Consider the following 123,395-nt stretch of genomic DNA (forward strand, 5'->3'; position numbering starts at 1 on the left):
TTGGAGGTCTTTAAGCAGAGGCTTGACAACCATATGTCAGGAGTGCTCTGATGGTGTTTCCTGCTTGGCAGGGGGTTGGACTCGATGGCCCTTGTGGTCTCTTCCAACTCTATGATTCTATGATTCTTTATTTGCCATCCCAGGTTATGCAATGCACTCGCTTCTCCCAAGGCGGAGTCTGTAAGGCTTGTGTTTTTATAAAATGTAGGCTCAGAAAATGCTTATTAATGTGTCTCTGCCCCGCCCAGCCCAGGGATGGGAACTTGCTGCATTTCGTGTAAAGAAACTGCAGCGAGGTGACGGATGTTGCGCCAGGGAGATGGGTGGAGACTGTCTTTCATTTCCATAAAACTTGGTGAGGAACCAAAAGTTGTGGGAGATTTCGCATCAGGACCGCACGGGGCGTCAGTGACTGGAGAGGCTCTGGGAACACCTCCAAACCATTTTTCCACTGCCTGTGGAACACACGGTAGGGGCTAGTTCATTTTAATTTAAAAAAAACTATTTGATTTTATTGTGGGGTTTTTCTGGGGGGGACTTTTTTTGGAGGGGCTTTTTCTTCCTCTGTCCTAATATTAGAACCTGGGATCACCCAGTGAGAGAGATTTCCTGGCAGATCAGGGGCAAATCAGAACAAGTCCTGGGCACAGGGCGTGAGAAACTGGCGGAACTCCTTGCCACAAGATAGGTGGTGCTTAGGGAGGGAGGAGAAATCCAATTTGGTTAGGATTTTCACGTGTGCCTACCCAATTCGCTCTTTCCGAAACAATGCAGCAACCCCAAAACACAGCTCGTACCTCAAAAAAATTGTATTTTGATTTTATGTTGTAACCACCCTGAGACCTGTGGGTATAGGGGTGGTGTACATATTTAATGGATAAAAATAAAACCCTCACTTCCCCAAAATTTTGCAATGCAGTTCCCCAACCAAAGGATGTTTACAAAAATGCATACATTAGGGAATGTATTACATACATTCAAATGCATACAAAAAGGAATGTATTAGTGGAACGAAAAGACAAAGATGCATTATATCTGGAGAACTTGCTTGGGAAAAAAAACCATGTACGTTAGTCAAAACCGCAAACAAGAATGTGTTTATTAGGAGAGGTTCTCCCTAAAATGCTGTTGAATTTTAATTAGGGTGTTTTTTTAAAAAAAAATAACAATAGTCACAAATCGCTATAGAAATGTGAAGATGTTTCAAGACTGGGAAAACGAGAAATGGCGAAGGCCAAAATGGGGACAGATTCTTTCATCCCCTACCCACCTCGCAGGGTGGTTGTGAGATAACACGGAGGACGAGACATCCTGTAGAGCCTGCCTAGAATAAAGGCAGGAGGAAAACAAGGTAGCAATTATAGCCCAGGTGATAAAATGAAGCCTCCAGGGTTAAGAGCAGTGTACCTCGAAATACCAGCTGCTGAGGAAAATAACAGGTGGAGAGGGCTAGAGTCTGCCTGCCTTGGCTGCAGGCTTCCTGGAGGCCTGATCTGACTGATAGCTCATCTCAGCTATCTGCCAATCTCCCATTCCCACCACCCTTCTGAGTAATACCCCTCCCCGCCTTCTCTCTATATAGAAGGATCTGGCAACTTCTGTTTCAGTGTATCTGAAGAAGTGTGCATGCACACGAAAGCTCATACCAAGAACTAACTTAATTGGTCTTTAAGGTGCTACTGGAAGGAATTTTTCTATTTTGACTATGGCAGACCAACACGGCTACCTATCTGTAACTGACTGATCACTGTAAGTAATCAGGATGTTGGAGTAGATGAGGTTTTTTTGGTCTGCTCCAGCAGCAATCTTCATGGGATCTTTATAATCCCCAAGGTAGTCCAGTGGTTTGTTTTTTTAAAAAAAACGATACTCTATTTACAACTAGCAAAACTGACGGGAAGAGTTAGAGGAGTATTGAACCAGAAAATGTTTGGAGAATGGAGAATATTTAAGGATTATATAAGATCATATTGTACCAACCGCACCACCTTAGCAGAATTTGAGTGATACTTGTAAAGACAACAAATACCGTTTGTGGAGTAGACAGGAACAATATTAAAGAATATAAAACTGTGTGGGGGGAAACAACAGTATAAACAGCACAATGAGAATGATTGGAAGACTCGTTTTGTCAGAAGTCTTTTTTATTTAAGTGTTTATTTAAGTATGAATTAGGAAGATTAAGTTTTTTAATGCACGTAAATCTGATTTTTTCTGTATTTTCTTCTTCTCTTTTTTCTTAATTGTTTTTTCTTTAATTTTCTTTTTGCAGTATGAGATTGTAAAATCTTTGTATATGTGTGTAATTTAAATTAATAAAGATTTTTTTTTAAAAAAAGTTTGATATTCTAATGCTTATTTCTGGGAATGAAGGGGTAAAGTCCCACAGTACCTGCCTGGACCAAAATAAACTTGCAATCTCCACCCACATAGTGGTGGTGGTTGTTTTTTTACTAAACAAACATTTGGCAGGAGAATCTCCTGCCAGCAGAGCGATGCCAGGATGATCTTGCTGAACCACTGCCTGCAATGCCCCTGCCAGGTGCGAAGAGGCAAGACACCTTCCTCTGACACAGAGAACAGAGCAAGACACAACCTGCAAGGCTTCAGAGCAGCAGGGACAGGAGTTGGCGGCAAAATTCGGAGTCAGGCATTGGTCTATCTAGCTCAGTATTGTCTTTTTTTAAAAAAAAATATTTATTAACTTTTCAAAGTTTATACAAAAAAGACAAAATACAAAAATTAAAAACACATATAATTTCATTCACTTCTTTTCTTTTGACTTATTTCTCGGACCTCCTCATACCTCCCCTTTTTGTATTTCAATTCAAATTATTCATTCAGCAAATCCTCACCCTTAATTTTCACTTAATTTTACACCTTTCTTTCTTCTTTTTTCCCCCAATCATCTTTATCATTACAGCTGATAACCACTTAGATTCTATCCAACATCAATCTAACATCCGCTAATTTTATAATATTTCCCATGATAGTCCTTAAATTTCTTCCAATCTTATTCCGCCGTCTCTCTTCCCCGGTTTCGGATTCTGCCAGTCATTTCTGCCAGTCCCATGTAGTCTATCACCTTCATCTGCCATTCTTCCAAGGTGGGTAGGTCTTGTGTCTTCCCTAGCTCAGTATTGTCTAAAATGACCGGCAACACATCTCCAGGCTGCCAGGCAGGGATTTTTCTCCTGCCTTACCTGGAGAAGCCGGGGATTGAACCTGCGACCTTCTGCACGCAAAGCAGATGCACTGTCCGTGAGCTGCAGCTCTTCTTAATCAAGTACCCTTTTTGGCAAGGGGCAACCCTTGGGATGCAGGTGGTGCTGTGGGTTAAACTACAGAGCCTAGGACTTGCCGATCAGAAAGTCGGCGGTTCGAATCCCTGCAACGGGGTGAGCTCCCGTTGCTCGGTCCCTGCTCCTGCCAACCTAGCAGTTCGAAAGCATGTCAAAGTGCAAGTAGATAAATAGGTACCACTCCGGTGGGAAGGTAAACGGCGTTTCCGTGCGCCGCTCTGGTTCGCCAGAAGCGGCTTAGTCATGCTGGCCACATGACCTGGAAGCTGTACGCCGGCTCCCTCGGCCAATAAAGCGAGCTGAGCGCCGCAACCCCAGAGTTGGCCACGACTGGACCTAATGGTCAGGGGTCCCTTTACCTTTACCTAACCCTTGGTTTGTGGAAGAGAGAGGTGGGAGCGCAGCTCTAATCGCTCCCTCTTTGAAGGAGCATGATTCCACCTTGCAAGGTGAAAGATTTGGCAGCGCATGCGAGAGATACCTAAGCCACTCCCGGAGGGTGCCAAGCATCTCAGCGCACTGAGCGACGCCGATGATGAGAAAGTGAGCAAGCACAGCCCGGGGCCTGGGTGTCGGCCTTGGGAGTCTGGCTGAGAGCTGCTCCCTCCAGAGACCTTGGGGGAAGGAAACACCTGCCAAGCTCTCAGCCTGGGAAGATACTGCGACTGGGCAAGATTCCAAAGCCCCGCAACCTCGAGAAGCTGAGGGAACATCTCTGCTGATGCGGCAACACCTTCACGCCTGCCATAGCCAGTGGCCTGGATGCCAAGACCAAGACGCAGCTGTGAGTCAGTGGCTCAGAGCTCATCCAAGCCACTGGGATCCCTTTTCTTTCCTTCAATTTTTTAAATTCATTTTATAACACAACTAAACAACGCAAACAGAAAAACAAAAAATACCCCATCGCGGGGATTTGAACCGCCGACCTTCTGATCAGCAAGCCCAAGAGGCTCAGTGGTTTAGACCACAGTGCCACCCGCATCCCTGAAGAGGCAAAGGGAACCACAATAATCCACTTGTCCCTAGTGGACCCTACAAACAAAAACCCTGCATGGGGAGTGCACATCCCACGATATAAACCCTTGTATGAAAGCATGCAACTTTAAACAAAAACTTGTGGCCAACAACCTGTTCACCTTACCTGAACGACCTGTTTGTCATAATAAACCCCCGTATGGGGTTGTAAGTCTAGTGACTAAAATGTTATTTACATGTTGTTGACACTGTGCTCTTTTAACAAATGGTTTTGAGCCAATTATGTCGTGAGGAAAGCAACACACAAATCTCCAATCCAGTCAAATCATGGTGCCACTCAGCTGGGGCTAGTCAATTAGGACTTGTGGCCGCAGTGCCCCCAAACACAGCCCTGAAAATAGCACATCTTTGGGGCTCAGTGATCTCGCGTGGGTCTTGTGATTCACACGGGAGCACAGATGGGAAGCAGCTTGTCCCAGTTTTGGGAGGGTATGCGTTTTAAGCAGTATCATCCCACTTTCTTTTTTAAAAACATATTTATTTTCAAAAAGAAATGAAAGAAAAAAGAAAATAAACATACATCAAAAAACCATACAAAATCCACGTATCAAGATTGGTCTGAATCTCCTAACTTGCCCTCTCCCATCCATGGGTCCTCTTGAATCTATTTTCAACTGCGTATCAATACTTCTCCAATTTTTCATCTTCCTAAATCATCTGTTGTCAGGGTTGCTTCCAGATCCTAGCTCACAGAGGATCACGCCAGCCAGCGATCATTAAATAAAAGTCTTTATTGAGTTACAGTCTCCATTCTCAAGCTGCTGCGCGCAACTCTACGTCTTATGCTTAGATCGGCGAAGCTCCGTCTGAGTCTCCGCCCCTTGTGCACCAACTTAATATCCTAGCCCTGCTCCACCTTTTCCGCCTGACAGTTCTCCTCTGGGTCCCTCTGCCCCCCGGGGTCTCTTCCTTCCGGGATTCTTCTGACGCTGACCCCCCGGACCCTTCTGTCTCCTTGCGCCGGGCTTTAGGACCTGGCTCCCTTTCCGGGCTGCCTACTGCGCCACCTTCCTGTGCATTTGAACTTGGCGCGCGCGCCCAACCTTCCACTTTCCGTCTAACCGTCTCTTCGCTCCCCGATGGAGGTGTGGCCACTCCTGACTCGTGCCCTCCCTCCTGTTGTGAGCTGCCAGCGCTTGATCCCTGGCGCCCTTCCTCATCCCTGCTCTCTGGCGGTGACGCTGGTCCCGACTTCCAACTGCTCCCCTCTGAGTCCCCTCTGGCTCTATCTTCCTGGGGTGTCCCCCTAGTCTCCCCCCTTGCCCTGGCCACTGGTGCTCCTTTTTGTGAATCTTCTGATTCACTGGAAAGACTCGGAGATCTCGGGTCGTCGTCATCACTCATCTTTTCTTCTGCCTCCTCCCCCTCGCTCTCTGTTTCCTCCCTTTCCCTCGCCTCTGCTCCTGAACCCCTGACATCTGTACTTTCTACTACAAGTGTGCTTAAAATCCTGCTAATGTTTTGTCCTGTTAACAATGACTTTGTATATACATTATAAACATTTCCCATTCTTATTAAAATTTCTTGTCTTCTTGCTTCCTTAGCTTCCCGGTTAATTTTGCCATTTTGGCAGAGTCCATCAATTTGATTTGCCCTTCTTCTCTGGTTGGGGTTGTCTCTTCCTTCCATCTCTGGGCTAGCAGCAACCGTTGTAGCATACATGAACAGTTTCCTTTTGTAGTATCACCCCACTTTCAACAGCCTTGGCTTTCCTCCAGGAATCCTGGGAACTGTGGCTTGTTAATGGTGCTGGCGGATGTTAGGAGACCCCTATTCTCCTCATATGGGATGCAGGTGGTGCTGTGGTCCAGCGGCGTAGCGTGAGTTGTCAGCACCCGGGGCAAGCCAAGTAATTTGCGCCCCCTAACCCGGGGCAAGGCACGTAATTTGCGCCCCCTTAACCCCTAAACTGCCGATCTGAGGCGAGTTGCCGCTGGCGCTGCCGCCCAAACCACGCCGCTTGCCCGGAGGAGGAGGGGGGCAGAGAGGCGAGGAAAATGCAACATGGCCCAGCAGCTGCAGCAGCAGCGGCGGAGGCGGGGCTGTGAGGAGGGGCTGCCTGGCACGTCCTCCGCGGCCCTGACGCGTGGGGCTGAGAGCCGCTGCCTGCCGGACGCCTTCAGCCCGGGCGCGCGCACAGCTCGTCGGTTCCGCGAGACATGGGGCTCTGCTACAACCTGCGCCGGAGGCTCTTCGGCGACTCCGGAGGCAGCGAACGCGCCCCCCCAGATGTTGCGCCCGGTGCGGCCGGCACCCCTGGCACCCCCCACGCTACGCCACTGCTGTGGTCTAAACCATAGAGCCTAGGACTTGCCGATCAGAAGGTCAGCGGTTCGAATCCCCGCAACGGGGTGAGCTTCTGTTGCTCGGTCCCTGCTCCTGCCAACCTAGCAGTTCGAAAGCATGTCAAAGTGCAAGTAGATAAATAGGTACCGCTCCGGCGGGAAGGTAAACGGCGTTTCTGTGTGCTGCTCTGGTTCGCCATAAGCAGCTTAGTCACGACCTGGAAGCTGTACGCCAGCTCCCTAGGCCAATAAAGCGAGATGAGCGCCACAACCCCAGAGTTGGCCACGACTGGACCTAATAGTCAGGGGTCCCTTTACCTTTACCTTTATTCCCTTCATAGAACTACAGTTCCCAGAGCAGTTTAACAACCAGTCCATCTTCCCAGGAAACTTTGGGAATTGCTGCTCTCGTGAAGGGAACAGGGGTCTCATAACGAGCACCCTTAACAAATGACACTTCCCAGGATTCCTTGTGGGAAACCAGGGCTGTTTAAACTGGTGCGATGCTAGAACTCAGCAAGGAGAAGGAGGATGGAGACAAAGCTAGAACAGGTTGGCCCTGCCCGCCATACACTCTAGCGCCACCTGCTGATGGGCTCCTTGCAGTCTGCGCAACCAGTCTTAGTGGGCACCAGCTACAACTGGTGCCACCCCAATGGGCCCTCTCGTGAGGTGCTGATAGCCCACAACCAGTGGCGTAGCGTGGGTTGTCAGCACCCGGGGCAAGGCAAGTAATTTGCGCTCCCTAACCCGTGGATTTGCGCCCCCTAACCCTAACCCCCAGATGTTGCGCCCGGTGCGGCCGGCCCCCCCTGCACCCCCCACGCTACGCCACTGCCCACAACTAAAATATTCTCCTCCCGTCTCTCCCATTTAGGGGAATTACCATGAAGCTGTTGTTGGGCATTTCCGCCCTGGCTTTCCTGATGCAGGCAGCCACTCCTCTGAAGATCTGCGCGTTCAACATCCAGAGCTTTGGAGACAGCAAACTGTCTGATGAGGGGATCTCGGAAATTATTGTGAAGGTGAGAACGGGGCTTTGCAAGGATAGAATCCCCAACATGAGAGACCCAATACCAGCCCGACTGCAGCAGACAGGTTTGGGAAGAAGGAAAATCTGGGTCCTCTGGCAGAGCTCTGAGTGATGGGCAGGTAGATGGGCAGGGATTCCTGACTCTCACTTGTACAAGAATAGTAGCAACAAGATGACTTCCTCCCCATCGTCCAAAAACAGACTGCCGAAATGAAGGCAGGATGGGGTAACCAGGAATGGATTTTTCTGCAGAAGGACTGTGAGCTCAAAACAAATAATGGTATTAAATTGTAGAATCATGCAGGAATCTCCATGATAGATGGTTATACAACCTCTGCTTAAAAACCTCCACAGCCTCCCAAGGGAGTCTGTTCCACTGTCCACCAGCTCTCATGTTTAGGGAAGCTTTTAATGTTTGATGTATTACAGTATTTTAATATTTTTTTGGAAGCTGCCCAGAATGGCTGGGGAAGCCCAGCTAGATAGGCGGGGTATAAATAATAAATTATTATTATTATTATTATTATCATCATCATCATCATTATTATACTCAGAGTAAGTAAAGGGACCCCTGACCATTAGGTCCAGTCGTGGCCGACTCTGGGGTTGTGGTGCTCATCTCGCTTTATTGGCCGAGGGAGCCGGCATACAACTTCCGGGTCATGTGTATGCGTCCCCATACTCAGAGTAGAATCACTGAAATCAATGAACACAACTTGAGGACTCCTCCAGACAACATATTTATTGCTCGTTCCCCTGATCCAGCAGAGCTTTTCTAATGAAATTCTTCTTTACACAACTGATCTGGGGAACTTGCTGCCACAAGAAGTGGTGATGGCTGCTGTCTCAGGTGGCTTGAAAAGGGTCCCATTAGGGTATTAGTCATGACATTAGTGGGGCTTCCATGTTTAGAGGCAGTCTACCTCTGCAGGGATGTGGGTGGCGCTGTGGGTTAAACTAAAGAGCCTAGCACTTGCTGATCAGAAGGTTGGCAGTTTGAATCCCCGTGACGGGGTGAGCTCCCGTTTTTCGGTCCCTGCTCCTGCCAACCTAGCAGTTCGAAAGCATGTCAAAGTCCAAGTAGATAAATAGGTACCGCTCCGGCGGGAAGGTAAACAGCGTTTCCGTGCGTTGCTCAGTCCCTGCTCCCAACCCCAGAGTTGGCCATGACTGGACCTAATGGTCAGGGGTCCCTTTACCTTTACCTTACCTCTGAACAGCAGTTGGTGGGGAGCAGCAGCAGAAGAGATGGGCTGTGTTGACCACTGTGGGAAGCCAGAAGTTGGACAAGATGGACCTTCCATCAGATCCAACAGGGCCCTTCTGGCATAGCTGTCAACTTTCCCCTTTTCTTGCGAGGAATCCTATACGGAATAAGGGAATTTCCCTTAAAGAAAGGGAGACGTTGACAGCTATGCCTTCTGGTCTTCTTACGCATGCATGCTTCTTCCAGATCCTGTCGCGGTACGACATCGCCTTGGTGCAAGAGGTTCGGGATTCCGACCTGAGCGCCGTTAGTGAATTGCTGGAGCGGCTCAACAGGTAACACCGTCCTAAGTCTTTGCAGGCAAGTTGGCAGAGCATGGGAACTCTTCATCTCAGGGCTGTGGGTTCGAGTCACGCCTTGGGCAAGATTCCTGCATTGCAGGGGGTTGGATTCCACGAAGACAGGACAGGAGTGAGAGAAGGCAGTGATGGATTGTTTCTCAACGGGAGGAGAAGACAAAGCGAATTAGGGAGAGTGAGCCCGGGGACCAGTTTCCTTTCTCAGGAAATATATGCAGAACAGTCAAGTCATGCAATGTCGGTGCTGTTAGGCTTTAAAAAAAGAAGCAGCAGGCAAGAGGGGACAACCTTCAGGGTCAGATGTAGAGGGCTACTGAAAGTCAGTGTCTGCAGAACAGCAGCAGGAGAGCCCTGCAGCCTCCTTCCCTTCCGATGGGCTTCCTGGAGGTGCTTGGTTGGCCACTGTGGGGTTCATAGAGTCATCTAGTCCAACCCCCTTTGATGCAGGAATCTCAATTAAAGCATCCATGACAGATGGCCATCCAAGCTCTGCTTAAAAAGGAAGGAGAATCTACCACCTCCCGAGAGTGTTAGGATATAGTTCTGTTCTACCTTAAAAGGGAACAGGCATAACTATTGTGTGTCACATGCCTGTTTACTTCCAGCGCAGGCTTGCTGGGAACTTCAATTTGTATATTGCTTTTGCATTACTCCTGTTTGCTGGACGCGAAGGGAAGCAGACATGTTTTTTCCTTTGTTCCTGATCTATGCTGAATAAACGCTTGTAAATAATGCTTACGCATGTCTCTGTCCACCACTTCTGTTGTGAGATTTATTCACTCTGCTGATAGAGCGTGCCAAGTCTCTAAAGGTATCCGAGGCTTGTGTTGCGGTTTGATGCTTTTCCAAGGGAGACCGGTGATCACTCGGCTGCCAGCCAGTGGCTGGAGCCAGCTGGTGGCCTGCCTGATGCCCCTGTCTCCTGGGCAGTATCCCAACAGAGAGAACCCCTTCCACTGTCAAACAACTCTTACCATCAGAAACTTCTTCCTGATGTTTAGTCGGGAACAGGAGGTTGGATGTGGTGTGCCCCTGGCCCGATCCAGGAAGTGCTCTTGCTACGAGATTCGCACAGTGTGCAGGCCAGCTATTCTTCAAGAGGCCTACAGGTGTTCCTACCTGGGCTGCCATTGCTTAGGATGTGACAGCTGGATGGGAAAGGGTTTGGCAGGTGATGTGGGGAGGGGCATCTGCCTTGTTTTACAAGCCAACTCTGTTGAACTAATTCAGAGTTCTTAAACTGCTGCTCTGCACAGGTCCTTCTCTGCCTTTTCTTGATTTTCCCACTCCCTCTTCTTGGTCCACAGTGCCTCTAAGCACAACTACGCCTACGAAATCAGCGAGTCGCTGGGACGGGAGAACTACAGGGAAATGTACCTCTTCCTCTACAGGTACCGGATCAAATCAGTGCTTTGTGGACAAGTACATTCCTACATTTCAAATTGTACTCTCCCACTCACATTTTCTCATCCGGGTACATCCATCTTCAGAACTGCAAAAAAAGCAACATTATTATTATTTTTATTGATTGATTGATTGATTGATTGATTGATTGAATGAATGAATGAATTTATATACCGCCCTATACCCAGGGGTCTCAGGCCAGTTCACAGAATAAAATCAAAACATAAAACCACAAAATACAGTGGCACCTCGGCCTATGAACTTAATTTGTTCTGGAAGTCCATTTTTAAACCAAAGCGTTCTTAAACCGAGGTGCACTTTCCCTACTGAGGCCTCCCGCCACCGGTGCCCTTCAACCTACTTCTGGTATTGCAGTTGGTTGCCCGAATCGTTTGTTAGAATCATAGAATCATAGAATCATAGAGTTGGAAGAGACCACAAGGGCCATCGAGTCCAACCCCCTGCCAAGCAGGAAACACCATCAGAGCACTCCTGACATATGGTTGTCAAGCCTCTGCTTAAAGACCTCTAAAGAAGGAGACTCCACCACACTCCTTGGCAGCAAATTCCACTGTCGAACAGCTCTTACTGTCAGGAAGTTCTTCCTAATGTTTAGGTGGAATCTTCTTTCTTGTAGTTTGGATCCATTGCTCCGTGTCCGCTTCTCTGGAGCAGCAGAAAACAACCTTTCTCCCTCCTCTATGTGACATCCTTTTATATATTTGAACATGGCTATCATATCACCCCTTAACCTCCTCTTCTGCAGGCTAAACATGCCCAGCTCCCTTAGCCGTTCCTCATAAGGCATCGTTTCCAGGCCTTTGACCATTTTGGTTGCCCTCCTCTGGACACGTTCCAGTTTGTCAGTGTCCCTCTTGAATTGTGGTGCCCAGAACTGGACACAGTACTCCAGGTGTGGTCTGACCAGAGCAGAATACAGTGGCACTATTACTTCCCTTGATCTAGATGCTATACTCCTATTGATGCAGCTCAGAATTGCATTGGCTTTTTTAGCTGCCGCGTCACACTGTTGGCTCATGTCAAGTTTGTGGTCAACCAAGACTCCTAGATCCTTTTCACATGTACTGCTCTCTCTTGTTAACAGGACTGTTCGTAGACCAAGGTACCACTGTACATAATAAGAATAAAAACAACTCAATAACTGCCAGGCCCCCCAAAGAAACACATTTTAAAAGGGCATAGGATGTAAATCAGATCAACCAAAGGCCCAGCTAAAAAAACGTTTTTGCCTGGAGCGTAAAGATGCATAATGAAGGCGCCAGGCGGACTTCCCTGGGGAGAGCATTCCACAGACGGGGAGCCACTGCAGAGAAGGCCCCGTTCTCGTGTTGCCACCCTCCGGACCTCTCAAGGAGGAGACACACGAAGAAGGGCCTCAGAAGATGATCTCAGGGGCCAGGTAGGTTTATATGGAAGGCGTTGGTCCTTGAGGTATTGCGGTCCTGAGCTGTTTAGGCACTCAGAGCATAAAGAAACAGCAGTTACAAACACAAGCATGGGGTAGACAATCCCTGGATAATCTCCTCCTCTATACATCAGGCATATAGAGGACCACAGTTCCATTTGCAGATTGTGTTTGCTGGATAGGGTTCACAATAGGGGGCTTTATCGACAATGGGATGCAGTCCCTTTCCCAGCTTATCTGGTAACCCGACTGGAGTGTGCCTGCATTGTTCCTTTGCTGACTCCGTCCCCCTCTGCTTTCTATCCAGGACAAAGAGCGTCTCTGTTGTGGACACGTACCAGTACTCAGATAAAAACAATGCCTTCAGCAGACCGCCTTTTATTGTCAAGTTCTCGGCTCTCAACGCCAGTGAGTAAAACAGAAGGGATCCCCCAAACACAGACACACCCATTTACTTCATAGGCCCATAGCCCAAACTCCATGTGAGGCTAAGGCTGGACATTTGTAGCTTGGGAGCTCAAGGGGCTGGAGGTTGGCTTACAACTCAGGTGGGCAAACGAGATCGGGAACAGAAGGTCCGAATGGATGCTCCAGGCAGGCAGAATGGGAAAGGAGCAAAGTGTGGTTCATCACCAGTACAAAAAAGAGTAGGGTCTCCACCCCCATAGCTCAGCCCAGACCCCGAGGTCCAGCTCTGAGGGCCTTCTGGCGGTTCCCTCACTGTGAGGTTACAGGGAACCAGGCAGAGGGCCTTCTCGGTGGTGGCGCCCTCCCTGTGGAATGCCCTCCCATCAGATGTCAAGGAAATAAACATCTGTCTGACTTTTAGAAGACATCTGAAGTCAGCCCTGTTTAGGGACGTTTCTAGCGTGTGGTGTTTTATTGTGTTTTTAATATTTTGTTGCAAGCTGACCAGAGCAGCTGCGCCAACTCATTCAGACAGGCAGCATACAAATAATAAATGATGATGATGGGATAGCAAGGGGTTCCAGACTGGCAAATCCTGCCCCTCTAGAAAAGCCTTGGCAGTCAGCGGTCTTGCCTATGTGCCTTTGGAGCAGTGGCGGACAGTGATGGGGGAGGGAGCTACATCATGCGCATGACACCACAAGTCACACATGCATCACACCAGAAGCTTCCTGGGCTTGGGAAGAGGGTGACAAGGGAAAATTTAGGGGGCTACCCTAGTTCCCCTAGTCCACTGACCACACGCCAATGCTCTGGAGAACATTCCTGGCACCTGAGTCCTGCAAGGGAATGAAAGGGCTCCCTGTGCTAATCCTGGTTCTTTTGCAGAGGACGACGAGCTGGTCCTGATTCCCCTCCACACAGCTCCAAATGACGCCGTGGCAGAGATCGATGCCCTCTACGATGTCTACTTGAAGATCATTGACAAGTGGGGGACGGATGTACGTGCTTTTGTTAACAGTTAAGATGCTTTTTGTTGAATGTTTTCTGAAAAGAAGGACTTGTGGCCACAGGTTGAACCACCCTGGTCTGGGGTTTCAGATGGGATACATTCCCACCTCTGTTTTGGAGATGTGGCCTCGGTCCAGTATACCTGAAGGAGCATCTCCACCCCCATCGTTCTGCCCGGACACTGAGGTCCAGCGCCGAGGGCCTTCTGGCGGTTCCTTCACTGCGAGAAGCCAAGTTACAGGGAACCAGTCAGAGGGCCTTCTCCGTAGTGGCACCCACCCTGTGGAATGCCCTCCCACCAGATGTCAAAGAGAAAAACAACTACAGTGGTGCCCCGCAAGACGAATGCCTCGCAAGACGGAAAACTCGCTAGACAAAAGAGTTTTCCGTTTTGGAGGTGCTTCGCAAAAAGAATTTCCTATGGGCTTGCTTCGCAAGACGACAATGTCTTGCGAGTTCCTGCTGGGTTTTTTCCCTTCCCCCCCTTTTTCTAAGCCGCTAAACCGCTTATTAGCTGATCCGATCAGCAGATAAGCTGCTAAAAGCCGCTAAAAGCCGCTAATAGCGCTAATAGCGCTAATCCGTCAATGGGCTTGCTTCGCAAGACGAAAAAACCGCTAGACGAAGAGAATCACAGAACGGATTCTTTTCGTCTTGCGAGGCACCACTGTAACAGACTTTTACAAGACATCTGAAGGCAGCCCTGTTTAGGGAAGCTTTTAATGTTTAATATGTTATTGTATTTTAATATTCTGTTGGAAGCCGCCCAGAGTGGCTGGGGGTACCCAGCCAGATGGGCGGGGTATTATTATTATTAATAATAATAATAATAATAATAATAATAATAATAATAATGCCAGGGATTGAATCAAGGACCTCTGCAAAGCAGATGCTCTCCCCCTGAGCCAAGCCCCTTGAACAGGATGTTCTGTTCCACCCATCCCAGAATAATTTGCTGACCACTGTTGGAGACAGGACATTAGACCCACCTTCAGAATATAAGAAGGCCCCTGCTGGATCAGGCCAATGGCCCACCTAGCCAGAGCTCTGTTCCCAAAGTGGCCCACCAGATGCTTGTGGGGAAGCCTACAGTCAGGATCCGAGTGCAACCATGCTCTCTCCCCACCTGCAATTCCCATCAGCAAATCTTCTTCCCTTTGTAGAACATGATGTTCCTGGGAGACTTCAACGCTGACTGCAGTTACGTGGGAAAGAACGCCTGGTCCTCCATCCGCCTGCGCACCAGCGAGGTTTTCAAGTGGCTCATCCCAGACTCTGTAGACACCACAGTGGGCAACTCCAACTGCGCCTATGACAGGTGAGGTTGGCGAAGCTGCCAAGTAGTGATAGATCTTTAGACCCCAGTAGGGCTCCTGACCATCAGGGACGCGGGTGGCGCTGTGGGTTAAACCACAGAGCCTAGAGCTTGCCAATCAGAAGGTCGGTGGTTCGAATCCCTGCGACAGGGTGAGCCCCCGTTGTTTGGTCCCTGCTCCTGCCAACCTAGCAGTTTGAAATCATGTCAAAGTGAAAGTAGATAAATAGGTACCACTCCGGCGAGAAGGTAAACGGCGTTTCCATGCACTGCTCTGGTTCGCCAGAAGCGGCTTAGTCATGCTGGCCACATGACCCGGAAACTGTACGCTGGCTCCCTCGGCCAATAAAGCGAGATGAGCGCCGCAACCCCAGAGTCATCTGTGACTGGACCTAATGGTCATGGGTCCCTTTACTTTTACAGCTCTTCACCAAGAGCCACAACTGTCCCACTGAGGCTTCTCAGCTGCCACAACAAGCCACCTCTCCTCTTTCTGCTCCTCCTCCTCCTCCTTTCCCACTCTTGGAAGGACACTCAGCATCGAAAGTCGTCAGATGATCTCAGAGCAAGGGATCCAGGGCAGCCTCAGCTCCCCCCCCAAAAAAACAGGAGAGGACCACTCCATTTCTTTCCTTTTTGCGTCTAGGATTGTCGTAAGCGGTTCAAAGCTGAGGAAGTGGATCGATCCCAAGTCGGCCCAAGTGTTTGACTTCCAGAGCGCCTTCAAGCTGAGCCAAGAGGAGGTAAATCACATTCAGTGTTTAAGCCCTTGGTTCAAACAAGGTTTCCTGGGGCTTGCAGTCCATGGTGGGAAAACAATGTGTTCTGGCTTTGGCGACAAGAGATGCTCTGAGCTTCCCTGTTGTTCTCTCCTCCCGTGCAGGCTCTGGCCATCAGCGACCATTTCCCGGTGGAGGTGACGCTGAAATCTCGCTGAAGCTCTGTGCGACCTCGCAGCCTTGCTTTGACACCCCGTGCCGGAAAAGGGGTTCCGGCCACCCCTGGGTCTTCTCACCCCACAGTTACATGTTCACTCGCAGACGTACAAAGCTGCCTTGATGGACCTGTGGTCTTTCCAGAACAGTATTGCCTCTTCTGTTTGGTAGTGTCAGCCAGCAGAGGAAACAACCCCTAAGGGAGGTTGCCAGGAATGGATCAGACAAGGAAAAGTGCTTACCATCTGCTTTCATTCAATATTTACAGAGAGAGGCTTGGAACACATCCTCTCAGAATAATGGCGTTGTCCTGAGTGACTCTCCACCCCCTTTTCCCTCCCACTTCCTCATTCATCATCTCTTCCACGGGTGGTGCTGAGGACCATTTGCTTCCGAGCCCTTTGCTCTCCTACTTTCAAGGCTCGCCGTGTTCTGGGAGAAGGGGGTTCTCGAATGCTTTCTTAAGACACTGCGTCCGTCAGCTGTTGCCCTCCTGGTGGTTCCTCTTCCTCCTCCTCCTCTCCCATTATTTCCCAGCTTTCCCCCTCATCTGCCTCTGAGCTGTGACCTCCATCAAACCCCCGTCTTCTTCTCTAGAAGGGTCAGGCTGGTCATTTCTCCTCTGCCCAGTCCCTGACAGGTACTCTAGCTGCTTCCTGAGCTCTTAGGCAAAGGAGAGCCTCTTCCCTTGAGATCTTTGTGGCTCATAGGTGGGAGAACCTGTGGCTTTCCTGATGTTGCTAGACTCCCAGTGCCCACCAGCTCTTAGCCAGCAGATGAGGAAGATGATAACTGGAGTCCAACATTATCTGCAGGTCCTCCAGGTCTTGTTTTTGCTAGAGTTGTTGCTGCCAGGGATGGAAACGAGAACCTTCTGTTCTTCTGCAGACCAATTGACTTATGTGACATTGTCCACGTGTGTTGTACTCCACCTGAGCTGAGCTGGAGGGCACCAAAAGGCCTTCAAGAGATTCAGTGGGTTGCAGTGAGAGGGAGAGGAAACCTGTGGGTCTCCAGACGTTGCTTAGGGGGACAGGGCTGTAGCTCATCTGCTCTGCATACAGAAGGTCTCAGGTTTGATCCCTGGTGTCTCCAGGTCGGGCTGGAAGAACCTTCTTAGCTGAAATCACAGAGAACTCCTACCAGCTGATGCAGACCATTCTGACCTAGAGAGGTACCTGCCTTAGTAGAAGGCAGATTATCGGTCGATGTCCCTTGCTGGACTATAGCTCCCCATCACCTCTGACCACTGGCTAAGCAACATTTGGCAGGCCACAGGCTACTCCCACTTAGCACACTGGATTGGCGAGGCCATTGAGCTCTGGATGACTTTGGGACTAACCTACCTCATGTGCTGGTTGTGATAAAAGGGAGGGGGGAACAGTAAGTACACAAGGAGAGTTTGCTGGATCAGACCAGCATCTTCTTCTCCTCACCTTGGCCAACCAGATGCCCCAAGCACAACCCGAGAACAAGAGCCCTCTACCCCAGTGTTTCCCAACCTTGGGCCTCCAGCTGTTTTTGAACTACAATTCCCATCATCCCTGACCACTGGTCTTGCTAGCTAGGGATGATGGGAGTTGTAGTCCAAAAACAGCTGGAGGCCCAAGGTTGGGAAACACTGCTCTACCCTCGTGTGGTTTCCAGCAACTGGTATTCAGAAGTACTGCTGCCTCCAGCTGTGGAAGCGGAGACTATTCATCATGGCTACTAGCCACTGATCATCTCCTCCTCCTCCATTCATTTGTCCAATCCTCTTTTAAAGCCGCCCAAGTTGGTGTCCATCACTGCCTTCTGTGGGAGTTCCATAGTTTAACTATGTATTATGTGAAGAAGTACTTTCTTTTAACCACGCTGACCATGGATGCATGATAATAAATAAAATAAACGATGCCCAGTCTCCTGTTTTTAAGGCATAATAACCACTTTTGACTCCACAGACCCTGTTAAGTAAGTTTAAAACAGTTTACTTACTAAATACAAAGGTATGGTACGTGTGTTATTCCATGCACCAGCAAGAAGATCCAGAGGTGTTGCACAAGTCAGGGCTGGGGCACCTAGTAGCCTTCCAGCTGCTTCTGGACTACAACTCCCATCATCCCCATCCAGAATAGCCAACAGGATGGTTTGATGGGATCTGTAGTTCAGCGGCATCTGCAACGCCAAAGGGTACTCAGCCCTGGCCCTAAGCCTATGGCTGCAGTTAGGAAGAGACCAACCACAGCCTCTCTTTTAGTGATTTATTGACCATTCACATTTTGCGCAAAACTGATTCTTCCCAAGTGCCCAAAGAGCGAGCTTGTGGCCTAATGTGCCCCTTGCAGAACGGGCCTCGGCCCCACTTGCCCACAACCTGAGATCCAGCGTCCAAAGGAAAAAACCTCGAGAGCAAAACTCTGTGCAAAAGGCACCAGCTGGGAAACAAAGGCGCTTGAGATAAACAGTGATGAGGTCACGGGACCAGGAATCAAGGCTGCTCCGCTCCCAGGTCAGGCTTTCTTCTGCTTCAGCATCTGCATGTACATCTGGAGGGATTTCTGGATGGAGTCCCTGGAGATGAAGCGCACGAAGTTCTGGATGTCGGCTTCACGGTGCGCCAGGAGGTGGTCCACTGTGGGCTTCCGCATCGAGGATTTGGAGAGTTGGCGGGCATGGTCTGGGCAGCAAGGAGAGAAAGAGAAAAAGAGAGCGCATGTTGAATTGCGGCCCGGTGTCACGGACGCATAGGAGTGGTGGGAGCAGGGCTGTCTTTGCGTGAGGGTGCAAGGGGTGCCAAATTCTGGGGGGGGGGTGCCAGGTGCCCACCGCTGAAGCCGCCTAAGCTCTTAACTATCTAAAGGTAAAGGTAAAGGGACCCCTGACCGTTAGGTCCAGTCGTGACCGACTCTGGGGTTGCGGCGCTCATCTCACTTTATTGGCCAAGGGAGCTTCCAGGTCATGTGGCCAGCATGACTAAGCCACTTCTGGCGAACCAGAGCAGTGCACGGAAACACCGATTACCTTCCCGCCGGAGCGGTACCTATTTATCTACTTGCACTTTAACGTGCTTTCGAAATGCTAGGTTGGCAGGAGCAGGGACCAAGCAACGGGAGCTCACCCCGTCGCGGGGATTCGAACCGCTGACCTTCTGATCGGCAAGTCCTAGGTTCTGTGGTTTAACCCACAGCGCCACCCGTGTCCCCTTAACTATCTACCTGTTATGAAATAATAAATAATTTTGATCAAGCTAGAAATACCTACTGTTTCACTAAAGGGCTTTCGACTTTGTGCGCTCATCTACCAAAGATGCGCCGCACCAGCAGTGGCACTTGTCATTCACAACGGCGGCACCTGTCAGACTTGGGGGGGCTGGGCGGATCTTTGCACCCCGGTGGCGCATATGCTAAGGACTCCCCTGGGTGGGAGGCACCAGCTGGGGAGCCCCCAAAAGGAACCCATAAGGGAAGAAGACTTAGAGCTGAAGAGGTAACAGGGTTTAGTGAGCAGGAAGAGACTGCGGCAGAGAGAGGCCCAGACGCAGAGGCAGAAGCAGAGGCTAGAGAGGACTAGGGCAAAGAGGCAGAGATCAGGCAGGCTGTTGAAGATGCCGGGGGTCTTCCCCTCCTGCTGCGACCAGCTCCCCTCCCCGCTGGTCTCCCAGAACCTGAAGAGGTATGAAGAGGGAGGAGCAGAGACAGACAAGGTGTTGAGCCTTAGATTGCTTGGGAAGGAGGAGGCTTGGAGAGAAGGGACTTTTCAGTTCCCACAACTGGGAAACCCTACTGGGAAGAGGTTTTGTGCTCACTAGGCCTGAGCCGTTTTGTTCATTTGAATAAAGAATTAAGTTTACTGATATCTTGCAAGTTATTGCTGACTTTCTCCTGACCCATGTGATCGGAAGGCTTTCTTCCTGGAGCCTGCTTTAAGCCAACCCTCCCACCTTGCTGCCAATTCCCTCAATTACTGCCAACACACCTTTCTTTCACCACTAGGGTATGAGGCAGTGTGGTATAGTAGTTAAAGCAGGGTTGGCCTCTTACCAAGGAAACCTTCCCCACTATAGGATGTTATTTGTTTTGGAATGTGTATTTGTGGTGCAGGATTCTGGGGGTGGGCTGCCTCACCTGGAACGGCCAGCCACTGGGCCATCACCTCTGCAGCCACCTTCTGGATATTCTCTTCGGGCGCCAACTCATCCACGATGCCAATTTTGAGGGCATCAGCGGCAGGGTATAGGAGTCCCAGCTGGATGGACCGGTCCGTGGCTCTGTGGCCAATGGCATTGACCATTGTGTCTTTAAACCTGGCAGAGAGAGAGAGAGAGAGAGAGAGAGAGAGAGAGAGAACTGAGACCCATCAGCACATGTGGTGGAGCTGCTCCAAGAGAAAAGCGTTCTTGGACAAAAGCAGTTCCTGAGATCTCACTGATAATTATTTTTATTAAAATTTATATACCGCCCTTCAGCGTAGCACGTAACAACAATAACCTGCTGCCTAAATACACATTAAAAAGGCCATAGATTTTTTTTAATCAGCAAAAGGCTGATTAAAATGGCACCTAAAGATATGTAGTAAAGGCACCAGAGGCATGGGAGAAGTGGAATATTTTTAGGCAAGGCGCCTAAAAATGTATTATGAAGGCACCAGGCAAGCCTCCTTGGGAAGAGCATTCCAGAAATGGGGAGCCACTACAGAAAAGACCCTTTCTTGTGTTGCCACCCTCCAAATCTCTCTTGGAGGGGGCACAAAAAGAAGGGATTCAGACAGTCATCTCAGGGGCTGTGTTGGTCCCTATGGGGAGAGGCCGTCCTTGAGGTGTAACAAATGAGCCCCCCCTCTCTTTCCCTGATTCTTCAGATTTGGATTGAGATCTGAATAACAAGGAACTAACCTCGTGTTCTTTGGCAGCAGCCTGGGCCACTGTCACCAAGTTTTGAAAGACCTTTGATCTGAATAATCTCTACTATTGGTATTCCAAGACTTGGAAAATCGCCAGTCTGGAGGAAAAAAACAACCCTTATGTACTTTGGCCTTTGCACACTTTTGGTTTATGTGAGGGTTGTTTTTTCCCCTCCAGACTGTATTCTAATTTTATTCTATATACAAACATAGTTAACTCAGGAGCCTTGGTCCAACAGGTCTATGTGAGTTTTTGGATTTTTTACAGTTCAAGGCTACTTTTTATCTTCTTTTTCTTCTTGGGAAAAAATGGCAATTTAGACCATTGGACTCTTTCAGTAATTTTAGATTACACAGGCTTTTCATCTCTGTAGGTTTTATTATTGACTCACAGTGCCTGTATCCTCCATATTTATTGGCAATTGTGACAATGAATCTTTTCCTCCTCTCGTTTTGTCCTCTCTACCTGCCTGTCACCATCATCGTTATTATTAATTAAATTTGCATACTGCCCTTCATCTGTATATCTAAGGGCGGTCCACAACGTAAAATACAGTATATAAAAAAAACAGAAAATGTGTAATAAAAATAAGAGCAAAAACAAGCGAATAATCCCCCAATCATTATTGAAGTGCAGTAAAATGGAGGGAGGCAGGAGAGACATTCAAGCAGGAACGAACGAACGACAGGCTAGGTAGCGCAGCCAGGAATTTAAGCTGTGCTTATTATTATTATTATTATTATTATTATTATTATTATTACCCCACCCATCTGGCCGGATTTCCCCAGCCACTCTGGGCAGCTCCCAACATAATTAATGAAGATGATAATAATAATAATAATAATAATAATAATAATAATAATAATAATAGATAAAACATCAGACATTAAAAGCTTCCCTAAACAGGACTGCCTTCAGATGTCTTCTAAAAGTCAGGTAGTTGTTTATTTCCTTGACATCTGATGGGAGGGCGTTCCACAGGGCGGGTGCCACTACCGAGAAGGCCCTCTGCCATGTGGTTGGCTGTGCCGGGGTTCAGAGAAACCCTAGAGAAGTTGCAGCGAATTGCACCCCACACCCCTATTCTTCTTCTTCTTACTCCTCCGCCACCTCACCAGAAAGGGGCCACGATTCCCAGCTTCGTCTCATTCAGCCCAATGCTGTACTTGGGATTGTCGGCCATGATCCTGTAGTCACAAGACATTGCCATCAGGCAGCCGCCTGCGGGACTGGAACCCTGGGAGGAAGCAGAGAACAGGAAATCTAGTTCAAGGGTGGAGAGCCTTGGGCCTGGGAGCAAAGGTGGCCCTCTGGGTCTCTCTATATGGCCCTTGGAACTCTCCCCAGGTCACACCCCTCACTGGCCCTGCGTCACACCCAGAGTGTTTCTGCTCTGTTTATTGTAAACATTTGGTTAGACCACAAGATGTAATGCTGTAATATAATAAGGAATGTATGTCTAAAGTATAATACAAAAAATTATTAAGGAATTATAGACTGTATATATAGGAAAGGTAAAGGGACCCCTGACCATTAGGTCCTGTCATGGCCGACTCTGGGGTTGCGCTCATCTCGCTTTATTGGCCGAGGGAGCCGGCGTACAGCTTCCGGGTCATGGCCAGCATGACTAAGCCGCTTCTGGCGAACCAGAGCAGTGCACGGAAACGCCGTTTACCTTCCCACCGGAGCGGTACCTATTTATCTACTTGCACTTTGACGTGCTTTCAAACTGCTAGGTTGGCAGGAGCAGGGACCGAGCAACGGGAACTCACCCCCTCGCGGGGATTCGAACCGCTGACCTTCTGATCGGCAAGTCCTAGGCTCTGTGGTTTAACCCGCGTCGTATATATAGTAATCACGCTTAAATAAGAGCAATGTAGAGAAGCCAGAAGAGGGGTGGAGGGAAGTTAATTTGGATAAGATATAGATTGAAAGGAGAATAATACTGTTAAGCTGTATTGTGTTTAAGATATTTGGAAAAAATTAATAAAAATTATTGGGGGGTGGGAACAGAGTGTTTCTGCTCAGCTGGAATGTGCCCTTGAACAATCGCTTGTCTGGATGGTGAGAGAGGGGTATGCAAATAGGTGTAACATGTGCAACCATTGCTCCACCCCTTTGTGACTTTGGCCCTTCCCACCGCTGGCATGGGGAGGAAATATGGAAAGTATTCCCCAGCCGGGCTCTGCTTTGTCCCCAGTCGTCTCTGCATCCTTGGCCCTCGCCTGCCTTTTGTTGCATCGCCTACTTCCTGCAAATCAGTCCTCCCAAGTTACCGTAGTTTGATGTGGCCACTATAGCTGACTGCCTCACTCGATCATTGGCAGAGGTTTGCCTCGTCTGACGACCCCAACTGGGAAGCCAAACATTCCCAGTAAGGGGAATCCTCTGTGCCCAAGCCAGCAACGTGTTAAAGAATGGAGGGCCAAGGTTTTTTTTACCAGTAAGATGTGGTGACAGTCACCAACCTGGATGGCCTGATCCTGCAGGGCTCTTCTCATGTGCTTATACTTTGGTTGTTGACATTCTACCGCAGTTTCGGGGAAACGAACAGAGCAACGATACCAGTTTTGTTAAGTTTCTGTTTTAAAACTAAAATGGTGATGACCCCGAGCTGCAACCATCACGTGTGCATTTAAATAGCTAGTCCAGGCTTCCTCAACCTCGGCCCTCCAGATGTTTTTGACCTACAACTCCCACGATCCCTAGCTAGCAGGATCAGCGGTCAGGGATGATGGGAATTGTAGTCTCAAAACATCTGGAGGGCCGAGGTTGATGAAGCCTGAGCTAGGGTATTTTAAATTGTTTGGATACTTAGATCAGGTATAGGCAAACTCTGGCCCTCCAGATGTTTGGGACTACAATTCCCATCATCCCTGACCACTGGTCCTGTTAGCTAGGGATGATGGGAATTGTAGTTCCAAACATCTGGAGGGCAGGAGTTTGCCTATGCCTGACTTAGATCGTTGAAACAGGGAAACAACCAGCTCTTTCTTGAACTCATCATTTCCTTGTTTTATTCCTGGGTAAACCTGCCTGGTGACATAACCATTATCAGGTGATGTTATCAGTGTGTATTTTTGCCATTTAAAATGGGGCATTATTTAGATGGTGGGGGGGCCGTACCTGAATTTATGCAGTCCGCTGCATGGGAAATGCATCCAGAAGACCAAATGTATCGAGGAGCGAGTGACCTGACAGGGTTACCCTTCCTGCCTCTGTTCCTTCCCCGCTCTTGTTAAGTTTCTGATGGTGTGGGAACAGTCTTTTATGTTCTGAAAACGTTGGGAAGAGGTGAAGCCCCCCCCCCCCAGCTGCCTTAATCAGTTGTGGATCAGTTGTGCTGGGTACCTTCTTAGATGTTGGACATTGTTTTGAGAAAGTGAGGCATTGAGAGGGAGTGGCGAATGGATGATCTGCACGTAGTCTTGGAAGCCACACTGGCTACCTATAAAATGGGACGGTTTGGGCAGAGTTTCTTGGAAGCTGGTGCTCAGACTGACCGGCCGTGGGGCTTCCGCAAAAGCAACGCAAAGCCTCCGGAGCGCAGGGGGAGCTCTCCCTTTGTGCTTCAGAGGCTTCGTGTTGCTATCGCTGAAGCCAAGGGGCCTGCATTCGCTCCATAGGACGCACATGTTAGGATATTTCCGTTCCACCTTAAAAGGGAGCAGGCTTTGTGAGTCAGAGTCTGCGCATGTCCTGTTCACAGGATGTTTATGTTTGCTATTGCTTTCGTTTTCTCTCTCTGTCGGAGACACTGATGCAGGCACTCCTGTCTTTCTTTGTTCTGATCAACGCTGAATAAAGCTTGTAAATAATGCTCTCCTGCGTGCAACTTTTGGCTGTGCATTATCTGCTGATAGAGTGTGCATGAGCTCTAGAATGTGGCAAGACATTTTCTAGAAACTCATGTCGCTAATCGATGATACTGCGTGCCTACGGGAGATCGATGGATCGTCCGGCAGACGGCTTGGGGCCATGATGGACTTTATCTCCCTGGCAGTATCCCAACAGCACACACATTTCCCCTTCATTTTTGGAGGGGGGAAAAGTGCATCCTATAGAGCGAAAAATACGGTATTTTGTATTGCTTCTGAATCTCATTTTAAAAGACCCACCTTGCCTTTGGTAAGACAAGCGCTGCTTGAATTGCACTAATTCCTAAACCCACCCCAGGTCCAATCCTGCAGCGTTACAATAGCTATACATTCATGTCTGAACTGCACTGGGGTGTGCTTCGAATAGCCCATTGAGCAAAGAGCTAAAAACAGTAGCGGCTTATCCGTTAGGGCAAATGGGGCACTGCCCCACCGACCGCACTCTGCTCTCGCCTGCCTGCCTTCTTGCTTACCGCTGGTCGGTGGCTGGCTCTGCCTGGCTCTGGCGCCCCCTACTGTCGGCCTCCCTGCCTTCCACCCTACCAGCCACCAGTGGCCACTGGCTTAAGGTGATTCTTCTGGAGGGATAGGGAGTAAATAAATGGAACTTGCATTGACAGCTGCAATGGTCACCAGGCTGGAATTGTACAGAGTAATCCACATCTGCTGCACGGCTTTCCAGAACTCGGCGTAGTGCTCCTCGCTCTTCCCACACATCTCCGTGATGTCCAGGCCCCCGGAGAAGATTTTGGGGACAACCTGGGAAAAGGAAAAGGATCTGTCATAGCTGGCAACGTGCCTTCCTGATTCACGCCATGCTGCTTCACTCTGAAAAGTCCTACGGGCCGTTTTTGCCCAGCTCCCAGAAAGAGGAGAGATCTTACGATACAATACGATAATCTTTATTGTCATTGTCCTATACAGAACAACAAAATTGAAAAATCTAACCTGGTTAGCCCCCTAAAAACTCTGATACCCCATTTTTAAATACAATATACTCCCATAGAGACTCCTTAAAGGTAAAGGGACCCCTGACCATTAGGTCCAGTCGTGACTGACTCTGGGGTTGCGGCGCTCATCTCGCTTTATTGGCTGAGGGAGCCGGCGTACAGCTTCCAGGTCCTGTGGCCAGCATGACTAAGCTGCTTCTGGAGAACCAGAGCAGCGCACGGAAAAGCCGTTTACCTTCCCACTGGAGCGGTGCCTATTTATCTACTTGCACTTTTGACGTGTTTTCAAACTGCTAGGTTGGCAGGAGCAGGGACCGAGCAACGGGAGCTCACCCCATCACGGGGATTCAAACCGCCAACCTTCTGATCGGCAAGTCCTAGGCTCTGTGGTTTAACCCACAGCGCCACCCGCGTCCCCTTATAGAGACTCCTTACACTGTGTTTAAAACCAAAATGGCATTTGGGTAGAAACTGTTTCTCTAGTCCTAGTCTTTATAACCCTGTACCTTCTTCCAGAAGGCAGAAGCTGAAAGAGATCATTTCCGGGGTGCGCACTATCCTGCACTATCTCTGCAGCTTTCTTATGGCACTTGGAAGCATAGATTTGATCCAAGGTGGGAAGAGTGCACCCAATTATTCTCTCCGAAGTCCTTACAACTCTGGACAGCATTGTTTTTCCCCTGACCGTGCAGCTCCCAAACCACACACACAGACCATAAGTTAATACACTCTCCACAGTACAATGGTAAAATGCCATCAACGGGTCCTTTGAGAGGTCTTGTATCCAGGGTTGGCTGGTGCTAAGGGTTGGCAGGGTTAGGCACCTGTCAATCATCATCATCATCCCAGCCTGTGCAATGGACGCTCCCACCCAGCATAGCTTGCCCCCCACCAGCCAGCAAAGATGGACCCAGAACCAAATGGACGATTGCTATTTTTTTCTATTTGTCACCCGTACCGAGGTCAGGATGACACCGCGGCACGCTTTGTTGTTCTCCAGCTTTTCCAGGCTTATGGCAAGCTCCGTCAGAAACTCCAAGCTAAAGCTGTTAACCGGTGGGCTCTTCATCTTCATCACTGCTACCCCTGAACGAGAAACACAAGGAAACAAGAGTTGCTGCCAGAGATTAGGAAGTCCACCTACCTCAGTGTTGTCTACGCTGACCAACAGCTGCTCTCCCGGGTTTTTGGACCAATTCACAAAGGATGGATCTATTATTGCTTCCCAGCCGCGACAGCTAAAGAGAACCTGCATGTGGTTCAAGAGAGCCAGTGTGGTGTAGTGGTTAAGAGCGGTGGACTCGTAATCTGGTGAACCGGGTTCGCTTCCCCGCTCCTCCACATGCAGCTGCTGGGTGACCTTGGGCCAGTCACACTTCTCTGAAGCCTCTCAGCCCCACTCACCTCACAGAGAGTTTGTTGTGGGGGAGGAAGGGAAAGGAGAATGTTAGCCGCTTTGAGACTCCTTCAGGTAGTGATAAAGCGGGATATCAAATCCAAACTCTTCTTATGTGCAGAAGCAATATACCTATGAAATGCTGTGTGCTGGGAGCCAACACAACCTCTCCCAAAGAATCCTGGGAACTGTAGTTTGCGAAGGGTGCTGGGGCTTGCGGCTCTATGAGGGGTAAAACTGCAGTTCCCAGGATTCTTTGCGGGAAGCCATGTGCTTTAAATGTATACTGTTTTATAAAATTGATGAATGTTAGGAAAATACTGAAATGGAATTATTTGGCTCTAATAAAAATGTTTAAAGAATTAGGTAAGAATGTTATGACAGGAGAAGTTGGTAAAAATTAAGATTTAAGTTCTAAACTTTAAGGTTTTTTATATATATAAAATAAGATGAAAATAGATTAAGGTATGTGATGACAGAATATTATGAACTATGGGAAGGATTTGAAAGAGGGGAGGGATTTGCTGAAACAATAATTTGAACTGGAATACAGAGAAGGAAGGCGTGAGGAAGTCCGGGAAATAAGTAAATGAAAAATATGTGATGACTGAATTGTTTTTTTAAACTATTTTTATTTTGTATTTTTCTCTTTTTGTATTTTTTTTCCTTTTACCTATTTTGTAATTTCTTGAAAATCTTAATAAATATCTTATAAAAAAATAAATAAATGTATAGTGTGTACGCCACCATTCCTTCAAAGAACCACACAAAAGGATGTGGATAGCTCAGTTGGTTAGTGTGTGGTGTTGATAACGCCACAGTTGCAGGTTTGATCCCCAAAAGGGACAGTTGCACATTCCTGCCTTGCAGAGGGTTGGACTAGATGATCCTCAGGGGCCCTTCCAACTCTACATTTCTATGGTTTCTATGAAATGCAGGCCTGAGGGGGTTTACCTGTGCCCTCATCCAGTTCCACCAGGATCTTGTTGTTGCTGAACGACCTCCTCTGGACAGCAGGGCATCTGAGTCTCTGGGCGACAGCTCGGCTATGTTGAAACTGAAGTAAAGAACCTGGGGGGGGGGGGAGAGAATCCAGATATTACCAGCTTGTCGTTGCCCAGGAGAGTGGCAGCTCAGCAGCTGAGAGCCTACTGCCTTGGGGTGAAAAGAATCAACATTTTAGGAAAGGAATCCTTGCCTTTTTTATTCTTTCTGTTGCTCCTCCTCTCATAAGCAGCTCTTCAAACTTCCTTTCAGAAGTGGCTTTCTACATAGTTCAGGCTGCTGCTGAAGAAACGGAGGCACGCTTTAATTTTAAAGCACATCCGAATAACGTTCTTTCCCTCAAAGAATTATGGGCACTGTAGTTTACTCCTCAGAGTTCCAATTCCCAGCAACCATTAACAAACTACAGTGCCCAGAATTCTCTGAAAGGAGGAATGTGTTTCGAATGTGCTTTAAATGTATCTTGTGTACCTGGTCTTTTGCTTTGTATTTATGTATTTAAGACCCCTAGATGGGTTTTCCTTTTGTAATATTGAATTTATTCTGTATTGTTTATTTTTTTGTTATTCAGAATTTACTGACATGTTCTGTATTTTGTAGACATGCAGATCACAATTTCCAACAACAATGCATTGACAGGAAGTGTTCACATAATGAACTGACAATTTCCATGGATTCCTGCTGAACACAGAATTGTGACCCCCAAATGGCAAAAGAAACCAGGAAAAGCCTCTGAAACAATGAAAAATGCCCTCGTCTCTCCCTTCTTCCAACCATCGTTTCTGGTGAATCGGCTGCTGCAGACCAGCAAAACACAAACAGCAAGGCTTGTTTAAGGCTGCTTATTTGTTACAGAACTACACACAGGTTGGCTGTTTGGATATTAGAGGTCTCTGAACAACTCTGAACCCGTTCCGGTACTTCCGGGTTTCAGCGGTCCGCAACCCGAAAAAACACAGCCTGTACATGGAAGGGGTAGTACTCTGGTGGAGGACATGTCATGATCCTTCTGGGGTAGTTTGTCCATCTTTGGCCCCCACCCTGCACTCAGCTCTCAGCTGTGGCTCCTAGAAGCTGTCAGCATGCGACAGCGGCCACAATCCCAGAAACGGCTTCGACTGACCGGCTAAACCAGGTGAGCTGAGCCCAAACCCTCAGTGAGTGTGGCGTGAACATATGAGAGTGCTGGAGGTGAAATAGTTAAACAAGTTACCCAATCAGAACCCAGGGGGTGGAGTCAGAGGGACTATAAAACCAGCTCTGGGAGCGCAATCCTTGGGTGGTTGGAGTGGAAGACTCTGTGAGGAGGTTGAGATAGTGTAGCGAAATAAGCTGAGTCAGGAACAGTTAGGGGCTAGGAATACAAGTAAATATATGAGAGGTGGTTTAGTGAGTGAGAGCAGGTAGCGGAAGTTATAGGTCTGGATAGGCACCAGACCTATAACTCCAGCAGTTTGAGAAGACCAAAAGTGGGTCCAACGGTCAAGAAGGCCGTTCCTGCACATGCCACAGAAGTGAGTGGCAGATGGGGCTCACCCACCTAGGAAAACTCTAGAAGGAAAACTCTGATCCTAAACTTCCGCTGCCTTGTGGGATATTTTGGGGGGGAAGAAAAGGCTAAGAGGAGTAAACCCTACACAAATCTAGAGTCCCTATGGCAGTTGCAGGGCTCCTTCCAGCAATTCCTGCAGCCACGTTGGTGCCAAACGTCTCGCTCTGCTTTCCTTTGGACCACATCAGCGATGCTGAGAGGGGGGTCTTGTCATCTGGTCAGCCCAGGACCCCCCCTACACACTCCCCAGGTGTAAACACCCGCTCCCAGTCACACTCCATTGTCTCTAGAGACAGGCAGATGCCAAAATCAAAGTACCATACAGATGAGGCCTTACTTCCAAGTGAGAACACACGGAGGAGGCTGTGCCTCAGATTAGATGTCCCTAATCCCAGGCAAAACGCCCCTTGCCTTAAAATCTGCTTTAAGTTGTTTTCTCGCTGGTCCCCTTGCTGCGAGAAGCCAAGTCACAGGGAGTCAGGCAGAGGGCCTTCTCGGTAGTGGCACCCACCCTGTGGAACACCCTCCCACCAAATGTCAAAGATAAAAACAACTACCAGACTTTTAGAAGACATCTGAAGGCAGCCCTCTTTAGGGAAGCTTTTCATGTTTAACAGACCACTGTATTTTAATATTCTGTTGGAAGCCGCCCAGAGTGGCTGGGGTATAAATATAATAATAATAATAATAATAATAATAATAATAATAATAATAATATTTCTCGGATGCCAATGCTGCCTTGCACAGGTTTTGAAAAAAAAACCTTTTAATGGGGTTGTCATGCTGATTTCAGAGCAGACTTTGATGTTAAGCATTTAGGAAGGAAACGGAGAAAATACATTGCAACCCTTTGAGACGCTCCCCTAAGTTTCGCTGAACTAAGGGGGACTTGCTCCCGAGTAGACGAGGCTGCCTTCTGGCCTTCCGAGCAGGCCTGAGGCCCAGCAATGGTCTCAAAGTCACCCTTGCCAAGGTGGGCTGGAAGGGGAGCAGAACGGGGAGCCCCCCCCCGCAACCCGCCCACTTCACGCCCCTCGATGCAGCGGATGCAGCCGCAAAGCCGGCGCTTTGCATTCCCCGGAGCGCTTCTTGCAACGCCCCGACGGCGCGGCCCGAAGCGCGCAGGAGCGTACCTGAATAGCGGAGCTGCTGCCAAGCCCGGGACACAGTCGCTGCAGCCGCCATGTTGCACGGGAGGCAGGAGCAAGAGGCGGAGGAGGAGGGGGAGGGTTGGCTCAGCGTGCCGAGGCCGAGATCCGCCCCAGTCGCGCCCCTCCGACGGCTTCTCTGCCTGCCCACCCGGAGGAGCTAGCGGAATCCCTCCACGAGGATTAGCCTCTGGCCCGGGGCACGGCTGCGCGGTATCCTTGGTTGCGCGTTTACTCGCGAGTAAAGCCGCGCCGAGTCGCATCCGAGGATGTTGCCTGACCGTGCTTGTCGTCGGGCTGCAAGATCGCCCGCGTGGCAGGGAGTTCCGTAGACAGAAGTGACTTTTGGGGATGGAAGGATGGCATCCGCCTGGCCTGGCCTCGCTCCACGCTTGTGGCAGCCCAGGAAGGAACTGGGCGCGGGATGCCCGGACATATTACTTATTTTACCATTTAGTATTTATTTCTAACAAGCGCCTGAAATCATACCCCGCTTTTCGCCTGTGTCTCAAGGTGGCTTGCAAAAATTATAAAAAATAAAGCACCCAATGCATAGAATTTAAAACGTCGGAAAACGAAGAACGTTCATGATATGTTTTTAATTACATTTTTGAAACCTCTCTTGTAAACTTTGCTGCACGCCGCCCTGGTATATTTTACACAAGGGGAGGTCTATAGATCTATAGATCTAAGAAGAGCACTCGTGGTGCAAAGACCTCCTGAAATAAAACTGATTTTGACCTCGACGCCGGAAACTTTGCAAAGGACGATGCCATGCCTGTTCTCTCCCCCATAGGATCAGGACCCCTTTACACTGAAGGCGCCTCGACCCCCGAGTCCTGCTTCTAATCCACTAACACTGGAGCATCGGGGAATTTTTAATTTGTATTTTTTTAACCCTGAATCCGCTCAGGCACACGCGGTAGTACATTAACTTTCCCGCGCACGTGTCGGACCAGGCGGTGCACAAAAACCTGGGGCGCCTTCACCTCTCGGGATGCCAAGATTCTCTTGCAAACCCATCAAGTCAGGGCAGGAAGGGGAAGGGCGGCGGAGAGGCTTCAGGAGACACCGCTGGGCATGCGCGAGGCGCTTTTGCGCACGCGCCTAGGGAAGCAGCCTTCGAACGGCCCGCTTCTCCCCGGGAGGGGGGGGTGTGGTCACGTGAGCCGCGTCTCGCTCTCGGGCCAGAGGGGAGGGAGGGGGGTCGCCGGAGTGGGGTTTGTTTCCGGAAGTGCCCGCGCTTCTGCTGGGCCTGAGCCGAGGCCTGACCCGGCCCGTGGCTCTCGCTGCTGCTGCTACTGTTGCTACTGCTGTCGCTGAAGCCGGAGCCGGCCAGCCAGCCGCAGGGATGGAGATAACCAGGAACAGTGAGTCCGGCTGGGGTCGGGGAGAGGGTCAGCCACGAGAGCGCCTCTGAGCATATGCAGAGTGGCCTCCCGCCGCCCCTCCTCTTGGCTGCCCCTCAAGGCAGGCTGAACTTCCTCCCTTGGGGTGGGGGTTGGGGGGAGGCCGAGAAGGAAACCTGACCCCCCCCAGAACAGGTGGGGGTTGGGCAGAGGCCCACATCCTGCCCCTTCCTCCTGCTGCTCAGGCTGCCCCTGATACCTCCAGGCTGATATTTCCCCCCTCCCTCCCCACACATCCTTTATAATGCCCCCACCCCAAAAAACCCACAACACCCCCCATTCATACCCAAAGGCTCTCCCTTTGCCATATGCCACATTGCCCCCATTTAGTAGTGCACTTAATGTATTATATTGTGTTTTAGGTGGTCTGCTTCCTTCCTTCCTTCCTTCTCTGCTGGTTATTTGATCGATATATATATATATAGAGAGAGAGATATAGATATATAGATATAGTTATAGATATATAGATATATATGTATATGTATGTATTGCATTCCCCCATTTTATTTTGTTTTTTAAAAACACGGCTGGCTAGAATACGAGAGGAAATTGAGAGAACTGTGACGCTGAGCACCGTGTGCGTATCTGCAAAAAGCCTCTTCTCTGTGTCATGGATGGGAGGGAAATACCCCTCTGTTGTTTTCATCAGCTTAAAAAAAAAGAAGATTATGCTGGAAGGAGAGAGTCCTCGTAGATCTTTTCCCAACAGGCTTGTTTTGCATGGTGGCCATCCACGTGCACCGTGCTGGCTTGCGGTCTGTCGCTGCAGTTATATGTTGTAGTATGCCGGCTAGAATATGATTTATAAGAAGCAGAGGAAAACAGGGAGATGGAAGCAGGAGATCAGTTTCGTTTTCTGCCTGATCTGTAATGCATCGAGCTGGCCACTGTGAAAACAGGATGCTAGACTAGATGGGCCTTTGGCCTGTTTCCACAAGGTCTCTTCTTCTGTGTCTAGGTTTAGTTGTACAGTTGGGGACAATCTGCTCTTATGTATTGCTGTCTCAACACTCACACACACCCCAATTTGGGGGGCATGCTGCTTGGAGCTTTCCCTTCTGGTCACACATGTTGCAGCCCATAGCATGTGACAGAAAAATACTGAACTACTGAAATGCAGTTTAAATACAGGGTTTTTTAAAAAATAAAATAAAAAATAAATCTGTTAACTGTCATGCAAGAAGCTGGGTTTACAATTTTATTGCAACCTTGCTTTTTAATGACACCCATTAACAGATACGCTGTGGCCAGTAACTGAAATAAAACCATCCATTAACGGATACATTTCTAGTCTTCCAACGACCATTTTTGCCAGACAGTTCTATCCGTTTACAAAGATTATAATAAAAAAATGAATAAATTCTCCATCCTATACAGAAGCATCTTGCATACAGGGACAGAAGCCTTGGGTATGTGTGGCATTCCCATTTACTTCATCTTCTCTGGTAAAATTTACATGGCCATAGGGCAGTCGTCTCAGCTTCACCCGTGTGTCTCCTCCCCCTTCCAGAGGGTATCTGTGTGCAGCACAGGTGCACTTTGTAATTCTTAATTAAAACTGAAACAAACGGAGGTGGCATTGGTAAATGGACAACATTTCCAACTTCCACCCTCAGACCTGCCCCATCAGAGTCCTACTAGGGAGTGTCTGGGCTGTGTGAATATAAAAATAGAAGAAGAGGCTACCCCAGATGTTGTTGGACTACAACTCCCATCATCCCTGGCCACTGGTCATGCTGGCTAGGAATGATGGGAGTTGTAGTCCAACAACATCTGGGGACCCACAGGTTGAGAAACACTGAGCTACTGGATCAGGCAAGTGGCCCATTTAGTCCAGCATCCTTGCTTTGTCTGACGGTAGAGATAGAACATAGCCATCAGGATTAGTAGCCATTGAAGTAGCCTTCAGATGTGAAGGAAATAAGCAGCTATTGTATCTTTAAAAGGCATCTGAAGGCAGCACTGTTTAGGGAAGCTTTTAATATTTAATGCTGTATTGTTTTTAACACTCGGCTGGGAGCCACACAGAGTGGCTGGGGAAACACAGCCAGATGGGCCAGGTATAAATAAGAAATTATTATTATTATTATTATTATTATTGTTGTTGTTGTTGTTGTTGTTGAATTGCTAAGGATTTATTTTCATCCTGTCGGCATCACCTAGATCCATTTCTTTGTGAAATGGAAATGGTTTTGTCATTTTCGCTATGGAGCAGAAATGTCTTTTTTAAAATATATGTTTGGAGGAAAGGATGGTGGGGCAGATAAGAAGCTAATGCAGGAGGTGGGGCATTGCACACTGTCAAATTGCCCCCAGTCATATCACGATGGACTCTGGTCCTGGAACATCTGGGGTAGGCAAAGATGGTCCCTTGCGTTGTCTGTCCCACACTAGCTGGAATGGGAGTGCTGATACTTAAAGCAACTAGAACATAATTGGACAATGGTGGAGCTACATATTAACTGTAACCCATGAAAATGCCTAGGTCAGCCTTTCTCAACCTGTGGGTCCCCAGATGTTGTTGAACTACAACTCCCATCACCCCTAGCTAGCAAGGCCAGAGCTCAGGGATGATGGGAGTTGTAGACCAACAACATCTGGGGACCCACAGGGTGGGAAGTTCTGGCTAGGTGATCCTTAATGTGCTTGGTGAATGTGTTATTTCAATTACAGAGCTGCGAATGATTCTTCAGAGGTAGAGGGGCAACCATATGTGCTTTGCCCACTTTCACTTCTTGACATGGTCTGTTTCTTTCTCTCTCTTGCCTACAGATTTTAAGGACAGTCTCAGCAAAGTTTATGAAGCTATCGAAGATGCAGACTTTTTGGCTATCGACGGAGAGTTTTCAGGTATGGAGTATTTCATGGAATTCTCTCTTGTAAAGATCTGAATTTGCAGCTCCTTGCAAATCACTGCTCTGGAACATTGTCGCATATTGATTATGGGAAGGCTGAAGGGATATTGGTGAAAGCCGATCATGGGATGTTCCTAGATTTTCTGTGTTCTGTCTCTTGGGTGTAACAGAGAAATGAGACAATGTGGTACATTTTTAGAGAGGGTGGGAAAAGTTTGAGGGACATGAGGATTTCTTTTTTTTAAAAAAAGAAGTGTTTATTGATTTATAGGCATTTGTAGCCCACCCTTCACCACGTGGTCCCAGAGTGGGTTACATAATTCAACTGTTGGAAGCTGTGTGCTTCTGAATACCAATAGCCTGAAATCACAGTAGGGGAGAGTGCTGTTGCATTCACCTTGCATGCTTCCCAATAGACATCTGGTTGGCCACTATGAGAACAGGATTCTGGACTAGTTGGACCATTGGCCTGATCCAGCAGGCTCTCCATATGTTCTTATAATAATAATAATTTAGGGTGTGATTTAAGCATGCGCTGCAATCATTACGGATTAAATTTGTAATCCCATAGCTGCTCTGATGCATCCCTAAGAGGCTTGTTCAAACAACCTTTTTATACTTATTAGGAATTAGCGATGGACCATCTGTTAGCGCATTAACGAATGGCTTCGACACACCTGAAGAAAGGTATCAAAAACTTAAAAAGGTAAAAATCTTAAATCATTGCGTTACAGTGCTTCGTCGATGAAATATTTTGGACATGGGGTTATGACATCTGTGTGCCGGACAGATTTCTGTTGCTAAGTACAGCGCTGCGGGGAAACATTTTCAATAAATAGAAATTCAGTGTTGCAAACCAGGCACAGAATGGAAGACTTTCTTCTGTGAATAATAGTCCTCTTTGGGCCACAAGCTTTTATTGGGTCAGGTAGAAGGGTTGGTCTTGCTACAATCCTGTGCACGTTTACTTGGGAGTAAGCTCCCTTGAACACAGTGGGACTTGCACAGAAGTGAGTAAACGTGTAAACTTGTGAGGGGGTCTCCGCATCCTCAGATATTTTATTGGAGGGCCCAAAGGAACCTGGGCCCCTCGGTGTTGGTCCCTGTGGTCGTGCTGTTGCAATCAGGCCCTGCTTGCAGACTTCTGATTGATCACTGAGAACAGCAGGCTCTTCTTGCATTCTAATGTGTGCATTTATCCAGTTCTCCCATGGTATCTTTAACTGGAAAATAAATGTCCTAAACTACTTCTTCCCTTTCTAATGTGTGCATTTATCCGGTTCTCCCATGGTATCTTTAACTGGAAAATAAATGTCCTAAACTACTTCTTCCCTTTCTCCACATCTTTCAAGAGCTTGAGATATTTCTGCTGTGTGTTGTTTATATTCTGTTTAGAAACATGCTGGGGTTTTGTTTTTTCTAGTGACCCACAATACGGTCCTCCAGGTTTGGCCTTGACCAGTGGCCTTGCTGGCTGAGATGCAAGAGAGCTGAAGTCCAGCAGCATCTGGAGGGCATTGCGTTGAATACTCTGGAGAAATTCTTGATTACTTCATGCATTCATGTACAGTGGTACCTCTGGATGCGAATGGGATCCATTCTGGAGCCCCGTTCACATCCTGAAGTAAACACAACCTGTGCGCATGCGCAGGTCGCAATTCACCGCTTCTGTGCATGCGCGTGATGTCATTTTAATCGTTTGCACATACGTGAGCGGCGAAACCCGGAAGTAACGTGCTCCGTTACTTCCGGGTCGCCGCAGAGCATAACCTGAAAACGTTCAACCTGAAGCACATTTAACCTGAGATATGACTGTACAAAGTGCCCGAATTCAGTGGGAAATGTAATTTAGTGACCCTTTAAGTTTCGCTCTGCTCTGGGATTCCTGCGGCTCCTCTGAATGAATAAGCTGACTGTTTAGATCTTATTTTTGTCTTGTCACCTCCAGCATTCCATGGATTTCTTGCTGTTCCAGTTTGGCCTTTGCACTTTTAAATACGATCTCACAGAATCTAAGTACGTGGCTTTCTTGACTTGGTGATACTTTTAAAGTTGAGCATGTTGATAGCAACAGCCCCATCAACTGACCTCCCAAATCCTTTGCCTTTCCTAGGTACGTTATAAAATCGTTTAATTTCTACATCTTCCCCAAACCTTTCAATAGAACGTCGCCAGATGTGAAGTTTGTCTGTCAGGTTAGTGAGAAGTTCGCTTCATATGTTTTTCCGTTTCCCCCTTCTGATGCTGTAACGGGGTTGGGTGCAGTTCAAAGCAAAACCTTTCTTTGGGGCCCACGTTTTGCGTTCTTCGCCACTTTAAAAAAAGTCAACTTTCACTGTATTTGAGTAATGCATTCGCCTTAAAGCTTCTTGTTTTCTCTTCCAGAGTTCAAGTATAGACTTTTTAGCAAACCAGGGATTTGATTTTAATAAAGTTTTTCGCAATGGTAAGTTTCGTTTTTCAACCTGCCATAAAGTGTATATTCTCATAATACTGATGTTTCCATAGCTATAACTTCTACTTCCACCTTCCTATTGATGCATCATCTCAATTGCAGTGAGTTTCTTCAGGATATTTGCCCAGCACAGTCTAACCACTACATAATATAATAATCTTCTAAAGACCCTGTAGAATTGCTGCTTCCAACTTCTTTATGCATCTGTAACAGTGGCAGTATACTGAAACAATTATTTGGCTTAGGTGTTAACGCAAAGCCATTGTTTACAGTGCTATATGCATGAATAGGAAGGCTCTTGAACAAAGCTCTCTCCCTCCCACATGGCCAGGAGAACTTTGCTAGTGTTTACTTTGCTAGTGTTTTCCCTAACCAGAGTTTGTTGTTAGAATCATAGATTGTGGTTTAGAACTACCTCTGGTCAATTTCTCACGAAGCCAACTTTAAACCATGAAGCCGGCTTTTTGAGAAACTGACCTGATTATTATTATTTTTTAACCCAGTCTCTGGTTCCTATAAAATTACAGAAACCAGGATTAGGCGAAACTGGAAGTAAGTCGTTCTGACCATGTGGAAAAAAGTGGTTGTGTGTGTGTGTGTGTGTGTGTGTGTATAAGTATAAGTCCAAGTTTTCATTCAGGAACTTTCCTGCTTGTGTGTGTGTAACACTAAACAATGGTTTATCATTGCCTTTCCCAAGCTGATGCCCTCCAGATGTTTGCTTGTTTAATATTACATATATACTCCCACCTTTCCTCTGTGGAGCTCCAGGTGGCACAAATGGCTCCCCTCCTTTCCATTTTATCCTGATAACAGCCCTGTAAGGTAGACCAGGTTTGGAGATGCTGGCTGGCCCAAGGTCACCCGGTGGGGATTTAAACCCTGGTCTCCCAGGTCTACAGTCTAACCACTACATAATATAATATAATAATAATAATAACCTTTTATTTATATCCCACCCTCCCCGGCCGAAATCAGGCTCAGGGCGGCTAACATCAAATCTCTAACATTAGTATAAAATCAGACAATAATCTGGAAGGTGTCAGGTTGGGGAAGGTTGGTTTACCAAAGCATGAGAACCGGCCTTGTCCATTCCCAAGCTGCAGTCTTCACCTGATTTCTCCCTCCCCCCCTCTCTCTCTCTCTCTCTCTCACACACACACACACACACACACGCTTTGGGCCACAAAAAGCATCACCATTTCTCTTTCTTTTAAAGGAATCCCTTATTTAAATCAAGAGGAGGAAAGGCAGCTACGGGAGCAATATGACGAAAGGCGATCCCAAGCCAACGGAGTGGGGGCCTTGTCGTACGTGTCCCCCAATGCTTCAAAGTGCCCTGTGACCATTCCAGAGGACCAGAAGAAGTTCATTGAGAAAGTAGTGTAAGTGGGAAAAGCGATGCTCAGAAGTTTTGATGTCCTCAGTAACTTATCTATTTTGAAACCGATTCAGAGCAGTGATTTTCTGAACTAATTTATACCAGGATATATGTGTGTGTGGGACGCGGGTGGCGCTGTGGGTTAAACCACAAAGCCTAGGACTTGCCGATCAGAAGGTCGGCAGTTCGAATCCCCACGACGGGGTGAGGTCCCGTTACTCGGTCCCTGCTCCTGCCAACCTAGCAGTTCGAAAGCATGTCAAAGTGCAGGTAGATAAATAGGTACTGCTCTGGCGGGAAGGTAAACGGCGTTTTCGTGCGCTGCTCTGGTTCGCCAGAAGTGGCTTAGTCATGCTGGCCACATGACCCGGAAGCTGTATGCTGGCTCCCTCAGCCAATAAAGCAAATGAGTGCCGCAACCCCAGAGTCGGTCACGACTGGACCTAATGGTCAGGGGTCCCTTTACCTTTATATATGTGTGTGTGTGATATGCTGGTGTGTGTGTGTGTGTGTGTGTGTGTGTGTGTGTGTTTCCTCCCTCTCCACTTTCAAGTAAGTTTTACTGACTGGTTCTCTGATGTTCTGAAACCTGTTAAGCTATGGTTCCCAACATAGGGTACACAACCCACAGGGGTGCAATTTGATTTTTAAGGGGGGCAATTCGAGAATGAGTTAGACCAAGTTAATGGCCTTTTAGCTTCCTCCACGTGAATAGGAGTTCACTTTTTGAATAGTAAGAAATAATTATATGTCACGGGGGGGGGGAGAGGTAGTATCAGGATTTTAGAGATGCTTAGGTGGGACATGGCCAGAAAACGGCTGGGAACCACTGCTGTAGAGAGAGGAGCCAAGCTTCGCGTGCTGGAGGTCCCCAGCTCAGTCCGCAGTCTCTCCACTTAAATGGGTTTTGGGATTGCATCATCGGACAATCTTCACTTGAGATCTCGGAGGGCTGTTGCTAGAGTTGACTAGTGAGCTGCACTGCTCAAACTTGGGACAGAGCAGCTAACTGAATACTTTCAAACAAGACTAATTTATCTCCACCCCCATTGTTGTACCTGGACACTGAGGTCCAGCGCTGAGTGCCTTCTAGCGGTTCCCTCACTGCGAGAAGCCAGGTTAACAGGGAACCAGGCAGAGGGCCTTCTCGGTGGTGGCACCCGCCCTGTGGAACGCCCTCCCATCAGATGTCAAAGAGAACAACAACTACCAGAGTTTTAGAAGACATCTGAAGGCAGTCCTGTTTAGGGAAGCTTTTAATGTTTGATGCATTACTGTATTTTAATATTTTGTTGGAAGCCGCCCAGAGTGACTGGGGAAGCCCAGCCAGATGGGCGGGGTATAAATAAAAAAATATTATTATTATTCCACCAGGTGGCCTGGGACCTGGGTACTTCTCACTGCCGGACTCAAAACTCCCATCAGCCTAATGCAAATGAACCTTGCATATTTCTCTCCCTTTTTCAGAGAAAGGATAGAAGACCTCCTGCAGAAGGAAGAGAGCACAAATTTGGAGCTGGAACCATGCACAGGGTCAGTTCCTCTAAAAACATAGTTGGGGTCTTGGACAGAGTTTATGGCAGGGGTGAGGAACAGCTTCCCCTCAAGACTTTGCCAGGCTGTGGCCCCCAGCACCCCCAGCTGTTGGTCCCGTTGGCTGGGTTTGATGAGAGTTGTTGTACAACAATATTTGGAGTTCCCCACCCCTGGTGCAGGGTGGGTGGAGAGAAGATAAAATAGGGAGCCACTCCTTCCTCTGGAAAGCTTAATCTCTCTCTCTCTCTTTCTCTCTCTTTCTCTCTCTAGATTCCAGAGGAAATTAATTTATCAGACGCTGAACTGGAAGTAGGTTTTGTGTTGCATTGATGCTAACTGTTGCGAAAAGAGAAGGGGTTAGGAAAGTGGGGAGGAACTAGATTGAATAAAAAGTTAATTTTATTAGAAAGATAATTTTGGAAAACTGTTACAAGGTGATACAATGAAATTCAGTTAGGGGGCATTTGAGGAAGTCAAGTTACCAATGCAAAGTGATATAGGTAGTTGTTGTAATAATTTTCGTTTGTGTTTAGTTTAGTTTATTGTAGTGTAATGTGTTTTTCTTTGTTGTATGTTTTGTTATGTTTTCTTTATGATAAATGTGGAATATCAACAAAAAAATTGAAAAAAAAGATTGAATAAAAAGCTGTACAGTCATACCTTGGTTTTCAAATTTGATCTATTCAAGGCAAGTTTGATCCTGGAACAGTTCGAAAACCAAGGTGCGGCTTTTGATTGGCTGCAGGATCGTCCTGCAGCTGATTGGAAGCTGCAAAACCCGCGCCGGACGTTTGGCTTCCGAAAATGGTTTGAAAACCGGAACAATCACTTCCGTGTTCCGATCGTTTGGGAGCCAAAACGTTTGAGTTCAAAGGCGTTAGGCTTCCGAGGTTGCACTATATTTGCCACCACTTTTGAAGGGTGGCACAAAGTGGTCATTTTGTGTTTGATAATCAGTGAACTCAGGAGGACTAGCACCCTGCGCAGTTCAAATAGTAAGCCCTTGTGGCCTTTGCTTTCCCACCGGGCTGCCTTTATATAGTCCTTGCCTTTGCAGGGACTCGTGATCCAGCACATTCCCTGAATTCTATCAGCTTATGCAAAACCGACCACACACACACCCACACCCCCGCCCAAAAAAATTATTCGGATGTTAACTCTTGTCTTTCACGGTAGGTTTCCGAAAGGCATCCATGTCGAAACTCAGGAAACGGAGAAGGTGGGTAGGAATGTATTTTGAAAGCTCTCCGTTTAATGCAAACTCTGACTTGGTGCTCAGTGAGACTCGCAGGGCGGAAGGCAGGGAGAGACAGCAGGATAGGAGCCCATCTGACCCGGGAGGAGGAAGGCAAAGGCAAGGTGGGGCAGGCGCAGGCGATGTCAGGGTCCTCTCCAGTTGGACTCTCCCCTCCTTCCTCCCCTGCTGCCCACCATTTTGCATGTTACATCATTTGCCCTAGTCCTTTTAAATTGTGAGCCGCCTTGGCAGAAAGGCAGTGCGCAATGCAGTAGATAATTGGACCACGCCAACCATCAACATCCTTTTCCCTGCTGAGTTCCACAAGGGTAACATGGACACTGAGGAGGAGGAAACTGACTGACAGGGCCACCTCTAGGGTTGTTGTAGGTAAGAAGGCAAGGGTGTGTTGTGACAGACCAACAACAGATTGAAGCAAAGCCGAAATCATATTAGCTGGTTCTCCTCAAGGATTTGTGAGGCTAGAGTAGGGATGGCCAGTATGGCACCTGGGGGTGCAACGACACCTTTGAGATCTTCACTTGGTGCTCACAAAGCCTCTGATCTCCAAACTCGAAGAATCATAGAATTGTGGTGCTGCAAGGACCCCAAGGGTCATCCATTCCCACCCCCTGCAGTGCAGGAAATTCAGCTCAAGCATCCATGATAGATGGCCCTCGAACCTCTGCTTGAACACCTCCCAAGGAAGGAGAATCCACCACCAGAGAGCCAGTGTGGTGTAGTGGTTAAGAGCGGTAGTCTCGTAATCTGGTGAACCGGGTTCGCTTCCCCGCTCCTCCACATGCAGCTGCTGGGTGACCTTGGGCCAGTCACACTTCTCTGAAGTCTCACCTCACAGAGTGTTTGTTGTGGGGGAGGAAGGGAAAGGAGAATGTGAGCCGCTTTGAGACTCCCTAGGGTAGTGATAAAGCAGGATATCAAATCCAAACTCCTCCTCCTCTTCTTCACCTCCTGAGGGAGACCGTTCCCCCGTCAAACAGCTCCTACTGTCCCAAAGTTCTTCCAGGTGTTGAGTTGGAATCTCCTTCCTTGTAATGTGAAGCCATTGGTTCGAGTCCTATCCCCTAGAGCAGGAGAAAAGAAGCTTGCTCCATGTTCCATGTGGCAGCCCTTTAGATATCTCCTCTCAGTCTCCTCTTTTCCAGGCTAAACATACCCAGCTCCTTCAACCGTTCCTCATCAGGCTTGGTTTCCAGACCCTCGTAGCCTCCTTGGTTCTGAGGTGGGGAGGGTAGTTAGTTACCTTTCCCCCCACCCTTGACATGTGCATAGAGGTGAGGTAGGAAGCCAGAAGAGTGATGTTCTTTCCCACTTCCTCTTTCACCTCTATGGGCTTTTCTGGGCTCAGATTAATTCCGCTGGATCTGAGTTTTACCTCGATGCTTTGGAAGAGCCAAGTGTGTACATGTGCACACTCATGTCTGTGTGGGGGACTGATTCTCGGGGGACAGAGTGACCAGAGAAGTTGGTAGCCATGGCACTCGCTCGCGTGTGCCCACCAGTGCCTCAAAGGTGACTTGATAGCCCTAAAGCCTGTGTAGGTTTTCTGCTTCATCTTACATCTTCCTGCAGTAATGCCCCTTTCTCCCCAACTAGAAGGAAAGATACATTATCATTAGCAAAGTGGATGAAGAGGAGCGAAAAAGGAGAGAGCAGCAGAAGCGAGTGAAGGAGCAGGTTTGTGGCTTCGTCTCCTTTTCGTTTCAAAAGGGACGGGGGATCTGGGTGGTTGTGGGTCCCGCTGTTTGAGAATCGCAAGGCCTTGTGGCTCATTGGGCCTTTGCCCTCTTTTTCTCACTCTGGGATTTCTTGCTTGCAGGAAGAACTCAAAGACGCGGTGGGGTTTTCCCGAGTCGTTCACGCTCTTGCAAATTCTGTGAGTTTTGCTGCCTTTTTGGGGGGTTTTGCCCCTATGGTGGGGGTTGCAATTTCCCAACTTGCAGTTGAGAACTTGAGAATCAGTTTCCCTTCTTTAGATAGCGTGTCCACCAGAGGTGAGATGTGTTGCAACAAGGCAAGGAGTTTCTTTGGTAGTGACACTCCAGCTATAGCAGGGGTGGGGGACCTCAAGGGCCACATTCTGCTACAAGCAAACTTTTGGGGGCCACATGCCAGGGGCAGGTCCTGGTGCAGAAGTGGGCTGAGAAACTGATGCCCCTCTTACTGTTGGCTACTTTCCAGCCACACAAAAACTTGCAAACACACACACATCTCATTCCCATCCAAGCACGTAAGATGAATGAATGATCAAGGACCCTTTCCAGATAGGCAAAAATCACTTGAGGACGGCTACGGAAGGATGTGGCCCGGGAAGATGAAGCAATGCCTATTTAGAGTCCCATGGGCCAAACAGGAAGGCCTGGGGGCCCCTGGTCCTGAGATCCCTCACTTCTGAGCTATGGAAAGCGCTTCTTAGGAAGATATTCCTAGCAGACACACTTTATCTTTTAGGCATGGGATGTAGGTGGCGCTGTGGTCTAAACCACTGACCCTCTTGGGCTTCCCGATCAGAAGGTTGGCGGTTTGAATTCCCGTGATGGGGTGAGCTCCCGTTGCTCTGTCCCAGCTCCTGCCAACCTAGCAGTTCGAAAGCACACCAGTGCAAGTAGATAAATAGGTACTGCTGCAGCAGGAAGGTAAATGGCATTTCCGTGCGCTCTGGTTTCTGTCATGGTGTTCCGTTGCACCAGAAGCGGTTTAGCCATGCTGGCCACATGACACAGAAAGCTGTCTGTGTACAAACACCAGCTCCCTCGGCCTGAAAGCGAGATGAGTGCCACAAGCCCATAGTCGCCTTTGAATTGACTTAACCGCCCAGCAGTCCTTTACCTTTACCTTTTTCTCCTTTGTCTCTTAGGCACCAGATATATATATATTTATTCACCCTTAAATTTTTAGATTGTTTTGCTTTTATCTGCAGGATGGGTGGTTTTTTTAGTTTTTGTTTTGCATGTAATGTTTTTATTTTAGCAAACCACCTTGGAATTGTTGATAAAAAGGGATGGATAGAAGCGTTTTTAACAGGTAAAATAAAGTCTCTGTTGTTTCTTAAAAGTCCTGCTGTAGTACAGTACAGTACCACTGTAGTGGTATCTTTCTCCGAGTGTCTGTGTGACCATGTGGGCGGTCCCTTAACTCATGCCTTTGGGCTTGTGAATGGTTCTTCACAGGGCAAACTCGTGGTTGGACACAACATGTTGCTGGACGTCATGCATACCATCCACCAGTTTTACTGCCCGCTACCTGAGGTGAGTGGTCCTTGCAGTGTGGCCAACATTTCAAAGGCTGTTCTCCACTTGAACTTGTGCTGCTGTCCTTGCAAGAGAAGCCAAAGGTCTTCTTTCAGGGGTAGCCGATGTGGCCCTCTCAAGATGTTCTTGGACTACAATTCCCATCAGCCCTAGTCATGCATGGCCAATGGCCAGAGATTATGGGAGTTGTAGTCCGAGAACTCCTGGAGGAGACCACACTGACTTTCCCTTCTCTGTTTAGTCTAGCATCCTGCCTTCCATCCTGAGCAGCCAGAAAGCCCATCGGCAGCGAATTAAGACTACAGCCTCCCTAACCTTTGCTCCCAGTTTAACTGATCTTCAAAAGTGGACTGGTTCTGAATTTAGTTTCCCGTTTTGCTATCCCAGCTAATTGTCGTTTATAGATCTATCCTCCCCAGGAACTTGTCTAATGCTCTGTTAAAGCCATCTGAGCTTGGAGCCATCACTACATCTTGAGGCAGAAGGTTCCACAAGTTAACGTCATGTTGTATGAAAAAGTTACCGTACAGTGGTGCCTCGCAAGATGAAAAGAATCCGTTCTGTGATTCTCTTCGTCTAGCGGTTTTTTTGTCTTGCGAAGCAAGCCCATTGACGAATTAGAGGATTAGCACTTTTAGCGGCTTTTAGCGGCTTATTAGCTTATCGGATCAGCTGATAAGCGGCTTAGCGGCTTAGAAAAGGGGTGGGGGGAGGAAAAAAACCCGCAGGAACTCGCAAGACCTTAGGAGATTCGTTTTGCGAAGCACCTCCAAAACGGAAAACTCTTTCGTCTAGCGAGTTTTCCGTCTTGCGAGGCATTCTTCTTGCGGGGCACCACTGTATTTTTCGCTCTATAAGACGCACCAGACCACAAGACGCACCTAGTTTTTGGAGGAGGAAAACAAGAAAAAAAATATTCTGAATCTCAGAAGCCAGAACAGCAAGAGGGATCGCTGCGCAGTGAAAGCAGCAATCCCTCTTGCTGTTCTGGCTTCTGGGATAGCTGCACAGTCTGCATTCACTCCATAAGACGCACACACATTTCCCCTTACTTTTTAGGAGGGAAAAAGTGAGTCTTATAGAGCAAAAAATACGGTATTTTTTGAATCAGAGTTTTAGCTTCATAAGGAAAGGAGAAAAATTTCTTTCCTCACTTTTGGCACACCATGTTGTAACTCCCCTCCCCAAATAGTCACCCTTTCCCCCCTTCTTCAAAACTAAAAGGCCCCAAATCTTGTAAATTTCCCTCACATGTGAGCTGCTCCACCTCCCTTATAATTTTTGTTGTCTTTATCTGACTTTTTTCCACCTCCGCTATATCTTTTTTTGAAATACAGTGAGCAGAACTGTACCCAACTATTGTTGTACACAGGGTTGTACATAGACATTACATAGTATGGGTACGTTTATTTTTGATAAGCCTGTTGCGTGGAATTCACCATAAATAAGCACTGACGCATTTGTACATCCCTTTATTCCTTGTGTGGTGATCATCTTGCTCTGTTTAATTTTTAGGATCTCAACGAGTTTAAAGAACTGGCGACATGTGTCTTTCCAAGGTAGGCTTATTTTGCCCTGAATTCATAAGTTCATTCCTAGAGGGAAACCTTTGCAAGCAAAAATTTGGCCCAGGCAAATACTTTCTTCCCAAGAAAACGAGGCTTTATAGTTTAGCTTCCTGGTTTCAGGAGGGTCAGCTTACACTCTTGGGGTGTTCACACCCATGCATACATCAAGATGAACTGAATTTTGTGATTGGGGGCAGGGGAGTGGAATTGAGTTGCGATGATACATGGCTCATTCTGCTTTTGCTGCTCGGGATCCAGGTTGGGGAACTGAAGAGCTCTCCTGGGTATGGAAGCTCAGTCCCACGGCCAGTGAGAGTCCCGCTCTGCCTAACCTCTGGCTTCTCAGCTGTTACCCTTGATTTCCAAGCCCCAGTTTGCATCCCTGCAGACTTGGAACTTTGCAATAAATATAAGCTATGGGTGCTGACCAGCTCCCAGAACCAAAAACTCATGCCTGTGTGACATAATCACAGGTCCAAAGTTCTGGCAATTGTTGGTAAGGGACGCAGGTGGCGCTGTGGTCTAAACTACTGAGCCTCTTGGGTTTGCTGATCAGAAGGTCAGTGGTTTGAATCTGTGCGATGGAGTGAGCTCCCATTGCTCTGTCTCAGCTCCTGCCAACCTAGCAGTTCAAAAGCATGCCAGTTCAAGTAGATAAATAGGTACCGCTGTGGCGGGAAGGTAAACGGCGTTTCCATGTGCTCTGGTTTCCGCCATGGTGTTCTGTTGCGCCAGAAGCAGTTTAGTCCTGCTGGCCACATGACCCGGAAAGCTGCCTGTGGACAAATGCCGGCTCCCTCGGCCTAAAAGCGAGATGAGCACCGCAACCCCATAGTTGCCTTTGACTGAACTTAACCGTCCATGGGTCCTTTGCCTTTTAAAAAAATTGTTGGTAATTATGGTGAAGCCTTATCCTTGCTGTTTCATTTCATTTCTAGGTTGCTGGACACTAAGTTGATGGCCAGTACTCAGCCGTTCAAGGTAACCAGCACCTGCTAATGGCACTTGTAAAATTAAATATAGCTTTAGTTCAGCCTTCCCCAAGCTGCTCCCTCCTCGATGATTTGGGCTCCCAGTTCTGTACTTCTCTGATGAAGCAAACTGTTAAAGCAACATACTGCTTTCACAGCAAAATCACCGCTAGGATGTTTCCTGCTCAGCATCAGCTAGGGAAAGATTCCTTGTCGTGCTATAGCGAGCTCATTTCTTCAGTACAGATCCCTGCATAGCGAAAAGGACCCCATCAACTTGCAAGGGGGGCAGTATCTGCTAGGCTGCGCTTACAGCTAACAATCCCCAACAAAAATCTAGCTATGCAGGCAAAATAGCTTCTGTTCGCAGGTAATGCACGTGAATGACTTGGATACATTATCCCCCTTCCCAAGGATGCTCAATTAAGTTGATGGGATTGAAAAAAGACTCATAAGTTATAACAGAATTTCAACCACTCTTCCATCTCCTAATATATATTGCACTTTTTTGCTTAATTGCATCATTGTTAATTTTTGGGGTATCCAGTCGTACCTTGATTTTCGAACAGCTTAGTTCTTGAACATTTCGGCTCCCAAACGCTGCAAACCCAGAAGTGAGTGTTGCGGTTTGCGAACTATTTTTCAAAGCCGAACGTCCGACAGGTCTTCCTATTGGCTGCAGGAGCTTCCTGCAGCCAATCAGAAGCCGTTCTTTGGTTTCTGAACGGACTTCTGGAACGGATTCCGTTCGACTTCCAAGATACCACTGTACAGTGATACCTCGGGTTAAATACTTAATTCATTCCGGAGGTCCGTACTTAACCTGAAACTGTTCTTGACCTGAAGCACCACTTTAGCTAACGGGGCCTCCTGCTGCCGCCGGAGCCCGATTTCTGTTCTTATCCTGAAGCAAAGTTCTTAACCTGAAGCACTATTTCTGGCTTAGTGGAGTGTGTAACCTGAAGCGCATGTAACCTGAAGCGTATGTAACCCAAGGTACCACTGTATATGTTCTTGGAGTATGATACAGTGCTGTTTTCATACTTTGGTTGTCTTGTGGTTTAGGCACGCTCTCAAAAATAGGGTTGATGTGTGGAAATCTCACACCTTTTTCAATTTGGGAGGTTACAGCTATCTTTTGCCTGGTCCCATGGAATTAATGCTGCCGCTCAGATGTTTTGAACTACAGCTTCCATCAGCCCCAGCCAGCGCGGCCGCCTGAAACATCGGGGGAGGGGGGGCACTAGGTTGGGGGAAGGCTGCAGTGTTGAGTGCTTGCTCTGAACTCACTTGGGTCGTGCCTTGTGGGTCGAAGGAATCAACAACTGGTGGCTCACATTGATCTTTGTTTTTTGTATTTTTGGTTGTTTTTTTAATTTGCATTTTATTTATTTGTTAACATTCTTATATTACATTGTTCAACATTGTCATATTACATTACAGGACTTACTATAATATAATTTCCAACATATATACAAAAACTATATACAAATTTTATATACCTAGAAAGAAAATGAAAGCAAAAAAAAAAGAGGGGGGGGACAAATCCTCCCCCATCTTATACATACCAACACACTAGACTTCCTGTCTATCCCATTATATATTCCTTTTTTTTTACAAATGAGCGTATTCTTATTATTGTATATTTCTTTACATTTTATCTAATACATTTCTATATCAATATGTGCTCTTAGTCTTATTTCTCAACTCAGTCTCACTCCAACGTCAATCAAATGTTAGCATAGATAGTGAACCTTTACTGTATTTTTGAACATATGTTTTACAGTATATCTATCCCACTTTTCCATAAATGTTTGTTTTGAATTGCCTCTCAGGGTATTTGTTAACAGCGCCATTTCAGCAAATTCTTGGAGCTTGTAATGCCAGTCCATTATTGTCAGGGCTTCTTGATCTTTGCTTTTCAGGAAATCATTAACAACACATCCCTTGCAGAGCTGGAGAAGCGTGTCAAGGAGACTCCCTTCAGCCCTCCAAAAGTCGGTAAGGCGACAGAGGGCGTTTTGCACAGCCAGTTCTGGACCACAGGTGGAAACAGATTGATTGAAATCTAAGGATTCCCCTCGAAGCTGGAAAATTCTTGGGGAGGAATTTAAGCTGTACAGAACTGGAGATCTTACTGGTCCAGTATCTGTGGGCAAAAGACACTGCAAACTTGTCTCCAGTTGCAATTATTTCTGTAGCTCTGTTGGGTCTACATTTATGTGTCTGTTGTTCTGGAACCAGCAAAACGATGAGGCTGTTTGAATGAAGACTTGTTGCTCTTTCAAACAGGGCTCCACCTCCCAGTATGGCTAAAATACCCCTACTCCCGCTAGGATAACCTGCAGTGAGAGCCAGGTTCAAGGTTCTTGTGTTAATTTACAAGCCCCTTAACAACTTGCGTTCAGAATAACTCAAGGGCCGCCTAATCTATCCTGGCCTGATAACTCAGGTCTTCCATCGTTTGCCCTTTCTGTATTGCATTTCTTGTCTACCACTTAAGAGACGACTGTATTCGAGTCCTTCATAAATTGTTTAAATAAAGTAAAAGCAAACCATTTTTCCTTTCCCAGAAAGCGCAGAGGGATTCCCGAGTTACGACACAGCTTCAGAGCAGCTTCACGAAGCAGGTTATGACGCTTACATCACAGGCCTGTGCTTCATCTCAATGGCCAATTTCCTAGGTACTTTTTGTCGTTTGTTCCATCTTGCGCAGTCTGTTCATCCCTGCCTTTTGCCAGCTGTGTCTGATTCTTCTGTGGTGGGGGGATCTTCTCTTTGGTAGGTTCCTTTCTCAGCCCCCCGAAAAGTCACGTGTCTGCCAAATCAAAGCTTATAGAACCTTTTTTCAACAAGTGAGTAACCACTTTTAATTTTTTAAAAACCACACAAAGGAGAACCCCAGCTTTTGAGTTGAACTTTAACCTGTTGTTCTTTAATGCTCCTCTGGTTAAAGCAATAACGATCAGAAGATTGGGAAACGTTTATTGAATATAGGGAGGGAAATGGTGTTTATTTGAAAATGTGGGCAGCATTAAGATAAATTCAACAGTGCAAATAAGTTTTGATGGATGTAATAATGGTAGTTTATATAAAATACGCAGGAATTTATGTTTTGCAAAATGAACCAATGGAAAGAGAAGAAGGGAAGTCATTGACATTTTAAGGTTGTTTGAATGAATATTCTAAAATGTGAAACAGAAAATTTAATAAAAATTATGGGGGGGGGGGGACCAAAACCAATAACAATTTATCATTTATATGCCACTCATCTGATGGATTGCCCCAGCAACTCTGAGTGGCTTTCCCCCCAAATAGTAAAAGCGCAATACAGCATCACACATCAAAAACTTCCCTAAACAGGGCTGCCTTCAGATGTCTTCTAAAAGTCAGGTAGTTGTTTATTTCCTTGACATCTGACTGAATGGCGTTCCACAGGGCGGGCGCCACCACCGAGAAGGCCCTCTGCCTGGTTCCCTGTCACTTGGCTTCTCACAGTGAGGGAACCGCCAGAAGGCCCTCAGAGCCGGACTTCAGTGTCCGGGCTGAATGATGGGGGTGGAGACGCTCCTTCAGGTATACAGGACGAAGGCTGTTTAGTGCTTTAAAGGCCAGCACCAACACTTTGAATTGCACTTTGAAACATGCTGGGAGCCAATGCAGTTCTTTTAGGACTGCCCTGTTCTTGTTTTGCAAACCTCCTTGGAGGAGGCACACAGTGAAGGGCCTCAGATGATTATCTCAGGGTCCAGGTCAGTACATATGGGGAGAGGCAGTCCTTGAAGTATTGGAGTCCTGAGCAGCATACGGCATTATAGGTCAAAACTAGGACTTTGAATTGAGCTTGGAGACTGGATCATGCAAGTGACACTCTAATCTCTTTCTTTCACTCCAGACTGTTTCTGATGCGGGTGATGGACATCCCATATCTCAACTTGGAAGGACCAGACCGTAAGTGCTCTTTTCACCTTTCACGTTCCCTCTTCAAAGAATTGAACCTGTGCAAAACTTCCTCTTGCCCAGTAGTAGGCTGAGGCAGAATTTATTTCAGTGGTGGGAACCTCCAGTCTGGAGGCCTATAGTTAAGCCTGCCAGGCCATTTTCAACAAGCCATGCCCCCTTTCCACCCCAAATGCCATAGATGATGTCCAGTATGAGAAAGTCCAAGCCCTGGCTGCTGCAGGGGAAAGATTGTGAGAGTAGTCCAAGCCCTCTCCCAATTCTCCCTTTGCAAGCACAATTTGTCACTTTCTGAATTTGGTGTCTTTTTCTGTCACCCTGTGACAAAAATTGAGAACTCCGTTTTGTGTTGGAGAATCAGTAAGGTAAAGGTAAAGGGACCCCTGACCATTAGGTCCAGTTGTGGCCAACTCTGGGGTTGCGGCACTCATCTCGTTTTATTGGCTGAGGGAACCAGCGTACAGCTTCCAGGTCATGTGGCCAGCATGACTAAGCCGCTTCTGGCAAACCAGAGCAGTGCATGGAAATGCCATTTACCTTCCCGCTGGAGTGGTACCTATTTATCTACTTGCACTTTGACGTGCTTTCGAACTGCTAGGTTGGCAGGAGCAGGGACCGAGCAACGGGAGCGCACCCTGTTGTGGGGATTTGAACCGCCGACCTTCTGATCGGGAAGCCCTAGGCTCTGTGGTTTAACCCACAGCACCACCCACGTCCCTGGAGAATCAGTAGGTTGTATTAAAAAATAAATAAATAAATCACAAGCTGAGAACTTCTTTTCCCCCCTTCACTTTCAGTGCAGCCAAAACGCGACCACGTTCTTTACGTTACATTTCCCAAAGAGTGGAAGACGAGCGACCTTTACCAGCTTTTCAGTGCTTTTGGTAAGTAACAAATGAGAAGGTAGGGATGTGACTCCACTGGGGGGGGGGTCAGGGTTTCCCAAACATCAGTCTCCAGCTGTTGTTGGGACTACAACTCCCATCATCCCTAGCTAGCAGGGCCAGGGGTCAGGGATGTTGGGAATTGTAGTCTAAAAACAGTTGGGAGACCCAAGTTCGGGAAACCCTGGTCGAGAGCCAGTGTGGTGTAGTGGTTAAGAGCAGTAGTCACGTAATCTGGGTAACCGGGTTCGCGTCTCCGCTCCTCCACATGCAGCTGCTGGGTGACCTTGGGCCAGTCACACTTCTCTGAAGTCTCTCAGCCCCACTCACCTCACAGAGTGTTTGTTGTGGGGGAGGAAGGGAAAGGAGATTGTTAGCCGCTTTGAGACTCCTGAAGGGGAGTGAAAGGCGGGATATCAAATCCAAACTCTTCTTCTTCTTCTTCTACGTGCAACAGAGTGTAAGAACCCTGCGGCAGGGATGGTGTCCTTCCAGTGTTCTGTTCTGCGCTTGGCCCTGGTGGAACCAAGTATTCGGTGAAAGGTTTGGTGGCTGCCAGACTAGACGTGGGAGAGAGGGCAACAGGCAAAGAACAGGCATATAGCTGAAGACTCTCCATATGATGCTAGACTCCCAACTCCCAAGAAAAAAGCACACCAAGAACTCAGGCCAATATAAGTTTCAGTAGTAGGCGTGGTCCCTACTCACAAATCAATAATCAATTGTAACAAAAACTAGTCCATTCAAAAGTATGTACAGTGGTACCTCAGGTTAAGTACTTAATTTGTTCCGGAGGTCTGTTCTCATCCTGAAGCAAAGTTCTTAACCTGAAGCACCACTTTAGCTAACGGGGCCTCCTGCTGCCGCCGTGCCGCTGGAGCACGATTTCTGTTCTCATCCTGAAGCAAAGTTCTTAACCTGAAGCACTATTTCTGGGTTAGCAGAGTCTGTAACCTGAAGTGTATGTAACCTGAGGTACCACTGTATTCTGACAAGGATTACAAATAGAGATTACAAACTCAGACAGAGATTACAAACTCAAACTCATGAGGATATGTATAACACAATAATTAGTTATAGAATTAGAGATAAGAGTTTATGAGGAGAGATAAGTTCATGTTAGTCCATAGTCTCCCATGGTACTGTGATATTTTCAGTATGTCCAGTGAATGTTTTCGTATCCAAAATGTAGGAAGGTGTGTCGATAGCAAGTGGATGCAGAAAGTGCTCCATGTATTTACATAAAGGTTCCAAGAGAGAGTCATTGCCTGAGACAATAGGTCTACCAGGTGGAGCACTAAGTGATTTTTGGAAGTACAGTATATAAAATATCAACCCGAGGTACCACTGTATATAAAATATTGGGAGTGTGTGGGTATTTCTTTAAGAGAAACAAAGACTCCCAACTCCCATCATCCCTGACTTTTGGCGGTGCTGTCTGGGGCTGATGGGAGTCCAAAGACCCTTGGAGGGGGCCACAGGTTAGCCAGCCCTGATTAAAGCAGGATTATACCCTCGGCTATCAGTGGTGGCTCCATCCTTTCTGCTGGGTAGGCTAAAGACACTGAGTACAATCTTAACAGATGGGACATTTTTGGGAGGGATTTGCATACACCCAGAGAAGGGGCCACGCCACCTGTTTCTGTGGAAAAGGAGCTAGGTTTTCTTGACCACGTTTGCCCCATGATTGCGTCTCATTGCTCCTCCCATCTGCCAGGTGTCAAGACACACCTGCTCTGATTTCGGAAGCGAAGGCTTTCTCCCAGTACCATGAGATCTCATGCCCTCCTGTCCCAGCCTGCCTTTTCCCATAGTGCACTGCTTCATAGCACTCTTGACAGTCTTGATGATGGCTGAATGCAAGGTGGGCTATACTAGTGCTTCTCAGACTTTAATCCCCCTCTGCCGTTGGACTACAACTCCCATCATTCCTGACCCCCTGGCCCTGCTAGCTAGGGATGATGTGAGGTGTAGTCCCAACAATAGCTGACGACCCTGGTCTGTGCACTTCCACTTCACAAACACTTTTCTTTGCAGGCAACATTCAGGTTTCCTGGATCGATGATACGTCAGCCTTTGTGTCGCTTAGCCAGCCTGAGCAAGTACAGATTGGTAAGTTACATGGAGCCTCTCTGTCGAGCCAACACACAGAGGCCGCCGTTACTTCTGCAGAACCATAACCGATAGAAGGTTACATGAGAGGGGTTCTTGTATCAATAGCCCCTTTAAGACCAGTTTTTACTGGCTGATTGCCGCCTGCTATTGAGTTCTTTGTGACCTCGGTTGGTTTTCTTGTTTCCTGCTTGTTCTTCTGAGGGATTGATCTCAGAGACTTGTATAGCAAGGAGGGGGGAACTGTGAGCCCCCAGATGTGGTTGGACAGGATCAGCCTTCGCCATTGCGGCCCCGTGAGATGGGAGTCATAACACGTGGAAGGCTGCAGTTTCCCCACTGGAGCGGTACCTATTTATCTACTTGCACTTTGACGTGCTTTCAAACTGCTAGGTTGGCAGGAGCAGGGACGAACAACTGGAGCTCACCCCATCGCAGGGATTCAAACCGCCGACCTTCTGATTGGCAAGTCCTAGGCTCTGTGGTTTAATCCACAGCGTCACCCGCATCCCTCACTTACTTACTTACTTGCAAAAATATTGGTGTATTATTATTACCCTGCTTTTTCCCTGACAGAACTCAAGGCGGCTTACAGATAAAAATAAGAACAGCTAAAACAACAACTAAGCATTGATAAAGTGATAGCTATATACATATCTAAAAATCTATTAAAACGATACCAGTAATTGCAATAAAAACAGCACAGCAGCAGCCCTCTCCTTAAAAAGCAGCCATTTCCCAAAAAAGACTGTTGGAATAGGAACCTGCACCGCCTTTATTGCAGGGAAAAATATCAGCATAAAATCCAATGGTAGAATTACATTTATAAAAACGAATGCAAAAGGCGTCGCAAATCGTTAGATCAGCTTAATTTGCTAACACAGCTGGATCATCAGGTAACATCTGGGAGAACAGATGGTGTTTACGCAGACGTATAGATGCCAATTCTGCCTGGAAGCGCATTCCAAGGGGCAGGGGCCACCATGCTAAAGGCCCTGCTTTTTGTGGACATAAAAGTTTGGACTACTGTCTCTCCTGAGGTTTCAAGTGACTGGGAAGAGGTATAGGAGTTCAGGCATTCCCAGAGGTAACCTGGTCCCAGATTGTTCATCATTTTACGAAGCTAATAGCAAGAACTTAAAACAGGGCCTGGTAGCATAATAGCAGCCAGTGATTAGCCCTGATGAAAGATGACAAGTGAACTGCTTAATATTACTGTTCTGTTTAATAAGCAGTTGCATCTGATTTTCTCAGTCGCTGGTAGGTTTATAAGTGCCAGGCTGCAGCAGTTGCCAGATGGTGGCTGAGGAAGAGAGAGGAGGCTGGTGACTTTGGGAAGAAGCACCAGCCGAGTGGAAGGAAAAAAGGGAGTTGAATTGTGATGGAGAAGGTTGCTTTTCCTACTGTCCCTGATCATTGTCTGTGCTGGCTGGGACTGATGGGAGTCCCACTAGGGAGGGAGTAGGGCACCAGGTTGGGTTCGACTTTGCACTAAGCGTAGGGTCACATGGAAGATGGAGCAAGCTTGTTTTCTGCTGCTCCAAATTAAAAGGAGATTCTGACTAAACCTTGGGAAGACCTTCCTGATATCTAGAGCCATTTAACAGTGGAGCGGACTACAGTAGTGCCTCGCAAGACGAAAAGAATCTGTTCTGTGATTCTCTTCGTCTAGAGGTTTTTTCATCTTGCAAAGCAAGCCCATTGATGGATTAGCGCTTTTAGCGGCTTATCTGCTGATCGGATCAGCTGATAAGCGGCTTAGCAGCTTAGAAAAGGGGGGGGGGAGGGAAAAAAACCAGCAGGAACTCGCAAGACATTGTCGTCTTGCGAAGCAAGCCCATAGGAAATTCGTTTTGCGAAGCACCTCCAAAACGGAAAACTCTTTCGTCTAGCGAGTTTTCCTTCTTGCGAGGCATTCGTCTTGCGGGGAACCACTGTATCTCTGAAGGCGGTGGAAGTTTTTAAAGCAGACGTTGGATGGCCATCTGTCATAGATTATTTAATTGTGATTCCTGTATTGGACTAGATCAGCCTTGGGGGTCCCTCCCGCCTCTACGATTCTATGATTTTATGGGTTCGCTCAGTCATGAAGCTGCCTCCCTCTCAGCAAAGTTGCGTTGCATGGTAGTGGTAGGGGAGGAGTCGTGCGTGCTGCCCTGAGCTCCTCTAGAGGATGGGCAGGGGGAAAAGGCAATCGACGAGCACACGTGGAACTGCATCTGGAATCCTGAGGCTTGAGGTGTTGTCCGCAAAGGCCCATAGCTCAGTGACAGAGCATCTGCCTTGCCTGCTTCAGAAGGACCCGGGTTCAACCCCTGCAGGGAAAAGCCCCTGCCTGAACCCCTGGAGAACCACTGAGAGTCAGGAGTCGACAGTACTGAGCTGAGCTGAAGCGACTGAGTGTAAGGCAGCTCCCTCTGTGCTGTTGATACCCAGCTCTCTTCTGTACGGGTGCCTAGGGGGCAGTGGAGGACAGGCTAGAGGTGGACGAAGGGAAGTTCAATCCAGACAGCACAGCAGAGTTTTTTTATTATTACTACTCTATTACTATTGAAAGCATATCAGTTGGAGCAAAATGAAATAAAGATAAAAAGTGCATGGAAAGAAAAAGAAAAGAAAGGTATAATATACGCAAACCACTACAATTTCATATATGCTTGTCTAGTATATAGGTGTTTAAGTGTCGTTGTCGTTGTCCAAATACATATGTAGTTATTTATAACACAGAGAAGTTGAAGGTAGGAGGGCCGCTCAACCTGGACTTGATGGTCTCCCTGTTCTGGATGGGGCCACATTTCCTTTTTGACAGTTTGGAGGGCATAAAAAGGTAAAGGGACCCCTGACCATTAGGTCCAGTCGTGACTGACTCTGGGGTTGCGGCACTCATCTCGCTTTATTGGCCGAGGGAGCCGGCGTACAGCTTCCGGGTCATGTGGCCAGCATGCCTAAGCCACTTCTGGCGAACCAGAGCAGCACACGGAAACGCCGTTCACCTTCCCACTGGAGCGGTACCTAATTATCTACTTGCACTTTGACGTGCTTTCGAACTGCTAGGTTGGCAGGAGCAGGGACCAAGCAATGGGAGCTCACCCCGTCGCGGGGATTCGAACCGCCGACCTTCTAATCGGCAAGTCCTAGGCTCTGTGGTTTAACCCACAGCGCCACCCTTCGAGGGCATAGCTTGTGGGTAATGTTGGGCCAGGCACTGCTTTGCTGGCTAAGAGTGTCTTGCTCATGCTCATTTCTACAGGGCCTGCACAACACAAATGTCCAGTCCATTGCTCCCTGCCTTAGTGGCACCATAGAATCCGCGGCCTTTGGGGTGGCTGGCTGCCTCTCTGGGTGCCCACGTTCTTTTCTCTAGCCCCACCTGCACTGTACATGTAAAGCAGGATCATACCACTTTAAAAGCTTTCCCCCAAAGGATCCTGGGAAGTGTAGTTGGTTTAGGGCACAGAGAATTGTTAGGAGACCCTTATTCTTCTTGTAGAACTACAATTCCCAGAGTTCCCTGGGATTGGCTATTAAACCCCCTTCAGTTTTGATGAGGGCAAGCTTTTTAGCTGAGAAGCAGCCAGCCAGGTGTGTATTATGGCTGATTGACCAATGGGGGGGGGGATACAAAATATAAAATGCAGAATTGCAACCCCAGTCCAGTTAATTATTCTTTAAAAACAACAAGCTAAGGCAGGCTTCTTCAACCTCAGCCCTCCAGATGTTTTGGGCCTACAACTCCCATGATCCCTAGCTAGCAGGACCAGGGGTCAGGGATGATGGGAATTGTAGTCTCAAAACATCTGGAGGGCCGAGGCTGAGGAAGCCTGAGCTAAGGTCTAGCATATTGTAGCAGGACTCAAAAACACAACGGCTGATTCAGGTATTCCCCCACCTGCTCAGTAAAAAAATGATTTGGTCTCCTCAGTGAAGCCACTCAGAAGGGCGTCTGAAGATCGACCAGGAAATGATCTCATAGAAGCTTATAGTATGCATTCTCGTAACCCCCTGATGAAAACTACAGTGAAAAGATCGCGTGAACGAACACTTCAACCTCTGAGTGGTTGAACTGACAGCATCTAAATTTAGAAGGAATTCTAGTAAATCTCCTGTCTGAAATATTTGAAGGTGTAAATGCTATACAGTGGTACCTTGGTTTTAGAACAGCTTGGTTTATGAACAACTTGGAAATAGAACGCTGCAAACCCAGAAGTAGGTGTTCCGGTTTGTGAACTTTGCCTTGGAAGCGGAACATGTTCCCCTTTCTATTGAGTGTGTTCCGTTTGTGAATTGAGTCCCCCGCGGCTAATCAGAGGCTTCCTGTTGAGTCTGTCGGCTGTTGAGTCCCGAGCACATACGCAACAGAGAGGTGATATTTGGAGCTCTTGTTTTTGCTATTTTTTGCATTTTCGTTCGTGTGGCTTTTTTGTTTTTTTGACTGTGACTTGTTCTTCGTTTTATGGGACTGACATGTGACTGTGGCTTGTGACTTTGTTTTGTGACTGTGACTTGTGATTTCATTTTTGTGGCTTGTTTTTGTGACTGTGTGCTGTGTGGAACCCAGCTCAGCTACTGATTGATTATGTAACTGCAGAAATGGATAAAAGCCCCACATCCAAACAATGACTATCATCAGTGCATGTAAGAAAAAAAAATATTTTAATATTTATCATCTACAATACTGTCTTATTTATTTTATAGCACAATACATTGATCATTGCTTTCATTTTGTGGACCAATGGTTTCGTTAGATAGTAAAATTCATGTTAAATTGCTGTTTGAGGGGTTGTTTTTAATTTTAGAAGTCTGGAACAGATTAATCTATTTTGCATTACTTGCTATGGGAAAGCACGCCTTGGTTTTAGAACCCTTTGGTTCTGGAACAGACTTACGGAATGGATTAAGTTTGGGAACCAAGGTACCACTGTACAGTCGTACCTTGGAAGCCGAACACCTTGGCACTTGCACGTTTTGGCTCCCAAACGCCGCAAAGCCAGAAGTGAGTGCTCCGGTTTGCGAACATTCTTTCGGAACCTGGACTTCTGGCACAGCTTCCGATTGGCTGCAGGAGCTTCCGGAACAGATTCCGTTCGACTTCCGAAGTACAGTGGTGCCTCGCAAGACGAAATTAATTCGTTCCGCTGGTTTTTTCGTCTAGCGAATTTTTCGTCTTGCGAAGCACGGTGTTGGAAAAGTTTTGGAAAAGCTTCAAAAATCGCCAAAAACCTCAAAAAAGGCTACCACACCGCGTTCTATGAGTTGCTCCTCGAAGTCAAGTCGCAACTGTATTAACGGTGTTAAGAAAAAGGAAACAAACTTGCAAAAAACGCAAGACGTTTTCGTCTTGCGATGCAAGCCCATAGGGAAATTCGTCTTGCGAAGCAGCTCAAAAACCGCAAAACCCTTTTGTCTAGAGAGTTTTTCATCTTGCGAGGCATTCATCTTGCGGGGCACCACTGTACGGCTGTAATGGGTCAATATACTAGCAGGCTAGAAGTCTGGTGGTAGTTGGGTGTGGCCAGTTTCCCCCATTTCCATGGGCCCCTTGTGCTCAAGTGCAGACTATCACGTTCAGTCAGAAGCCTGCTACAGTGGTGCCCCGCAAGACGAATGCCTCGCAAGACAAAAAACTCGCTAGACGAAAGGTTTTTTCATTCGCGATTTGCCCCGCAAGACGAATTCCCCTATGCGCTTGCTTCGCAAGACGAAAACGTCTTGCGACTTTGTTAAGCCATTTAAACCGTGCTTCGCAAGAAGAAAAATTCGTTAGACGGCAAAAATTGCGGAACGAATTAATTTCGTCTTGCGGGGCACCACTGTACAAGATAATCGCCGCAGACCAGTCAGACAAGCGCAGCGACAAACATGGAATGGCATCAAGTCTCCCAACTCTCTCTCTGTAGATTCCATTCATCCCTTTTTTTTTTTGTAGCAGTGCATTCTAGTCTACTTCCAGTAAAGGGGGTGGGGGGAATCGGTTAAAAGATTCTTATCAAGGTAATTATGCGCCATATAAAGTGCTCTTCCAGGTAATTCCCATGAGTTATGAGAGGAGGGTTGCAGCGACTCCGCTGCCAGCTGATCTTCATCTCCCTTTCATGGTGAAATAAATAGCTCCATAATCGACGCTTCCCTGCGAGGCTCCGAGCGGCAGGAACCCGCTTTGAAGTGCTCCTTCATAATTCGTGTCGGGGCACGAGAGGCTGTGCCGTCATCCCAGGTAGCGAAATCTTCCTGGTTTGAAAGGTGGCGCCTGTTGCTTCAGCGGGTGGCGGGGCTTTGTGCCCCGGGGGCCGTGCCAAAAGTCTGAGGGTGGCTGGTTTCGTAAAGAGCTGGTTCAGGAGAGCCAGAGGTGCCTAGAGACCTGCCAATTTTGCTCCTCGTGGGGCAGCGTCCCTATGTCCCCTTCGACGCCACCCTGGTCCCCTCCCAGATGATTTTGACTCCAAGTCCCATCAGCACAGAAAGAGGAGGAAGCGGTGCTTGAAAGCAAGATTTGAAGGAAGGGGTGGCATGGAGCAGAGGCATAGAACATGTGCTTTGCCTCTGGAAGGTCTCATTCAGTCGGTATTTCCAGTTAAAAAAGAAAATGAAGGATAGGTTGTTAGGAAAGGTCTTTGTCTGTGCTTGGAATTCTGGCAAAGCATTCAGTAAACAATACTGGACTCGGTGGGTAAATAGTCCGATTTTGTGTAAGGCAGGGTGTATGGGGTGATAGGGGAGAGGTAGTACCTCTGGGAGGGACGCGAGCGGCGCTGTGGGTTAAACCACAGAAGCCTAGGGCTTGCCGTTCAGAAGGTCGGCGGTTCGAATCCCCGCGACAGGCTGAGCTCCCGTTGCTCGGTCCCTGCTCCTGCCAACCTAGCAGTTTGAAAGCACCTCAAAGTGCAAGTAGATAAATAGGTACCACTCCAGTGGGACGGTAAATGGCGTTTCCGTGCGCTGCTCTGGTTCGTCAAAAGCCGCTTAGTCATGCTGGCCACATGACCCGGAAGCTGTACGCCGGCTCCCTCGGCCAATAAAGGAAGATGAGCGCCGCAACCCCAGTCTCAGCCACAACTGGACCTAATGGTCAGGTGTCCCTTTACCTCTACCTTTAGTATCTCTGGTGGGGAGACATCATGCTCCTTCTGGAGTGGTTTGTCCACCTTTGGTCCCCATCCTGCTCTCAGCTCTCACCTGTGGCTCCTAGAAGCTGCCAGCATGAGACAGTGGCTACACTCAGGGAAATGGCTTTGACTGGCTGGCTACACCAGGTAAGGGGAGCCGATGGGTCTCGAACCCTCAGTGTGTTCGGGACTTCCCCTGCAAGCGAAGACAGGCTCCAGCAGATTGAGCGAACAAGACCCATAGCGGGTCCAATGGTCAAGGAAGCAGTTTCTGCATGTGCCGTAGAGGGAAGTGAGGGGCAGATGGGGTTCATCCACCCATTCACTGCCTGGGAGTTTTCGTCAATTGGGAAAACGCTGTGGGAAACTTGGTGATAAGCAGAGCTTTGCAATGGACAGAGTAGTTCTTTGAAAAGTGCTAAACGCTATGCAAGAGAGATGCATGCTCTCTCTCACACACACACCCCAAATGGGAGGCCAAATGCTGTTGGTTTTCTGTTAATTGCAGTGTAATGGGTAGAAAAGAGCTGGTCTTTCGTGTTGGACAACCATTGCAATGCAAGCTGTTCCGTGGAATACCGGGAATCAATTTTTTAGGCTTGCCTTGACAAGACAAGCCGCCATCCCAAATCTGCGCTACAGTGCACTACTGTACTGGCAAGCCCTGAATGTGTGTGTGTGTGTGTGTGTGTGTGTGTTTTAAGTGGTTCCATGCGCTACCGTCATGACACACAATACCCTGCCAAATGGGCTGCACTGCAGGCCTGTTCCTCTCTGGGGAGGCAGATCCTGGAAGGCCGGCATGCTTGCCGAGAGCGCCTCAGGGGCAGGAGCAGGTGCAGCGTATCGAGTTCTGGTTTATTTTTTGCAAGGAGCGCTCGCTCGCTTCTGCTAATCCTCCCCGTCAGCTTACAGAGCGGCAGGAGAGGGAAGGGGATCAGGGAGCCTTAACTGGGCATTAAGGCTGCATCATCTTGTTAATGAGCTTGAATGGTGCTGATCACGGCCACTTGAACGCTGCCCAATTAATTTCATCCCCCTCCCCGGGGCATGCCCTCCAGGAAGTTCTCCTGCACAGGCCCCAGTTACAATGAACGCAAGCTGGCAAGGGGCAAGGCTTGCTCGCCTGGTGGCCAGGGTCTGTCGCAGCCAGTGTGCCTCTGTTACTGGGAGTCATGGGTGAACAGAGGGCTGGTTTGCTCAAGTCCATCTTTTGGGCTTCCCACAGGTGTCTAGTCGGCCGCTGTGAGAACAGGATGCTGGAGTAGAGGAGCCCTTGGCCTGATCCAGGATTCTTATGCTCTTACTGGAGGAACATAAACTGACCCAGACTCTGCGTTCATCATCGGAGGCCCTTTTTTGTGTGCCTCCTCCACGTGAAATTAATACAGTCGTACCTTGGAAGTCGAACGGAATCCGTTCCGGACGTCCGGACGACTTCCAAAACATTCGTAAGCCAAAGTGCGGCTTCCTTTTTTTATAAACTATTTATTAAAGGTTTTAAACAATATAACACCATACACATAAAACACCATCACAAAAAAAGATAAAAAGAAACATACACGCATAACAAAGAAAAACAACATGATTAAATTTCAAAAACCAAATTTCCATATTCCTCTTTTCAGACTCCCTCACATCTCCCTTTCCTGCGTTCCCGTTTACAAAGTCATGTTCAGCAATACTTCACCTTCTCTCAAATCTTGTTTTAATTTGTACTTTTCAAATATTATGTCTCCAATTTTACCCTTTGTTATCAAATATTTAAAAATTTAAACTTGACATAATATTGATCATAATTCATCTTTGTTCTTATAAATCAGTTATTTTCATACTTCTTTCCACTAAGTTACTAATGCCAAATTATCCTTCTATCCTGCATCATTCTAACATTCATACATTTTACAGTACTTTTGCAAATAGTCCTTAAATTTTTTCCAGTCCTCTTCCACTGTCTCTTCTCCCAGGTCTCGGATTCTGCCAGTCATTTCTGCCAGTTCCATGTAGTCTATCAGTTGCATCTGCCACCAAAGTGCGGCTTCCGATTGGCTGCAGGAAGCTCGTGTGGCCAATTGGAAGCCGGCTTCCAAAAAGGTTCACAAATTGGAACACTCACTTCCGGGTTTGCGGCGTTCAGGAGCCAAAACGTTCGGGAACTAAGCTGTTTGAAAACCAAGGTACGACTGTATAAGTACCTTGTTCCTGGCCTCATAGCCTGAGAGACCCAGGCCCCGTCTGCACGACACCTTTAAAGCAGTGTCACACGGCTTTGAACAGTCCTCCCCAAACGATCCTGGGAGCTGTTAAGGGTGTTGAGAGTTCTTAGGAGAGCCGCCTTCATCTCCCAGAGTTACGTTTTCCATGGTGGTTTTAACAAATCTGCCCTTCTTCCCAGGGAACTCTGGGAACCGTAGCTCTCCTACCAACTCTTAGCACCTTGAAACTACAGTGCCCAGGATTCTCTGGTGGGAAATCATGGTGGTTTGAAGTGGTATGACACTTCTTTGAGCATGTAAAGGAAAAGGTAAAGGACCCCTGGACAGTTGAGTCCAGTCAAAGGCAACTATGTGGTTGTGGCGCTCAACTAGCTTTCAGGCCAAGGGAGCCGGTGCTTGTCTGCAGACAGCTTTCTAGGTCTTGTGGCCAGCATGGCTAAACCATTTCTGGCACAACAGAACACTGTGACGGAAACCAGAGCGCATGGAAACGCTGCTTACCTTCCCACCAGGGCGGTACCTATTTATCTACTTGCACTGGCGTGCTTTCAGATTTCTAGGTTGGCAGGAGCTGGGACAGAGCAACGGGAGCTCACTCTCTAATGGGGATTCAAATTGCTGACCTTCTGATCGGCAAGCCCAAGAGGCTCAGTGGTTTAGACCACAGCGCCACCTGCATCCCCTTTACGCATGTAGTGCTGGTGGCGCCCTGCTATGGAACCTGCCTCTTTTTGCGCTGCACGATTTCTTGTAGAGGCAAATGTGGAATGGAGCTGTGTTATTTCCCGCCCCCCTTACGTGGTTCTTTCAGCATAGCCCGTCAGATTTCTTTCGCAGCAGGGTCCCCATTCGGGCTCCCATCCTGACCAGCTTCGCGGTAGCCCAGTTTACCGAGTGCTGAGTTAAACCTTCGCAGGATTCGGCTGCGAAAGAAATGAGCCCTTGAGCAGATTTCTCTCTCCAGCTGGCTCAAGCTATCTGTTTCACTGCAGGGATTTCATCTCCCCCACCGCAAAACGCACCAAGCTTCTATTTCCATCGCTAACAGCGTACAAAGGTCGTGCTCTGAATTCTTTTGCAACGGGCTGGAGAAATCTTCAAGAATATAAAACCCCAGGCAGGCAGGGTACCCTTCCAGTTCTTGAATCCTTTGCACCGTTATGTTTGACATGTGCTCCCCCTTCCCACCCGCTTCCAATACACAGCCTCAAGTGGTATTAAACGCCACCTGAATAATCTTTAAGAGTACAGTGGTGCCCCGCAAGACGAACGCCTCGCGAGACGAAAAACTCGCAAAACGAAAGGTTTTTTCGTTTTCGAGTTGCCTCGCAAGACGAATTTCCCCATGGGCTTGCTTCGCAAAACGAAGCTAGCCCCGCAAGCTCCGGGGACAGCGGGAAGCACAGCGCGTCTTCCCCGCTGTCCCCGGACCTCTTTTGAAGCAAGGGGCAGTGGGGAGAAGATCGCTTTTCCCCGTTGCTAGCCCCGCAAGCTCCGGGGACAGAGGGGAAGGCGCAGCGCCTTCCCCTCTCTCCCCGGACCCCTTTTGAACCAAGGGGCGGCAAGGGGGAGAAGCGATCTTCTCCTCTCCGCCCCTTCCTTCAAAAGAGGGGACAGAGCGGCGCTTCCCCTCTGTCCCCGGACGGTCTCCATAGGAACGCATTGATTGATTTTCAATGCATTCCTATGGGAAACCGTGCTTTGCAAGACGAAAAACTCGCAAGAAGAAAAAACTTGCGGAACGAATTAATTTCGTCTTGTGAGGCACCACTGTATTAGTCTTCCGCATCATCCCAATGACACAATCAGATTTCAGATACAGGGATTCAGTTTTCCAGAGTCTACATTTCCCCCATGCCTTCTGGTGCTGGAACTACATAAAAACTAAAAGCGCTGCCCTATACCGAGTCCATCTAGGTCAGTATTTTTTTTTTTATAAAATTTTTTATTGGTTTTACAGATTTTTTAGGACAATACAAACATATAAAAAGACATACAAACACGTATAGTTTCATAACCTTTTTTTCATAAACCGTGTTTCTCCGACTTCCCCATACCTCCCCTTTCTGCATCCCAATGTCCAAAAGTTTTTAGCAACTCTAAATACCTCTGTCAGTCCTCTGTCCTCTTACTCTTTTCTTCATCTAATCTTATTTCGCTGTAACCCTTTCTTACTCAAACCTCGACATTCTAACATTCAGCAAGTTTATAGTAGTCCTTAAGGTAAATCTTAAATTTCTTCCATTCTTCTTCCGCCGTCTCCTTTCCCCGATCGCGAATTCTGCCAGTCATCTCAGCTAGTGTCATATAGTCCATCACTTTCATCTGCCATTCTTCCAAGGTGGGTAGATCTTGTGTCTTCCAATATTTTGCGATGAGTATTCTTGCTGCTGTTGTAGCATACATAAAGAAAGTTCTGTCCCTCTTTGACACCACTTGGCCGACAATGCCCAAGAGAAAGGCCTCTGGTTTTTTAGGAAAAGTACATTTAAGTACCTTTTTCATTTCATTATATATCATTTCCCAGAAAGCCTTAATCTTCGGGCATGTCCACCAAAGGTGATAGAAAGTACCTTCAGTTTCTTTACATTTCCAACACTTATTATCAGGCAAATGATAAATTTTTGCTAGCTTGACTGGGGTCATGTACCACCTGTAAACCATTTTCATAATATTTTCCAGAGTCTACATTTCCCCCATGCCTTCTGGTGCTGGAACTACATAAAAACTAAAAGTGCTGCCCTATACCGAGTCCATCTAGGTCAGTATTGCCTACACTGACTGGCAGCCCCTCTCTAGGATTTCAGAGAGGGAATCTGTCCCAGCCAAGCCTAGAAATGCTGAGGATTAAACCTGTGACCTTCTGCGTGCAAGGCTGATAGATATGGGGAACCTTTGGCTCTTCAGGTGCTGCTGAACTATGACTCCCATAATCCCTGGCCTTTGGGCACGCTTGGTGGGGCTGATAGGAGTTGTAGTTTAGCAACATCCAGTATATAATGTGGGATATACCGTATTGGCCTGAATATAAGCCGCACTTTCCCCCCAAATTCCAACCGTGAAAAGTTAAAGCGCGGCTTAAATTCGCGACCTTCCAAAAATTGGCTTTTACGATAGCGCTGCTGAAACAGACATACGGTAAAACAGAAGAAAAAAATGTTTTGTTGCCAATTTGCGAGCTTGAGACTGTTCATTTGCCATTTGCGGGTGTGAGTGCCTGCGGAATTGTAGCAATTGAATAGCAATTTGCGATTTTAGCGATTGTACGGTAACTTTTAGGGGGTTGCAAGAACAAAGGCTTAAATTGGCTCGGAGTTACAATTGTACCAACCGCAGCGATTTTCAGCCTGTAACCCAATTTTAAGGGAGTGGCTTATATTCGGGTATTGTCTTTTTCCCCCCTTGAATTTTAAAGGTGCGGCTTATATTCAGGCCAATACAGTATACTGTTAGGTTTATTTGTTCAGGATACTGACATAACACTTTTCAGATGAAGCTCACAAAGGTTGTTTTTTTTAAAAAAAAACACAAAACATTAAAATGGTAGGGATCGACCAAAACTATGTAATAAAACAATAGGGTCTAGCTACCAAAATCAGCAGCCTTTTAAAAGCTTAGATCTCTCATTCCCTCAGGACAAAGATGGACTTTAGATAGACCTGTGACAAAAACTAATGAAGGAGGAAGATAACCTCAGCTAGAGGCTAGAATTTAGTTGTGAGTCTTTTGATGTCCAACCTGGGAACAGCATAAAGTTGTACAGCGTTGTCGGTATATGGCTAACAATACAGATTTTATCTATATTTTGATCATTTTATTTGCTGATTTTAAGGTCAGCGGTTATTGCTGTTTTAATGAATGTTTCACATCATTGCATGTAAGCCGCTTAGAGGTGTGTGGTTGTTTTTTTAATGAAGTGGCATATAAATTTTGCTAGCTAGCTAAATAAATAAGGAGATATAGGCAAGCGTAATTGTGCTCCAATCTGCAGTACGGTTGTCTACAGAATCGGAGATGATGTGGAGAGCCTGTTTTCACCACCTGCCTGCCTTGCCCACTCCAACCAGCCCAATATTGGAATGCAAGGCTTGCCGGGTGGCTGAAAATGCCAACTTTTCATTATGACATCTGTGGCTTAGCTGCTGTCTTTTAAGGAAGTTCTAGAAGGCCCTCTGCAGTGATTTAATGTCTCCCGTGGGATACTGCTGAGCATTTGTCTAAAGGCGAAGACAAGATAGTGTGAAAAGGAATAGCTTTTGGTGGGAGCAAAATCCTTCGAGCAGGTTGGGGAAAGGGAGAAATGCTTATTTCCCCTAAATTGATTTTTGAATTTTATTGTTATTCATGTTTTTATACTGTATTTTATGCTGCTTTTACAATTAAGTGTTTTGAATTTGTTGTTAGCCGCCCTGAGCCCAGTTTTTGAACCAGGAAGGGCGGGTTATAAATAAAATTTTATTATTGTTGTTGTTGTTGTTATTCAGGTGGTTTGAGGAAGGGAGGGGAACAGCCTTTGGGCTTGTGTAGTTCACAAATGCCCTGCACTGAGACACTCGCTCATCTGCTATTTTCCTGTGCTCCGGTTATCTATCTGCATCTTGGGTTTTGATGTGTTTCAGTTAATAATTCAGAGCGGTTTGTTTTTATTTTTGTTAGTCCCACGGGCACCGTAGGGAACGAGGTGCATTTTCTGCCGCCGCTGTAGCTTGGAAGTGATCCACAACGTATCGTAAAAGCTAATCTCCAAAGTGTCATCTGGAAAAACAGGACGGTAAAAGGCCTGTTTGAGAGTGTTAGCCATGAATGTCGGCCTCTTCTCAGCTGGCTTAGATTTTTGCCTTGTCCCATCTCCAGAGCATCACCAGAGAGCCTGGGGGGAGACGTAATTTAAAAAGCAATGATTGCATTTTAAAACATGCAGTGCACTTCGAAACGGGTAGGGCACCCTTCTCAGCCTGAGGGCCGCAGCATTTGGGGGGGGCAGCAGTATTATTATTATTAGTATACCTGTTAGGTTTTTATATGTGTAGGAAGCCGCCCAGAGTGGCTGGAGCAAGCCAGCTAGATTGGTGGGGGATTCTTCTTCTTCTTCTTCTTCTTCCTCCTCCTCCTCTTCTTCTTCTTCCTCCTCCTCTTCTTCTTCTTCCTCCTCCTCTTCTTCTTCCTCCTCCTCCTTTTCTTCTTCTTCTTCTTCCTCCTCCTCTTCTTCTTCTTCCTCCTCTTCTTCTTCCTCCTCCTCCTCTTCTTCTTCTTCCTCCTCCTCCTCCTCTTCTTCTTCTTCCTCCTCCTCCTCCTCTTCTTCTTCTTCCTCCTCCTCCTCTTCTTCTTCTTCTTCCTCCTCCTCCTCCTTTTCTTCTTCTTCTTCTTCTTCCTCCTCCTCTTCTTCTTCTTCCTCCTCCTCCTCTTCTTCTTCTTCTTCCTCCTCCTCCTTTTCTTCTTCTTCTTCTTCTTCTTCTTCTTCTTCTTCTTCTTCTTCTTCCTCCTCCTCCTCTTTTTCTTCCTCCTCCTCCTCCTCCTTGTTCTCTTCTTCTTCTTCGTGCCATGGTGAAAGCGGATCTTTGTGTTTTTGCATCCCTTCGGGATCCCTCTGCCTGAGCCGGGCTTGGCTGATCACCCTTTGCTAGGAGAGCCCTGCTGGGGACTTTAAATGGCTTTTGTGACACTGTCCTTGTGTTTTGTCCTTTGATCTGCTGCCCGAGGAATTCCTTGCTGCCTGCCTTGAACTGGAGGGGGTCCAAACCGTGGCAATTGGCTACTGAGCAGGATTTGACAGCTCTGCCTGTGTGATCAGTGGACACTGTATTGCGGAAGGGCCATAGCACAGCAAGCAGAGCATGTATTTCACAGACAAAGGGTCTCCTGAACACTTCCAGGCAGGGCTGGGAGAACCCCTGTCTGAAAACCTAGATTAGGGTGGTCCAGCTCATGGCCTAAGGCCCTTTTTTGGTGGCCCTTGGCAACATTTGATGTGCCCCCCCCCGTCGCCCTTGCACTGCTTTCCAAAAGCCAGGTAAACAAGGCACTGGGCTTGGGGAAGGAGGCTTGCGGTCACCCTTTTCTGCACTTGTTCCAGCTTGTCAATATCCTTCCTACAATTTTATTGCCCAGAACTGGACACAGTACTCCAGGTGTGGTCAGACCCAAGGCAGAATAGAGCGGCACTATGACTTCCCTTGATCTGGACACTATGCTTCTGAAACACCAGTCCTGAAAGATCTATATTGGCTCCCAGTACGTTTCTGAGCACAATTCAGTTTAAAGGTGCTGACCTTTAAAGCCCTAAACGGCTTCAGCCCAGTATACCTGAAGGAGCGTCTCCACCCCTATCGTTCAGCCCAGACACTGAGGTCCAGCGCCAAGGGCCTTCTGGCGGTTCCCTCGCTGCGAGGTTACAGAGAAGCAGACAGAGGGCCTTCTCAGTGGTGGTGCCTGCCCTGTGGAATGCCCTCACATCAGATGTCAAGGAAATAAAAACACTGACTTTTAGAAGACATCTGAAGGTAGCCCTGTTTAGGGACGTTTTTTAATGTTTAATCACTTTTGTATTATTATTATTATTATTATTATTATTATTATCATTATCTCTCTTTTTTGGTACTACTGCATCACACAGTTAGCTTACATTAAGCTTGTGGTCCACCAAGACCCCTAGATCATTTCCACACGTGCAGGTGGTTTTGCTTGCCCGAGTGTAAAAACCTTACATTTGTCCCTGTTAAAATTCAGTTTGGTAGTTTGGTGGTTGCTCCTTTTGAACGGCTGAGAGTGCAGGTTGTCTCCAACGCTGTTGAAATTTATGGATAGGAGGACCGTCAGGCCCATTCATTTCAGTGGGCCTGCTCTTGAGTAGGCCTAGTGTTGCATACAGCTCTTAAGCGGTGGCTGCATGGAGCTGAACATCTTGGCGCATGGAAGTGACTCTCCAGCAACAGCTCATCCACCTACAACACCTGGGGGGGGCAGGGGGGACGGGACAGCTGTGCAACACTTTCCTCTCAGCAGTCGGACTGAAAACAGCTAAGGGGCATCAGCTGGCAGCCAAGGGGTTTTGCTGACTCACCCCTAAGAGGTGGCTGGCTTCGCGCCTGAGCTTGGCAGGGAGATGAAAGGCAGCGGGTTTGCAAAGCTTGAAGGGACTTGAAGGGAATCGCGAGGGCGAAACCTCCGGGAGCACGTGTGTGCGTGCGTGAGAGAGGGAACACACACAGAAAGGTTCTCTTCTTCTTTGGGATGTTGCGAGAAACCAGCAAGACGAAAGAAGGAACCGCCACATTTCGGGAGCCACCAGTCTGTAAGGAAAAGCACCCCCCAAAAAAACAGAAGCAAAACATTGATGAGTTGTGTTTTTCCTGCCTATTTTTCCAGAAGCTTTGGAAAATGCATCCCAACTTCTTCCGTCAGACCTCCTGCTAACCTAGGGAGGGAGGAAGTTGCTAGCCAAAATGTTACTAGAATTTTAAAAATTTGGACGCGCACACACACAGGTCGAATCAGGAGTGGGGAGTGGAGCCCCAGTCGGCACAGCCAGTCCTCAGAATTTTAGGGTCACATCCGCCTGGGCCGGCCCACCCATGAGGCACGGCGAGGTGAGCACTTTGGGCGGCAGAATCCACGGGGCAGCAGATCCAAGGAGCGCGTCACCAGCTATTTCTGCCACAGTGGTGGCAGCGGCTGCAGCGCACTCCTTAGAGCCCAGATCCGCCGCCTCCACGCCTCCTCTACAGCCACCTTTTCGTGAACAGGAGGTGCTGCTGGTCTCCTCCCATCCCTAGGGAAGAAATGGAGGGAGCTGCCCTCTTCGGTCTCCCGGACTCTGCGCCCACCCAGTGTGATTCAGAGCAGGCCTTAGATTCCCACTTCAACTGTGTTCTGTCAAGGGCAAGGTTCTCCGGATCTGGAGCCAATAAGCACACCAGTGGATGAGGCTTTATTTGCGTAAGGTTAACAGACAGCAGCAGGCATACAAAACACAAATTATAGCAGGGGTCAGCAAACTTTTTCAGTTGTGGGCTGGTCCACTGACCCTCAGACCTTGTGGGGGGGCAGACTATATTGGGTACCTCGACCTGTGAAGAAGCTCTGTGATCCCCTTCAACCTACAGCTTTTATAGCCAACTTTGATTGACGGCACCTGGTTAGCGGCCATCACTCATGATCAGCCCGGGACACCGGGTGCGACTCAACAGGAATGCGGAACAGCTGAGAGTCTCCAACCCAATTCCCTGCAACAGGGTATCCTCCCCACTAGCCAATCAGAACACAGGAGACCCAGGAAACACCTGACACAGGTGTGTGGAAAACAAGTTATACAGTGGTGCCTCGCAAGATGAAAAGAATCCGTTCTGTGATTCTCTTCGTCTAGCGGTTTTTTCGTCTTGCAAAGCAAGCCCATTGACGGATTAGCGCTATTAGAGGCTATTAGCGGCTTTTAGCGGCTTATCTGCTGATCGGATCAGCTGATAAGCGGCTTAGTGGCTTAGAAAAAGGGGGGAGGGGAAAAAACCAGCAGGAACTCGCAAGACATTGTCGTCTTGTGAAGCAAGCCCATAGGAAATTCGTTTTGCGAAGCACCTCCAAAACAGAAAACTCTTTCGTCTAGTGAGTTTTCCGTCTTGCGAGGCATTCGTCTTGTGGGGCACCACTGTACCAGCATGAATCGGCAAACTTTAAACCGGAGGTGTAAAGGGAAAGAGACATGTCATCTTAACTCCTCGAAATTCCAGCGGTCCTCTGCGTTTCCCCTACAAACCGCTGGGTAAAGTTGATCTGATCCCACCCCCACCATGTTCCCTGTGTTGATCTTCACTCCCCCCCCCCCAACACACACCTTCTTCCCTTCTAGGGGGCGCCATTTTGTGGCTCGCCTCAGGTGCCAAAATGTGTGGGGCCAGCCCCAGCATCCACCTCACACGTGAGGGATAGCTCGGTCGGTTAGAGCACGAGACTCTTAATCTCAGGGCTGTGGGTTCGAGTCCTGTGTTGGACGAAAGATTCCTGCACTGGAGGGGGTGGACCGGATGTTCCCTGGAGTCCTTCACAACTCTACAATTCAATAATTTCAAAGCACTTGGATTCCACTTTAAAGAGTCACGGCTCCCCCATGCCAAAGATTTATAGGGATTTAAAATTGGGGAGGGTATTGTTTTTGTTTGTTACTATGTTACATATTTTTGTTTTTCTATCGTAAGCTATCCTGTGGTCCTCAGATGAAAGGTGTTATAACAACAAAAACAACAATATAAATTAAATATAAATATAGTAATAGATGGCAGTTCCCAGGATTCTGGGCTGGGGAAGAAGAAGAAGAAGCCATGAATCTTCAAAGTGGAATAAATGTGCTTTAATCATACGGCGTGGGATGTGGTATAAGTCTTAAGACATTAGCACAGCTGTTAAGAAATCATAGAATTATTGTGGAAAGGGGTGGAAAACTGTGTGCAAACTGAAAATGTGTCGTCATTAGCCAAAGATTCAAAATTCAGGAATAGACGAGGGCAACTCGTGTTTCCAGGTAATACATTGGGTTGCACAAGACCTGGAGTAAAATCAAGGAAAAGGTTGGCTACAAAGAAATATTTTTAAAGGGTGTGGGTTCAGAGGGTGTTTCTCACAAACGCTCCCTGCAGATTGAGAAAAAAGACTCATCGTCTTTAGGCTACAGGGCTGGGGGTTGTTCCATCTGAGCAGAACTGAATAAACCAGAGCTTTCCACACTTTTCATGTTGGTGACGCACTTTTTAGACACACATCATTTCGCGACATAGGAATTCAGTTTTGCACCATTTCGTGACACGGCAATTCAGTTTTGCTAGCAAGCTTAAACTAACCCCCTTCCAGACCCGGGAAGTGCGCGGGGAGCGTTCACACCACTACACACTTTAGCCAAAACACTAATGTGTCGCGACACACAGTTTCGAAAGCTCTGCAGTAGACCATATAGCACAATTTGCATTACTTTTTTATAAAAAAATTCCTTCCAGTAGCACCTTAAAGACCAACTAAGTTAGTTCTTGGTATGAGCTTTCGTGTGCATGCACACTTCTTCAGATACACTGAAACAGAAGTTGGCAGATCCTTCTATATAGTGAGAAGGTGGGGAGGGGTATTACTCAGGAGGGTGGTGGGAATGGGAGATTGGCAGATAGCTGAGATGAGCCTGTTGACGACTCTTAACGACTGCAATAGGTCTTACAGGAAAAGGCAAGGGGTGAGAAGGTGAAAAATGGCTTAGTCATGTATAATGAGATAAGAATCCAATGTCTTTGTTCAGACCAGGTCTCTCCATGGTTTTAAGTTTGGTAATGAGTTGCAATTCAGCACCTTCTCTTTCCAGTCTATTTCCAGTCTATTTCTATTACTTTTTTGTAGTTAAGGAAAAGTAAACTTGCTTAAATAAGACCTTTCAGCCTGGTGGACCTCAGTGCTAGCTGTTGAAATTGCAGAGTCCTGTGCACAACGGAATGACGAACAGTACGTGCCACATGCTTAAAGTTGCTTTATTTTCAGTTCATTGTTGAGAAATTACAAACATGCATCTTGCCTCTGCTGGAGCAGAGAAGCAACTATCCTCCTCCTCGGAATAACGAACACCGAGAGATCAGTGAAAAACAGGAAACCAGTGTACGTCACATCCAGCTTCCCATTCCCGTGGGAAAACCCAACAGTACTCTGACTGTGGAATGTAAACATTGTCTCGTGACAAGCACTTTGCTGCACAGTGAAGAGAGCAGAAACCAACACTAGCAACAACAATGAGCGGTCCAGGGTTGGTTATGGAATGGTGGGGGGGTTGTTAGGAGACACCCTCACTGAGCTACAATTCCCAGCACCCTGGAGGGATGCAATTGGATCATATCCTGAGATTTCCCATCCCTGCTCTAATGTGGCATTTTTGTACGTGATTTTTTACTTCGTAATGCTTCCAACATTTAAAAGGCTGGTTTGTTTTGCTGCTCATTTTGCTTCTTTGAATGTTGGATTTATTTGTTATTTGATGAGCCTTTGCAATGTCCTGTTCCGACCTCGACTTCCTTCTTTCGGTGCTTATATTTGGGAGAAGGGGCCTCTGTAGTCAGATATTCTGCAGTATTGCCTTTCTAATGTTTCCAGAGGTGCTGTAAACCTCTTTAAGAGATTTCCTCCTTTGCCCCCCCCCAAAAAAAACACCTGTAAAATGGTATAGAAACAATCTAAATGCAGTCGTACCTTGGTTGTTGAACGCCCTGGAACTTGGACGTTTTGGCTCCCGAACGCCGCAAACCTGGAAGTGATTGTTCCGGTCTGCGAACGTTCTTTTGGACCCTGAATGTCCGACGGGGCTTCTGCAGCTTCTGATTGGCTGCTGGAGCTTCCTGCAGCCAATCAGAAGCTGCAATTTGGTTTCCGAACGTTTTGGAAGTTGAACGGACTTCTAGAACGGATTCCGTTCGACTTCCAAGGTACAGCTGTAAATAGAATGTGGCTGGCGAATAGAGATTTCTCCTGGCTCCAGTTTGCTTCAGTGTTAACTAGCTGTCCCTTTGCATCCTGCAGCCGTAAACACCAGCAAGTACGCCGAAAGCTACAGAATCCAGACCTATGCAGAATACGTGGAGAAGAAGCACGAGGAGAAGAGGCAGGGCAAGAGGAAATGGACGGAAGATGGTTGGAAGGAGATGGAGGGAAAGCGGCTGAAGACACAGGCCGCTTCGTACGTGCTTCAAAACCGGTACTACAACCCGAACAGGTGAGAGGCACTTTTTTCACTGCCTGCACCTTTGAAAGACAGGTGAGAGAGAATCAATTTTCCATGCATTTCGAAGATACCCAGGTATCCCCATTTGTAAGATTTCACACCCACCCTTCGGCACGGAGGGTAGGACTCGAACCCGTGGCTTTCAAGTTACAAGAAAGGAGATTCCGACTAAGCAGCAGGGAGAGCTTTCTGGCAGTAAGAGCTGTTTGATTCCCTCCGGAGGTGGCGAGCTCTCCTTCTTTGGAGGATTTTGATCAGAGGTTCGGTGGCCATCTGTCATGGGCTCTTTAGCTGAGATTCTCCTGCGGTTGCAATTAGATGATCCATTCTATGATAAGTCCCAGGGCAGATTACAACAATGTTATAAAAACAGATACTAGCCGTTGCAGTTATAAAACAGGTAAAACCATTTCACGTGGAACAAGAGGCGGGTTCCCCAAAGCAAAATGCCTAAGCTGATGTCCAGCGCCAAGGGCCTTCTGGCGGTTCCCTCCCTGCGAGAAGTGAGGTTACAGGGAACCAGGCAGAGGGCCTTCTCAGTGGTGGTGCCCTCCCATCAGATATCAAGGAAATAAACAACTATCTGACTTTTAGAAGACATCTGAAGGCAGCCCTGTTTAGGGAAGTTTTTAATGTTTGAAGTTTTATTCTGTTTTTAATGTTCTGTTGAAAGCCGCCCAGAGTGGCTGGGGAAACCCAGCCAGATGGGCGGGGTAGAAATAAATTATTATTATTATTATTATTATTATTATTATTATTATTATTATTACAGTGGTACCTCAGGTTACATACGCTTCAGGTTACACACGCTTCAGGGTTAAGAACTTTGCTTCAGGATGAGAACAGAAATCGCGCAGCGGCAGCAGGAGGCCCCATTAGCTAAAGTGGTGCTTCAGGTTAAGAATAGTTTCAGGTTAAGAACAGACCTCCGGAACGAATTAAGCTCTTAACCCGAGGTACCACTGTATAGCTGTCAGGGTAAAGGGGTGTGTCTTCAGCACTCAGTGGAAGCTGTCCAATGAAGAGGCTCAACACACCTCTGCAGGGGCGGGGTTTATGCAGATTAGGGGTTCCCACAGAGGAATGTTCTATCCTGAGCCGCCACCTCCCAAAATTCCAGGGGTGTCGGAACTACCAAGAGCTCCCCCTCTGCCAGTCTTGATACCTGAGACGGCCTGTAGGGAAGGATGCAACCTTTCAGATCTCTGAGACCTGAGCCATTTAAGGCTTTAAACACTTAATGTGAGCACCTTGAACTAAGCCTGTGAATGAACCAGCAACCAGCGTGGCTGTTTTGGAACAAAGGTCATGTGAACATTCTCCTGTTTTATTTATTTCACAAAGCTTGATTGTAGGGAGAAAAAAATCCTCAGAGCCAGTGCATTGACTTCATCCCATCTTGTTCAATTGGTAATTCTGTGCAAGAATCACTGATTTTATTTTAAACATTTTCATCCCCTTCTTCAGCTGAAAGGGCTCCCAGAATGGCTTAGAAATACGTCCTTACATGACATGTAAGGAAAAAGGATTTAGGGAGAAATATAAAAATCTGCTGGAAAGGAAAACTGCTATCTCCTGTCGAGGCTATTACACTTAAGAGAGTTAATATGGATAGACTGTGGGCACCTAAAAGGGAATTGCTGTACTTTACGGGGGCGGGGGGTCCACCCAAACTGAAATCAATGGAAAATATAAGGAACCATGTTACAGTTTTAAACATACGTTTAAAGAAGACTGGAAAACATCTATTGAATATATGGGAAATAATTGTGTATAGCTGAAAACGCTGGCAGCATTCAGATAAATTCAACAGTGTAAATAACTTTTGATATAATGGAATACTGAATGGTATGCAGGGATTTATAGTATGTAAAATGCAAAATGGAAAGAGAAGAAGGGAAATAAGTCTGTATTTTAAGGATGTAAAATGAGTATTTTAAATTGTAAAACAGAAAATTTAATTATATATATATATAACAAAACAGAAGGAAAAGGGATTTGGGGGAGGAGGCGGCAAAAGCAGACTTCTGCATGAGAACCTGAGAATGTCCTCTTTTCTCTCTTTCCCTCCCCAGTTTTTCAGCTACCAGCACCGTGGGGAAGAGAAGCATGAGCCCCATTCAAGAGGAGAGTGGCTGTGACGACGTGGAAGAGAGCGAGATGCAGGAGGATGCCCCAGACTCCTTTGCGGAGCCCTTGGAAGAGGGGAAGAAAAAAGCCAAGAAGTTCAAGAAAGCCAAAAGGGAACATGCCTCAGCAGGTAGGTGGAATACGTAGGTGTGTTGATAAATCAGCACGTCTGGTGCCGCAGAGAGCTTGATTGAGCTCTGCATGGATTTAGGTTTAGTGGGTGGTGCTTGTGGGGTGAGTTTGGCTCTGCCGGTTTGGTAGGGCTGGATGGGGGGGGGAGAGAGAAACACACTGGTGCTAGGGGTGCTTCTTAGTCTGCCACAGCATTTGACAGCTCTGCATTTGTGGCCGGCCGCTACAATAAGCTAGCAGCAGTAATTTCACTTTAGCAAAGGCACAAGTTTGTTGTTGTCGTTGAGTCGTGTCCAACTCTTTGTGACCCCATGGACCAGAGCACGCCAGGCACTTCTGTCCTCCACTGCCTCCCAGAGTTTGATCAAACTCATGCTGGTAGCTTCAAGAACACCATCCAACCATCCCATCCTCTGTCGTCCCCTTCTCCTTGTGCCCTCCATCTTTCCCAACATCAGGGTCTTTTCCAGGGAGCCTTCTCTTCTCATGAGGTGGCCAAAGTATTGGAGCCTCAGCTTCAGGATCTGTCCTTCCAGTGAGCACTCAGGGCTGATTTCCTTCAGAATGGATAGGTTTTATCTTCTTGCAGTCCATGGGACTCTCAAGAGTCTCCTCCAGCACCATAATTCAAAAGCATCAATTCTTCGGCGATCAGCCTTCTTTATGGTCCAGCTCTCACTTCCATACATCACCACTGGGAAAACCATAGCTTTTACTATACGGACCTTTGTTGGCAAGGTGATGTCTCTAATTTTTAAGATGCTGTCTAGGTTTGTCATTGCTTTTCTCCCAAGAAGCAGGCGCCTTTTAATTTCGTGACTGCTGTCACCATTTGCTAATTTGCTAATTTCACTTTAGCAAAGGCACAAGTTTGTTGTTGTCGTTGAGTCGTGTCCAACTCTTTGTGACCCCATGGACCAGAGCACGCCAGGCACTCCTGTCTTCCACTGCCTCCTGCAGTTTGGTCAAACTCATGTTCGTAGCTTCGAGAACACTGTCCAACCATCTCTTTTTTAAAAAATAATTTTTATTAATTTTCCAACACAAATAAACAATCATATCAAAATTTCCACAAATTTAACTCTGTTTGGACTTCCTTCAGCTTCTCTGACAATCATCCATATTTACCTCTCAGTTACACATTTCTTCTGTTTATATTGCCATTAACCTTCCCTCCCACTTCTATTTCTTTCTAACAATATATCTCAACTTTCACAGTGCTTCTTGAAACCCCACTAGCATTGTTTGCACATCACACGTTCTTTTCAGATAATCAACAATTTTCACCCAGTCCTCGATGAACTTTTGGTCTCGAAGATATCTAATTTTCCCAGTTAATCTGTCCAATTCTGCATAGTCTGTCAGCTTCAGTCTCCATTCTTCCAACATCGGTATTTCTTCTTGTTTCCATTTCTGGGCCAGTAGGATTCTTGCTGCTGTAACTGCATATTGGAAAAGTTTAAAGTCCTTTCTTCTTATTTCCTTTCCTGTAATCCCTAAAAGAAAAATCTCTGGTTTCTTTACAAATGTACATTTTAACATCTTTTTCATTTCATTGTATATCATCTCCCAAAATCCCTTCACTTTCTTACATTCCCACCACATGTGATAAAACGTTCCTTCTGTTTCCTTACATTTCCAACACTTATTACACGTCTTATACATTTTTGCTAATTTTACCGGTGTGATATACCATCGGTATAACATTTTCTTTTAGTGCCATACAAGCAGTGAATCTTAAGTTCTCCTTCCACAATTTTTCCCAATCCTCAAACTGTATATTGTAACCAAAATCTTTGGCCCGTTGTACCATTACCGATTTAACTTCCTCATCTTTCATATTCCATTCCAACAGTATTTTATACATTTTTGACAAAATTTTACCATCATTATTTATCACTTCTGTCTGGAACTTTGAATCTTTTTCTACATAACCCCTTTCTTTAATATCTTTTTTAAACATTTCATTAACCTGAAAATAATGCAACCAGTCATAAACATGAGAACACTGTCCAACCATCTCATCCTCTATCGTCCTCTTCTCCTTGTGCCCTCCATCTTTCCCAACATCAGGGTCTTTTCCAGGGAGTCTTCTCTTCTCATGAGGTGGCCAAAGTCTTGGAGCCTCAGCTTCAGGATCTGTCCTTCCAGTGAGCACTCAGGGCTGATTTCCTTCAGAATGGATCGGTTTGATCTTCTTGCAGTCCATGGGACTCTCAAGAGTCTCCTCCAGCACCATAATTCAAAAGCATCAATTCTTTGGCGATCAGCCTTCTTTATGGTCCAGCTTTATTGTTAAAGTAAAGGCACAAGTTACCTTTACTTAATTCTAGTGTCAGACTAGGCCAGTGTTAGTTAACACAAAACAGGGTTAGGGTACAGCAGGATTCTACTTGGCAAAGGTTTGATTTGTGGCAGCTGGGTAGCTCAGTTGGTAGAGCACGAGGGTCGTGGGTTCGAGCCCCAGGTTAGGCGAAAGATTCCTGCATTGCAGGGGGTTGGACTAAATGACCCTCATGGTCCCTTCCAGCTCTCCAATTCTATGATTTTTTGAGCAGTGATGCTGGTATCCCTTCCAGCTCTCCAATTCTATGATTTTTTGAGCAGTGATGCTGGTATCTTGTGTCAGCCCTCCAACACTTCTGCTCACAACTCAGCACTGCCAAGCTGCTTCTCTCTCTTTTTTTAACTGCATCTTAATTTATCTTAGGTCTCACATCATTCTTGAAGCTACTACTGAAGTTAATCAAATGCTGCGACAGAATTTAAGCTACTATAATTCTTTTTCAAATATATTTTAAAGACTTTCCATTTAGATACAAACACCTGTTTTGGTTTGTTCTTTATTTTTTCAGAGAAACTGTCTAGTTCCGCATATTCAATCAATCTTTGAATCCATTCCTGCATAGATGGAAGTTTATCAGATTTCCAAATTGCAGCAATTAGGACTCTTGCTGCCACTGTAGCATATAAAAAGATGTCCTTTATTTTTTAAGGGAAGTTCAAATCCGTAATTCCCAGAAGGTAAGCTTCTGGTTTTTTATTGAAAAAGATTTTTAACAGTTTTTGTAATTCTAAATGGATGTCCTCCCAAAACACCTCAGTTTTCTTGCATTGCCACCACATATGGTAGAAAGTGCCTGATTTTTCTCCACATCTCCAGCAGTCACCTAGGACACCTTTGTGCTTCTCATTATGCACAAGCAAACTGCAACTAAATGGGAGAATAATTCAAGCTGTCCACATGTGACTGCATAGCAGGCCTCTTTGTCCCGAAGGGCTTGTAAACGTCTCGATTATTGCACTCTGCTCCATGTGAGGCTACCGTTGCACCATATCCGGAAGCGCCAGCTGCTACAAAATGCTGGAACTAGACTATTGATGGGAACAGGATATCGCCAGCACATAACCCAGGAGTTTACAAGCTTGGTGCCCAGATATTACGAGGCCAGGTTCAGGTTCCTGTATTTATTGACAAGGCCCTTAGCAAGTTGGAGCCAGCTGATCCCTTATATCCCTGCCTGGTCACTAAGATATTGGGACAGTCTCTGTTGGTCGTCCCCCATGGCTCAGAATGTGCAGCTCATATTGACTAGAAGCCATGCATTGACCATAATGACCCTTGCCTGACCGAGATTAGATGGGCTCTGAGCTTCAGGCACATGATAATGACTTCCTTACTCCAGGTAGTGTTTGGAATAACTGTTTTATGATGAGTTTTTACGGTTTTATTTTCCGTGTGTGTTTTTTTTATGTACACCGCTTTAAAAACGCTAATGACCAAAATAAAAAAATTCCTTCCAGTAGCACCTTAAAGACCAACTAAGTTAGTTCTTGGTATGAGCTTTCGTGTGCATGCACACTTCTTCAGATACACTGAAACAGAAGTTGCCAGATCCTTCTATATAGTGAGAAGGTGGGGAGAGGTATTACTCAGAAGGGTGGTGCGAATAGGAGATTGGCAGATAGCTGAGATGAGCCAATGTCTTTGTTCAAACCAGGTCTTTAACATTGTGTATGCCATCAAATGCCAACAGTGTCCTTCAGCTCTCTATATTGGACAAACAGGCCAAACCTTACGCCAAAGAATAAACGGACATAAATCTGACATCAAGAATCACAAAACAGAGAAACCAGTAGGAGAACACTTCAATCTCCCAGGACATTCTATACAAGATCTCAAAGTAGCTGTTTTACTACAAAGGAATTTCAGAAAAAGACAGAAATAGACGGAAAGAGAGGAAAGAGAAGCTGCTGAATTGCAACTCATTACCAAACTTAAAACCACGGAGAGACCTGGTCTGAACAAAGACATTGGATTCTTATCTCATTATACATGACTAAGCCATTTCTCACCTTCTCACCCCTTGCCTTTTCCTGTAAGACCTATTACAGTCGTTAAGAGTCGTCAACAGGCTCATCTCAGCTATCTGCCAATCTCCCATTCCCACCACCCTTCTGAGTAATACCCCTCCCCACCTTCTCACTATATAGAAGGATCTGGCAACTTCTGTTTCAGTGTATCTGAAGAAGTGTGCATGCACACGAAAGCTCATACGAAGAACTAACTTAGTTGGTCTTTAAGGTGCTACTGGAAGGAATTTTTTTATTTTGACTATGGCAGACCAACACGGCTACCTATCTGTAACTGGAGCTAATGACCAAGTGGTTGTATTAGTGCTTGAAACTACAGCTCCTCAGTTATTTGAGCAGTCATCCCCACACACTAAGTTCTTGAATGCTGTCGCAGGCTGAGAAGCAATTCCGACACTGGTGTGTTTTCCTTCCCTCCAGGCCTGTCAAACTGGCAAAGCCAAACCTGCCTTCTTACTACTTACAACCACCCTCCTCCTCCTTAGTCTCAGGGTTGCCTCCTGTATGACTCTGCAGGGAGGATGACGGAGACCAAACTAGGATTCGGTGGTTCTGCCTATTGCTGGCTCTAGCGCCACCTGCTGTTGGCCTCCCTGTCTTCTGCTCTGCCAGTCCCACTCAGCCATTTGCTGGGAGTTGTAGCCCAAATACCAGGAGGGGAGCAGGTTTGTAAAGGCTGCTTTTAGTTACGGAAGCTCTGCATAGCTGCCCTGCGTGCCCCAAGTCGCCCTTGACTATAAGACTCATTTTTACGCCCAAAGGGCAGCGGCCATGACAGCCACAGCCAACCTGGGTCCGTAACGTCACTGTGCCGCTTTGTGGCTAAATGAGACCCTGGCACCCTTCCAAATTACGTTGTTTGAGACCCAGCTTTATTTATTTATTTATTTATTTATTTATTTATTTATTTAAAGATTGAATGATTGATTGATTGGGTCTATATATCACCCGCTCGCCAAGGCTCCCAAAGCAGCTTACAATGTAAGCACTAAAACAAATACAGTGGCGCCTTGGTTTTCAAACATCTCTGTTGACAAGCATTTTGGAACCCGGACGCCGTAAACCCAGAAGTAAATGCTTCCATTTTCAAACGGCTTCCCCTGAGTTTTTCTCAATTTCCCCAGTTAAATTTGCAAACCGCCCTTTGCACCTTGGTTTTCAAACGTTTCAGAAGTCGAACGATCTTCCGGAACGGATTACGTTCAAAAACCGAGGTGCCACTTATGATCCTATAACACGAAGACTTGGCAGAGCCTTCTGAGGGTCCCTGAGCTCCCCGGCCTTGGGCCTCACCCGGGATCCCTGCCCAGGCATGAGCAGAGTCTGCTCTTCCGATTTGACACACGAGACCATAGAATTGCCATTGGAAGGGACCATGAGGATCATCTAGACCAGCGGTTCTCAACCTGTGGGTCCCCAGATGTTCTTGGACTACAACTCCCATCATCCCTGAGTCAGCGTGGTGTAGTGGTTAAGAGCGGTGGACTCGTAATCTGGGGAACCAGGTTCGCTTCCCCGCTCCTCCACATGCAGCTGCTGGGTGACCTTGGGCTATTCACACTTCTCTGAAGTCTCTCAGCCTCACTCACCTCACAGAGTGTTTGTTGTGGGGGAGGAAGGGAAAAGGAGAATGTTAGCCGCTTTGAGACTCCTTCGGGTAGTGATAAAGCGGGATATCAAATCCAAACTCTTCTCTTCTTCTTCTTCTTCTCTGGTCTTGCTAGCTAAGGGTCTGGGAGTTGTAGTTCAACAACATCTGGGGACCCACAGGTTGAGAAAGGCTGATCTAGTCCAACTCCCTGCAGTACAGGAATCTTTTGCCCAACTCAGGACTCGAACTTGACAACCATGAGATTCAGAATCTCGTGCTCTTGCCAGCTGAGCTATCCCAGCTGTTAGGATGCTCTCCTTAACCACTGCATCATGTGCTTTCCTCCAGAAGACCTCCAGGCCCAGCCCACCCAACTTTTCGACGTTCCAGACACATGGTAGCATCCGGCTACGACACCAGCGCGAAGCAGACTCCCAGTTCGGACGAATCTGCAGCCCCTCGCACCTCGGCCGGGCTGCCCTTTATTTTAAAACGAAGTGGGGGGGGCGCGTTTATATAATATACACGAATAAAAAGCAAGATGTCTCTCAGCAATCAGTTTAATTTTTTTTAAATTAAAGAAAACCCTACGGAACAATCATCGCTGTCGCCACTCCCCCACCTTCGTACATGTGTGCGTGTAACACGTCGGCTTTGTTGCTTAACCTGAAATCTTACTTTTTGCTCGTCGTAAATGTTAGGAGACTGAGTGTTTGGTATTGATCACCTTTAAACGGCATGTACCCTGTGAAATTCGCAAAAAGAAGAACCTGTGTGTGTTGTAACTTTGCTCCGCTGCTCCATCAAGGGGGGGCGGGGGGGCGGTTTATACGCAAGTTGTCTTTAGTCCAGATTTTCACCTGTTGTTGCAACTTGGCCAGTAACAAAACGCTTTCAGCCACTTGACTCCCTTTCATTCCTCTCTTTCTAGGATCTGTACCCCCACCCACCCCTTTTCCTCCCCCAGCCCCTTAAATTAACATCCTTTGACTTGTCTTTTTTTTTTAGGGAGGGGCACTATTTTCCTCAACCTCACCTTTCATTCGGGAAGTATTTGAGTGTTCTATAGAGGTGGGAGGGGGGTCATCCTTTTCCTGCTCCCTTTTCCCCTTAACTTTGTGGGTTCTACAAATGGAAACCTGCGACATTAACCAGCCTTAGTTTAAAATACAAAACAAAAGATCTGCTTTGGTAGATTTCATAAACTTGGTTTGATATTTAACATTTTTGTATCATGGAAATGAGAATATGGGGGGCGGGGAATGTATTTCCATAAAGTGAAAATTAAAGATTTTTTTTTCTTAGGACTTGGGTCTCTCTGTGTGTGCTTTTAAAAAACAATTTTGAATCAGAATCAGAAGAACCTTTTATTTGCATCAGCCACTAGCCATAGCAATAAAATAAGAATACAACGTACTGAAGCTAGAAGTAAAAACTTAACTATACAAAATACATTCTGCAGGTTTACAAAAAACCACAATGTTCTTGTTCCCCCACCTTGCAAAAAAACCCAACCATTTTAGGGTTAATAAGGATTGCATCACAAGCTGTAGAAGAGGGAACAGGTTTTCCCAGCCAGATTTTTTTTTTTAAAAAAAGTTCCAGTTGCTTGTTGATCAATGAGCGCAACCTCGGATGAAGACTGTGCTGAATCTTTTTTTTTTTTAAGTAATATTTATTAGAGTTTCAAGTAATACAAAGAACAAAAAGAAAAGAAAAAGAAAAAAAAGGATTCATTCTTTACAGTCCCATTTTCAATAACTTTTTTCCGCAACTTCCCCTCACCTCCCCATCTTGTATTCCAAGTCCAAATATTTATCCAACAGGTTCTTATCTCTAAATTCTTAACCTTAATTTGTTATTATGTTTATTTATATTAAATTTTTAACCTTAATTCATTATTATATTTAACTCAGTTTGTATATCAACTTTTCACTTATATACCTCAATCATTTATAGAGAACTTTTTCTAAGGTCGACCCTATTTCCCTTCCACGGATTCCCCATTCTTATACTAATAGCAACACAAAATTAAACACCGAATGAAAAAGATCAAGCCCCCTTTGGATTTCCAAACCCCACCCTCCCTTCCCTGGTTTTGATCCCAAAACCATAGTCCATTAGTCCATCTATTATTAGCCTGGCAACCTCTTTTCTATCACCCATTCGCCTTGCTCCAATCATGGGTTTGAGAAAGAGCTCGGCGAGGTAGGCTCACACTATTCATGGCCACTTGGGAGGGGTCTGAGTGACTTAGCAGAAGGCTGGGGAACCCTGAGCTTCCAGAGATTGTTGGACTCCCAGCTCCCATCAGCCCCAACCAACATGGCCAATGGTATGATGGGAGATTGTAGCCAATGAAAGGCCAAACATCCCCAGCCCTGCACTTATGCCTCTCCACAGTCTCTGCAACATGGAGCCCACCAACTGTTACTGGACTCCATGGTGATGGGCTGGGCTGCTGGGAGCTGGAATCTGGCAGCATCCAGAGAGGCATTAGGTGGGATCCCCCAACTCTTCCAAGACGTGCTGCCATCGAGCCACTTGTGCTTGCCGATCAGAAGGTTGGCAGTTCGAATCCCCATGACGGGGCGAGCTCCTGTTGCTCTGTCCCAGTTCCTGCCAACCTAGAAGTTAGAAAGCACGCCAGTTCAAGTAGATAAATACGTACCACTGTAGCGGGAAGCTAAACAGCATTTCTGTGCGCTTTGGTTTCTGTCACAGTGTCCCATTGCGCCAGAAGCGGTTTAGTTCTGCTGGCCACACGACCTGGAAAGCTGTCTGCGGACAAGCGCCGGCTCCCTTGGCCTGAAAGCGAGTTGAGCGCCGCAACCCCATAGTCTCCTTTGACTGGACTCAACTGTCCAGGGGTCCTTTACCTTTTCCTTTACATGCTTAAAGAAGTGTCATACCACTTCAAACCACCATGATTTCCCACCAGAGAATCCTGGGCACTGTAGTTTCAAGGTGCTAAGAGTTGGTAGGAGAGCTACGGTTCCCAGAGTTACCTGGGAAGAAGGGCTGATTTGTTAAAACCACCATGGAAAACATAACTCTGGGAGATGAAGAGGACTCTCTTAAGAACTCTCAGCACCCTTAACAGCTCCCAGGATCGTTTGGGGAGGACTGTTCAAAGCCGTGTGACACTGCTTTAAAGGTGTCGCACAGACGGGGCCTGGGTCTCTCAATAGCAAGCCCATAGTCAACTTTAACTAGATACTTTACCTTTTTTCTTTTTTTCTTTTGTTGCCATATAATGACCAGATCCATCTTGCAAACCTTTTATACCCAGCAAGCTGGGAAAGGAGCGAAGTTCAGCAGCAGAGGTTCCAGGTTCAATCTGTCGCCAAGTAGGATTGAGAAGCTCCTTCCTGAACCCCTGGACAGCTGCTACTTGTCATAGAATTGTAGAGTTGGAAGGGGGGTCCCCAGGATCATCTGTTTATTAATAATATTATAAGGATTGCATTTATAAAAAGATAAGAGCAAAGGGAGGAAGTGAGTGAGAATGAACAAAAATACAGTGGTGCCTCGCAAGACGAAATTAATTCGTTCCGCGAGTTTTTTCGTCTAGCGAATTTTTCATCTTGCGAAGCACGGTGTCGGAAAAGTTTTGGAAAAGCTTCAAAAATCACCAAAAACCTCAAAAAAGGCTATCACATCACGTTCTATGAGTTGCTCCTCAAAGTCAAGTCACAACTGTATTAACAGTGTTAAGAAAAAGGAAACAAACTTGCAAAAAACGCAAGACGTTTTCGTCTTGCGAAGCAAGCCCATAGGGAAATTTGTCTTGCGAAGCAGCTCAAAAACCGAAAAACCCTTTCGTCTAGCGAGTTTTTCATCTTGCGAGGCATTCGTCTTGCGGGGCACCACTGTAATAATACTTCTATTGCCCTACATTTATACAGGTGTGTATATTCTTGTCCTAATACACAATTGTCAATAAGCTAATATAGTCTGTGGAGACTCATTCCAAATACCATTGAAGTAGCTTCATATGTTACCAATGGTAGCTTACAGCTTGAACTTTAATCCATTCCATTTATCTGTTGACGGTATCGTAATCTGTTGAAGGTCTTCCTAATATTTCGGTGGAATCTCTTTCCTCAATGCAGACACAACTGGAAGGACTAAGAGACACAACACCGTAATAATAAGACAAACAGTGGGTCATTGCTTGTGGCCTTTGTCGTGGTTTTCAGGAAATCCTTGCTTACCGCCGCCGAACGCTGCGCTCTCTTCGTGAGCCGTAACAAAGGCAAATTGCTCGGCTCCCCTGCTCTCCCCGGGGCAGCGAGAGAATAAATATGGAATTTGCTTGCATATTTGTTCTACAAAGCTTCTGGCCTCGGCTGGCTCTCGACGTCTGCCAGATGAGCAGATGTTTTGGCTGTAGAGGATCCCACCGCAAACTGCGCGGCTCCTTGCTGCAAAGGCGGTTTTGTTTAAGTGAAGACAGAAGTGTCCTTGTGTAGGCCGACGGCTCTGGCTCCAGGCTATAACCAAAGTGATGTTCCGTTCCCCGCACACACACCCCAAAACAGAAGCACTGCTCTCCAGCTGCAGCACTGGCCCAGGCACTTGGGCAACCGGGAAGCAGTTTTCCATACCCTGGCCGCACAGCCCAAAAGTACTGCAAGAAGTTAGGGGGCATTTGGAGCCCACCAGAACAGCTAGACATCAAGTTAAAAAAGGTAAAGGGACTCCTGACCATTAGGTCCAGTCGTGGCCGACTCTGGGGTTGCAGCTCATCTTGCTTTATTGGCCGAGGGAGCCGGCGTACAGCTTGCGAGTCATGTGGCCAGCATAACTAAGCCACTTCTGGCGAACCAGAGCAGCGCACGGAAACGCCGTTTACCTTCCCGCCGGAGTGGTACCTATTTATCTACTTGCACTTTGACATGCTTTCAAACTGCTAGGTTGGCAGAAGCAGGGACCGAGCAACGGGAGCTCACCATGTCGCGGGGATTCAAACCACCGACCTTCTGATCGGCAAGTCCTAGGCTCTGTGGTTTAACCCACAGCGCCACCTGTGCCCCTAGACATCAAGTACATCATGGCAATGTTGGGAATCTTTTTCCAGGCCGGGGGCTGGCATAGACTGTTTGGATACAGAGGAAAAGTGGGAGGAACCAGCTGAGGAACCCCTAAGGCAACCTTTCTCAACCTGTGGGTCCCCAGATGTTGTTGAACTACAACTCCCATCAGCCCTAGCTAGCAAGGCCAGAGCTCAGGGATGATGGGAGGTGTAGTCCAACAACATCTGGGGACCCACAGACTGAGAACCCACTGCCCTAAGAAGGCTCAGAGCCCAGGGATTGGGAGTGGGATGACAGCGAGTGGTCAGAGGGAGAAGAGAGAAAACCCTGGGAAGAGCAAGGTGTCAGAAGTTGAAGGAGTAACAGGGCTCAGTGAGCGGGGAGAGCCTGTGGCAGAGAGCAGTCCAGAATCCGAGGCAGAAGCGGAGGCTGGAGAAGAGCAGGGCCAAGAGGCAGAGATTAGGCAGAGATTAGGCAGGCTGCTAAAGAAGTCAATGGGTCTCCCCCTTCTGCGTCTTCCACAACCAGAAGAGGTAAAGAAGACAGTCCAGGCCGGGGGCGGAGCCTGAGGACACCGCTGGCATCCATCTCTCGACCAAGTCAAACTGCTGCCAATACTTATCTTTTAGGTATTGCATGTGCACAGATCCAGCCCATGCTTAAGGCAAGCATTTGGCATGCGGCAAGAACGGTTTATTGAGCAGCGGCCCAAATTGGAAGCGTTTATCCGCCGCCGCCCGCATTCCGCAGAGCGGAGGAGCTAATTTACGTTAGTAATTACGAGTGCTGAACAGAACAGGACAGTTAATTAGAAGATGATCGGGCGATGCTGAAACCAGGCAAGAGGCAGAACAAGCTGAAGCAGATGGCATTTATTTTATTTTATTTTTGGAAGAACGTGAGAAGAGCTTGCTGGATCAGGCCAAACAGGGGGGCGTCATCCTGTTCTTAACAGTGGCCAACAAGATTGCCCCCTAGGGAAGCCCACAAGCAGCGCCTGAGTCCTCCCAGGTGGATTCAGAACAGGCATAGACTGAGCTATCCAGAAAGATGGCCAGTCTTATCACGTGTGTTTACTACTCTGGGCTCCGTTGGGAAGGCGGCTGGGATATGAATGTAATTAATATTGTTACTGTTATCATTTTATTTTAGTATTATCATTTAATAGAATAGTACAGTGGTGCCCCGCAAGACGAATGCCTCGCAAGACGGAAAACTCGCTAGACGAAAGAGTTTTCCGTTTTGGAGGTGCTTCGCAAAACGAATCTCCTATTGGCTTGCTTCGCAAGATGACAATGTCTTGTGAGTTCCTGCTGGGTTTTTTTCCTCCCCCCCTTTTTTCTAAGCCGCTAAGCCGCTTATCAGCTGATCTGATCAGCAGATAAGCCGCTAATAGCAGCTAATAGCACTAATCCGCTGATCCTTCAATGGGCTTGCTTCGCAAGACGAAAAAACCGCTAGACGAAGAGAATCACAGAACGGATTCTTTTCGTCTTGCGAGGCACCACTGTATCCTATGCTTCTACGCTGCGCCAGGGATGCGAATGTGGAACTGAAGCGGTGCGGTGCAAAGTTTAGAAGCAAACAAGCAATGCCGCTGGGCCCTTCCAAACTGTGCCCAAATCCTCAGTGTGCACCAGTTTCTTATCACTCTTGTTTACTGCTGATTAGGGTGAAAATATTTCCCTTTTCAACAATGCCATTAGCGGTGAATGAAATGGGAGTGGGGGAGAGAGGGAGGGAGGCTCGGGAAAGCCAGCCAAAGCAAAGTCTGAAGTCTGCCTTGTTATTTGTGCTATGTAGCCACTATAAAATGCAGCTGCTAAAATGGGAGCAAGGCAACCTCCAGAAGTCACTGGACTCCAACTCCCATCAGCCCTCTCTGTTGGCCATGCTGGGCTGGGCTGGATGGGAGCTGGGGTTCACCAAGATATGGATGCACACGGTTGAAGACGACGACCCTGGACTCCCTAGATCAGGCATAGGCAAACTCGGCCTATCCAGATGTTTTCGGACTACAACTCCCATGATCCCAAGCTAACAGGACTAGTGGTCAGGGATGATGGGAAGTGAACTCCCAAAACATCTGGAGGGCCGAGTTTGCCTATGCCTGCACTAGATGGTGGGCAAGGCTGATCTACAAGTCTGAAGGTCCCTCCAGACTAGGGCTGGGCGATATAATGTTAAATCGTCCCAAACCAGTTTGAAGTCCACAGCATGATAACGGTTTTGACTTGGCGATATATCCCAACTCATGATATGTTTCCATGTGTGTGCTATGCAAAAACCAGAATGGGGGGGGGGGGCGTTAAGCCAACTACTGTCTCTACATAGCTCCATCCTTATTTCAGACATCATGATATATCGGTATATAAGGATGTCTAGCTGGTGATATATCACAATATTGAAAACCAGTTCTCACTCAGCCCTATCTACTCCAGACTGGTGTGTGCATGTGTCCTGCAACATGTCAAAGATGCAATAATAGTTCTTTAATGATAATTTTTGGGACACGGGTGGTGCTGTGGGTTAAACCACAGAGCCTAGGACTTGCTGATCAGAAGATTGGTGGTTCAAATCCCCGCAACTGGGTGAGCTCCCGTTGCTCGGTCCCTGCTCCTGCCAACCTAGCAGTTCGAAAGCACGTCAAAGTGCAAGTAGATAAATAGGTACCGCTCCGGCAGGAAGGTAAACGGCGTTTCCGTGCACTGCTCTGGTTCGTCAGAAGTGGCTTAGTCCTGCTGGCCACATGACCCGGAAGCTGTATGTCGGCTCCCTTGGCCAATAAAGTGAGATGAGCGCCGCAACCCCAGAGTTGGCCACGACTGGACCTAATGGTCAGGGGTCCCTTTACCTTTAATTGTAAATTTATTCTGGGCTGTCCATGCATCTTCTAGGCATTATTGCTTCTTCTGCAACGCTCCCCCCAACATTTCTGTTCTTCTGCTGTCGTTGGCAGCTTTGCACTACAGCGCAACAAAAAAAGACACAAGCAGTTTCTCCTAATGCAAATGCTATTTTCACTGACGCATGCATGTCTATTTACACTTTCTCCAAAATATTTGCATCCTCGTAAACATTCTCTGGCTGTAGAGCTGCACTGCAGAACTTGTGTGACTTTCAAAGGATGGCTTGCCTTTAAATCAGAACAGAATTGAATTCCTTGCCCCACCATCCTTTCAAAGCTTTGCATGGCTTCAGTGCAGATTCCCGTGCCAAGGTAAAGGCAGTACCAGACAGCGGCGTAGCGTGAGTTGTCAGCACCCGGGGCAACGCAAGTAATTTGTGCCCCCTAACCCGGGGCAAGACAAGTAACTTGCGCCCCCCCCTAACCCCTAACCTGCAAGTTGCCGCTGGCGCTGGCGCCCAAACGACGCCGCTTGCCCGGAGGAGGAGGGGGGCAGAGAGGCGAGGAAAATGCAACGGCCCAGCAGCTGCAGCAGCACCGGCGGAGGCGGGGCTGTGAGGAGGGGCTGCCTGGCGCATCCTCCGCGGCGAGCGCTGAGAGCCGCTGCCTGCCGGGCGCCTTCAGCCCGGACACGCGCACAGCTCGGCGGTTCCGCGAGACATGCGGCTCCGCTACAGCCTGCGCCCGAGGCTCTTCGGCGACTCCGGAGGCAGCGAGCGCGCCCCCCCCCAATGTTGCGCCCGGTGCGGCCGGCACCCCTGGCACCCCCCACGCTACGCCACTGGTACCAGATTTACGTATAAGCTAAACAAGCTATAGCTTAGGGCCCCACTCCCTTGGAGGCCCCCCAAAAATTTAAAAGGGGGAAAAACTGGATGTACATTTCCAAAATAGAAGATAAAAAGCAAATAAAATAAAACCTACATACAGCAACAGTGTTTTGTGTTGTGCAGGCTCCTATGATGCAAGTAATGGGCCCTGCCTGCTCCCTAAAAAATCACTGGTTTGCTCCTTTCTATATATAGGGTGCCTACATTCTGCATGGATGGGTTGCATGGCAACATGTGCAAATGGCTTTAGATACCTATTAGGTCCATAAATTACTATATAGCATATATTCAACACAAAAAAGCGATAATTTGTTGTTGACAAAGGACAGCTGGACATATAAAGGGCCCCATTACCTTCAGTAGCTTAGGGCCTCATCAAACCTAAATCCGGCCCTGGGTAAGGGTCACAGCCATGGCTCTGTCACTTTAACCTCTAGCTCCACAAACCAGGGACACTATTCCCCCAGTAGACTGCCCACTAGGCAATGCAGCCTTCAGGCTGGGAAAGCTTCCTTAGCCCTGCTGTACACATTACCGTATTGGTCCGAATATAAGCTGCACTATTTTCCCAAATTCCGACCGTGGAAAGTTAAAGTGGAACTTAAATTTGTGACCTTACAAAAATTAGCTTTTACGATGTCACTGCTGAAACATGCAGCAAAACGGGGGGGGGGGGGTGTTTTATTGCCGATTTGCAAGCTTGAGACTGTTTAACTCACTTGCGGGTCCTCTCTGGTACCCGTAGGATTTTCTTATACATTTCCCATTTAAGGGTGTGAGTGCCTGCGGAATTGTAGTAATTGAATAGCAATTTGCAATTTTAGCAATTGTAATTTTTGGGTAGTCTTCCCTCCCCCCCCCCAATAATTTTAAAGGTGCAGCTTAATTGTGGGTGCGGCTTATATTCGAGCCAATACGGTACTTACTACAAAGAATGGAGGTAGACGGAGGTAGAAACTGTCTCTCATGCCTTGTTATGCTGCCGTTTCTACGGGAATATAAGCTCAGTATTTATTACACCTGCTATGCAAAATCTCCAAATGAATCCGAACTTCAATGTCTAAAATCCCTGGTAGAGGACAAGGACCCTGAGATCACATTAGGGGTAGCCAAATTCTGTGCAATTGCCCTAAAACTTAGGGAACAAAGCTGAGCTACCATAATGATTAAGGCCTTAAATGATAATTTTATATTTTAGTGATTAAGTTTTAATTTATATATTTTTTAAACTGTTGCTATACAGTCATACCTCGGGTTAAATATGCTTCGAGTTGAGCACGTTCGAGTTGCACTCCTCGGCAACCCGGAAGTAATGGAGTGCATGCGCAGACACTCAAAATGACGTCACGCGCATGCGCAGAAGCATCAAAAAGCGACGCGCGCGTGTGCAGACACACCGTCGCTAGTTACGTTTACCTCTAGATGTGAACGGGGCTCCAGAACGGATCCCATTCGTATCTAGAGGTACCACTGTATCTGTTTTGTCCCTGTTATACCTAATTGCAAATTCAAATGTATCCCTAACGTGTTTTATGACTTCCTTGATATTGTATGTGAGCTGGAACTGGTCTGTGACCTAAGTAATAAACTCATTCATATGGTACTCACTACAAAGAAAGTCCCGGCTTGTTCAATGGCGTTTATTCCGAGGCTGGTATGCCCAGGCCTGCCGTCAGATTCGGAACAAAACGCATCATGTATTTTGGCCTGCAGTCAGCTCAGCTCTCGGCTATGGCAAGGCTCCCAGACTGCTTGGGCTGTTGTCCTGTGTTTGCTTCCTAATGGGTTTCAAAGATCAAGAGCGCTTGGAGTGTTTGCTAAGCCATCTACCTGCTTTTCCCCCAGGGTGTCATCACCCAGAAACTCCCAGGGCAGGGCGTTCCTGAATGCACCAAACAGCAGAAAAGATGAATGCACCAGGCATTTAGACAATGCCTGCATTCCACAGGACCTTCCCCGTGCATTTGGCATTTCAGGCTATGCTCGGTTTCCTTCGCGGCTGGGTCACAGCACATGGCGCTGCCAGAAACGGTGCGTGTGGCTGCCACTTTTGTGAAGCAAGCTCTCCCTCCAATGCTATTGCTTTTATATTGTGCGATGCGGTGAGTTCCCGTTGCTCGATCCCTGCTCCTGCCAACCTAGCAGTTCAAAAGCACGTCAAAGTGCAAGTAGATAAATAGGTACCGCTCTGGCGAGAAGGTAAACGGCTCTGGTTCGCCAGAAGTGGCTTAGTCATGCTACCATATAACGCCGGTCTTGAAAGACCTACATTGGCTCCCAGTATGTTTCCGAGCACAATTCAAAGTGTTGGTGCTGACCTTTAAAGCCCTAAACGACCTCGGTCCAGTATACCTGAAGGAGCGTCTCCACCTCCATCGTTCTACCCGGACACTGAGGTCCAGCACCGAGGGCCTTCTGGCGGTCCCCTCACTGCGAGAAGCCAAGTTACAGGGAACCAGGCAGAGGGCCTTCTCGGTAGTGGCACCCTCCCTGTGGAACGCCCTCCCACCAGATGTCAAAGAGAACAACAACTACCAGACTTTTAGAAGACATCTGAAGGCAGCCCTGTTTAGGGAAGCTTTTAATGTTTGATGTATCACAGTATTTTAATATTCTTTTGGAAGCCGCCCAGAGTGGCTGGGGAAACCCAGCCAGATGGGCGGGGCATAAATAATAAATTATTATTATTATTATTATTATTATTATTATTATTATTATTATGCTGGCCACATGTACGCCGGCTCCCTCGGCCAATAAAGCGAGATGAGCGCCGCAACCCCAGAGTCGTCCGCGACTGGGCCTAACGGTCAGGGATCCCTTTACCTAATGCACAACTGCGCCTTAGGCTCCCAGGAGCATCAGAAGAGCTGGCTGGATTAGAAGAAGGGCCAATCTAATTCAGCATCCTGCTTCGTCTCCACCTCCTGTTTGGCTCCCTTGCCTTTCACCCCACCAGATCCCACCAACACTGATGGAATCGCCACCACTTGCAGCAAGCCAAGTCCTCTGGGCGACAGCTAAACCATGTGAGAAAATTCAGGGCTTCGTTAGAGAACTGGGCAAAAAACAAACAAGATGAATTTTAACAGGGAGAAATGTAAAGTATTGCACTTGGGCAAAAAAAAATGAGAGGCACAAATACAAGATGGGTGACACCTGGCTTGAGAGCAGTACATGTGAAAAGGATCTAGGAGTCTTGGTTGACCACAAACTAGACATGAGCCAACAGTGTGATGTGGCAGCTAAAAAAGCCAATGCAATTCTGGGCTGCATCAATAGGAGTATAGCATCTAGATCAAGGGAAGTAATAGTGCCACTGTATTCTGCTCTGGTCAGACCTCACCTGGAGTAGTGTGTCCAGTTCTGGGCACCACAGTTCAAGAAGGACACTGACAAACTGGAATGTGTCCAGAGGAGGGCAACCAAAATGGTCAAAGGCCTGGAAACGATGCCTTATGAGGAACGGCTAAGGGAGCTGGGCATGTTTAGCCTGGAGAAGAGGAGGTTAAGGGGTGATATGATAGCCATGTTCAAATATAGAAAAGGATGTCACATAGAGGAGGGAGAAAGGTTGTTTTCTGCTGCTCCAGAGAAGCGGACACGGAGCAATGGATCCAAACTACAAGAAAGAAGATTCCACCTAAACATTAGGAAGAACTTCCTGACAGTAAGAGCTGTTTGACAGTGGAATTTGCTGCCAAGGAGTGTGGTGGAGTCTCCTACTTTGGAGGTCTTTAAGCAGAGGCTTGACAACCATATGTCAGGAGTGCTCTGATGGCGTTTCCTGCTTGGCAGGGGGTTGGACTTGATGGCCCTTGTGGTCTCTTCCAACTCTATGATTCTATGATTCTATGATTCTATGATTCATCCCCGCAGTATACTCCAGAGAAGCAGGCTATTCTCGCTGTCCTGCATCCCCATGCCTTCCAAAGAGGCTGGGCTTCTCTCTCTCCTGACTGGGCCAGGAGTGCAGGAGAGCAAGGGCAGCGTTCCAGGAAAAGCAGACAGACAAAAGTCTTCCTCCCTCTCTCATAACACGTCCAGTGCCGATGCTGAATGTTGGACGATTGGGGAGAGATAAAAGGAAGTATTTCTTCACGCAGTGCATAGTTAAACAGGGGGCAGTAATGGCAACCAACCTGGGTGTGTTTTAAGACTTTACGTTAATATATAAATTAAATGTTCATAAATTTACAAGGCAAACACATACATAAGTATATAAACCACGTGTCTGAAATAGTACAGGAGAGCATTTTGACTCTCCCAAATTGACCTCAAATGTTTCTCTGCAAGGAGGAAGGAAATGGGAAAGTCTCACCATTGTCGTATTTGCCATCACAAAAGAATGGCCGGGCTGCCAAAGTAAAGCCATCACTTGCCATTGTCAGGTATCCTGGCAGACAGGATTTCTGTTGTAGACCACCTCCTTCTGTGATGTTGTTAGGAGCTCGTCCTACACTCGAGTAGACCTCTGGCAGAGACACATGCCTGACTGGCATGTTCTCTCCCTCCTGGTAGATCGTTCAGGAGCTTCAAAAGCTTTCTTCTGCCCGAACATCACAGCGACTGATGCCAACAGACATCGGCACACTTAGGGATCCGCAGAGTTTGTGCAGTTGCATAACAGACCTCAGCAACTCAGCATTTTGGCTAATCCACTTTATTTACATATAAACAAACACGGAGCCCTGCAACATGGCTCCCTCTCTCTCTAGCATCAGACAGCAAAGAGAAAGAACGAAGGGCAATAGTCCCACTTCACGGAATACAGTAACACAAACATCCTGTCTCCGTCACTTCCCACTCTGTGCAGCCAAAACATACACCGTCATGTGAAAGACAACAATCCCATGACACTAATCACGGAGCAGGAATTCTAACAGTATGTATGATATGATGCTCTTCCGGCTTGTCAACATCCTTCTTAAATTGTGGTACCCAGAATTGGATGCAGAGTTCCAGGTGTGGTCTGACCAAGGCAGCATAGAGTGGATTAAAAGAGGATTATTAGACAAATGCACAGAGGAGAGGGTTATCCGTGGCTATTAACCATGATGGCTCGGCTCTGCCTCCACGGCTGGAGTCAGTATTGCTGCCATATACAGTGGTGCCCCGCAAGACGAATGCCTCGCAAGATGAATGCCTCGCAAGACGGAAAACTCGCTAGACGAAAGAGTTTTCCGTTTTGGAGGTGCTTCACAAAACGAATCTCCTATGGGCTTGCTTTGCAAGACGACAATGTCTTGCGAGTTCCTGCGGGGTTTTTTTCCTTCCCCCCTTTTTCTAAGCCGCTAAGCCGCTTATCCGCTAAGCCGATAAGCCGCTAAAAGCCACTAATAGCACTAATCCGCTAATCCGTCAATGGGCTTGCTTCACAAGACGAAAAAACCGCTAGACGAAGAGACTCTCAGAACGGATTCTTTTCGTCTTGCGAGGCACCACTGTACCAATTTCTGGAAATCTCAGGAGGGGAGATGGCGCCTGTGTTCAGGTCCTACTTGTGAGTTTCTCACAGGGAGAGTCTGGTTGGACACCAAGAGAACAGGAAGCTGAACTATATGGACCCTGGTCTGATCCAGCAGGACTCTTCTGATCATAGCTGTAAACTTTCCCCTTTTCTTCCAAGGAATCCTATTCGGAATAAGGGAATTCCCCTTTTAAAAAGGGAAACGTTGACAGCTATGCTTCTGATGTCTTTATGAGTTCTCGTAGCAACCAGCAGATACAGCACATGGTTGATTTAAGCACTGATCACAGCAAAAGGAGCCACCGGCAACTGGTTGCTCTGGCAAGCGGTCAGAATCATGCTCAGATTCTAACATAAACTGGTGATGTTCAGGGTATTTATTCCAAAGAGATGAATCACCGAGCTGCGAGAAAGAAGATGAAAACACAAGTCATTGGCGCTTTCATCCAGATTTTTTAAAAAGAAGAAGAAAGAACACTTTTTTTAAAAAAAGAGATTCTTTTCAGCCCTTCACTGGATATTCAGGAAATTGCTGCACCTTCCAGTGTATTAATCACACACTGACGGGTGCCAAAGATGTGAGGCAGGAATGCTGAGCAAACCAACCCGAGCTGAGGAATTCTGGAATGGGTTTGTAGGGGAAAGGGAAGAGGGAGGTCTGGGAGGATTAAACTCTCCTGCTCCTTCCAGCTGGGATCAGTTCCCCTCTCCAGAGGGAACCAACCTACTGAAGGCCATTAATCATTATGGCCTGACATCTCCCAGTCCTCAAGTCTAGAGCGAGGGAGATAAGACTAAATAAAAAAATTCCTTCCAGTAGCACCTTAAAGACCAACTAAGTTAGTTCTTGGTATGAGCTTTAGTGTGCATGCACACTTCTTCAGATACACTGAAACAGAAGTTGCCAGATCCTTCTATATAGTAAGAAGGTGGGGAGGGGTATTACTCAGAAGGGTGGTGGGAATGGGAGATTGGCAGATAGCTGAGATGAGCCTGTCAGATCAGCTATCTGCCAATCTCCCATTCCCACCACCCTTCTGAGTAATACCCCTCCCCACCTTCTCACTATATAGAAGGATGTGGCAACTTCTGTTCCAGTGTATCTGAAGAAGTGTGCATGCACACGAAAGCTCATACCAAGAACTAACTTAGTTGGTCTTTAAGGTGCTACTGGAAGGAATTTTTTTATTTTGACTATGGCAGACCAACACGGCTACCTATCTGTAACTGGAGATAAGACTGTCTTCCACCTCCCAGATGTCTTCAGGGCCATTCAGTTGCCTGTCACAATCTGCAGGCTGCCAGCTTCCTTCTGAGCTTTCCAATGGGGAGATAGATAGATAGATAGATAGATAGATAGATAGATATAATTTTTTAATTTTTTTTACTCAAGAAAATCGCCATTTTATAGTTCAAATCAGGGAAAATAAATACAGTAAATGGACAAAAGTACAAAGAACATGCATTACACGGGGAAAGGAAAGGAAGCCACGATCGGAGGTGGTAACAATGAAACTGACCAATCACCGTGCTAAATTCCAACCCCTACTTCACACATTAAACGCTCACTTCTGTCCAAGACTCAGGAAACACCGTGACAGGAAATGAGGCTGCCATTGGGGTGGCAACAGAACTGACGATTCACCATGCTAGAGAAGAAACTATTAAAAAAAAAAGTTTATTCTCCCATTAAGATTCACAACACTGGAGCCTTGTTCTCTGGCTTCCAAAGGCTAAACTGCAGGTAACATTGCTGTTTTGCTATTAGCATCCAATCAGGATTGGGACATCTGTGAAAGACAGAGAAGGCTGCTGCTGCTGTTTTTAAACCTTCTCCTCCTGTCTGAGGCACCCCAGAAACTTCTATTTAACCGAGAATGCTGCAGCACGATTGCTGACAGGAGTGAGGTCTTGTCACCATATAACAATTGTGCTCAGAGGTCAAGAAGAATCCTGAGAACTAGTCTGTTAAGGGCAGTGTTTTTCTGGGGGTACCCAGGGGTACACATACCCCTAAACAATGGACATATATTTAAAATCTCAGCAGCATCACCCTCCAGCTGGATGTGGACAGAGGCCCCATGGGTGGAAATACAGGACAAACTGCATCCTGTATTGAATCAATACAGGACATAGGATTTTACACTGAAATACTGGGCGGTTCTGTATTACTTAGGATGGGTGGCAACGCTATGTAACTGTTGCCCTCTCTTAACTCTGTGGACTTCGTCTGCACACCTCTGCTTGCTTGATCACTGGATAAGGAGGGCAGTCAGCAATGTAAGAATGGGTCCAAAACCTATGGAATATGCAGGAAAGGCGAAACTTACCAGAAGAATAAGAAATTACGATAACAAACTTTTTTGAACAAAAGAATGGAAATGGTTTGTCGAATATTTACAAAGCAAATATTTACAGATAAATTGCAGACGGATAAAAACATTAGCAGGATTGTTGTAATAACCTGCAGTTTCATAAGTGTGTATCCAATGAGAATAGGGACATCCTAAGGAAAAGTGAGATGCTGTTTTGCAGGGATTAGCCAAGTCTACAAAGCATTTTTACAGGGGAGTAATAAATTTACACACATTCACTTAAAACACACCCTTGCCACGCACATGCACACAAACACAAGCACAGCATATTCAAGTACTTTCTTTCTTTCTAAAGACAGATAAAGTAGACTCACTTAAGAGTCAGTTCCAGCAGGGCAATGCAAGAAAGCATCCGATTTTGATTATTTATACATAGTTCTTAAAGGCACCACCAGCAGAAACAAGAATGAAAGTCAGAGGAAAACAATATTAAAATGCAAGAAACAGAATCAGCACAATAGCCTAAGCTGCTCTTCCCGACCCGAGATTTTCCAGTAGTTTTGGACTACAACTCCCATCAGCCCCCTCCCATCCTGGCCATGTTGCCTGAGGCTGATGGGAGTTGTAGTCCAAAGCATCTGGAGGGCCTCAGTTAAAGGAGATTGGCTTGAGCAAATCAAAAGGCCTGTGCCTTTGAGTGGAAATGGCATCCGAGTTGGCACCAGGCAATCTTCCCTGGGAAAAGCATTCCCAAGTCAGGGTGCTACAACAGATAAGGCCCTGTCACAAGCAGGGATGGGGGGAGAAATTCAATTCAGTTCACATTTAAAGGCAAACTTACCAAACACACATTTTTCCAAAACAAGTAGCAAACGAAAACACTGCCATCCTTCAAAACTGGCACTTCTCCAAATTTTGCAATTCAGTTCTCCTGCCAAGTAAGTAATGTGTATTTAAAAAGCCTTGGCTAGAGTAAAGCCTGCATATTAATGCATATACAGTGGTACCTCGGGTTAAGTACTTAATTTGTTCTGGAGGTCCGTTCTTAACTTCAAACTGTTCTTAACCCGAAGCACCACTTTAGCTAACGGGGCCTCCCGCTGCTGCTGTGCTGCTGGAGCACAATTTCTGTTCTCATCCTGAAGCAAAGTTCTTAACCCGAGGTACTATTTCTGGGTTAGCGGAGCCTGTAACCTGAAGCGTATGTAACCTGAAGCGTATGTAATCTGAGGTATGAAAACAGCGTACAAAAGTTATATGTGGTGGGAAAATATGTACATTAGGCAAAACTACAAAAATGTGTATAATGGATAGGTAAAGGTAAAGGTACCCCTGCCCGAACGGGCCAGTCTTGCCAGACTCTGGGGTTTGTGCGCCCATCTCACATCTATTGGCCGGGGGCCAGCGCTGTCCGGAGACACTTCCGGGTCACGTGGCCAGCGTGACAACGCTGCTCTGGCGAGCCAGAGCCGCACACGGAACGCCGTTTACCTTCCCGCTGGTAAGCGGTACCTATTTATCTACTTGCCCCCGGGGGTGCTTTCGAACTGCTAGGTTGGCAGGCGCTGGGACCGAGCAGCGGGAGCGCACCCCGCCGCGGGGATTCGAACCGCCGACCTTTCGATCGGCAAGCCCTAGGCGCTGAGGCTTTAGTCCACAGCGCCACCCGCGTCCCGTATAATGGATAGATTTGCATTAAAATGCCGATGCAGAACAAACTGATGCAGGAATGTGTAGAACTGAGAGCCAGTGTGGTGTAGTGGTTAAGAGCGGTAGTCTCGTAATCTGGGGAACCGGGTTCGCTTCCCCGCTCCTCCACATGCAGCTGCTGGGTGACCTTGGGCCAGTCACACTTCTCTGAAGTCTCTCAGCCCCACTCACCTCACAGAGTGTTTGTTGTGGGGGAGGAAGGGAAAGGAGACTGTTAGCCACTTTGAGATTCCTTAAAGGGAGTGAAAGGCAGGATATCAAATCCAAACTCTTCTTCTTCTTCTTCTTCTTCTGAGCTCGAGATTGAAAAAATAAAAAAGTGAAACCAAATTTGTGTAGATTTACTCATCCATAAATCACACGCCATATGCATCCCTCCTCATCCCAACCTATTGTGGGGAGGGGGGGCTGCAGAAAGGTCTTGAAGTCAGGTCTCTACCTGCAGGACTGATGTCTCCTACAAGTCAAATCCATTTGTTCCCAACTCTTTAATGGTGCCCCAAATCTACCACCTGGGGGGTCTGCCTCACCTTACCTCATGGTCGAGAGCATGCAGTTAGCAAGAGTCATAACCATGCAGTGATCTTCCATCACGGCTGAAAAATGGCTCCATAAATAACACGGTCAAATATTTTAACAACCCTTCACTAGATTAATGTACTATTGCCTTGAAATGACAACTTGAGTTTAAAATAATAGAGTGGGGGGGAGAATGCAGCTAACTTTGGGCCAAGTCAAATACTATCTGGCTCAACAACTCCCTAAATATTTGAAGCCACACCCCGGACTAGAAAAATGGGGTGGAGGGTAGGAGGAGGAGGAGGAGAGCAAAAGCTGGTTTTCAGCCACAATATTTAGAGCTCCTGATTAATTCTGAGTCACGGAGGAATCTTGGAATCCTGGTCTCCCTCTTTCTCGTGAAACACAATCCTTAATGAGGGCCTTCTCGGTAGTGGCGCCTGCCCTGTGGAACGTCCTCCCATCAGATGTCAAGGAAATAAGCAACTACCATGGTACCTCAGGTTAAGTACTTCAATTCGTTCCAGAGGTCCGTTCTTAACCTGAAACTGTTCTTAACCTGAAGCACCACTTTAGCTAATGGGGCCTCCTGCTGCTGCCGTGCCGCTGGAGCACAATTTCTGTTCTCATCCTGAAGCAAGGTTCTTAACCCGAGGAACTATTTCTGGGTTAGCGGAGTCTGTAACCTGAAGCGTATGTAACCCGAGGTACCACTGTATCTTACTTTTAAAAGACATCTGAAGGCAGCCCCATTTAGGGAAGTTTAGGGAATGTTTAGTGTTGTATTGTGTCTTTAACATTCGGTTGAGAGTCACCCAGAGTGGCTGGGGAAACCCAGCCCGATGGGCAGAGTATAAATAATAAATTATTATTATTATTATTATTATTATTATTATTATTATTATTATTATTATTACATCCGAGAGATTACAGAAGGGATAGAAAGAGCCACCGGCCATTACAGAAGGGAAACTGAGGATCTTCTAGTCCAAACCCCTGAACGCAGGATTAAGCAGCGGTCCCACACAGGGATCGAACCTGCAACCTTGGCATTATGAGTACCACACTCTAACCAACTGAGCTATGCCAGAGCCAGGCCTAAGAGCTTCTGCATTCCCAGTGGGATTTTGGATTTACAAGACCTTGCCCAAGAACACCTGAGGACTAAACACAAAAGTTGCTCCTTAGCTCTTGAAAGGTGGCGTTGGGAGGGAGGAGGAAAGGGAGGCAAAACTAATTATTTCTTCACATGGCACATAATCGAACTACGGAACTCACTTTCACAGGAGGCAGTGATGGGTACTGTCAGGGGCTCAGGGACAGAGGCACAGGGGAGAGAGGAGATGGAGAGCGAAGGGGAAGGATCTGAGGGCACCATAGGGGAGTATGACAGTGACCCGAGAGATTCCATGAGCTTCTCCAGCGAATCAGAAGATTCCCAGAAGGAGGCGCCGATGGTCAGGGCGAGGGGGGTCCCAGGGGGGACACACCAGAAACAGGGGGCCAGCGGGGACTCCCAAAGCAGCAGCTGGAGATCAGGACCAGCTTCCCCACCAGAGCAGAGTGGGGGGGAAGAGGCCCAGGTGTCAGGTCCAGCTAGCCTCCCCGAAGGGGGAAGCAGTGACAGGAGCAGTGAAACGGTCAGGAGGAAGGTTGCCGGCTGGGCGCGTGCGCCAAGTTCAAATGTACAGGCGCGCGGGACAGCAGAAAGCCCGGATTGGGAACCAGGTCCTAAAGCCCGCCGGAGGCAGGGAGAGGAATCAGGGGACTCAGCGTCAGAAGAGTCTAGGAAGGGCGAGACCCCAGCGGACGGGCGGACCCAGAGGAGGAGAGAGCAGAGGAAGAGGTGGAGCAAGGCTAGAGTCTTAAACTGGTGTCTGGGGGGAGGAGACTCAGACGGAGCTTCGGCGGTCTAGAGTTCCAGACGTAGAGCTGCACGCTGCTGATGTGAAAGACAAACTGAACTGCAATAAAGACTTTTGTATATAACAACGAACCAGCGTTGGTCCTTTGTGAGCTGGGACCTTGGGCAGCTCTGACAGGTACCAACAAGGATGGCTTTAGAACTGGAGGAGAAAGGCTATGAATGAATGACTTCTACACACGGTGCCTATGCTCAGGGTCGGATTTAGGTCTGATGAGGCCCTAAGCTACTAAAGGTAATGGGGCCCTTTGTATGCCGAGTTGTCCTTTGTCAACAACAAATTGCCGCTGGTTTTTTTTGTATTGACTATCTGCCATATGGTAATTTATGGACCTAATAGGTATCTCAAGCCATTTGCACATGTGGCCACGCAACCAGTCCATGCAGAATGGAGGCACCCTATATATAGAAATGAGCAAACCAGTGATATTTTAGGGAGGAGGCTAACAGGTGGGGGCCATTCCTTGCATTATAGGAGCCTACTCAACACAAAACACTGTTGCTGTATGTAGGTTTTACTTTATTTGTTTTTTTACCTTATATTTTGGAAATGTACATCCAGTTTTCTTTTCCTTTAATTTTTTTGGGGGGCCCCCAAGAGAGTCCCGGGGCCCTAAGCTATAGCCTGTTTAGCTTATACAGTGGTGCCTTGCAAGACGAAAAGAATCCGTTCTGTGATTCTCTTCGTCTAGCGGTTTTTTCCGTCTTGCGAAGCAAGCCCATTGACGGATTAGCGGATTAGCAATATTAGCGGCTTTTAGCGGCTTATCTGCTGATCGGATCAGCTGATAAGCGGCTTAGAAAAAGGGGGGGAGGGGAAAAAAACCAGCAGGAACTCGCAAGACATTGTCATCTTGCGAAGCAAGCCCATAGGAGATTCGTTTTGCGAAGCACCTCCAAAACGGAAAACTCTTTCGTCTAGCGAGTTTTCCGTCTTGCGAGGCATTCGTCTTGCGGGGCACCACTGTACATAAATCTGGCACTGCCTATGCTTCTGAAAACTGGAAATCACAAGAGGGGAGAGGGCTCCTGTACTCAGGTCTTGCTTGCAAGCTTCCCGTAGGCATCTGGTCGGCTATGATCTAGTTGAGATTCTTGCATTGCAGCGGGTTGGACTAGATGACCCCCCTGGGTTCCCTTCCAACTTCGATTCCATTATGATGATGATGATGATGAATATACCGCCCTATACCCGGGGGTCTCAGGGCAGTTCACAGAATAAAATCAAGACATAAAACCACAAAGCACCCAACAAAAATAAAACAACAACACAACAGCACCCCCCCCAATTAAAAAAACAAACACATTTTAAAAGGGCATAGGATGTAAATCAGATCAACCAAAGGCCTGGTTGAAAACGTAAGTTTTTGCCTGGTGTCTAAAGGTGCACAGTGGTACCTCGGGTTAAGATCTTAATTTGTTCCGGAGGTCCGTTCTTAACCTGAAACTGTTCTTAACCTGAAGACCACTTTAGCTAATGGGGCCTCCCGCTGCCACCGCTGCACGATTTCTGTTCTCATCCTGAAACAAAGTTCTTAACCCAAGGTACTATTTCTGGGTTAGCGGAGTCTGTCACCTGAAGTGTCTCTAACCTGAAGCGTATGTAACCCGAGGTACCACTGTATAATGAAGGCGTCAGGCAAACTTCCCTAGGATTCTTGATGAGCCATTGGTCTGATCCAGCAAGCCTCTTCTGTTGTTCCTGTGACAGGAAGGGCCCTGCCTTGGAAGATACAATCCCAGGTCTCAGTGTGTATCCTGCCAACCACAGCCCCAACAACCAGGTCCAAATTCCCTGCCGTATCTGTTTTTGTTTTTTCCCAAAGTCACCAATCAGCCCAAGATGGAGAGAGGTTATCAGGCTCCTCCCGCCTGTCAGCTTAGCCCACCAAAATATTTATCTGCTAACTACAGTCAAAGCAAGAGGCGTTGGCATTGGGCTCGACGAGCAAGAGAGATCCCAGCAACTTGCGCACAACGTTGCTTTTATTTTATTTTTTTATAAAAAAATTATTTCTTTTTCATTCATTACATACACCTCAAATTCTTAACATTTACTATGTATTCCTCCCCTCCTAGGCTTCCCCCAACTTCCGCTTCTGGTTTGTTTCTCCTTTCACCCACTTTGCTACCTCCTGACACAAAAAGTTACTAATAACATAACATCAAACCTAAAAACATAAAAGTATAAGTATGTACACCGTAATCTTTCTCTATCTTCTACACACCTTTCTAATACAGATAGTGTGAATGTTTATTTAAATCCACACAACGTTGCTCTTAATTTTGCTTTTCTTTCTGGGAAGGAAACCTTGCCAGCAGGTATCAACGCTACCTAAGCTCAGGACGGAACTAACCGCCCAGTAACTCCCAGCAAAAGTCCCAGAGAATACAATTTGGGTAACAGATGCAGTGCTGTTTCGCCCAAGAAACAAGTACTATGGACAAAACCCTTGTCAAACTGGGAAGGGCCATGGCCTAGTGGTCATAGAATCATAGGATTGTAGAGTTAGGAGGGATCATTCAAGTCCAACCCCCTGCAAGGCAGGAATACGTCCCATGCGGGGATCGAACTCACAATCTTGGCATTATTGGCACCATGCTCTAGCCAACTGAGCTATCCGGGCAGAGCATCCGTCTTGCAGGCAGAAGGTCCCCTAAGCTAAGAAAATCCAGGACTGTTCAAGCAGTTTCCCCAAATTCAGCTGAAAACCCAACTTTGATTTGCTCCTTGCAAACAGCTGAAAGCCTGCAAATTTTGATAATAAACCTGATTTGCAATGGCGGTTGAATAATTTTGATGGCAACTGTGTCTGAGTTTCTAGCACTGCTTGCAGGGCTCTATTGAATGGCCTTCTGGTGTGTGGAAAGGCGACGCAAGCAGCCCTGGAGGAGGCAGGTGACTCAGGTGCTTTGGGACATGTAGGGGCAGCCCGACTGCGCCCTCGGATTCACTCCAAGACCCGTCCAACGAGAAGCACACGTTCCCAAGGCTCTCCCGCTCCCGTCTCTAGCGAAACGCAACCCCATCCCTGCCAAGCCGCTCCCGGGAGGCCCCCAGCGGCGCTCGAGATGTCTTCCCGGGATTTACGACTGACTAAACCCGTTGATCAACAGGTGGTCCTCCTCGGCGGGGTTTAGGCAGGGCTAAAAGTAAGGCAAAGGTAAACGCCGCTCTGTGGCCCCGCAGGTGTTTTCCTCCACACCAAGCCGTCGGTGGCTCCAGCCTTGGAGAAAAGTCGGCCGACCTGAGTCCGGCCGACCGGAAGGATACTGCAAGAGCAATAAGGATTTTTAGGGGCATTATGGTGGTGCAAAAGAAACACATCTGCCCCCAAAAGCCCCTCATTTTCCCTGCGTTGAAGAGCAATGGTGGTGCTGGGCAAATAAGTTTATGTTTCACACTCGTACAAAGAGCTCCGAGTGCCAGGCGAGGTTACGGTACAGTACTGTAATGTGTATGGGTTGCTCATGCGTAAGTTGCCGCCTCTCCTGGCTTTGTTGTCTTGCTAAACCTTTCAGTCTGGGCAGCCCTTCACTTCGTGGCTGCCTCAGTCGCTAGCAGAATCCGCCAGTGGGCGTTTCTTAAATCTTTTCCAACATAAAAGTTGTTTGACACCCAGTCTCCTGCTACTCTCTCTGCGCGGAAGTCTTCTGCGCAGGGAGGGCGTGGGTAGCGGAGGACCCGTGCGCTCCCCGCTGGTGTCCGGTGAAGAGTCCTGGAGCCCTCTCACCGATTCCCCCATCAGCCCCTCTATATCCCTGGTGTTGCGCTGATTTGCTTCCCCATCTGCGGAGCTGCCTCTCTCCCTGCTGGGCCCTTCTCCAGCATCATTGGAGAGCCTTCCCTCCGCCTCTAGCTCCGATGTCAGTTCCCTGACATATATATATCCCAGAAACTGTAGTTTAAGGGTGCTGGGAGTTGTAGCACAGTGCGGGGGTAAACTACAGTTCCAAAAAAAATGGGCCGGGGGGTGGGTGTCATGGTATGTAAACAGCCTTAGGTCCGTTCATTTCGCTGCATCTAACTGAGTGGGGATATACAACCCTACATTACACAGAGGAAAGTCAGGCAGCCCACGACAATTTGAACGTAACAGGCAAGCATTGAACAAGAGCCCATTCACATGTTGCTGTCGTAAACCCAGGTTTGCATACCAAGGCAATGTTGGCTCCCAAGTTTTTGGGCGGCCTCGGGTGAGAGAGTAAGTGCTTCCCTTACTTCCATCGTTGCCAACTGCTGAGGCTCCTCTGCCTCGATACCAGACAAAGCCAATGAGCAAGCAGGCAATGGCAGTCGCTCCTCTGCCTTTCTCACCGCTGGAATTGGCTCAATTCTCCCCTCCAGGCTGGAGGGGCAGGTAAAAAGGAGGGAAAAGGTTCGTTGTCCGGGAGGAGGGAGCTATTGGGGTGCGAGGCCTCAGCACATGCCGACCTATGACCCCGACCCTGTGCACCAAACGGACATTGAACAGAGAGCCAAAGCAAATGCCAATTCTCAGGGCAGGTCTGCTATGCCACACAGAATTATTTGGATACAATTCTGTACGCACTGCAGGTCCCTATTAAACATATACAACCAGCATTAAGAGAGGAGGGACGGGCAAATTCGCCAGTTTTCGTTTCCCTCAGTTTTTCGTTTTTCCAGTCTTCAGTTTTCCACATTTTCACACTGGTTTGTGATTTATTTATTTTTAAGTCCTCATGAAAATTCGACAGCATCAGAGTGCAAATTTCTCCTAATAAGACACGTTTGCATGCATTTTGCCTAATATGCTTTTCTTTTCTTTTTTGCAAAGTGGTTTCCCCAAATATAATGCATTTTTGCAGGGTATTTTCACTAATGTATGCATATTTATGCACAGTTTACCCTGGTGTATGTATTTCTGCAGCCCTTCCTCGGCTGGAGGACTGCATTGCAGAGAACTGTGGATTTTGAAGGAATGTTCTGTGTTTTGGTTCTCACGTTGATTCAGAAAGTACAGTGGTGCCCCGCAAGACGAATGCCTCGCAAGACGGAAAACTTGCTAAACGAAAGGGTTTTCCGTTTTGGAGGTGCTTCACAAAACGAATTTCCTATGGGCTTGCTTTGCAAGACGACAATGTCTTGCGAGTTCTTGCTGGGGTTTTTTCCTTTCCCCCCTTTTTCTAAGCCACTAAGCCGCTTATCAGCTGATCCGATCAGCAGATAAGCTGCTAAAAGCCGCTAATAGCGCTAATCCGCTAATCTGTCAATGGGCTTGCTTCGCAAGACGAAAAAACCGCTAGACGAAGAGAATCACAGAACGGATTCTTTTCGTCTTGCGAGGCACCACTGTACCAGTTAGGAGAGTCTGCCTACATAAGGGAACTGATTCTAATTTCTCCTACATCCAATATGGCAACATACTTGTAATGTACTGTACTTCAAAGAACAAACACATTTGTTCATGTGTTACAAGCAATTTAACACATATAGGTGAGCTTATTGCTGGTTGTGTATGTAAAATTCCTTGCTACATTCATCACACACAACGTTTTTAGATGTACACGCTGACAGAATCTGGGGTGCAAAGAAGCCCATCGCCCCCTACAGAGTCAGGTTTCATCAGTCCAGCCTCCCACCTTCCCACAGGACGATTATGGCTCTCTCTCAAAACATGAAATCCTCGTCCAAAATCCTTATCAGGTTTGTACCTTTCTTAGGCCAATGACACAGTCACAAAACAGCATGCAAGCTTCTGAGTACCTCAGGACACTTCCTCAGGCTTGATGGTAAAGAAAACGAAGAGTTCTGGGGAACTCAGATGCCTTGGGGACTATTTTTGAAGGCAACTCAGAAACTACAACTAAGCAGAATGCGGCAGCTAGACTGGTGACAGGGAGTGGCCGCTGGGACCCTACAACACCGGTCTGAAAGGATCTTCACTGGCTCCCAGTATGTTTCCGAGTACAATTCAAAGTGTTGGTGCTGACCCTTAAAGCCCTAAATGGCCTCGGTCCAGTATATCTGAAGGAGCGTCTCCACCCCCATCGTTCTGCCCGGACACTGAGATTCAACATCGAGGGCCTTCTGGCGGTTCCCTCATTGCGAGAAGCCAAGTTACAGGGAACCAGGCAGAGGGCCTTCTCGGTAGTGGCACCCGCCCTGTGGAACACCCTCCCAGCAGATGTCAAAGGGAAAAACAACTACCAGACTTTTAGAAGACATCTGAAGGCAGCCCTGTTTAGGGAAGCTTTTAATATTTGATGAATTATTATGTTTTAATATTTTGCTGGAAGCCGTCCAGAGTGGCTGGGGAAACCCAGCCATAATGGCATGGTATAAATAATAAATTATTATTATTATAACAAATGAGAAGGTAGGGTACCAGGCAGAGGGCCTTCTTGGTAGTGGCGCCCGCCCTGTGGAACACCCTCCCATCAGATGTCAAGGAGACTAATAACTACACAACTTTTAGAAGACATCTGAAGGCAGCTCTGTAGAAGGACATTTTTAATGTTTGACGCTTTATTTTGTTTTTATATGTGCTGGAAGCCGCGAAGAGTGGCTGGGGAAACCCAGTCAGAAGGGCAGGTTGTTGTGGTTTTGTAATATTCTGGTTTGCCTAAGAAAGGTAAGGCCCCGATATGGATATGGGATTTTCCTTCTTTTTATAAAGAAGAACATCATGAGCTAATTGGGTACTCTACCCATAGACAGAGGCATAAATAGACAAAGGAACAGGCCTGAGGACCCTTGGCCCCCTCCTACTCCATGCTCTTTGGTTGGGGAGAGAGAATGGAGGTCTTGCTTGCCAAAAGAGACCACAATCCAGCTGTCTGGAGCAACAGCAGGATGATAATACAGTGGTACCTCGGGTTAAGAACTTAATTCGTTCTGGAGGTCTGTTCTTAACCTGAAACTGTTCTTAACCTTTAGCTAATGGGGCCTCCCACTGCCGCTGTGCGATTTCTGTTCTCATCCTGAAGCAAAGTTCTTAACCCGAGGTACTGTTTCTGGATTAGCGGAGCCTGTAACTTGAAGCGTCTGTAACCTGAAGCGTCTGTAACTCGAGGTACCAGCGTATATGGAAACTGTAACATGGCTATCCTGTGAAATGGGCCCTCCTCCAAATTTTGCAAGGCAGTTCTCAAACCTAACGTATGTAGGATGTAGATATTACGGCAAAGTGTGCATCAAAGTACAGTCATACCTCATGTTACGGACGTCTCAGGTTACGTGTATTGTCCTCATAGCAGAGCGTTAAACAATTTTGTGGTCATGGCTCGGGTGTGTGTGCACAGGGTACAATATGCCCCTGCCTGGGGTCAAAAAGAGGGTCCTCGTAGCCAAAGGAGGGGAGCCAGAAAATTCCTGTTACCTCAGAAAACATTTGCCTTTTATGCACGAAGACGAGCATTGACATTTTCAGTAAGCCTACATAAAACGCCAAGACACTTATTCTTCTGCCAACATGCCCCACCCCCCTAGCAACTTCTCTCAGGCAACCCAGAAGAGGCAGCCCTGGCAAAAGATAGCATGAGCAGGTAAGGCGAGAAGGCAGGTTTGCCTTGCCCCTCCCGCAGGAGATGTGCTCCGCCTACTGACAAGACTGCCCTCTGCCACTGAGGCCGAATAACTGCTAAGAAGGGAAGCTGACGGGCAGCTCTGGGAGAGTGAAAGGGGAAATGAAAGAAGAATGGCAGACAAAACTAATGGACAATGTAGAATTGGACAAAATGACAGGAAGGATTCGAAACCTGCAGGACCAGAGATTCACAGAAGATTGGAAGAAGTATATGAACTACCTGAAGAGCAACTGTAATCAACAAATTACGCTACTAGGACTACAAGAAGTTTTGTAAGGAGAAATATATGAAACGTTACAAAGTAGAAAAAGAATAGAGATATTAGTTATGAGATTTAAATGTAATAGGGAAAGTAAGAAATGTATATTAAGAGATTAGATGGGAAAATTTTCAGATGAGATTGATGGAAGTAAAAAAAAATTGTATAAGATGTAAAAGTATGTTTAATTACTGTTGAAAATGATATGTTAAAAAACTAATAATAATTTATATAAAAACAAAAACCAAAAGGGGAGGACACAAAGAATGGCTGCTCCAGGGTCAAAAACGCCTTCAAAGGATGACCCAGAGTTCAGTGGACCTGCCTGCTCATTTTCCATAACTCCTTTGCCTTACATTCTGTTGCAAGCAGAGGTGTTGTTTTCCTCCCATCAGCTCTGCACCCCCACAAAAGAAAAAGCTCATCCAACACGCTTTGGACACTTCAGACACTTTTTCAGCTTGCTTCTAACAGATTCAGCAAAGCCACCGTTGCACAACCACACGGTTCCTTCACAAACCGTAACATACTTTAAAAGATTCCAGATGTCAAAAAGGCACACAGGGACTGGAAGCGGGGCATCTATGCAACGCTCGCAAAAACGTTTTGCGATGAGAACGCGTCAATCTTTCGGCAAGATCTACCTAATAAACACCATCCAAGGTCAGGGCCGGCCCACCTGTCTGTAAGACAAGGTAAGGCGACCGCAACAGGCGGCAGGATCCACAGGGGCAGCAGATCCTGATGTAGATCTTTATTCCCACCCGCCAATCCATGTTCCTGATGCAGATATTAACTCACCCCTTCTTCCCTGCTGGGGAGGGGGTGCCATTTTGTGGTTTGCCTCCGGTGTCAAAATGTCTTGAGCAGACCCTGACCAAGGTAATACCTAGCTCAATTCTGAGTGAGGCACAGTTGAATATATTACAGTATTCCGTTTTAGGTTGGTTTCATTTTTCGTTTGAATCTATGTTGCATCTTTGTCTTCGTAATTCACTCCAAGTTCATTTTCTGTAGAAAAGCAACTAAATCTAAAAAAAATGCGTAATGAATTAAATTCCTGTATCGTTAATGGGGAAAGGCCTGCTAGAAGCGTGTGGTTTTTTTAATCTGCTTTTCCTGTCACATGTTAATCTCGCAGCTGATTTCCTGTCCATGAGGACTGCTGGAGTTCTCAAGGAATTTCCCCAGGACAAATGGAGGGACAGTTCTCACATCACACGACCAGGGTTAGCCAAAAACATTTTGGCACCTGAGGCGAACCACAAAACACCACGCTCCCTTCCTGCAAGAGAACGAGGGGTGACTGATTATTTACATCAGGAATTTAGGTTTCTCGACTTGTGGATGATTTGGTGCTTTTGCACAACAAAACTGTTTCCACTCACCCCCCAAAAAGGAAAAACACTCCTGGATATTTATATTTTACAGTAAGGAAATTGGCAGGGAAATGCACTGAAAATGTGTGGGGTAACAGGGACTTGGCGCAACATTGTATAAATGCCCCATAAATAAATTAGAATGAATAGCCAATAAACAGCAGAAGGCACAAAGTGGAATTTGTGCAAAGCAATCAAGAGGAGAACTCAAGAAACAGACTGCCTGCAGGTGACCCAAGGCTGATTTGCTACGCCAGTTAAGATGCAGGTATTTTGTTAAGATACAGGTATTTTGTAGAAACTCCATGCAAACCCTCCGCTCTCTCAGCCACCGCAAAACAGGGTTCCTTTGCAGACCAACGTGAGCTCCAGAAGAGGGACTTTGTGGGCCAGTTGGATAAAACGTAAGCTCATCTCGCCCCCAAAACCCCGACTCTGGAACCACCGCATCCAAAACTTCACTTTTATTTCACAGATCGCTCCCCTGGATTTTTTCCCTGCCTAGATTTCTCCCTTAGGAGAGTTTCCCAACCCTCCTGACAAGCTGAGACGAGACGGCAAAATTTCCTGCACTGTGCAGAAAGACACACACACACCCATCTCCCCACCAACCAAGCGCAGATCTTACTCAGAGTCTGCTGACTCTCATTCACGGCCAGATAGCAAAGTCTTTGAAGGATCAGATTTACGCTTGTTATCAAGGGTGGGGTTAAGCTCTGGTAGAAATGAGCTGCAAGAGCCACAATCTGATGGGAACTTTGAACATCCAGATCACCCCAGTCTCTGCGGAATTCACTAGACCACAGTCCTGTGGCTGACCATGGAAGCAGCCCTCTGAATTTGGCTCCCCTGAAATCCCTCAAAGACCAGAACAACCCGCCTCTTCTTATCCCAGAGGCAAATCTGCGCACCATGTGCTTTCCGACAGGCCCCATCCCAACCTCTGCTGTTTTCCTTCCAATTTACCATCCAACCTCCCCAATACACTCTGTGCCATGGGTGTAGCCCAGGGAGGGGGGCAGGGAGCGGCACCTGCCCCCCTCCCCAAATCAGTAGAAGTCCAATAAAAATACAGAGCAAACTGGGGTTCTGCTGCCCCTAACAAAAGGCCTGCCCGCCCCCCGCAACAAAAATCCTGGCTATACCCATGCTCTGCGCCCGCAACTTTCTTCAGAAACACAGATTTGTAAGAAGTGCTTCACTGGATCAGATCAAGGACTCATCCAGCCCAGTGGAATTCTCCCTCTGGGGGTATACAGGTCCTATCCATGGAGGTTCCATGCATTACTTTTGTAGAATCATAGAATCATAGAGTTGGAAGAGACCACAAGGGCCATCGAGTCCAACCCCCTGCCAAGCAGGAAACACCATCAGAGCACTCCTGACATATGGTTGTCAAGCCTCTGCTTAAAGACCTCCAAAGTAGGAGACTCCACCACACTCCTTGGCAGCAAACTCCACTGTCAAACAGCTCTTACTGTCAGGAAGTTCTTCCTCATGTTTAGGTGGAATCTTCTTTCTTGTAGTTTGGATCCATTGCTCCGTGTCCGCTTCTCTGGAGCAGCAGAAAACAACCTTTCTCCCTCCTCTATGTGACATCCTTTTATATATTTGAACATGGCTATCATATCACCCCTTAACCTCCTCTTCTCCAGGCTAAACATGCCCAGCTCCCTTAGCCGTTCCTCATAAGGCATCGTTTCCAGGCCTTTGACCATTTTGGTTGCCCTCCTCTGGCTACACCCATGGCACAGAGCGTATTGGGGAGGTGATGGTAAATTTTAATTTACTGCTTTGCAGCAGCCGCTGACACCTCAACTGCCCTGTTTCTGCGCAATACTATTCATTATTATTTAAACCATATTATTTCCCCCGTCCTCCCTGCACAGGTCACAAGGCAGCACCATTTCACACAAAAAAAAAGACAAAGCATGCAAAAAAACCAACAACCCTAAAAACCCACGGATTACACCCAGAAGTCAAAACTGACAGCAGGAGTCTTGGCGAAAGCCAAGGTTCTCTGGAATAAAAAGCCAGGAATGCCTGTTTGTTTTCCAGATGCGGCACCTGAGATTTCAGTGATGCACCCACCCACCTCAAAGCCTGCAAGGGATGGGGGAGGTAAGTGAGATAGCTCAGTTTGTAGAGCATGAGACTCCTAATCTCGGGTCACGGGTTCGAGGCCCACGTGGGGCAAAAGATTCCTGCGTTGCAGGGGGTTGGACTGGATGACCCTCGTGGTCCCTTCCAACTCTACAATTCTATGATTCTACGGGCTTCTAAAATTATACACCACGTGGAGAAAGCTTCCGCCTCTCTCCTAAAACTAGAGCTCAGCACCACCCAGTCCAGCTGATGGCCAGGCAAGAGGAAGTTCTTATTGTTATTATTAATGCAAAGCTGTCAACGTTTCCCTTTTCCTGCGAGGAATCCTATTCGGAATAAGGGGATTTCCCTTAATAAAATGGGAAACGTTGACAGCTATGTATTAATGTGTGAAACTCATTGACACAAGACGTGAGGGTTTTAGGAGGGGTTGAGGCCCATTCATGCATCAACGGCTCCTCTTTGTGATGGATAAGCGGAACCTCCATACCTAAGTGCAGTCTACCTCTGAATCCCAGGTACTGTAGTCAGGGCTGTCAGCTTCAGGCATCCCATGGGGAGAAGGGCTGCATCCAGCCGGCCGGCCAGCCAGCAAGCGCCCTGGCTTAGGGACCCTCCAGCAACCCCCGATCCAGCAGGGTCTCCTTCCGAGATGTCCTTACGAAGCCCCCAAAGGGAACTGTCTGAGCACGTACAAAGCAGGCTGTGTCTGGCACCATCGCTGTCCTCCAGGAGGCTGGGCGCGCTGTATTTTGCAAAGCAAAGCAGCCACGTGGAGACAGTCAAGCCATTGCGGGGGGGGGGGAGTCAGGCCAGCGGAGCCTGGGCTCCACGTGGGTCTTTTTTGGGGGGGGGTGGGCTTGGTTTCTGCACCCCCGTCCTTTAAAAATAAAATAATAAAATGCTCTCGTGTCCCAACCCCGCCAAGCCACCTGCTTCCTGAGTTCCACATCTCGGGCAGAGCAAGGAGCCCAGCTCCAGGGGGTGGGACGGGAGCGCGCCCCCCCCACTCCTCTCTCTCTCTCCAGTCGAGCAGGCGGGCGCCAGTGTCTGCTGCGCGCTCCCGGGGGAACCCCGGTGCTCCGTCTGGCTGGCTGGCGGCTTCCGCCTCCCCCCCCCTGCCTGCCCCCCCATCTGACAAAAGCCCACCGGGGTGGGAGGGGGGAAAGGGGGCGGGGAGCTGCCAGGGGGGGTCTCTCTCTCTCCCCCCCCCCCGCACTTCTGATTGCATAACACCAAGAGACAGGCAAAGGGAGAGAGGGAAGGAAGGAAGGGGTGCCGCCCGCCCCCCCTCTTTACCCCCCTCCTCAAATACACCTGCAGGCGAGGATCCCCCGCGCGGAGGAGGGACCCGGGGGAATCCCCAGAGGGGCTCCCCCGAGAGGACTCACCCGGCGGCGTTGCACAGGCGGGGGTGTCAGAAGAGATTGTGCCAGCGGCTGGGGGGGGGGGGCACGGGAAATCTCCCGGCTGCCTGGGGCCGGGGAGAGGCGACCGGGCGCCTCCTGGCGTGGCCGCCGCCTCTCCCTCCCTCCCTCCTTGGCTGCTTCTCCTCCCCGGCGAAAGCGTGACTCAGGCGGGTGGCGGTGGGGAGGGGGGGTGTTTTGGCCGGGACCCCCCCCAAAAAAAACCTTACCGCGGCCGATCGCCCACGAGGGAGTCTCCCCGAGTTGTCTGCCTGTCTGCTTGCCTGGCTGCCCCGCGGGGCAGCGACTCCTCTGCCCGCCCCGTCGGCGGAGACAGGGGGGTGTGGCCCGCCAGCCAAGGGAAGGCTGGCCCAGGCAGGGAGAAGAGCTCTGGCTGTGGGGTGGGGTGGGGTGGTGGCATATAAAGCCGATTTGCGGGGGGGTCTTTGGAACTGGGGAAGCGGCTGTCTGCTCCCCCCCCCAAAAAAAGCGCTCCGGCTCCACATTTGGCCAGAGGTGTCTCTGCGCTGCCAGAGTGCCCCCTCTTTCTCCCTCTGCAGTTGGAGTGCTGGTGAGCACCCCGGGACCTCGCGCAACGGGGGCCCTTCCTCGCCCATGCAAAGGCCTGGAGCTCACGCATTCAAGGAAAAAGAACGAGGAGGGGAGAAGAAAAGCTGCTGCTCCCCCCCCAACACTCCGTCTCCGCTTTGCAATATCCCCCTGCCTCTTTAAGAAGCAACAAGCAACCGCGCGCCCGGAGCGTAGGAACAGGCTCCCAGGCTTCGCCAAGCCGGCGCCCCTTGCAGACGTTGCCGACTGCAACTGAGCTGCCAAGCGGGACGCAGGGAGGCGACAGGCAAGCAGGTAAGGTCCCTGCCCCGACCAGCTTGCTTGCAGTCCGACATGCTCCGGAAGGGGATCGGGGTGTAGTATAGGCGCTGGAAGAAAGAGGGGACTTTGCAGCACAGGCAGGGCTCTTGCGTTATCAGGCAGCTGCAGCAGGGAGAGAAGCAAATGAGTAGATGCAATTTTGAAATTGCCACCACGCCCACCACTACACAGGGCTCCGGAGCTGGAGGAGAAAGGCCTCGCGGACGGTTCTGTAGGAACAGCAGCTGGAACCAGCGACAAAGATGTTTCCACACTTTATTCCTGCCTGGGGGAAAGGGCAAGAATGGCTGTTTGCCTCTTCTCCTCCACCGCCTCATCTCAAAACATATTATGGGGCCTTCTGAAGGACTGCCGCAGTTACCAGGAGTCGTTCGCGTATATCTGCGCCTGTCTTAGGGACTAGAATCTTAACTTTTAAAGTGCATGCCCAGGATTCATCTAGTTTCTGCACTTGCGTGGTGTGGCTGCAGAATCGCTGCATAGGAACACAATCCCGCCTGTCATTGCAGGGGGTGGGACTAGATGACCCTGAGGGTCCCTTCCAACTCTACAATTCTACTATCTTCTTACACACCTGAGTTCAATTACATATTACATTATATTTTGTATTAATTGTATTGCATTGTATCTAACAAAAATACTTAATTTTATAAAAATTTTATAATTTTAATTTTATAAAATTAATTTAATTTTTTTAAAAAAAGGTTCTGTAGCCTCCAGCAGCTTGCCTGGAAGCTGCGTAGCATAGACTGATATTCCACCCCTATTATTATTCATTATTATGATTTATTAAATGCATCAAATGCCTATGTTTCTCAGCGACTCACGATAAAATCCTAGACATTTCAGGACTAGGTACGATCAGATAGAACAGGCTCACTGTACATGTTCAGAGGTACTCTCCTCTTTTTAAATATTGCATCTAATGGCATGACTCTAAGAAAGCAAACACGAGTTCTGAGCCCCAGTGAGCCTTTTGCATACATTAGGCACTGCCTCCATGCCCATTGGCTGAAATTCTGTGATGTCATAGTGGCTTCCGCAATGAGGCAGGCCATCTGTACGGTCACAGAATGCGCCTGAACATTCCAACTGCTAGGGAGGAAAATCATCAGTGCAAAGGGACAAGGAACATCAGATAACATGTGCTGTTGTGGGTGGAAAATATTAGGAAGCTGCCTTGTACCAGCTCAGACCATTGGTCCCATCTAGTTCAGTACTGTCCACACTGACTGCCAGCAGCTCTCCAGGGTTTCAGATGGCCTTTCTCTCTCTGCAGTGTGGAGATGCGAGCGACCACTGAGTATGATCTTTCCTCTGAAATAAGGCATACGTAGAATACATAGAAAAAACCCCAATACATTAACTAATGCTTTCTACTTTGGGGGGAGGGAGGGGCAAAGAATTGCAATTTTGTTCTGACTATTCCCCAATTTCCAAAAGCTAGCATTTAATAACATTTAGGTAAAAAAGTAGCATTTAGTAACATTTAAGCAGCTCATCAGTGGGATATGCTAAAATACACAATTTAAAAACAAAACTTCCCCAAACTTCCCATAAACACAGTTTCTTACTGTTATCTTTTGAGCCAAACAGTTGCTTCCCATCAGCATTCAGGTTATTCGAAAGAACCATTCTGCCAGTTCAATTAGCAATAACTGCTTGTTTATCATCCGAGGTCACACTCTGAACAATCCCTGGGAACCGAAACCAAGGCGGAAACTTCTCGGTGGCTCGCATTACTTGGTTCAGTACTATTGCTGCCGCTCACTTTTAATTTCCTTCGCGGAATGCGCCCTGGGAATCATTTATTGAGATAAATAAATAAACAGCAGGATGGATTTGCTGCCCTCCAATGGTCGCACATGAGGCCTGATTTGCAAAAGCAAAAAGTTCTGTTGCAAAAGAGGGCGCTGCCTGAATTTCAGCAGGTGCGGTTATTGTGGCCTTTGTGACAGACATGAAGAGTCACCTGTTGAACTTTTGCCTGCTGTGCAGGAGGCTGACCAGAAGAATAGGAATCAACCTTCACTGTCAGAGAACAATGCAAATCATTATAGCATCTTATGCACTAAGGAATAGGAATTTGCACCATAGGCTTGCAACCAGGCTGAAACTGGTTGGCTTATTTACATTTGCGCCTTGCTGTTCCCTAATTGTAATCAAGGCAGCTGCCAGCTGCTGCTCCTTTCCCCCCCCCCCAACGTCTCACTCTTTTTTGCTCTGCAAATCCGGTTTTCTTTCCGACAACCTGCAAGCACAGTTAGGTCTTGTGCTGCAAGAACGCCCTCTAGTGGCTCCAGGTGTGTTTCCCCCCGGGATGCTGCTCACCACTGTTGTGAATTGCGCCGTGATGCGCCTTCCATGAGGACTAGAACATTATCTTTCCATAATGCAAGGCATTTAAGAAGTATCGCCATTCCCAGCCCAGCAAAAGCACTTAAGTGGAGGTGTTGAGCGTGCAATGACTATAACATGCCGGAATAAATAAATAAAAGCAAAGTTCACGGTTAGATTTTTGACTCCTGCTTACTCCCACGTCAGTAGCTTTAAAAATATATATATATATTTTAATATATATATATATATACGTTGCCTTTCCTCCCCTTGCTTTGTTTCTTGGGGGAAAGCTTGGCGCGTGGTGGGTTGCTCTTAAAAGGCGCAGGAGCTAGGAAAAGAAATCGGCAACCCCAGCAGTGCAAGGCAATTCCAGGCTGATCGATCTCCCTTTAACGTGGGGAAAACCCCTTAAATCAAAAGCCGACCTGGTACGATTAAGGCGCAGGACCCTGACGAGTGAATGCTCTCCCCGTGTTTGCTTTCACGTGGGAAACAAACGGAGTCGTCCTGAGATCGCTAGATTCCCTTGCGGTATGGGCTCCTCGCCCCTCCCCTTTTTTCTTCTTCTTTAAACTTTCGCTTTCGGGTCTTAAATTGCCCTAAAAATGAGCCCCTCCCTCTCATTCTCTCTGGCGCGCCCACCGGGGCGAGGGGAAGAGGCATTCGGCCCGCACGGGGTTTTAGCGAGGCACGGACGGGGTTCGAACCCGTGATCTTCGGTTTACGAGACCGACGCCTTACCACTTGGCCACCGCGCCTGCGTTGAAAGCCTCGCCTCACTCCCATCTAGGCTGGCGCCGCTCCCGAGGCGGCGGCGACGCCGGCGCGCGCCCCCGACGCTCGCTGTGCTGTCTTGCTTTTTTTTCTTTCTTGTCCGCCGCCAAGCGGCAGCCCTGGGAAGTGCACTCCTTGGAACTCCACACCCCCCCAGCACACACCTCAGTGCGCATGCGCCTGGGTGTTCGCTTGGGTCTGTTGCAAAAAGACGGTCCGATCCCGTTCTTGCAACTCCGCACCGAGCAAACGCAGAGGAGCCCCGGGGAGAGACAGGACACCTGCGGAGAGGCGGGCACATGCCCCCCCCCCAAATCCCCGATTGCGAGCTGCTCTTTCCTTTTCATTTAATTTTTGATCCACTAAAGCAGATCGGTGGACAAACACAATATTGAAAGTTGCACAAGGCTGTCATTGAACTTATTATTCCAAAACATTGCAAAACAAAAACAAAAAACCACCCATTTCCCCATGAATCAAGCTTGTTTTATATGTAATACTGTAAGCTAATTTAATTACTGATTTACGTGTAAGCTAAACAAGCTATAGCTTAGGACCCCACTCTCTTAACCCCCCCCAAAAAAATTCCACTATTAATATACTTCTTAATTGAATTTCAGTTCAACAATTACTTTGATAAAATACATATTTTGTTATGTGCAAATGGCTTTAGATACCTAATAGATCCATAAATTAACATATAGCATATATTCAACACAAAAACAGGGACAACATATAAAGGGCCCCATCACCTTCAGTAGCTTAGGGCCTCATCAAACCTAAATCTGGCCCTGATTGTAACTACAGACCAGATTTTCTTCAAACCATTCAAGTTACAAGAAAGGAGATTCTAACTAAGCATCAGGAATTTTGACAATTATGGTTATTTAAAATATTTTAGAATGTTGGACTATTTTGATTGTTGTTAGCTGCCCTGAGCTCAGCTTCGGCTGGGGAGGGCGGGATATAAATAAAATTTATTATTATTATTATTATTATTATTATTATTATTATTATTAGATGGATAATGGTAAAAGATGCAGCAATAATAATAATAATAATAATAATAATAATAATGATAATAATAATCATTTATACCCTGCCCATCTGGCTAGGTTTCCCCAGCCACTCTGGGCAGCTCCCAACAGAATATTAAAATACAATTGTCTATTAAACATTAAAAGCTTCCCTAAACAGGGCTGCCTTCAGATGTCTTCTAAAAGTCTGGTAGTTGTTTTTCTCTTTGACATCTGATGGGAGGGCATTCCACAGGGTGGGTGCCACCACTGAGAAGGCCCTCTGCCTGGTTCCCTGTAACCTCACTTCTCGCAGTGAGGGAACCACCAGAAGGCCCTCAGAGCTGGACCTCAGTGTCTGGGCTGAACGATGGAGGTGGAAACGCTCCTTCAGGTATACTGGACCGAGGCCGTTTAGGGCTTTCAAGGTCAGCACCAACTACCACACTTTGAATTGTGCTCGGAAACGTACTGGAGCCAGTGTAGGTCTTTCAATCTTAAACATGGAACCCATGGAGGGAGGTAGGCCTGAAAGTTCAAAAGAACCTTGTACTTTAATGTTTGAAATGGTTATGTTAAAATGCATAAAATTATGAAAAAACAATAAAAAACTTTAAAATAAAAAGATACAGTATTCCTGCATTGCAGATGGTTGGACTAGATGACCCTTGGGTCCCTTCCAACAATTCTGTGTTTCTGTGGGCCAACAATAACGCCTTGACTTTGGCCCAGGAGCAAATGGACAACCAGTGCAGAAACTCTGATCAGACTTCCTAGTTGCAGTTTAGTTACTCTGCCAACAGCTTGCGATGAGTGGAGCGGGCAAATCTGCTCATTTCAGTTTCTCTCTGTTTCTTATTTCCCCCATCTTTAAATTCTCCACACATTTCCACATCCGTTATTTTATTATTATTTTTAAAGTCCTCATGAAACTCCACCAGCATTTTAGTGCAAATGTCTAATGCAGGCAACAACTGGTTTGCATGTGTTCAAAGAACAAGCAACCACGCATGCGCGCATCGCCGCAACCCAGATGGGGCCAGAAAAGGGGGTGGGGTCGTACAAAAGAGGGCATAATGGGGCACGGTGGACTTCCATGCTTTCCGCTGATGCGCACGGGGGTCAGGAACGCAACCCCCCCTGCAAAATGGTCATTGCCTGTATACATCTTTTGTATGAAATTCCGCCCAATATAGACATTTATGCAATGCATTTCCCTAATGTTTATGTTTCTCCCAATAATATGAATCTCTAGACGTTATTTTCATTTGCACGTTGTAATAGGTATGAGTTACTCGTGCGTAAACTGGTGCCTTTCTTGGTTAATTTGCCTTGTTAAAACTTTCTGACTGCACAGCCCCTTCTCATGGTGGCTGCCTCAGTCACTGGCAGAATCCGTCAGTGGGCGTTTCTTGAACCTCTTCCAACATAAAAGTTGTTTGACACCCAGTCTCCTCCTCCTCCTACTGCGCGAGAGTCTTCTGCGCAGGGAAGGCGTGGGTAGCGGAGGACC

At 47.4% G+C, this 123,395-nt stretch overlaps 3 protein-coding genes and 2 long non-coding RNA genes across 7 annotated transcripts; 4 read left to right on the plus strand and 1 right to left on the minus strand.

Moving 5' to 3' along the window:
* The first annotated feature begins 310 nt into the window (after positions 1-310).
* Positions 311-15,968, plus strand: DNASE1L2 (deoxyribonuclease 1 like 2). 2 transcript variants are annotated; one of them, XM_082199903.1, is made up of 9 exons: positions 311-469; positions 7,500-7,647; positions 9,109-9,197; positions 10,529-10,612; positions 12,359-12,459; positions 13,348-13,460; positions 14,634-14,788; positions 15,432-15,528; positions 15,669-15,968. In XM_082199903.1, the coding sequence occupies exons 2-9, from the start codon at positions 7,510-7,512 to the stop codon at positions 15,720-15,722; spliced, it is 831 nt and encodes a 276-aa protein (XP_082056029.1). In that variant the 5' UTR covers positions 311-469; positions 7,500-7,509; the 3' UTR covers positions 15,723-15,968. The 2 variants fall into 2 exon arrangements, with proteins under 2 accessions (XP_082056029.1, XP_082056028.1); XM_082199902.1 differs by having other exon boundaries at positions 15,432-15,968.
* Positions 15,969-17,946: 1,978 nt separating this feature from the next.
* On the minus strand, positions 17,947-30,672 carry ECI1 (enoyl-CoA delta isomerase 1). Of its 2 annotated transcripts, XM_082199911.1 has the most exons (8): positions 30,514-30,560; positions 28,022-28,107; positions 27,778-27,894; positions 26,386-26,513; positions 25,090-25,236; positions 21,715-21,836; positions 19,824-20,002; positions 17,947-18,376 (listed from the first exon to the last, which is right to left on the minus strand). In XM_082199911.1, the coding sequence occupies exons 4-8, from the start codon at positions 26,500-26,502 to the stop codon at positions 18,210-18,212; spliced, it is 732 nt and encodes a 243-aa protein (XP_082056037.1). In that variant the 5' UTR covers positions 26,503-26,513; positions 27,778-27,894; positions 28,022-28,107; positions 30,514-30,560; the 3' UTR covers positions 17,947-18,209. The 2 variants fall into 2 exon arrangements, with proteins under 2 accessions (XP_082056037.1, XP_082056036.1); XM_082199910.1 differs by lacking the exon at positions 28,022-28,107 and having other exon boundaries at positions 30,514-30,672.
* Positions 30,673-31,729: 1,057 nt separating this feature from the next.
* Positions 31,730-84,428, plus strand: PARN (poly(A)-specific ribonuclease). Its single transcript, XM_082199753.1, has 24 exons — positions 31,730-31,898; positions 34,710-34,787; positions 35,419-35,498; positions 36,741-36,808; positions 36,906-36,987; positions 37,178-37,238; positions 38,467-38,632; positions 40,096-40,161; positions 40,435-40,473; positions 41,341-41,383; positions 43,019-43,099; positions 43,242-43,298; positions 44,593-44,670; positions 46,189-46,232; positions 47,180-47,222; positions 49,138-49,213; positions 49,786-49,896; positions 49,998-50,067; positions 51,108-51,163; positions 51,970-52,056; positions 54,094-54,168; positions 75,020-75,212; positions 77,297-77,481; positions 83,797-84,428. The coding sequence occupies exons 1-24, from the start codon at positions 31,880-31,882 to the stop codon at positions 83,847-83,849; spliced, it is 1,911 nt and encodes a 636-aa protein (XP_082055879.1). The 5' UTR covers positions 31,730-31,879; the 3' UTR covers positions 83,850-84,428.
* Positions 84,429-90,002: 5,574 nt separating this feature from the next.
* Positions 90,003-92,891, plus strand: LOC309519198. The gene is made up of 2 exons (XR_014213746.1): positions 90,003-91,736; positions 92,200-92,891. It is a non-coding gene; the product is annotated as an uncharacterized lncRNA (long non-coding RNA).
* A 7,095-nt stretch (positions 92,892-99,986) lies between these two features.
* LOC309519159 lies at positions 99,987-104,418 on the plus strand. Its single transcript, XR_014213700.1, has 4 exons — positions 99,987-101,321; positions 101,696-101,758; positions 102,020-103,535; positions 104,279-104,418. It is a non-coding gene; the product is annotated as an uncharacterized lncRNA (long non-coding RNA).
* Positions 104,419-123,395: the final 18,977 nt, after the last annotated feature.

Source organism: Podarcis vaucheri (assembly GCF_965113315.1).
Source record: "Podarcis vaucheri genome assembly, chromosome: 14".
Classification (NCBI taxonomy): Eukaryota; Metazoa; Chordata; class Lepidosauria; order Squamata; family Lacertidae; genus Podarcis; species Podarcis vaucheri.

Bases quoted from the DNA above. Each gene is read 5' to 3' on its own strand.
- DNASE1L2 (XM_082199902.1), top strand. From the start codon at position 7,510: ATGAAGCTGTTGTTGGGCATTTCCGCCCTGGCTTTCCTGATGCAGGCA. The intron at 7,648-9,108 runs GTGAGAACGGGG...TGCTTCTTCCAG, and splicing joins TCTCGGAAATTATTGTGAAG to ATCCTGTCGCGGTACGACAT. The intron at 12,460-13,347 runs GTGAGTAAAACA...GTTCTTTTGCAG, and splicing joins GTTCTCGGCTCTCAACGCCA to AGGACGACGAGCTGGTCCTG.
- ECI1 (XM_082199910.1), bottom strand. From the start codon at position 30,565: ATGGCGGCTGCAGCGACTGTGTCCCGGGCTTGGCAGCAGCTCCGCTAT. The intron at 21,837-25,089 runs GCAAGTTCCATT...GCTTCCTCCCAG, and splicing joins TGACCATTGCAGCTGTCAAT to GGTTCCAGTCCCGCAGGCGG. The intron at 18,377-19,823 runs GTGAGGCAGCCC...CTTGCTGCCCAG, and splicing joins CCAGTGGCTGGCCGTTCCAG to ACCATGCCCGCCAACTCTCC.
- PARN (XM_082199753.1), top strand. The intron at 46,233-47,179 runs GTAGGCTTATTT...TTTCATTTCTAG, and splicing joins GCGACATGTGTCTTTCCAAG to GTTGCTGGACACTAAGTTGA. The intron at 47,223-49,137 runs GTAACCAGCACC...TTTGCTTTTCAG, and splicing joins CCAGTACTCAGCCGTTCAAG to GAAATCATTAACAACACATC.